Source organism: Pelodiscus sinensis, chromosome 9, assembly GCF_049634645.1.
Source record: "Pelodiscus sinensis isolate JC-2024 chromosome 9, ASM4963464v1, whole genome shotgun sequence".
Taxonomy (NCBI): domain Eukaryota; kingdom Metazoa; phylum Chordata; order Testudines; family Trionychidae; genus Pelodiscus; species Pelodiscus sinensis.
Window position 1 is genome coordinate 38,099,270 of NC_134719.1, and position 144,179 is coordinate 38,243,448.

At 40.1% G+C, this 144,179-nt stretch overlaps 1 protein-coding gene across 3 annotated transcripts; it reads left to right on the top strand.

The window, feature by feature from the left end:
- Positions 1-43,617: 43,617 nt before the first annotated feature.
- On the top strand, positions 43,618-107,851 carry SNX7 (sorting nexin 7). Of its 3 annotated transcripts, none has more exons than XM_014571910.3 (9): positions 43,620-43,899; positions 59,297-59,479; positions 62,074-62,184; positions 62,607-62,771; positions 64,676-64,880; positions 67,543-67,742; positions 73,247-73,333; positions 99,175-99,327; positions 107,445-107,851. In XM_014571910.3, the coding sequence occupies exons 1-9, from the start codon at positions 43,687-43,689 to the stop codon at positions 107,523-107,525; spliced, it is 1,398 nt and encodes a 465-aa protein (XP_014427396.2). In that variant the 5' UTR covers positions 43,620-43,686; the 3' UTR covers positions 107,526-107,851. The 3 variants fall into 3 exon arrangements, with proteins under 3 accessions (XP_075792710.1, XP_014427396.2, XP_006119903.1); XM_006119841.4 differs by having other exon boundaries at positions 43,623-43,830; XM_075936595.1 differs by lacking the exons at positions 99,175-99,327; positions 107,445-107,851 and adding an exon at positions 96,461-96,734 and having other exon boundaries at positions 43,618-43,899.
- Positions 107,852-144,179: the final 36,328 nt, after the last annotated feature.

Consider the following 144,179-nt stretch of genomic DNA (forward strand, 5'->3'; position numbering starts at 1 on the left):
AATGAATCCTATCTGACATATTAATAAATGATCTGGAGAAAGAGGTAACCAGTGAGGAGGCAAAATTTGCAGATGACACAAAACTGCTCAAGCTAGTTAAGTCCAAAGCAGACTGTAAAGCACTTCAAAAGGATCCCACAAAACTAGGTGATTTGGCAACAAAATGGCAGATGAATTTTAATGTGATAAATGTAAAGTAATGCACTTTGGAAAACATAATCCCAATTATACGTATAAAATGATGGGGACTAAATTAGCTGTTACCACTCAGATCATTCTTTGAAAACATCCACTAAATTTGCAGTAGCAATCAAAAAAGCAAACAGAATGTTAGGAATCATTAAGAAAGGGATAGAGAATAAGACAGAGAATATCTTATTGATTCTATATAAATCCTTGGTACTCTCACATCTTGAATACTGCTTGCAGAGGTGGTGGCCTTATCTCAAAAATATATCTCTGCATTGGAAAAAATCAGAAAAGGGCAACAAAAATTATTGGGAATATGGAATGGCTGTCACATGAGGACAGAGTAATAAGACTGAGACTTTTCATCTTCAAAAAGAGATGACTAAGGGGGGATATGGTAGACGTTTATAATCATAACTGGTGTGGGGAAAGCGAATAATGATGAGTTATTTACTCCTTCCTATAACACCAGAACTAGGGGGTCACAAAATTAAATTAATAGTCAGCAGGCTTAAAACAAACAAAAGGAAGTATTTCTTCATACAACACACAATCAAACTATGAAACTCCTCGCTAGAGGATGTTGTGAAGACCAGGACTCTAAGAAGGTTTAAAAAACACCTAGCTAAATTCATGGAGACTAGGTCCATCAGTGGCTATTAGCCAGAATGGGCAGGGATAGTGTCCTTAGCTCTGTTTGTCAGAAGCTGGGAATGCATGATGGGATGCGATCACTTGATGATTACCTGTTCTGTTCATTCTCTCTGAGGTGCCTGGCATTAGTCACTTTCAGAAGACAGGATCCTGGGTTACACTGACCTTTGGTCTGACCCAGTATGGCCATTCTTATGTACTATAGAAATTTCATCTGTTTCTATATTGTCCTCCAAATCAATGTGGGTTTATATATATATATATATAATTTAGAAAGTAGATGGAACAATAAAACCTGTCTGTAAGATGTTTATAACTATTACACCTGATATCATGCTTATGAACAGATCATCTATAACAGCAAAGATTAACCTTTATATTGATAGTGATTTTGTTGCCGAAAATGTTAATGTTTAATAATCTTTTGCAGAGAAGACTTCTGTACAAAACTAAAGGCAACTTCAGTCAGATTAATTTGCTAACTTGACTTTAAAAAAAATCTTTTTGTATTCTTCACTCATAAATTTGCATGCTTTCTTCTTGAGGTAGGCTGTGCTTGTATTCTTTTCATTTTCTGGACCCTTTTTGAATTGTTTCAACTGTCACTTTTTGACAGTTTCTAGCCACAGGTCCTAATGCTAACGGAGTAATCCATATAAATGTACTGTATACTGAATTTTCCCCCAATCATATGGGAGCTGTAGCCTTGTACTTTTTTCCTTAGTCTGAGATCAAAGTCCTAGCCTTTATGGTATAGATGAGACAGTTTCAGACTTAAGCACAACTGCCTCTGAGTCAGGGGAGTATAGCCTGTGTAAAAGCTGTAAGGTCAGCCCGAGTAAAGGAACATCAGGTACTGTTAGGGTGCTAAAACTGTGACCAAATATGCTACATTTCATTTCAGAAGGAATCACTTTGCTATGGTTGGAGGAATGAAGAGCAGCAAACATAACCTTAGATTTTATTTTTATGATCTTAAAGAAAAACCTAACAAAGATACCAATTTTATTACACCATTTAAATTATGTCTTTCTGTGCTTAAAACTCTGACATGTGACTATGGTAACATTTACAAGAGATATAAAATGCTCATAAAATGGATAATCTGTTAAGAGGATTTTCTCTGCTCATTCAGTAAGTGCTAACAGCATAGTCTTATTTGTGTTTTACAAATGGAAAATGTTGATTCTTTATCAGCTTGGCCCACACAGATACCAAAGAGATTTGCTAAGGCCATGACAATCATCTGGCTGATTTAAAGGCTCAGGTCCACATTCCCCCTGGTTTGGTGCATGAAACTCTCATTGAAGTCAATGGGAATTCTGTGATGCAGGACTGTGACCCTAACCTGAAAAGAAAAACAGGGCTTTGAATCATACTGTAAGGGATGTCTCACAGAAAGTGAAATGAAATAATTGTTTATCAATTATTTTGTGGGCTTCATTGAGATGATTCAGGTTTTTTAGAACACAGGAACACTGACATATGGGATCAGACCCAAATCCAGTATTCTGTCTCCCAGATACGTCAGGGAAAGATGGATGAACCTCACAACAGGAAGATGTGGGATAATCTGTCTCCCCCAAGAGTCTAATCTTGCTCTCCAGAGATTACCTTAATTCATGAAGCGTGAGGTTTAAGATCTGCTCTAAAACTTTGCTGCTGTTAATTATGGCAATTTGGGATATTCTTGAAGTTCATAGAAATGTGCCATCCCTTTTTAAGACTTGTTGAACTTTTATGGCTTTACACCAGTGGATTGAAATGGAAAGCAGAGCACATTTTTATCTCCTCGTTCAGTTAAAACTTGCTAACTCTAGCCTTCTGCTCGGCTCTCCCCTCAAACAGACCTGTTTGAGTGCCATATACATAGGTCCAATTTAATGGTAGTAGATAGACTCCAGTTAGCCTACTTAGGGAGTCTTCTGATGTCATTACAAGGGGGAATGATTTTTCCCACTGCTGTCTCTCAGCAAGACGGCTGCAGATTTCCTTAAAGTAATAGATGTCTGAAAATAGAAGAGTATTGATTGAGGCTATCTTGCCTATGACAGAAAACAAATTGACCCAGCAGGTATTATACAAGGTTAGTTTGTAGCAAAACATGTCTTTGTTTCTGGGTACCAGCAGGTGCAGCTATTCTTGACTTTCATCTGAGCCTAATGTACGGGAATAAAAGTTTTGCAAGACACAAACTGTCATGACCCAGGGGCCTCAAACCGGGGTCCATAGGAGTAAGTATTCTTCAACCCTCCACTTGTCAACCTGCTGACAATTGCTGACTTATGACCCCTTAAGCCCAGCGCAAGTTGGGACTCCATCCCAATGTCCTATTGGCAAAGTCCGAGCAGCCTGCTACTTAAGCCAGGAGCAGGAAGCTTTCTGAATAGTTAGGGTCCACCTTGCTCTGGCTGGAGTACCTTATGCCTCCCGCACCTGCATCTTGACTGCCCGGCATTGCAACCTAAGTTGGCTTCTGACCTCTGAACCTCTGGTATCCTGACCTGGCTTGGTTCTTGATTCCTGAAAGTGGACTCTGGCTCCAACCACTAGGTCTAGCTGCCTACAACCTGGACTTAACCTAAGAGCACATTTGCTGGAGTTTTTGATCCCCAAATGCATTTTGGGGAAGGCATCCATAAAACCAATATAAATTGATTCCACAGCCAAACTTAGCATCTACTATGAATACAAGTGTAGCTGGCACTTGACAAATCCTGAACTGTTTGGCTCAGGAGTTTTACTGAATGCAGAAGCCCCATCTGGGATTTTTTATGGGTTTAATTTGCAGGCCTAGTTAACCAATTCTTATTTATGTTGATGAGCAATTATTTGCATGTTGGTAAGCACTCAGGATCTCTTTCATAGCCTTGTGAAGGCAATGAAAAGAGTGGACCTTATCAGAGGTGCTGGAAGAATTTGTATAGTACGTGTGCTGAGAGTCATTGAACCCGACTGTAAACCCTGTATAGAATGGAAATCACTACAAGTCAGGGAGTGTGGCAGTATACTCAGCACCTATGAATCTTATGGCTTTTAAACTCTAGTGATACCATCTCTGTAGCTTTCCATGCAATCAGACTAATTGTTCAATCCTTACTCACTTGGGGGCCAGTTCTGCCACTCAAATTCATGTAGAGTAATACCTTATGCTATGTCTATGCAGCAGTGTTATTTTGGAATAACTGATGTTATTCGGAAATAACAAAGTCCGTGCCAACACTATAAGAAGTTATTTTGACATAATGTCAAAGTAATGATGAGCTGGAGGACTTCTTACTTTGACTCCTCATTGTACCAGGAGTAAAGGAAGTAAGAGGAAGAGTGCTCTTTCTCAGGCTTCCTGCTGTGTAGACAGCTCCAAAAAGCTGAAATAAGATATTTTGACTTAAGCTACGCAATTGACATAGCTCAAGTTGTGTAGCTTATTTCAGCGTTAGCCCTGCTGTGTAGACGTACTCTTATTCTGTATGTACTCCCACTGAAATGAACAGAGCTACTTGTGGAACAAAATAATACATGTTGGGCATAAGAATGGAGCCCCAAGTAAATGAAGTTTGCACAACTGGGTTCACAGTATTGAAGGAGACAGAGGTTCTGTGTCTGACAGAGCTTGAAGCAATTAAAATAAAATTAAGACTCACAGAAAAAAGCACTTTAATAGCCCTATACAGTTCTTGCTATGAGTTGTGTTTACTGAGCAAGTGACCTTTATAAGATTATTGTTTATGATCTTGCAGTATGTGCCAGAATAGGAGAAAAGAATATTCCAATTTATTTCAAAGGTTACATATCAAAACTGAATATGCAGTACAACAGCATTATCATATTGTCTAGTTTTAACATAGGAGATCAGAGCCCTAGAATTATATGCCTTCAAGGCACTTTTTTTTATTCCTATAGTATAGAGACTAGAGGTGAGTGAATAATTTGTAGCAAATAACACATTCAATACATTTCACCATTTTTCCTTTATTGTAAAGTGTTCAAAAAGAGAATGGAAAATTCTTAAGTCTTTTTGGTTATTTTAATTATTCACCAAATTCTTCAGTGAAATAATTTTTGGTTTGCAGACTGCTTGAAAAAAGCTGAGAATATTCAAAGTTTGCATGTTCTGATGGTTAATTGCACTCCCATCACTATGAGATGAAAATGCTCAGCAACTCTGAAAACTGGACTACCTCAATTATATATTAAAATGGATTTAATCGCTTAATTTAAAGAAACACAATTTTAATACTTTGACCTTGTGTTTTGAGATGATTAAAAACATAAATATTTTTCTAATATTTTCCACACAATTATTGTGCTTGCCAGAGGTAGTTGCATGACCATGAACGGGAGGAAAGGTTGGTCTAGGAGACACACTATGTTAAAATGTGTTCCACAGCATAAAGACTTTTGGAAACCCCTGGTGTAGAAAGTTACAATTCAAAATCTGTTGCTTAGTTACAGGAGTCTTGTGGAATTGTTTCTGCTCTCAGATTGGATGACAACTGTTCAGCATTAACAGACCCATACTGAAAACTGTAGGACACCACACATGTGCAGCAATGTGTCCATATGGACTAGTGTACACTATCAGTACTTTGACATTCACTAACAACATATATCTCAATGCTCAAACTTAAAATTTGCTTCTTACAAATATTCATGCTACTAATTCTCAAGTGTTTGGATGTTCACAGAAAATGAGGACTAAAGGTTATGAACATGACCAAATTGGAATTTATCTCTGAATTAATATGAATATTCATAGACAAATTTTGCACTATTCCCTCTGCTGCAGACACATTCTCTTCTGATTTACACTGGTGTAAGTGAGCAATAAATCTACTAAAATGAGTAGTTACACTGGTCTAAAAATTGTGTAAGTGAGAGGAAGTCCATTATTTCTTATCTTCAAAAAATGGAATAACTCTAACATTCCCTATTTATTATTAAAACAGAAGAATAATTTGCTCTCTTTTGGGAAAACAGAGGGCACGCTGTTTTTTGCTGCTAGCTAAAGCTAGTGATGCACCGTGATACTGAGCGTTCTTGTACATAATACTACTATTCCTTTTAAATAAAAAAAACCAGTTGTTTCACTAAAAAAACATTGTTTTTTTTAGTTTATTTGGATTTATTACAAAAAAAACTTTTGAGCTGCTAGTGGAAAAGGTCCATTGCAGAAGAAAGCAGGAACTGGTCCCAAACAATGGGGAAGTTGACTATTAGTAAGACAGTCTTCTGAGAAAAAGTAACAAGAGAAAAAGTATGGAAAAATTGGAGAACACAGCTTCTTCACGTTATGATTTAGCCAAGTACTTAAACAGTTCTCAACTTTAAGCACATGAGTAGTCCCACTAATTTTAATAAAATTACAGTACTCATATGCTTAAAGTTAGTCACTAAGTACCTTGCAGGATTTTCAGTTACAACACAGTGAATCACATTTATTTGAATCCTTTTAACCTGAAAATCCCTTTTATCCACATCTAGATTATGTCTCCTTTTCTCAATTTGAATTAGTTGCCCAATCATTTCCCATTTTATCTGAATGCTCTTGGATAAATCATGAATCATTTTCAATAAATGAGGTTGGACTGTATTTACTAGGGATCATTAAAAAAAAAAAAAAAAAAAAAAAAAACCTAGCCCAAGTCTGCCTTTTACTTAGACACGGGGGCTACGTCTACACTGGCCCCTTTTCCGGAAGGGGCATGTAAATTTCATGAGTCGTAGTAGGGAAATGCGCGGGGGATTTAAATATCCCCCGCGGCATTTAAATAAAAATGTCCGCCGCTGTTTTCCGGCTTTTAAAAAAGCCGGAAAAGAGCGTCTACACTGGCCCCGATCCTCCGGAAAAAGCGCCCTTTTCCGGAGGCTCTTATTCCTACTTCGAAGTAGGAATAAGAGCCTCCAGAAAAGGGCGCTTTTTCCGGAGGATCGGGGCCAGTGTAGACGCTCTTTTCCGGCTTTTTTAAAAGCCGGAAAAAAGCGGCGGACATTTTTATTTAAATGCCGCGGGGGATATTTAAATCCCCCGCGCATTTCCCTACTACGACTCATGAAATTTACATGCCCCTTCCGGAAAAGGGGCCAGTGTAGACGTAGCCTTAGACTACATCCTTCTGTCGGCAGAGGGATGTAAATGAAGCACTTTGAAAGTGCAAATGAAGCGGGGATTTAAATATCCTGCACTTCATTTGTATAATCACGTAATGGCACTCTTTCGAAAAAGCGCTATTTCTAAATTGAAAGTGCAATCTAGACTTGGTTCTTTCAAAAATAGGGTACTTTTTGTAAAGATCCTGTAAACCTCATTTTTTGAGGTTTCCAGGATTTTTCGAAAAAGTCTTTTATTTTCTATTTGAGGGTATATCTTCACTAGTAACATCAGTATAGATGCTTACTGAGCAATGAAAGAATCCATTTCACTACTGTAATAAATCCAGAAGGTAGCTAGTTGGAAAAATTCTTCTGTTGATATAGCAGTGCCTATATAGGGGCTTAAGTTGGCCTATGTCTAACAGAGGTGTGAATTTTTCAAGCCCCTCAGTCAACTTCACTTTGTAGAGCAGGCCCACCCACAAACTCCTAAATTTCATCAACATTTTACTATATGTCCCAATTTACTAGCTGGCCAGAGCAATGTACAAAATCATGTTGTGAGTTATAGCAGAGCCAACAAACTAGTTTAGGTTAGAGTCATTGATGGCTAGCTGACAGTTTCAAGAAAAGCCAATGGTTGCCAAACAGTCTGCCTATTGTTTTTTTGAAGTCTGACCCAAACCATTTCTCACCTAGCTTCTTAGCTAATCCCTGGATTATTAAGTAGTATTCACTCCTAATGGCATTTCTTATTTGTCCCTTAATTATACATCAATGAAGTCCAACAGTTATAGATGGATTTAATCTCAGCTACTCTACTTATTTATATAGTGCCAGTCATCTCACTGCACAAGCGTCCTGTTTTGACTTATATTGGTGACAGCCAAAAAGCTATGTAAAACGTATCATGAAGAAAAGAAAGGCTTTATTTTGCTTTTTAGTAAAGCCTTTTTTCAGGTTATCCTTATATCTAAAGTAAGTAATCTTTCCTAGCTTGTTTTCTTTAGTACCCAGCTTCAGGTTATGTTTTATACAAGGCAAAATGAAGGTTTGGCTTTGAAGTCCCAGAAAACTCATTGGCCAGGTGCATCAGCAATTCAGAGAAGTGCACATGAATGAATACAGCAGAGAACTGGTACAGATCAGAGGAATCTACACAAGTTGCTATATCAATTCAGCTTCATTTATTAAAAGGAATTGCCAAGACACTCTGTACTGGACTCTCCATTATCACTTACAGAACAGCAGGTCAAACTATACAAGAAATCTCTGCTCTTGTCTTTTGTGGATGCAGAAGTCTTAATCAGAGGTTGAACACAAATCCCTTTTCAGATCAGAGAATCTGATCCCATCTGGCCTGACTGTCGTGTATGTCTCATTTGTCCTTATTTCTCATATCAAATTCACCATTGTTGCAATAACCTCTAATGACATAAAACTCAGAAAATACTATTGTAATCTGATATATGTATTCTGAAAATTTCCATTTAGGGTTGGAGCATTTTCTGACATGAAGCACACTCCTCAACTAGCTGATTAGCTAAAGCAGTGTGACACATCTTTCAATTTGTGCAGCAAATTTCTGAAATATTCTTTCACTTCTGTATGAGTTATTTCTGTTATTTCCATTCCGATTATCTCAACTTCTTCATTCTATCCTGATCTGCTCTCTTAAATATGATTTTCTGAAAGTTATATCAGATGACAGCATACCTAAAGAAGCTGTTACAATAACAAATACTCCACATAACTAATTTGCCTCTATAGGTTAATTTGTATTTTAATGACTGAGGCGATAGAGAATTCCTTATATCAATGAACTAACATTCAATAGTAGACCTTTCTGAATTTTTCCCAAAATTTTGAATTCTCAAAACAACTTCAACCCGCGCTGCTCAATAATGAGATATTTTTGCAGAATATATCTACTCTCATAATTAAGATTGTGATTTTACCTTGCTATAATATCTTCAAGAAGAGGAATTTCTATATATTTTTCATGTGATCAGTAGAGAAAAACATTGCACAATTGTGAGATAATTTATAGAAGCCACATTTGAGATACTGAGTAGCAGTAAATCATGTTTTGAAAATTGTTTTGACAGGGTTTTGCCATGTACTGTTTCAAAAATGGCAAGTTCTAGGAACTTTAATCTGTATTTGAAACATCATGGCAAGATTTTAGTACACAGGACCAATTTTCAGGTGGGAAAAGTATATCCAGGAAGTTTAAGTATGAATGGTTTGACTTTCCCTGCAGCAATGAATCAATGAAAATACTCACAAGAATGAAATTGGAGGGTGCAGAATTAAAGCTTTAATAACTGAATATCTTCCATATTCAATCTGTCACAAAATGTGAAACTAATGCAAATAGGCAAACATAATCCTTTAATTGGCTTATGGATACAAAATTCTCTATGCTCAACCACAAATGCATATGATGAACTGAATTCAGGAATAAATGAAATGCCTGTGGAAGGCAAGGTGAGTTGTGTCCATTTAAGCCAGTGCTGAACTGAATCTGCTATCTGTACATTTTAGTTTTTCCACTAGAATCTCTGAGTTATGGGAAATATATGTAAAAATAATATAATTCAGTTGTTTCTCAATTTTAGCTTTCAGCACAGGTGCATTAATCAGGGATTGCTGACCTAATGTGCTATTTGAAAGACTGCAATGTCATGGGAGAGCTATAGTCTTGTACAGATGCTGTTGCTGGCCCTTTAAATAGATTACTGCAGTTTTTGATGCTAAGAATGTGCAGATCTAAGATCAGAATCACTAGGATATGGGTGAGAAAGGGAGAGATTAGGCAAGAGATATTACTGACAAACCTACCACAGTAAAAAACAATAGCAGTAAAACCAAAGTGACAACACAATCATTTATGTGATTCCAATTTGAAAGAACATCAGTTTAAAATTTGTAATCTTATCAATTCGTTGTAAGAACCCCCCCCCCAAAAAAAATGAAAACTGTGAGAGCTGACATAAATATAGCTTTTGTCATATTCTACACTGGTAGCATCACTCCACCCAATTAAAATAAAATCCAGTTTATCAGATGGAACCAGTTAGATATGTTAAGATTACTTTACTTTAAAAGAAAGATATTGCCAATATCTAATTATATACATACATGTTCCCAAGGTAAATTATTGTTAAAGCCATTATCCTGAACATGCTCTTATACAACACTGTCATCTAGTGGACATTAGTGAAACTGTTTGCTGAACAGGAAGATGGAGGCTGGGTAAAAATGCAGTTTTAAAAGAAAAGAAAAGAAAAGAAAAGAAAAGAAATTTATTGAATTTCATAGAATGAAGCAATTTAAATTAATAACTTCTAATGTTATACATCATTATAGCACCAACTCTTTTGTCATGGTTGCAGAAAAATAAAATACTTATAATGACACATAACAAAAAGTCATGTATAACTATTACTTAGCCCTCAATCCTTGAACCCTTCTCTTCCCATTTGTATGCATAAGAAACTGGCCACAATCTGACTATATGTAAGTTAGTTTTGAAGTCTCCATGAATGTAAGAAAGGCAATCAAATTAACAGGTTAGTAGGTTTCTTTGTCATAGTTATAGAAAACATTGGCCTTTGCTGTGATATCAAAGGATTTCATTAGTTTATATTCACATGTATTCCAAAGAGCTGTAGTCACCTCCAATATGAGAAAATTCACCATAGGCTAAAATAAAATACGTCTCAACTTTACTTACATTTTTCAACACTTAGATGACTGCCGTTGGTAAGTATTTTCTTTGTATTATTTTTATAGTGCCTGAAAGTTTTCTAGGTGCTTTATAGAGCACAGAAAAGGAATGCTCATAGAAATGTACTTTCATAAGAGCTTCTGAAGCAGTCAGTTTCTCTATTTAAAAAATTAACTCCTTTCCTATAAGACCGATGGCCAATATGGTCTTCGTTTAGATTCTAGAGAACAAGATATATCAATATTTATTTTAAAAGTAAGAACTTTGTTTTCTAGCGCCAAAGGAAACTTCTGGCTGGTGACATTAGTGGTATGTAACCTGAATACATTTGAGATCAAGACATAGCCATAATATTGGTAAACATCATCATACTGTGATGCCTGTTCAACAACATATGTGGCCTTGGCACAAAGTAATAATAAAAGGAAAGGGTCAGATATTTTTGAAAGCAGCCAACAGCGAACAGCCTTGAGATGCTGATTCCAAAACTTGGTCAATCACAGGACCGGCAATATTTGCACCCATGAGATTCAAATTCAGTTTGTATTACCTTTTGACAAAATGATCGCCTAGGCTTGGCCCTAACACCTTTTGTTAACCCTTAGCCCTCATCATCTTCTTGACATGGACATATGAGTATCATGATAGTTGGTGCTTTAGAAAGACCTGATATCAATTGGATTAAATTTGATAGATCTTTTCAAACACTTTCCACGGGTATTTCACAAAACACAATCACATGTTTTCCAACATCTAATTAAAAGCACCATCTAGTATGACCCTTACTCTAAAATATATCAAGGAAAAATGAAAATTCTTGTGGACACCATTAGAAGCACGTAAATTGGACTCTATGTTTCTATTAGTCCCTATCATTTTCTGCTGGAGGAATAGTAGCCTCAGGAAACCAATAGCTCTGAAACCCAGCCCCTCATTTATTATTGTTTATCTAGTATCCAACAGCTTCCCGGGCACTTTAAAGAATAAAAACACAAGGCCTATGCCCAGAAGAGTATATAATGGAATTCTGGGTATGAGGTAACACGTAAGGCTAACAAGCAATAGTATGAGTTCATGTTAAAGAAGAAGAAAGATTACAGTTATATTATTATATGATTGTTCAAATTTAAGATGTGCAAATCTTGTTAAGATTTGCTTTTTAATGTTATGCACTAAATTTTTGTTGGTCACATGGAAATCATCATATTCCTCATCCAATCACAGGAAGCAGAAACAGCACAGAAGAGAGCAGTTGGGCAGCATAAAGAAGATCATGAATAATAAATATTCTAAGCATTAGCCACAGCGGATAGTTCAGTAGGAAATTGTAGTGAATTATGCCAGCAAATTGAGGCCTGTCTTCCTGGGTTGTATATGGCCCATATTTATTGACCTTCAGAGCACATTGTAAAGCTTATCTCCCAAGCTTTTAGGAAGGAAAAGCATAAATTGAGGGCTGAGATTTATGCATCAAGGACTGATCTCTGATTAAAGAGAGGCTTTTTTCACCCCTTTCTTGAATTTGTGAAGGTGGCAGTATTTTAACACGCTTTGGAGAATGCCGCATTCTCAGAAAGGGCCTCACTAAGTCAGCAACTTTCTTCAGTGGCCATAAAGAAACAATGTAGGTTTATTTATACAGAAACCATGTAGCCCTACAAAAGTTAGTCCTGTGTAGAAATGACCCACAACCCCTATGTGAAAGAATGCACACAGTGACCTTCACAAACCAGCAGTACACTAGCTATCTGGCTTTGATCTTCCCTCAAAAGGGAAGTACTTGTGCTCAGCGTACGCTCCTCGGTTAATTGCTCATGTGAAAACAGGACTTTGCTTACATCCCCTAATTGGTAATCCAGCTTCTATTCCAGATTCCACTGTATTGCTCTGTGAGTTTAGGCTGGGTTGATGCTATTTCCCCTCTCCCAGTTTTATGCAGGCTGCTACATCTATTCTGCTCTTTTTGGTTCTATCTGTTTGGTTGTAGTTTTGTTACACCTAGATCCCTGGATAGGTGCTGTATATAAATCTGAGCAACTATACTAAGAATGAACTGTTCACAATTTCAAATAATGAAAAGAAAAAACTAATAGAAATTGTAGGCTGTCCATGGACAGTTTGTGAACAGAGAAAGGGAAAGTTATGAAGTACCGTTTTACAATATTAATCATTTGTTTGCACTAATCATGTTGCTGGTAAACTGAACTGAAAGGGTGACAATGAACTATCCCCCTGCAGTCTCAAACCTCCAACATATCTCCTTCTTCCCAAACCGTTTAGCAGGGGCTTCTAATGGCACGTCGTGAGCACTCACTAGTAAGCGCTCGACCCCTACTGTTCTCTTTAAAGATGTATAATAGGCTTTCACCGTGGTAACAATGCCTGAACCTAGTGCCAACCTTTTGGTGTCTCCATGAATGTCCTGGAATTGAGTGTCTTCAGGTAAAATGAAGGCTTTTATGAATAACTACGCTATGCAAACATCCTTCCACAAAGTCTACCACTAAAATGCAATGGGTTCAAGGTTTGCTGTAAATATTTCACAAGGTTTCTTATGTGCGTACCACCCAGTACTGCACACCAGATGTACTCAAATGTTTATCAACCTGTAATTATCTTCTAACAACTGGCCTGGCTAATAAAGATTTTCTTTTAAATCAAGTTTGACAGGCCCATAGTTGACCATAAGAGGCAACATTTTACTGGATAGGGCACCAGCCTAGAAGTACAAAAACCTGATTTCCATTCCAAATTCTTGTAATGGGTTGTTCTTTGATTTTGTGCAAATCATAATGTTGATCTGAGCCTTGTTTCCCCCTCTTTAAAATGTGAATAATGCATCCCTACCACTGTAAAGCATCAAAAGGTCCTTGGATGAAAAGTAAGTGCATGACTGTGCTGGCTGTAGTTGTTAATTTTGAGGAGGACTGTTATTTCTCTTTTTTCATTATGCATATGTTTGATTTTTTAGCTGATGACCAATATGCCTGTCCTTAATTTTCAAACACTAAAATTCTTAATTATTTACCCCATTTGATTCACAATACTACACAAACCTTAGCTCTACTCTTTCCATTTTTCTGTGTTGGACACATGAATGTGATTTTATATAGTGTTTATTGTATATTAAAGATTTAACAGAGAATATATCAGATCTCTGACTTTTTAGACTGTGATGTGTTGGTAAAATAGAAAGATAATTAACTAAAAATGACATGATTGTTTCACTTAGTGCTATGAAATATGTTGATTGTATAGTCTATTATATAGTATACTCAAATAAATATAATGCTTACAAATTTGTATTTTAACTATCATGTATTGCACCTCAGATATGTAGTTTTATTGAAGTAAGTAATATTGATGTCTGTGTTAGCATGAGATTGCAGCATATTGGAAATGAATCCCTTTAATAGGAAATGGGATTTTATCATCTGAGCTGTGGGTTATTTTGACTATAGCTATTTTAAAAAATGAGATAAACACTCCAGAATATAACAAGCTGAAAAATAAAAATGTGCACGAAGGCAACAAAGAACAGGAACACATAGGAACCTGCTCATACATGCAGCATTTAATAAAAATCAGATTTAATGTAAAGTGTGACTTGCTTCTTCCTCTTGTGGATTGTGTATTTCTTCAGAACCATCACTTCACAATGTAATGTCAGAATGAAACACAAAAGGAAAATTTTCCAACAATTGGAATTGCCATGGTAACACCCTAGATTTCAGATAAAATTTAGTCTTGTATAGATAGTCACAATAACACTTGTTTTTCAGCTGGGTGCAGTACTGCATGTGAAAAGCACTTTGGTCTATCCAGTTAAATATAGAAGGCATAATTCAGATTATTTCACACAAACATCTAGCATTTCAATAACTCCACAAAAGTATTTAACCTTTAAAAACACAGTATTTTCCAGACTGCTATGAATCATTTAGAGGAACTAGGTATGGGTATCAATATTAATGTAGTTGTTTGTGTCACTAATAGGGCCAAAGTGAATACTATTCTACAGAGCCTCTCTCAGTAGCTTATACATTTCTCAAGCAAATTCCTTTGGACTGAGTTGTCCATACTTTGTTTTATATTGTGGGAAGCTAGAATGAAATTAATTGATACATATAAGTTACAGGAGAATGGAAAAGTATACTTCACCTTTTGATTTTGGTGAGGATTTTTTCTTTCAAATAACTTAAAAGAATTGTTGAAACCAATACATTCAAACCTTGACTACTTCATGGATTTCACTGAGAATTATAAATCCAGCCAAGTATTATGAAAATAAATTAGGTTACTTTGAAGTATGAATTTTTCATATATGTAGAACTGTTAAATTATAAGAATATCTAGGGCCTGATCTTGTAGTTCTTACTATGACAAAATCTCTGTGAAATGGTGGAATGATCTAACATAAACAAAATGCAATTAAGTGCCTTTTCTGAATTTGTGATTATTTTAACTTTATACTTGACTGTCAGTCAGGGAGTGGAAACATGATTCAAGCAAAGCAGTTTGCATTTCAAAATTCATATACTTGCAGTGAACTGCTCTCAAACTAGCTACAGATCAAGTTACAAAGAAAAGTCAGCAAATAATTTTGAGATAATCTTGATCACTTCTGAATCAGTTCAACAACAATTACACAATTATGAATTTCTTTTCCAGGTCTGTGTGTAGTATAGAAAAGGCTGAATGATTGTTCTAGGAAAACCCATAAACTGGGGATATCTTGATTTTTGAGTGTTAGGGAAATTGCAATGAAATCTACCAACAAGACAAATCTGAATGAAGGTACTTGATCTGCATGAGGATGTTTCCCATTTTCAAGGAGAAGAAAGAGAAATATAATGGAAATACTTAGTCAATGGAGTGAGAAGAATCAAGCATCAGACAGCAGCCAAAGGTCCATTTTTATAGCTCCAACTGTTTGTCTGCCAGTATGTAAAGGGTCAGCTATCAAAAAAACATGGGGAGAATAATTCTTATAGGAAGTCCATTGTATATTAGGGAGTTTCACTGGTATTGGCCCAGTATTAAAGAAAGGCACTTATTGGGAAGGGCCTGATTTCCCACATTTGTGAGAGCATAGAATCTGCCTGAAAGAAACCCAGGATCCTGGTGGTTAAATAGCTATACCTTTTTGTTGAAATTAGGTGCAAAACTCCCATTGACTTCAACCTAAATTTCTAAAATAAAAAAATGAAATTCAATTTTGAAATCAAACATCTCCTGTGTTTAAAGGTACCATAAGTGTCTGACAATCTACACACAACCCTAAAAAAAAGGATCTCTGGAATCCCCACCCCATAAAAAAATCAAATTCTGCTTATTATGTGTCCTCAATCCATGTTGAAGTTAATTTGCTTAAGGACTGAGCACTTGTGGAAGCTGTTCAGCACATTATGAATCAGGCCCTGAGTAGCCAGGATATGTTATATTAGGATATGCTACTTACATTTGGTTAATTCCATCAGTGTTAATGCAGTGAGGCATACTGGAATAGAGAAGTGGAATTTCTGCCTAGATTTCTGTACTGCCATTGCTTTAGCTCTTTCCCTTATCATATTGATTTTAATTATATAATGAAATTCTTTTGGCTTTATTAGAAAAGAGTCCATTTTGTGAAAGACTTTCCTTTTATTATTTAATTACTGTTTAATTAATGATTTTTAATAAAAGATTAATGGAGACTTAGAGTATAGTATTTTGCCCCTCTCTACCCCCAACCCCAATAATATTTTATAAAGGGGGGGGAAAAGATGTCCTTGAAGACCCAGATTGGTTTGGAGCATGCTTTCCTTGCTGTGCAGATCTCATGGTAAACATATGTCTCCTCCGCCAGGAATATCCATCCTATATGATATGACACAACATATTGTGTTGAATTGTGGAAGCTTAGTGCTGAGAGATAGTGGCCCCAAATAAATACATTGGGGATGTGGGGGAAAGTGAAGGGGATACATACAAGGGATAGGCCATACCACTATGTCTCTTTTTTGCCCTTTTCTTTGCTGCACTGGGATTTTTCTCTATTGAAGTTGCATGCCCTTGAAGGGAAAAGCAATTTAGGATTCTATGTATTCAGGAGCCATTTCTGCATGGTGCAGTTGTGATTTTATTATGCAGTGTTGTGTTCTAATAGTCATTTGAAATTATTCTTTAAATATTTCCTTGCACATTACAATGATTCTTTTACCAATAACTAAAGATGTGGTCTCCATGAAGCATCATTTACTTCAGGGGAGCACAGCTGCAACAGAGTAAAATGCCTGGGGCAGCAACAGCCATAGGGAAGCAGAGGGAACCATCATCTCCTGTCTATTTGAAGAGAGGAAAAATCATTCTTTTAAAGTGTGTACTTGCAAACACCTCACATAGCTGCAGCCCCAGTTAAAACTGGGTCTGGGTCCCTCTTGTTGTATTTCTAAATCATCTAGGGCTTTTTCCTATTCTGTGTTATTTTTTATTTGTTTATTTATTTATGTTCCAAAGTATTTGTTTCAACAGCAAAATAAGTCATGTGACAGGCTCCATTTTTAGAATTATTAGCTATTTGATGATGTCTCCTTAGGTAGCTGAGTGAAAAAGCGACAAGAAAAGAGACAGAACATATCTGAGTATAAAGAACCTCTGTGGGTGTTGATGAAAGAATGTGGAAAAACAGCAAGAACTGTGGATAATGGAAGATTGCTAGTGCAGGTAGTGGGCTTATCTATATGACAAATTGATGAAGAGTGACTAGGAAAACAATGTTGATTTAACGCTGGCAATTTGAAACATAGGCTGCACAGCTGTTTCAGACAGAAATACCAAGATAAATTCAGAAGCAACCTCTGCTCTGACAGATTAATAAAATACCAGGAATTCTTTGAGCTTTTTAGAGGAAGAGGTCACTAAAGAGCCCTAAAAATATGAGATGCTCTACATAAAAATACAGGAAAAGCTCACAACTGCCTGTTATCAAGTAAACTCTTTTAAAAGATAGCGTGGCTTTTTTTACAGACAAGACAAAGTAAGTATTAGACAAAACAGTAAAGAATCAAATAACTCCTCTTGACACAAAACAAAAAGCATCAGAAAATCTGCCAATGGTAGAAATTTCCATTACCTTCAAAATGGCCAAATTTTTAAAAATGAGCTAATAAGAAAAATACAAGTTGGTCAAATGCTAAAATTTAGAATTAATAAACGCATTAGAGTTTACAGGGATGGTAGCCAGTCACATGGAAAATGCACACTTTTCACAGAGCAGAAATTAATTAGGCAGGTAGGAAAAGCTTGAAAGCAGCCAGACTGAATGGGTGCCACCATGTTGGTCATTGATTTGAATCCCCCTCTAATGTATGACTGAATAAGGAGATCCACATTCTCCAGAATAAAGAAGTCCATAGATCAGGGATGGCCAAACCACAGCTCATGAGCCACAAGAGGCTCTTTTACAGTTAAAATGTGGCTCTCAGGGACCCAGATAGCCCCCCATTCTCCACCTACCAGATTGAGGGAAAGGTGAGAGCTATGGATCTCTGCCTTGCAGAGGAGTTGGAGCTGCTGCCCAGTCGGGAGTTGGTCTCAGGGCTTCAGCCCCTTGCAGCATACCTGTCAGGGCATGGGGCTTTAGTAGGAGCAGAACTGAAGCCTCAAGTGTCGGCAGGCACCTCCCGTGGGCATAAGCGCAGACTTCCCCTCTAATCTGGGGGTCCTTACCCCCTTTGTTCCCTTCACCCCCAGCCCCACTCTCATTCCACCCCTTCTATCAAGACTCTGCCCCACCGATTCCCCATCTCCTCCCCCAAGCATACCACGTCTCCATTCCTACCTCTCTTCCCATATGCCACAGACACACTAGTTTGCAGTGGGTGGGAGGTGCTGGAGTTGAGAGGGAGTTGAGGAGTTGGTCAGCAGGGCTACTGGCAGGTGAAAAGACCTGGGTGAGTAAAAGGGAGATTTAAGCACCTGCTAATTTTTACCTATGGGTGCTCCAGCCCTGCAGCACTCACAGAGTTGGTGCCTATGCACAGGGCACAGAAGCCTCAAGACCCAGCAGGTGTGCCCCAGTTTTCAAACATCTGAAGATTGTCATATGCTTCTTGGAGGGTCGGTAAGTTTGCCCACCTCTGCCAAAGATCCTAACACTGTTTCTTATATATCTGCCAGCTGTGTATTTGCAGTCTCTGTAGTCACTGGTAATAAAACAATGATTCTACCATTCCATTAATGATATTTTTGCACAATTCAAATCAGAAAAACCCTGCATTTTGGCTGGGTTTCAGAGAATGAGTCCGTTTACTGATATTGCTTCAACTCCAGAGAGTCCAGTATTATCTGCGTAGCCTCAATGAATCAGGGCCTTTTCATTGTCTGCTCCAAACCCCAGTGGAAAATAATGTGGATTAATTTGTAGACGAGTGTTGCAGGAGTTAGCTCTTTGCTGAAAGTCCCTCCCTGCACACTCCCTAACTGGAAAAATGTTCATAAACTGATAGACAAGATAATAGTAGAATTGATTGCATGGATTTGATCCTCCCACCATCCACCTCAAAAAGGGAAATACTCTTATTCAATGTAAAAGCCCAGTCATTAATTATTCATACCAATGCAGGTCTTGCTTACTTTTCCAGGGGTTACAGCAATGTCAAGTGAAAACATGTCAGGCTGCCAAGAGATGCCAATGATGTGGAATAATTCTTCTGGAGATGATACATTTAGCCCCTCATTTGATAATGCTGATGAAACTACTCCTTAGAGGAGTACATTTGAAATTTTTATGTTTCTTTACAGATTGTCATACAAACTTTATGCTTAACTTCTGGAAAACTGAAAAATTAAACCAAAATCAGTATTTTATTTTTAATTTTATTACAGTATAACTAGGGGGCTGTAACCCCTGCTCACTATGCTCACCAACCCCCTCTCTTGGGGGCAGAGGTCAGCAACCTTTTCAAACCAAAGAGCCAAACTACATCAACATTCAGAACAACTGGTCAACAAAGAGCCGTGTAAGAATCATTGAATCACAGAATACTTAGGACTAGAAGGGACCTCAAGAGGTCATCGAGTCCAGTCCCCTGCCCTCATGGTAGGACTCAGTACTGTCTAGATCATCCCTGATAGATATTTTTCTAATCTGCTCTTAAATATCTCCAGAGATGGAGATTCCGCAACTTCCCTAGGCAATTTATTCCAGTGTTTAACCACCCAGACAGTTAGGGACTTTTTCCTAATGTCCAACCTAAACTTCCCTTGCTGCAGTTTGAGCCCATTGCTTCTTGTTCTATCTTCAGAGGCCAGGAAGAACAATTTTTCTCCCTCTGTGTGACATCCTTTTAGATACCTAAAAAATCTTATCATATCCCCTCCCAATCATCTCTTTTCCAAACTAAACAAGCCCAATTCTTTCAGTCTTCCTTCATAGTTCCTTTATTCTCATGTTCTCTAGACCTTTAATCATTCTTGTTGCTCTTCTCTGGACCTTCTCCAATTTCTCCACATCTTTCTTGAAATGTGGTGTCCAGAACTGGACGCAATACTCCAACTGAGGCCTAATCAGCACAGACTAGAGAGGAAGAATGACTTCTTGTGTCTTGCTCACAACACATCTGATAATGCATCTAGAATCATGTTTGCTTTTTTTGCAACAGCGTCACACTGTTGACTCATATTTAGCTTGTGGTCCACTATAAACCCTAGACCCCTCTCTGCCATACACCTTCCTAGACAGTTGCTTCCCATCTGTACATGAGAAACTGATTGTTCCTTCCTAAGTGGAGCACTTTGCATTTGTCCTTATTAAACTTCATCCTGTTTACTTCAGATCATTTCTCCAATCTGTCCAGATCATTTTGAATTATGACCCTGTCCTCCAAAGCAGTTACATCCCCTCCCAGCTTGGTATCATCTGCACACTTAATATGCGTACTCTCTATGCCGATATCTAAATCGTTGATGAAGATATTGAAAAGAGCAGGTCCCAAAACAGACCCTGTAGAACACCACTTGTTATAGCTTTCCAGCACGATTGTGAACCATTAATAACTACTCTCTGAGAATGGTTATCCAGCCAGTTATGCACCCACCATATAGTAGCCCTATCTAAGTTGTATTTGCCTAGTTCATTGATAAAAATATCATGTGAAACCATATCAAATGCCTTACTAAAGTCTAGGTATACCACGTCCACCACTTCTCCCTTATCCACAAGACTCATTATCCTATCAAAGAAAGCTATCAGATTAGTTTGACATGATTTGTTCTTTACAAATCCATGCTGGCTGTTCCCTATCACCTTATTATCTTCCAAGTGTTTGCAGATGATTTCCTTAAGTACTTGTTCCTTTTCTTTCCTGGCACAGAAGTTAAACTGTAATATCCTGGGTTGTTCTTATTTCCTTTTTTATAGATGGGCACTATATTTGCTCTTATCCAGTCTTCTGGAATCTCTCCTGTCTTCCATGATTTTCCACAGATGATAGCTAAAGTCTCAGATACCTCCTCTGTCAACTCCTTGAGTATTCTAGGATTCATTTCATCAGGCCCTGGTGACTTGCAGACATCTAATTTTTCTAAGTGATTTTTAACTTGTTTTTTTTTTTATTTTATCTTCTAAACCTACCTCCTTCCCACTAGCATTCACTATGCTAGGCATTCCTTTATCAGACTTCTCGGTGAAGACTGAAACAAAGAAGTCATAAAGCATATTTGTTATTTCCAAGTTTCCTGTTACTGTTACTCTCTCCTCACTGAGCAATGGGCCTACCCTGTCCTCGATCTTCCTCTGGCTTCTAATGTATTTATAAAAAGTCTTCTTGTTTCTTTTTATGGCTGTAGCTAGTTTGAGCTCATTTTGTGCCTTTGCCTTTCTAATCTTGCTCCTGCATTCCTGTATTATTTTCCTATATTCATCCTTTGTAATTTGTCCTAGTTTCCACTTTTTATATAACTCCTTTTTTATTTTCACATCATGCAAGAATGCCCATTTGCATGACTGAAAATATACAGATTAATATTATGGATAATTGACATAATGATTAATCTCTCTATATAAAAAAGTTTTCCTGCTGGAGGACAGAATGACATCATCAGCGTCAGCAGAGTATGATGGGGAAGCAGCATGACCCCACCCACACTTCAGCTCCAGAATGCCTGTTCTAGGCATTCTGGGGGTGGAGTGTTGCTGCTCCCAGCACCTGCCCTCCATGGTGCTCCAGGGGCTGTGCAGGTGGCGGCCTCTCCCTCCGCTCTCCCCAGTGCTCTGCGGAAAGGAGCAGGCTGGAGGTGCGGGGTCTCTTCAGGGCAGGGAGTTCATGAGGTACTGGTGGTGCAGGGTCTGGGCCTGAGGAGATGGGGGGCACTTGTTTTTGCCCCACATGCCACTGCCAGGCACCACTGGAGCAGTGGGAAAGCTTCCAGGAAGTGTGTACACGTGCTGCTCTTCCCTCAGCTAGGGGAGGGGAAAGGGAAATGGCAGTGCGCAGAATTGGCAAGCCAGATCTGGTAGGGAGGCTTGGGGCTCCCTCCCGTCTCCACCTCAGGATGCTGATGCTTTAACCTTGCAGGGGGAGTTGGTGTAAGGCTTGAGTGCCAGCATGGACTCCCTGCTGTGGGGGAGAAGGAGGGACTGAGCTGGAACTGGTGAGTGAGGGGGATGGGTGGAGGGGCAGGAGCGAGGAAGTCGCGAGCAGGGCAAGCAAGGAACTCATCGTGTCCTGCCTCTGTGGACCAGGCTGCCCATGGGCTTCCTTCTGCTTTGGCTCTGCCTACCTGCACACCAAGCCTGTTGACACTTACGTGATTACATCACTCTGTCACCCTGCAGGAAAAAAACATATATTTATAGAAATACTATCTAAACTTGTCACTAATTGCAAAGATTAGCAGATTGTTCTAGAGCCCATTTATGAGCACTGTATCAACATTATAAAGACTGCTGATGTAAAACTGCTTAATGCACCAAAAAGGCAAACTGTGCATGTGATAAAAGGTTGGTACTGCCCCAAACTTGTGTTTACTCCCTCATGTATACCGGAGTCTATGATGCTGCAAAGTAGTATCACCAATATACAGATAGCATGTAGCTGTATTTCTCTTGCACCGTAGACCCTGCAGTTTCAGTCTTTTCTCTGGTGCAGTGCTTGCATTCTCAACTCTAGGGACACATAAGGCTGGCTGATGGGTAAAAGTAGTTCATATAAGTGTAGACCTTCTACCAGGTGCCATTAGGAGCAGTAAAGGGACAATGCTGTGTAAGAGTTTCTTCTAAATAAACAGAATGATTGGCTCAAGCTCCATCCATATGCTCATACACTTAAATTTTAGGAACTTAATATTTAACACCTCAAAAACATATTTAATAGTGTTTCCTCTTCTCTCTCAAATATTCAGTTGTCTTTAGGTACATGAAACCATATACACCTCTTAATTGGAAAAAACTGTAATAATCATATATTTATGTAAAATAAAATTAGCTAACTCAGACTGTGAGAGGAGTCTGGCCAGTCCCATAGTCCCAGTAAGTAATTGCTCAGCTTGCTGAGGTCCAGAGAAATTTAATTTACAAAACAATATGCACTCATGAATCCCATTAGACTCAGGCTATGTCTACACTGCACAGTTATTTCAGAATAAGCTATTCTGAAATAGTTATTCCAAAATAGTTTATTTCAAAATAGCACATCCACACAGCAGGGAAGCCTCAAAATTAGTCTGAGGCAAGCTTCAGACTACCTCGATGTAGGCATGCTATTACGATTTAGAGCTGCAGGAGAAATAACTTAGAATGGCCCTGGTGAGGGGCTATTTTGAAATAGCAGAAGTGGAGCGTTAACACAGGCCTTATTACGAAATAGCTATTTCGGAATAGGCATTATTCTTTGTAGAATGAGGTTTACAGAAGTCAGAATAAGCCATCTATTATTTCAAAATTATTTTGAAATAACAGAATTGCTGTGTAGACGCTCGCATAGTTATTTCAGCATAATAGTCATTATTCTGAAATAACTTTGCTGTGTAGACATACCCTCAGTGATGTCAAGTAAATGTCAAGATACTGTTCTCTCCAGCTCTGAAGCTATTTGTTTCAGTCCCACAAATTAGCTCTACTGCTGCCCGGTCCTGTCCAACTAAGTCAGTTCTATTTAGAACTGTCTGAGAGTCTGTAGGCAGGAAATGAAATGAAATGAAAACTCCTTGATCATTTTCCAGTCTTTCAAACACTGCCCTACCCACTCAGACAGCGTCCATTCACTCCTCTTGTTGAATGTGAACTACTTAGGTAATCAAAATCCACTATCTGTCTGCTCGAGTGTCCCACGTACCTCAGGCTATGCCTTTCGCAGCTTCATCCTCTTATATAAATACATTTACATGCAGGAAATCATCATTCCCAAAACATAAGGCAAACAGGCTCCAACCAATAGTTACAGAAGATGGCACAGAAATGCACTGGGACAAAATTATAATCATGTAAGTTAAGCCTGGAGGTTATGTCTACACTGAGCAATTAAAAACCCATGGCTAGTCCACGTCAGCTGACTCAGGCTCACATTGCTCAGGGTAAGGAGCCCTTTAACTTCAGTGTAGATGTTCAAGGTTGGGCTGAAGACTGAGCTCTGGAATCTTCCCCACTCACAAAGACCCGGAACCCAGACCCCAGCCCATGTAGCTACACACAATCTGTGACTAGCACATGTCAGTGACTCAGGCTTTCAGTGCTCTGGCTATGGGCTGTTTTAATTGTATGTAGATACTTGGGCTGGAATCTGATCTCTGGGACCCTGTAAGTGAGGAAGGTCCCAGGGCTCAAGCTTCATCCTAATCCTGAACATCTACACTGCAGTTAAAGGGCTCCTTATCTGAGCACTGAGAGCCTAAATCAGCTAACATGGGCCAGCCACTAATTTTTAACAGCAGTTCAGACAGACCCAGAGAGTTTATTTTTTCCTCTTTCTCCTACAGAGAGAGCATAGAGCTTTCTACCTCTGGGGCTTACCTCAGGAATATAAGAACTGTCATACTGGGACAGCCAGAGTTCTATCTAGTCTAGTATCCCTCCTTCTTAGTTTACTTGGAGGCAGTGGACCAGATTAAGAATCTCACTGTCATTTTCAGGACAAGCTCCCACATGCTGAATATGGTATAAACGTCTCTTTCCAAGTTGTACACTTTGCTCCTCCCTGCTGGCAATGTTGGAAACTTTATGACGACAAAGTTTGGTTACTATAACTCTGTCTTCACGGCACTCTCAGCTCCTCATTTTCAGTTTGTTCAGGATGCAACTACACATTTTCTTACTCACTGATTTGATCAGCTGTGTGTATAATGTGCCCACATTCCAAACTTTACCTTGGTTGCCTATAAATTAGCAGAGATATAGGCTGGCACAGTTGGTTTTAAGTGTGCTGGCCCAGCCTATATTTCAGTATATGCTTTTTGTACTGTAAAAATAGTAAAGGAAGTTTTTTTCTATTAGCTACAAAGCCTGTATCTTTTTCAGTATGCTAAATAATAGCATTTTTTCTCATGAAGGGTTTTGGTTCATGGCTGACATGTTTGCTTTCCTTGTCTAATGTTTCACATTCAACCCCGTAAATAGAACATTATTTGGTTGATGTGAGGGTTTAAGGGACAGCCAATGCAGTGGTACACTCCTGTGAAAACCATAGGCCCAGTTCATTCCTGCTCTGTGGGGCTGTATCTAGACTACACCTCTCTGTCGACAGAGAGATGTCAATTAGGCATGTCGAAATTGCTAATGAAGCGAGGATTTAAATATGAGGTGTGCAAGATTTTTCAAAAAAGGGTTTATTTTTCAAAAGATCCGTGTCTAGACTGCCGTTTCTTTCAAAAAAGCTCTGTTTCAAAACAAAGCGGTGGCCATGTTTATGTTAATAAAGCATGGGATATTTAAATCCCTGCTTCATTAGCAATTTTGATGTGCTTAATCTACATCTCTCTGTCGACAGAGACATGTAGTTTAGACGTACCCTGGCTTATTTATACTGGTTCTGCTGGAGCAGAGGAGCCATGAGTCCAGTGTTGGAAAATTCCCCTAATATAGAGAGAGTCTCCATGTGGAGTATAGTTGGTTATAACTACCCTACTAACCCAATTATGCAAGGAGCACATTTGGAGAAAAGGATACAGTACTGCAGCAACTATTCCACTCCAAAGTACTTATATGATTCTTATGCTCCAGTCTGGTATGTATTTATCCTCTTATGGTACCTGTAAAGTAGAGTATAGTTCCCTAATGAGAAACTGAGGCAGGGTGAGTTTAGGGTGATCAGAATCTTGATTTTATAGGCTTATTCAGAATTTTTTCTTATATAAAGGCCTATTATCTCCCACCCCAATTTTTAACAATTTCTGTCTGGTCACTTTATGGGATTTGCTCACAATTACACCAGATGTTCATGGTAAATGGAATTGAATTTGGTCTCCCAGAGCTGAGATATCACTCTAATCACTGGGCAATCCTTGCTGGCTGCTTGGCAGGCTTCTTGGGACACAGACAACTGGTCTCAAACTAGGGCAGGTCTGAGGCTGTTCTAACACGTACCACAGGCTGAAGTGGCTCCAAGTTGATAGACTGAAAATAGGGAAGGGTACAAAGGTGGCATTGTAGTTAACCTTTGCCCCATCTCCTTGGGCCCTGCATCCAGCATATTGCATTTGAAAAGGAATATGTTGCACAAGCTGCTCTCTTTTCACTGTTGTGTTTAACAATGGCTGCTTTACTCAGGTATCATCTACAGAACATGGATCTAACATTCTAACCTATTTGTCCAGTTTAATGTAAAACTTTTAAAAAAGTGAATGGATTCAGCATAGATCATTAATTCAACTTAAAGAGGATTCCTGATAAACTTAAAATCAACTACTGTAGCATAAAGGACCACAGGCTGAAGAAATGCCACAAAGTAGATAGTCATTTACTGTCTTATATAATACAACATGGACTAAATGTACTGATAGGTTTCAGAAGATCAATAAAGCAGAAAAGTGTGTAGCTCTTTTTTGCAGATAAAGAAGACAGAATTATAGAGTTGAAATGAAAGTAACTGTCCTCTCTGTTTCCCAAACCATTTTACAGTGTGTAACTCTATACATGATAGTGTCAATATTGGTTTTTTGGACCATTCAGGTTCCCTTGGATCCCTTTTCACATTCACAATGATGTGACATCCCTGTAGCCACCAAAGCAATTGCTTACTAGAAAAAGTAATAAAAGGAAAGGAAGTATTTATGTATTTTATCTGTCTATAAGGCAATAAGTGCTTTGTTCTTTTGGGGAAAATGTTTTCACACTACTCACTTTTGCTTTTCATTTCATTCTCCTTCCCAGCTGGAAACAAGGAGAGCCAGTACTATGGGACTGAACTTCTCATTAGGAGTCAGTTCTCCAGCAATCACATTGTCTGAAAGGCCTCTTAGATACTTCTCTGCTGTACCATCCCTTAGGGTACGTCTAGACTGCAAAACTATTTAGAGATACCTCAGTATCCCAAAATCGCTACCCTGCGTCCAAGGAATGCGCCTACTATTTCGAAATAATTTTTGAAATAACAGACATGCTGTTTCTGCATCCCTGTAAATCCTGTTCCAGGAGGCATATGGGAGGTCTCGAAATAGTGTTTTAATTTGAAATTTAGCACCGTGTAGATGTGTCAAATTTCAAAATAGCCTATTTCAAATTAGCTTATTTCAATTTTAGAGTTCAGTCTAGACGTACCCTCAGAGACATGAATGACAACCTCCAAAAAGTAGAGCTTACAAAAATCCCATAGGATGGGGATTCAAGCTGGGCATCACTACATGAACTTCCAGTCAGCGGGAATTCTGTGGTTTTCCAATTTCTGCTTATCCCTGGCAGCAGAACTGCCGGAACTTGTTCTGCGGTTAGATGTGAGTGCTTTTGTCTTTAAAATAAATTAGACTCACCTCTTGTAATACACCCTTTCCAATCAGTAAGGTTCTAGATACAAAATTTATATCTATAGCTATATATGCATCCACAAACATGAGTCGTGGATATCCGCAACCACAGCTGCAGGTGTGGATACCCGTGGTTATAAAGCAGATATCTGCAGACTTGCAGGGCTCTACCAATCGGACCTAGAGCTCTTGCAGCTGAAGACCCATAGGTGTGTCCCAACCCTGCACTATGGCCTGGGTTCTAGCTTAGTATTAAACCTTTAAATATAATACCTTTTGGCAACTTTTCTTTTCCAATATTTGATAATACTTGTTCCTAATTTCAGACTGAAACATTGCCCGCTTTAAAAAGCTAAAGCACTGAAGGGCAATATGAAGAGTAACAATTGTTTTATGCAAGACTTTTTGTGGGAATTTTGCCTGCAGACTGTAGGATACAATGTTTTGAGATACAATGTTGTTTATTTCTGGACATATTGATTACTTCCTGGACGTGTGATGTAGTTGGAATATTGTCTGTCTTCTACTGTTTCTTAATCAGGTTTTGAGAATGGACTTAAAATCACCAAACTCGTGCCCATGAAAGCTCATGATTCCATCTATATATGTTTTGTTAGTCTTTAAGGAGCGGTAAAACTATTTGTTGTTTTTTAAGTTTTTCCATTTACAGACTAACTCAGCTACCCCCTCTGAAGCTTTTGATCACTTTTTAATCTACTCATATATTTTGTAAGCCTGATGACTTCTCCCTGTATTGACAATCTCAGGAGAATTCTATTAAAATGTCAGCTGGTTTACTAGTGTACTGTTCTCTTGCATTTCAGACATAAAATAGAAAAAAAATGCCATAAGACCATACTATATCATGCTATTACATTGCTACACAGCAAACAGAATCAAATACAAATTATTTGTATCCACATAATCCATATAACTATGGTCACTGGAATGTAATGAGTCAATATAAATAGAGTAGAACTCTGGTCCAGAAAAATTGCATTCAGCGTGGCCCACAGGAAATAGAGAATAACTTGGTGCTGCATTAGATACATCTACATTGCATTTGTTCAAAAAACAAAAAAAACCAAAAAAAAACTGCAAAGCACCACCTACCAGAATGCACTCCATTGCCAGTGGAGAGGAGAAAAGTGCAGTCAGGAGCAGCTGACATTTGTTGTATTATGAAGCTGTTTTGCTGAGTTCAGTATAAATTAACAGGATAAAAGCTGAAAAACTAGCTGCCCACCAACATTTTCTGTTTTACATACATGGACCCATGGTCAGGAGAATTGTAGGCAATGGAAGTTTCATGATACTTTTGCCCCCAAGTAAGGACTATAAGATCAAACCTAAAGCTAATAAGCTTCCTATTAGCATATCAACATGGCAGATTTTCTTTAAATTATATTGGTTATATTTTGAACAGTTTTAGCAAATCTCACAATAAAACAGCAGCATTCGAACAGATTTTAGAATTTTTATTTAAACGCAGTTAATTTACTAAAGAAACACATTTCTACAAAATGCAGACAATGTGAAATCCAGAAATATTTTTAGACATAACTATATTTTCAAAAACCTTAAATGTTTTCGTTTCTATCACATGACTTTATGATTTGCTAAAGTGGTATATTATAGAAGTTTGTAATGGTCTTATATAAATCACTACATGATACACATTTCTAATCTTCTTATAAGACCATGGGTCTGTCTGTTCTTCTGTTTGTTCAAGAAATCCAAAATGATAAAAGCAACAACCATCAATTTTGGTATGCAGGGTCCTCTTATCATAACTTAAAGCAGGGGAATGGTTTGGTTGTGCCAGGACAATGAGATGTGCCTGGAATTCAATTGTTTCTCATAAAGTGGAATGGGAGGGGTCTCCTAGCAGGCACAGTTATATTGTAGAATGACTACAGCGGGGCAGTAAGGGGCCAGGAATGGAGACCATGACATCTATAACCCCATTGGGCCAGCAGGGTGCAGAGGTGGTGAAAGGGACAGATATCTACTATGTATTTCAGAGTTCATCTGTTTGTGTGTCTGTCTGTCTGTCTGTTCCCCCAGCTGCAGTACATGCACTGCTCCTCCTGCTGCAGCTGTTGCGGCCATGGACAGGTGCTTCTTAGCTGGCCCCAACCTGCTGTGGTGAGAGACGGCTGAGGTTGTCCTCTCTTTGTGGAGCAGCCTGCATATTGAACCTCTAATCTCTAGTACTACCCCAGAACAATAATTTAAATGAAGAAAAACAAAAAGTATTTGAGGCAAGGACCCAAGCAACACTGGGTAAATTTTCTAGTGTTTTATATAGTAATTAAAGCACTACATACTGAAACATCGCAGACACCACTGATTTGTCTTTACCGTTAGTGTTACCCATGGTGTAGCATGTATTTTATAATATTTTAAGCAGCTCCTTTTGGTTGCTTCTGAACCTCAGGACTTTTAACTTCATATGAGCATTGTCCCATAGCTTCCAGTGTTTCCAAGATGCACAACTTGTCGAGATGCACTGGATACTGTGTCTCATCATAAACTTACATATGACATTCCCTAGAAGATGTGAAAATGAAAGTGATTTGTCAACTTGGCTTCACCAACATCCATGAAGTATATTCCCAATATACATCTCAAGAAATTGTACTTTTCCTGTCAGACTATGTGGATCTTGTTCTAACTTTGGGATACTGTTGTTTTATTTAAACTGTGTATTGATTAAAGCTCAACTGCTGGCTCACTCCCTTCAACTGCAATTTTCATTTTGGCAGTTTCATTTATATTACACTGAAATTCCATTCATCAGTTGAAGAGTTCAAATTCCAGTCTCTAGTTCACAACGTATTATCTAGAATTGCCTTTAAAAATCATTTTATAGAACAAAAGGTTATTTTTTTAGTAAGTGTGACCCCCTAGTTACTTTCATTTACAAATAATACTGTTTATATTTGGGTGAGAAGAGGAAACTTTACAGAGGCAGAGGCTAAAAATTAGAGATTTCAGGGCAGTCTTGTGAGATAGATAAAGCATTTGATACCAACATTTGCACTAATATTTTTCAGTTATAAGTAATGCTTAAGGCATTAATACCTCAAGAATTGTGGCACCCCAATTTTATGTTGACTGTTAAAGTACAAAGCTGGGAATCTGAGTGCAATAAACGTTATTTCATGGATTCTAAAGAGCTAATCAAATGCCCCAAAAGGGGTATGTGGTGGTTCTGTCTGAAAAACCGTTTTTTGTTTGGTTTGGTTTTTAAATCATAGCATCTGGGGTTTTAATCCGAGAGCCATTATTGTGGCTCTCAGATTGGCTTACGAAGTTTAGCGACTGACACCTACACATCTTTGGTGAAATCTGCTAGGATCATTGAATATGAGTGTGGACACTAATATAGAAAACAGTTAAATCTTTGTAAGAAAATTTTGTAAAGGCAGCTTGCCAATGACCCTTAAACAACTAGAGGTAACCCTCTGTTCTAATGATCACTCAGTGCAAATTAACACTCAATGCCTAACCCACCATAATAAAGTAGTGTTGGAATAGCTAGCTACATGTTGATTTCATGGGCATCTTTGAGTCCTACCAGTCTGTTTTTAATCATAAACATGTAGATGGAAGTTGCTTAGCAGGAAATAGTCTTTTTGCACTGATAATTATGCAAGCTGTACGAGCAGACTACTGGATGGGGGCACCTGTCAGCAGGTTTGTTACTTCCTGATTGAGATGGTAATGGGTAACTAAAGCCTTGTAGGGTTTCTCTGTGTTCCATTTTATCCACCATCCTGTTCACTATGATTACATTGTATACATTGGTTGCAATGTCCCAATACACAGATGATACTCACATTAAATCTTATTTTTGTTGAATTTGGATAGTCCACTAGCTGTGTTTTTTCAGTGGTTGACACTGTATCAAGTGGAATAAAGTGGCCATGGTAAAATAAAAGTGATACAGCCAAGTAGTGAAAAATGTCTAGGATTCTAAGTTTGTCTTTTATTGGAGTGGGAATGTATGTACTACATTTGTCATTTCAGTCTTTATTCTCAAGGTCATTCTGGACCCATTTCTGAATTATCAGGTTGCAGCTGTAGCACACGGTACCTTTTTAAATGTATTTCTAGCATAAGCTGTGATTATTTCCATCTACTGCAGATCTTACCATAATGATCCAGACCTCCATAACTTCAAACCCACTCTACTGCAATACTGAAATTACAGATGAATGAATAATATCAAATCATGTCTGTGAATAGTTCATGAGAAACTAGGTTTCAGTCCAGCCAATTCATCCTTCTTCGTTTGCTGCTTGTGAGTGGTGTAGTATGACTAACATTTTATGTGTACAAATGTTCCCATTTTATGTGTACATAGCATATTTTGGGTTGATAAGCAATATAGGTTGAACCTCTCTAGTCTTATACCCTCAGGACCTGGTCAGTGCTGAATGAGAGAATTTGCTGAACCACAAGAGGTCAATATTATCTAGCAGCATTATTGACACTTCCACTACTTACTGGGTAATTAGAAGACATTTAGGAGAAAGTAATAGCTAAATAACAGCACAGAACACTGAGGCCTGGTCTAGTCTGGAGCAGAAAGTTGACCAAGATATGCAACTCTACCTATATTATTTGTATAGTTGGAGTTGATGTATTTTAAAAAGCTGTCCAAACAGAGGGAGGTCAATGGGAGCAAACAGCTTCCTACACTCCTGTCAGCTTCCCATACTCCTCATGAGGAGCAGGAGTACTGGCAGCTATGTGCCTTGAGAGCCAGGACCGGTCATTGCAAACAAACTTTATAGGCCCACAGGAAACTTAGCCATACCCATGATTAGTGGAATCCAGCTAACTAAAATCATACCAGACCACAGATGTTGCCGAACCAGACAGTGGTAGAGAGGGTCAACCTGAGTTATTTTAACCAAGAGAAATTTATTCTGAGTAAATGAATCATAGATTCATAGATCTGGAAGGAACCTCAAGAGGTCATCAAGTCCAGTCCCCTACCCTCATGGCTGGACTAAGTATTGTCTAGGCCATCCCTATAGATGTATATCTAACCTGCTCTTAAAAATCTCCTGTGATGAAGATTCCACAATCTCCCTAGGCAATTTATTCCAGTGTTTAACCACCCTGACAGTTAGGGACTTTTTCCTAATGTCCAGACTAAACCTCCCTTTCTGCAGTTTAAGCTCATTGCTTCTTGTTCTATCCTCAGAGGCCAGGAAGAACAATTTTTCTCCCTCCTCCATGTGACACCCTTTTAGATACCTAAAAACCGCTATCGTGTCATCTCTCAATCATCTCTTTTCCAAACTAAACAAGCCCAGTTCTTTCAGTCTTCCTTCATAGGTCATGTTCGCTAGACCTTTAATCATTCTTGTTGCTCTTCTCTGGACCTTCTCCAATTTCTCCACATCTTTCTTGAAATGTGGTGTCCAGAACTGGACGCAATACTCCAACCGAGGCCTAACCAGCGCAGAGTAGAGCAGAAGAATGACTTCTTGTGTCTTGTTCATAACACACCTGATAATGAATCCTAGAATCATATTTGCTTTTTTTGCAACAGCGTCACACTGTTGACTCATATTTAGCTTGTGGTCCACTATAACCCCTAAATCCCTTTCTGCCGTACACCTTCCTAGACAGTCGCTTCCCATTCTGTATGTGTGAAACTGATTGTTCCTTCGTAAGTGGAGCACTTTGCATTTGTCCTTATTAAACTTCATCCTGTTTACTTCAGACCATTTCTCCAATTTGTCTAGTTCATTTTGAATTATGACCTTGGCCTCCAAAGCAGTTGCATCCCCTCCCAGCTTGGTATCATCTGCACACTTAATAAGCGTACTCTATGCCGATATCTAAGTAGTTGATGAAGATATTGAACAGAACTGGTCCCAAAACAGACCTCTGTGGAACCCCACTTGTTATAGCTTTCCAGCAGGATTGTGAACCATTAATAACTACTCTCTGAGAATGGTTATCCAGCCAGTTATGCACCCACATTATAGTAGCCCCATTTGGGTTGTATTTTCCTAGTTTATTGATAAGGTCATGCGAGTCAGTGTCAAATGCCTTACTAAAGTCTAGGTATATCACTTACACCACTTCTCTCTTATCCACAAGATTTGTTAGCCTGTCAAAGAAAGCTATCAGACTGGTTTGACATGATTTGTTCTTAAAAATCCATGCTGGCTGTTACCTATCACCTTATTATTTTCCAGATGTTTGCAGTTGAATTCCTTTATTATTTTCCCTATTATCTTCCCTGGCACAGAAGTTAAGCTGACTAGTCTCTAGTTTCCTGGGTTGTTCTTATTTCCCTTTTTATAGATGGGCACTATATTTTCCCTTTTCCAGTCTTCTGGAATCTCTCCTAACTTCCATGATTTTTCAGATATCATAGTTAAAGGCTTAGATACCTCTTCTATCAGCTTCTTCAGTCTTATCTGAGAAATTCACTTTATGGCTACAATAAGGATTCGTCATCCAGTCAAGGAAAAGAAATAATACAAGATGGCAGTTCAACGAGTTTATATAAGGATTTTTGAACACCCAGTAAACAACTGATATATAGGCCTAACCAGTAGCTCAAATAGTTTCATTAAAGCTTTATGCTGATTAACATCTAATAACCCAATTTGCAAAAAACCTTACAAAGAGAAAAACAACTAAATTCTAATATAAAAGATGGTGGTGTTTTTGTTTTGATCAGCTTATGTTGGTTGGGAAAGATGCTTAAACTAAACTGAAAAAAAAGCCACTCTTTTACTGGGATAAAAGAGTGTCCACATAGGAGTTTTATACTGGTATAATTACACCTTTTAAAATGGCAAAACTTTCTTGTACAAAGAAGCCCTAAATGCCTTGTGTAAAGTCACACAGGGAGTATGTGTAGATAAGATAGGGATTAAATGCAGAGTCCCTCTCCAGTGACTTAATCACAAAACCATCTTTTCTCCTCTATATGTGTATTGCATGTCTCCTTTTGAAAAATTTCTGGAGGTGTAAGTGAGTAGGATATAGTAGCCTTGCTTTTGAGTGAGGGGTGAAACACCGTAAGCATGTAACACCTGTTCTTCAATCTCACACTCTGCCTACATTTTCATTTCACAGTTCAGTTCAAGGTAGTGGTTATGCTCTGAAAAGCACTAAGTGGTCTGGAAACCAGTTATCTCAGAAGCTACCTATTTTCTTATTGTAGGAACAGCGGTTTGCTCTCGCTGTCAGTACCTTTTGTCAAATTCTCCTTAGCTGATGGCAGGGCATTCTTGGTGGAGGGCCTACACTTCGAGGAACTTGTTTTCTTCAGTGTCTCCATGGAACTAAAGGCCCAATACAAGTTTTTAGTTTGGTTGGAGGTCTTTGTTATGAATTGACTGTGGCTTTGCTGGAACTAAAGTAAAACATCTTGTATTTTGCTGTTCCATAATTTCATTACAGATACTAGGCACTGAGGTGCTTGGTGATTAATATCAATAAACATGTCTAAATAAATATTCATTTTTTGTGTGTCTTCCTTTTCATGCTGTAACAAACTGTATTAGCTAGAACAAGATGTGTTAAATGGAGCAACAGTAGTCAAAGCACTTTTAGTTTACTAAGTGGTTGAGCTACATCAGTGTTTCTTAAACTGTGTTCCATGGCATACTGGTGTGCCACAAGGCAGTCGGAGATGTGCCACAGAGAACAGAATTCAAAATGGCCTTCCTTAAAGGAGCAGGTGACTTTTGTTGTTAAGCTTTACCCCGACCCTTTTCCCCTGGACATTTTTTTTTCTTTGTTTCTTTGTTTTCTCCTCAACAAAAAATCCTTGGTGTTCCTCACAAAATAAAAATAGTGTCTGGTGTTTAAGAAACACTGAGCTATATAATGTACAGATTAAAAAAATTACACTTATTACAGTTGTATTGCAAGAACATAGTGCATAATCTTGTGAATCGGGTATTTTAACTTACTCAAATATTAGATTGTAGACTGCTATCATGGCCATATCTATATTCCTCTACAGCAGTTTATAACAAACAGTGGTGTATCTAATATTTTAAAAAACTAGAAAGGAACTCTTTCATGTGCTTTTGTAAACATATTGCAGCCTGATTAAAGTAAATAGAAAAAAAATTAAAACACATTAAGAATTAATATAGTTATCTGATATCATTGTACCTTCTGGACTGGAGGATAACATATTTCATGACTGATACTAAATATAGTATTCATCAAAAATTAGGGGAATTGCAATTATGTGGAAACAAGAAACTGTTCTTTAAGCAGCAGAGCAGATGTTGGATTTAAATGGATGGACTCCATTTGACAAAAGTGTAAACCATTACAAAAATCAATATTTTCAGTTCTAGTGAATTTAGAAACTGTTTTTAGATCTTGTTAAAATTATAAAATCCAATAATATTTTACCTGGAATACTTTTATGTCTAAAATTTGGCAGCATCACATAACTTAAAAGGATGGTAAGCTTCAAGATATTGATTCAACAAAGGCTTTAAACATCTACAGTGTCATAAAAATGATCTGCAGCTATAAAACAGATAACATGATTATGCTACAATGCATTATAATTTCCCTCAGGCGGTAAGAAAAATGCAGGCTGTCCGCTAATGTTTTTTTCCTGTATAAATTGAAAAATGAAAAATAAAATATGAAAAACAAACAAACAAACCTTGAAGTCCCCATTGTTTGACAGGCTAGCTATTTTATAATGTCCCAGTTAAAGAAACTTCTGATCCTTCAGTTTCAATAATAATAGTAAAGAATTGAATAGTTGTCCTTATACTCAATCATAATTGGTCATTCAAAATCTGAGTTTCCTGATAACTTGCTAGAGAGCTTCAACTTTACTATTCCGGTTTTAGTTTGAGGACTGAACCCAAATAACTAGATTTGTTTTGAAACCTCAGATGGAATTAGCCATAAGAAATGTAATATAAAGGTCAGGTCTTAATCTACTGCAATAGCTTAATGACTTCTGTCTGAACTCTATAGATTCCTGATAGTAATTCCACTTCTGAATGTATGTCAGATCTTGGGAAATTTTCTCATTTGAAAGGTACTGCATGTCAGCAGATTTACTAATATGCTTATTATTTGAACTTCAGCAGTGAAAGAAAGTGAAACAATTTGATCCTCCAATAGCCCTGTATTACTGGTTAGAAAGCAGATAAAATAAAACAAGATTTAACCCGGCACATATACCTGAACAATCAGTGAAACCTGACAAGCCAACATTAAGTATTCCGAGTGGTATTGTGGCCTAGGGATCACATGCAGCCTGCACATGAGAAAGAAGGAATAGTTTGGTTCTGCTTGGAGGTTTGTAAATTTAATTTGTTCAAAAACTCTGGAAGGGATTACTAGCTGGCAGGAACTCCATTTCAGCTGGGAGGAAAAATGCAAGTAGGAGTGATATTGGCATTATTGCTGTACAAAATAGTTTTGCTGGTTTAAGTGAACAAAAAAGGGCTAGGCTGGTTCAGTAATCACATATCCATTCTACTCTGTGGTCAGCGATAGGAGGACCTGAATACATTTGACATTCCACATTCTCATTACACTATTAAGAAACCTAGATAGATTACAAAATATTAACATTGATTTTAAAAATACTGTGAAGTACCTTTTCTCCATGCATTAAATATTTCTAAGAACACAGAGAAATAACACTATTCATGACATGACCGATTTATTGTCCTTTTGTTGGATGAACAACTTTAGGGTCTTCTGTTAATGATATTATTTTGCTATTCCCCTCTACATAGCCAACTCTTATTGCATCTTAAGATAATATCTCTTTTTCAATATCACTAGGCCAACGGGCTGGCGATTCCCTCCTCTGCAAAGGAAGACATTTTTTCAGTTTTCAAGCAATTGAGGAGGAATGTCTAAGGTATTTATTAATCGCCTGAGGTAGGATGCATACTTAATAGGAGAAAAACAAGGCTCCAGATTGATAAAGAAAAACTATACAGACTCTACAGAGCTACAGATTTAGAAACTTTAATATAGAATTGTTAATGTTATTAATTATGGCTTACTATTTATATAAGGTTGGCACTTGCAGCAGCATATCTAAAATCACTTTGGTGATACAAAGTAAAAATCATTTAACTTGGAAAATGCTACAATACAAAATTTGCATTAAACAAAGTACAGTACATATTGACACCATTGATTCAGAACTTTAGTTTAAAATACAAGTAATTCTCACATTCTGAATTCTTCCTGGCAGCTGTGATATCATCTTGCTGACAATGTTTTCAAAAGGTGATTCCATGATGTTCACAGCAGGAATTTGTGGACTTAAATTAAACATGAAGACCCAGGTACTTGTGGAGTCTACTGAGAATTGATCTGTGCGAACTCGCTGAATAGTTTGGACTGATGAAGAGTGAAGACCAACAGTTAATGTGTTTTTTGAATAACAATACAAGAGAAACTCATAAATCCTCTCTGTTGAATGCATTGCTCTGTTTATGCTATCTGCAGTATAGCTACATAACACAAACATTCAGCCAAACAAAGTCAGAAGTCTATCACCCTGCCACAGAAGGATGGCACATGTGAAGCATACTCCTCCTCCCCCCCCCCCCCCCCCGGCATCTGTTGAAGCTCATTCCCACAAACCCTGGCTGAGCCTACAAGGCTTGGGACAAAGCCAGGGAACTGCTGCTCAGTGTAACAGACTCCCATCCGAATCTAGAAAAAATGCCAGTGGTAACATCTGTGAAGTTGATTCTATTCTCAGGCCTGTACACAAGAATTTCTGTTGGGGGAGGGAGTGTGCTTTTTTTGTAATTGTGGACCACAAGGGTGTGAATGCACCCCCCCATAGTCCTCCAAGTAAGCGGGGAAATCAGCCCCAGCCTTCCACCCGGCTGGTCAGAGCATGGGCAAGGGAGGCTTGGGCAGCACACTGCTTCTGCCTTCCCCTGGCTAGCCACAGCATGCTTATTGGGAGACAATCGGGGAATGCTTTCACACCCTTCTTACACCCCCTGCATACTGGCCTAACTCTAAATTCATTTTTACTTCTTATTTTGTAATACAGTTTCTGAGGAATCACAGTAGGCAAGAAGCCAACAACAGTTGCGTGGCTTCTGGATTTTTGTCAGTGATTAAAACTATGAGAAAAATTCAGACAACAGGAAGAGTACAATGTCCTCAAGTGAAGTATAATGAATACCTTTCCCTCACAGAATGTACTTCAAAGATAGATGCAATCTAATAAGAAAAAAATCTAATTAAAATATGTTGTGAAATTTCTGTCCGACAGAAATAAAGAACCATAGAGACCAGTAAAACTGAAAAATTGGAATGATACATGATAGCTTTAGTATTTGAAACTACTGTATATCAGTTTTATACTCTCATTGACTGACTGCCCCTAGTTTATTAGGATTCTCAACTGTTGGTGTGTTGAGCCCAGAATTCTTTATTTGTATTGTTTTTTTTAATATTGTCTCAGCATGAGCTCTGAATATAAACAAATTAGCAATTTAGAAATGAAACAGTATATAGGTATTTTCTCTGTACAGAACACATACAGGCAATTGGTACAGAGTAATGTATTATATACATCATAGAAAAGAAAACTGAAGAAAGAAAACTTAGCTACTAGACATATTAAAGAGAAATTACCAAATACAGTAAACGTCCGATAATCCGGCACCTTTAGGACCCAGGGGGTGCCGGATTATCAGATATGCCGGACTATCAGATATGCCGGACTATCAGAAAGGGGGGCTATGAGGGGTCTGGGATGGGGTGGGGGGATGCCACCCCACACCCCTCATAGGCCCCCCTTCTGATAGTTCGGCTCTGCCCCAGGCGTCCCCGATTCAGCCGCTGCTGGTCAGTTTCAGCAGCAGCTGAATCGGGGATGCCTGGGACAGAGCAGCCGGGGTGCTGCCGGGTTGGTCCTGTAGCGCTGCTCCTCGGCAGCACAATGGCTGCTCTGCTCCAGACGTCCCCAAGAGCAGCTGGGGTGCCGCCGGATTGGTCCCGCAGTCCCGAGGGGCAGTGCTACGGGACCAACCCGGCAGCACCCCAGCTGCTCTGCCCCCAGCTTCCCCGATTCAGCTGCTGGTCAGTTTCAGCAGCGGCTGAATCTGGGAAGCCAAGCACAGAGCAGCTCCAATTGTCCAGCTGCTCAGGGCACTTCCGGGTTCCTCATGGTGTCGGACCATCAGGAGTGCCGGAGCACTGGATGCCGGACTAATGGAGTTTTACTGCAATAGACTAACTCCAACTTTTCTTATCATTGATGCAGGAAGGACAAAGTTGAGATGAATAGGAATCTTTAATCAGTAGCTGGGTTGGAGAATGTTGGATAATATAAGGGAAGGAGAGAAAGAACTCTTGGGGTCTGGGTAGGACTCAGGAGCAGAAAGCTAAGGACCACAGGATGGGTAGCAGACTGAATGGTGAGCACTGGGATAGAAAGGTCTATGCTCTCCTTCTGAACCTGGAACAGTATCCAGGAGAACTGAGACTCTACATTTCTCAGCAAACAGTTGTAGAATTCCCTGAAAAAAAATTGTGTCATCCACTTCTAGTGCTTGGTCCTTAGAGGACAACCACTTACTAGTACCAGTTATTTCTCTAGCTCAGAGTTTTTCAAAGTGGTCCGAGGACCCACTCTGAGAAAGCTGCTACCAGGAGGATACAGTTTGTTTACTTACCAGCCCTGCCAGCTATAGAGCCTCACAGCTCCCATTGACTATGTGTACATCTACACCGCCCGCTTATTTTGAAATAAGCTATTCTCTACACTGCAGGGAAGCCTCAAAATTAGTCCAAGGCAGGCTTCCCTAATGTAGACATGCTATCTTGACTTAGAGCCCCAGTAGGCACTGGGGAGGAATAACTTAGAATGGCATTGGTGAAGGGCTATTTTGAAATAACTGCAGTGGAGCGTCTACACATGCTTTATTTTGAAATAACTATTTCGGAAATAGGTGTTATTCCTCGCAGAATGAGGTTTACAGATTTCAGACTAAGACATCTGTTATTTTGAAATCATTTCGAAATAACAGAATAGTTGTATAGATTCTCACTTTGTAATTTTGAAATAACGCTAGTTATCTCAAAATAATGGTGCAGTGTAGAGACACCCACAGTTCACCGTTTGCAGCCATGGGAGCCATGGAAAGCAGGGGCCTACCTCACATTGCTGTCTGCGGCTTCCCTTGGCCGCAAACTGGGAGGCTCCATGATGCTCCATGACTGTGGAGCCAGTTAGTAAACAAACCAGAGCGACCCAGTAGGAGCTTTCTTAGGGTGGGTCCACGGGCCCTTCAAATTGCCAGGGTTCCCAGCTTCCACCAGTGTGGCCCCAGGGTTCGCAGATGCCAATTATGAAGGACTGGTTGGGGGAAGTCTGCTCCCAGCCCCACCTCTTAGGCCTGAAACTCTGCACTTCCAAGGGCCCAGAGATGCCACCCTCTCCTCCCCACACTCCCTATATTAAGGATACCAGGCCCAGTGCAGGGAGGGCACATGGGTAAGTCTCACACATATACTTTCACCCTTGGATGCACAACTTGAGATATGTAAAGCCTCATTTTTCAGAATGCCTAGCCTTCTCACAGCACTTCAAAACACAGCTCTAACACACTCCACTTTTCAATTGTAGTTGTTAGTGCCCAGGACTCCTGCAAATCTGCCCAACAGTCTGACACTGGCATCCCGAAAATGAGTCACATGCAATTAGTATTTGGGTTAAGTGCTTTTACTAGCAACATCTAAGAATCTTTTAGCAAAGAAAGAGATAATACAGGCAGTCCCCGAGTTACGTGGATCCGACTTATGTCGGATCCGTGGTTACAAACGGGGCCCGTCTCCCTGGTCTCCAGCAGACCAGGGAGAGGAAGCAAAGCGGCGGAGCACGTGGGCAGTGGACAGCCCAGACGCGTCTGGGCTGTCCGCTGCCCACGTGTTCCGTGGCTTTGCTCCCCATCCCCCTGGTCTGCAGACCAAGGAGAGGGGAAGCAAAGCAGAGCAAAGCCGCGGAGCCCGAGGGCAGCAGGACAGCCATGGCACGTCTGGGCTGTCCCGCTGCCCCCGTGCTCCGCGGCTTTGCTCTGGATGCCTGTGGTACAGCAGCTGGGGCGCTGCCGGTTGGTCCCGTAGCGCCGCTCTGGGCACTACTGGACCAACCTAGCAGCACCCCAGCTGCTCTGCCCCAGGCGTCCTGATTCAGCCACTGCTGGTCAGTTTCAGCAGCGGCTGAATCAGGACGCCTGAGGCAGAACAGCTTGGGTGCTGCTGGGTTGGTCCAGTAGCGCCGAGGAGCGGTGACGCTACTGGACCAACCCAGCAGCACCCCAGCTGCTCTGCCCCAGGCGTCCCCAAGTCAGCCGCTGCTGAAACTGACCAGTGGCTGACTACAGGAAGCTCCTGCCCCGGGCTTCCTGGAATCAGCCGCTGATCAGTTTCAGCAGCAGCTGACTTGGGGACGCCTGGGGTTCTTAAGTTGAATCTGTATGTAAGTCAGAACTGGCGTCCAGATTCAGCCGTTGTTGAAACTGATCATCTTGTACGTAACCCAGGAACTGCCTGTAATCTAATTCTACATCAACTTCCTCAACCTTGAGACTATCCTTTCTTTTCCTGTGCCTTATTAATTTCAGACCTTCCAACTCATGTAACAAATGAGGCAAGGGTCTTATAGGCAATGGCCTCCTTCTCAGTACAACCCTAATTCTGTCCCAAAGCACCATCCCATATGTGCATTGAATGAGATAGGGGACCTGTGTAAAAACAGTAAGCAATTAAAGACTGTATTATAATGCATGCACAAGAGATGCCTGAATTAAGGTTGCATGCATAACCCCAATACTGGCATTTTTTTAATTTTTAGTTTTTGAGTGCTAGCCTTTATAACATTCATGTTCTTTTAGCATCCTTTATTGTGCATAATACATTGCTGTTCTGGAAGGTTGTGATGGCTGCTGTCAAGTTAGACTTTGATCCTACTAAAGTCAGTGACAATGCCAAGTACTGTTTCTGGCTCGTAGGGAAGAGCAATTAAGCCCCTTTACATAGTGGAGACAACTTCAAACAGTAGAGGGATTGCCCAAGGCACATGGCAAGTCACAGCTAAACCATGTGGGTTGAGGATATTTTTTAAAATTACAAACACAGGGACAAGAATATTGGTTTTCCAACCTGTTTGTGTTAGTGGCAGAAAGCCAGAGAAACAGATGTGAGTATGACACTGATATGAAAAATAAATAGGCTTCCTAGACACAGAGCTTCCTGAGAGCACAGTTGAGGATTGAAGAGCAAAGAAGATGCCTGCTGGTGTTTGTTTCTGCTGGTGATTTGGGAAACATGATTTTGTACTCACATTTTTTTGTAAATAAACAAAATTACACCAAATCCTTCAACTTGTTGCATCAGTTTTTCCTCCTAAGGGAAACAGTCCTAGCAAGACCCCCAAGATATTAGCTAACTGCTTGGACCAAAAGTGCAAAAGCAGCTATATTTATCAATAAACCACAGAATAAACACTGCGTTTTCAGCTTGCTTGCTCATTCAGTAAACTTTGCACAAGAGCTCACGAGAGAAACGGCTGGCTCCAGTGAAGGAGGTGCAATTCTGCGTGCTTGCCTGCCAGGATTTTTTAGGGAAACAAGGAGACAGCATCTTTTATTCATTGACCCAACTTCTGGTGGTGAGAGAGACAAGCTTTCAAGTTTACGCAAAGCTCTTCTTCGGCAGACTTTGCAGCAACTTGAGTGCAGCATTTCCCCCTGCCCTCCGCTAGCTCCGTGCCTCCTGCAATTGCAGAGATGCGGCAGGCTAGAGCCCCCTAAGAGCGCAGACACCCGATCAATGACCCAGCCCGCTACTAAATCTCCCGGGGAGTCCTGCCGCCTGACCCTGCAGGCTCCCGGGCTGCAGCCCAGCTAGGGCCCCGCTCGGCAGCAGGGCGCTGCGCTCCGCCCCCAGCAGCCTCCGCTATTCCCGCCCCGCCGGCGGCCGCTTCCACTCCTGCGCACTGGGCGGGCGGGGGAGGCTCCGGCAGCCAATTGCAGGGCCGGCCGGGCAGCCACGGAGGGATGGAGGCTCAGAGCAGGGTACCGGGGCCGCTGCTCTCCGGCTCCCCCCCTAGCGGCGCTGCCGCGCGGGCCCCGCCGCCCCCCGCCTGCCCGCAGGAGCTGGACTTGGACGACGACGAGGAGGACCTGGAGGTGTTCAGCAAGGTACGGCCCGGGCCCGGCCAGCCCCGAGCCCCCCGCGCGCCGCGGCCGGGCCCTGCGGGGCTGGAGCCGGTGAGTGGGCAGCGCCCGTCCCGCGCCCTCCTTCCCCTGCTGCACTTGGCCCCGGGTGCTGCGCGGCTGCGGGGCCGCCGTGGTTTGCCCGCGGGGCGGCAGGGGTGGGACGCTGCGGTCCCACATCCCGTCCCGGGGCTCGGCAGCTGCTGCCGGCTCGGCTCATCGCCCCCTGCACGTCTGGGACAGCGGCCCGCAGCGGGCAGGGGAGGCCTTCAGCACGGGAGCGGGAGGGGCCAGGAGAGCGCCTTGCGCTTGTCTGCAGGCTCGCTCGGCCGTGCCCAGTGGGAGCAGCAACCCAGTGACCTCTCTACCCCGCAGGTTGTTAATGGATCGATAATGGCAATACAGTTTGGCACAGAAATAGCCAAACTCTCCATCTTCAAGGCGTTGCACAAACGCCAACCCGAGACTTCACCGTCTGCTTAATTTTAAAGAACAGAAAATAGGGATTGCAACTGAAAAATAGAAAAGGGAAAGACACGGGTCAAGTGCATGTGGTCATTTCAAAACAATGAGAAAGATGCTCTGCTCCTCTCCCCACCTCCCTCAGGAGTTTGCATGCCTTGGTTCTCTGGCAGGCATAGAGAAGTTTGTTTTTTTCCCCAACAGGGATTCACTGTCCATTAAACACAGTAATTTTTGTCAACGAAAATTTTGCCAACTCTTAAATTTCTATTCTGTACCAGTAATGGGGTGGACAGCTGCAGGCTCAAAGTATCCTTAGTTGGAACACTTTTTATAACAGGGGAGCTACTAACTCTTCTGATTCTCAGCAATTTTTCCTTGGTAAACAATGATTGGCATTTTTTGTTGTTACTAAGCAACTGAGTAAGATTGTTTAGTAAATTTGTCTGTGAGTGCAAACATCTATCTATTATTGTAGTGACATAGGGCCCCAGTCTTGTGATGTCTGCACAGGTCAATGTGTGTTCCCATGCTCAGTCTTTAAGTGAGGGTAGAGACCTGTCTGTGAAGTAGGGATGTTAAATATCCGTTAACTGAATAGTCGAGTAACCTCAAATTCTTATGGGTTAATCGACTCATCTATAATTCCTGGGGGTGGGGCTGGCTGCCAGTGCACTCCGGCCTCACTCCTGCGGAGCACCCTGTCACTCGGTGCTGGAGTTTGAAAACCAGCTCCCCTAATGTAAAGATCATAATGAATGATAACTAGAGCTTTGATGATGCAATAAGTACAGCCCTTGAACATTACAAAGTTTTATGTCATGTTTTCTACTAATACACATAAATATAGTACATAGATATTTAAGCCACAGGCATAGTTTATATACAGTGTATATTGTACACAATTTTCAAATTTGAATTTACTCTCAAATTGAGAGTGTATGGCAATCAGAGAATAGGCCTCATTTATATTTACGTGTAATTTTGACAGAGGAGATAAAATTATTGGAGTCTGAAATAGCCAATTTAATGGGATTTTATATCCCTAACTGGTTAAACATATTGTTCAACCAGATAACTGATTAAAGGGGAGCGAGTAGGAGGGGGCCTCTCCAGCCTTGCTGAAATGCCCCACCACCACCACTGCACTGGGGCTGCTTCAGCATTCCAGTAGGAGCAGCCCCTGCCTGTGGGGTGCTTGGGACCACTGTGCACAGAGGCAGCTCTGGATAGCATAGGCTAATTTGTACAAACACAATATAATTAGCTACATGCATGAAAGTAATCTTTGAACTATCATGAATTAACAGTGTACATTGTTACAAAAAATCTTCCTGGGATGTATTAGTAAAAGACTACATCTACATTGGCAAGATTTTGCGCAAATACTCTTTAACGCAAGAGTTTTTGCGTTAGAGTATTTGCGCAAGAGAGCGTCTACACTGGCACGTGTCCTTGTGCAAGAGATGTGCTTTTGCATAAAAGCATCTGTGCCAGTATAGACGCTCTCTTGTGCAAGAAAGCTCTAATGGCCATTTTAACCACTTGCACAAGAGGGCTTATTCCTGAGTGGGAGTGTCATAGTTCTTGTGCAAGAAGCACTGATTTCATTAATTAGAACGTCAGTGTTCTTGCGCAAGAACTCGTGGCCAGTGTAGACAGGCAGCAAGTTTTTGCGCAAAAGTGCTTGCTTTTGCGCAAAATCTTGCCAATGTAGACACAGCCAAAATGTAAGCAGGACACAAGAAGTAATTGCTCTACTCTACTCTGTACTGATTAGGCTTCCACTGGAAAGTTGTGTCCAGTTCTGCCTCCACATTTTGGAGAAGATATGGATAAATTAGAGAAGGTCCAGAGAAAAGAAAAATATATATAAAAATTCTAGAATACAGGACCTATGAGAGAAGATAGAAAGAACTGGTGTTGTTTAGTCTGAAAGAGAGGACTGAAATAGCTTTCATGTACCTAAAAGATTATTACAGGGAGGAGGGAGAAAAATTATCCACATTAATCTCTGATGATACGACAAGAAGCAGTGTGTTTAAATTTCATCAAGGAAGAATTAGTTTGGACATTTGGAAAAATTTCCTGTCAGGGTGGAAATCTTTATTCCTAGAATAAATGCTAAGGAAGGTTCTGAAATCTTCATCATTGAGATCTTTAAGAGCAGGTTAGATAAATACCTCTGTCACTATTCATACCTCAGCATATGCTTATTGGGTAGTTGAGTAGTGACTGGAATAGTTGCTTCCCCTACCCTTGCTGCCTCTCTCAGCAAGGGGATGGAGGGGAGGAGCAGGAGTTAGTGCTGGTTTCCCCCAGCACCATCTCTGCAGGGGAGCAGAGGCGATAGAGGCACAGGTGAGGAAATGACACAAGCGGGGACTGCCTCAGTCCCAGCTCACACCAGATCCCGACTGCTAGTCTCTGCCTTTGAAATGTAGCAAGAGCTCCACACAACTTACTGCATTTCAAAGGCAGAGACACAGCCAGGATAATGAGCGCCCCACCTCTGCCTTATTGACTAATTAAGTAATTGATGGAAATTCCATCAAGATACTTCATTAGCTGATTAATTGAAATGTAACATCCCTAATTCAGGGGACTGGACTTGACAACTTCTGAAGGTTCCTTCCAGTTTTATGTTTCTGTCAATCTTTTGATTATTTGTTTTCTTAACACCAGCATATGAGTGATAACTACTCTGAAGTTTCTTAATTAAACCCAATAGATTGTGAACTCTCTGCTATGAAACAGAGGAATGTTTAAAATTACATTTGTAGGAGCAGCAAATGTTTTGTCCTGAAGAGGAGATCTGTGTTGTCTGAAAACTTGTCTCACCGACAGAAATTGGTCCAATAAAAGATTCTCACAAACCTTGTCATAATTAGGTGCAAACTCATTTGGTATTGATGTCACATGTACTTCTGTAGCATTTAGGCTATAATTCAACATTTGAGTACAAATTTCCAATATTCCTGTAAACCCAGTCGCACCGTACTATTTAGTTCTGTAGTGAGCCCAATAATCGTTATCCTACAGCATATCTTTTAGAAAGGAATCCAATCCTTATTTGAGGCTATGAAGAGCTTTGTGTAAAAGACTGAAAAAAAAAAAGTTATTTGACTTGTATTTGTGCAATCTTGTCTTTTTGGCTTTACTGGTCTGCCCAAGTCAGACTCAGGCTCCTGTTGTTCAGGCTCTGAGGCTGAAAAATTGTTGTGTAGAGGTTTATGCTCAGACTACAACCTGAACTCTAAGACCCTGTGAGGGTGAAGGACCACAAAGTTCAAGCTCCAGCCCAATCCTGAATGTCATAATTTTTAGATCTGCTATTTAGCCTGATTCCTGCAAGCCTGAGGAAGCTGGCCCAGGCCAACTGGCAGCTGTGCTGTAGGGCCTTTATACCCTATGCTAGTAGTGGGCAACAAAATGGTGGCAGTTCACCCCTGGTCAACCAGATCCAGCCCTGGGGCCAGTATTTGCCCATCCCTGCTTTTGCCTACTAATCCATTACAATTAGTTCTCTTATAATGCAGGGATATGGTACCTCATGTAAAAAAACATGATATAAACATAATTGCAGTAAACATTTAAGGATACCTAAAAAAACATTATAATTGTTAAGAATCCACATGGCAGACATGCATTCCGTAATTATGTCAAAGAGAAACCATAACAGCTGTTAAAAGGTATGCAAATTGCTAACTTGTTTCTATAAATGAAACACATACGTCACACTATGTTTGAAAGACCTATCCTGTTTTGAACATTTGCACTTACTACTTTTTGTTTATAGGTGAACAAGACAGTTTACTTTAAGATGCAGATTTGGGATCTGATTTTCTAGGATATTGAAAGTCTCCTGTAAGGTTTTTAAATACCCTCAACTTCTTCTGTAGCCAGTGGCTGTTCTATACCCTTTATTCTTTGCAGAACCAGGCCCTGTACTTGATTCCTAAATTAAATTGCTTTCTTGTTTTCAGCCTCTTAGAAAATACTTTATTAATTGGCTGGTCTGAATTGTACCTTGTAAGTTACATATTTACTATTCAAGAGCAACTATAAGGCAAATAAATTTTGGTTTAGATATAACTTTTGGAAAACTTATTATTCCAAAACCTAGAACATGTTTCTATTAAAATAATAAAAATACCTAGATGTAAAGTAGCTGTGATGTTTTCCTTTTACATATAGACTTTTTTAGAGTTTGTATCCAAAACAATGCTGCATTGCGCTAGTACGTCAGTAAGTATCTAAAAGTGGACTGGATTTCATTTCATTCAGGTTAGGCAATCAAAATAGGCTAAATAGTTGAATGGTGATAAATAATATTTTTAAAAATTGTGAACTTTAATCTAAAGGTATTACTCAGGATATAAACACAAGATTTTTATTTTGTAAAAAACAAAACAAACAACAGATGGATATTTAGCATGACAGTGTCCATGTCACAAGGAGCCTCTTACAACTCACTACTCAGGGTATTTTGCTGTCTCAGACACTCACCTGGTTGTTACCCATTCACCACTTGTGCATGTTGGTTTTTAACTTGCAAAATATCACAGCATAATGCAGATTTCCTGCAAGATGAGGTCCTCCTCATCCCAGACTTTCTTTCTGACCTCCTCTTTGTTTCCACTTATATTTTTTCAATTACATCATTAGCCCTGTAATTTCCATTCAGGTGCTCATAATTCCCAACATAAAGTGTTTACTTGCTCACAGCTGAGCTTGAGGCTTTTTTCATGCTGGAGATAATCACTGACCAGGATGCTACTAAACATGCCATGTATCAATCAATCAGGTTTAATATAAAAACCTTGAACAGTATCTGGAAAGAGAATATCAAAGGCCAGCACCCAGAACTATCAGCCTGATTGGGCATTGTGTATTATTCAAGGTATAGGACAAGTTCTTTTTTATGTTGATATCTATTATAATAGTTAAATGAGAGGGCACCTTTAAGGTTTGACCTAAAAGTCAAGGTGTTGTCTTCAGTTTTCAGTCATCCTCTGCTTTCTTGAATTGTGTGGTATGCTGCCAGAGCTGCCAAGACTTTTGGTTGTTGACCAACTCAAATTCTTGACCATGTTTTCTTCTCCTCAAAACTTCACTAAGCCTGGCCACATCTACCCCGTTGGATAAATCCTCCCTCAGTCAGCCACAGTATCTGTGAAAGATTGGAAAATTTATTCTATTTCCATGGGTAGTGGTCTGATTTATCAAATAGTCTGAAACTTACATTAAGAAAGGAAATACTGTTATGTATTAAAACTTACACTACACTTCACCAGTTGTTGGAACAGTCATCCGTTAACTGAACCCATCTGAGTTAATGGCAGATCCTTAGCTGCTGTAAACAGCAATAACTTTTCTTAAGTCAGTTGAGCTTCTGTGACAATTTAAACCTGCAGAAGATCTACTCCAATGTATATGGTCAAGATTTTTCTGTAGGAGTTTGATAATCTTCAGATAATCGTCATATAAATACAATGTGGAACTAACAACGAGAAGTCCTGTGGCACCTTATAGACTAACACGGCTACCCCTCTGATTCATGTCAATGTGGAACTAAGTAACCTTGTCCATTTGAGGTGATATTGTGTGAGGTAAATATTGGAAATGCAAAGATATTAAGAAGCTGCAGTCTTACTTGGAATTCAGAAAAAATCAGCCTTTGCAAAACTTATATATGTGACAACTATCAAGTTAAATGTCTCCAATAAGAATCATCGGTGACTCTTTAGTGTTGGTAAAAATTATTTACAAAAAATATAGTTTAGCAAATGTAATCCTCTCAGTTTGCAATCCATGGAAATAAGAGACATTTCTGTGTAGTTAACTAGGGATAGACATTATATTTGTCAATAAGCAGGAATTTGGCTATGATTTTAATCAGTTTTATGAATGCATAGAACTTCTCTTTACTCACATTTAGTTCTTTCTAAACATAAATTGCTTGTTGTTTGGTGACTTTTTAAAGGGACTGACTTGAAATAGCCTTTAGTATTCATCTCCCTTTGCTTCCTTCCCTCCTGCAGAAAGCTGTGAACAAATGAAATCTTGATGGAATGTCACACCGAGAGAACCATGTCTGTAACCTACAAACATTTATATTATTGAAGAAATACAAATAATCAATGTGCTACTTTAACAATCTGAATAGTGAGATAAGCCTTGAGAAAATATGGCAAAGAAATGACAGTGCCTTTGGTTTTTGGAGAGGAACAGTATCTTTAAGTTAGATATAGGTTAACTTTACAAATGATAAAAATATCAAGCCTCAACTCATAAGCTAACCCAAATAATTAGTGAAACTAACAAGTCATGCTATGATCAACATTTTGCATTGCATTTATACTTCAGTATATATTATTGTTTTCTCAAAAGCCAATGACTTTGTTGCCTGCAATTTGAGCATTTTAATCTTGATAATAGTTATTAGTGATATTGACCTCTGATTCTCTTTGTACATTTTTATGGACAGAGGTAGAACAGAAGGGGGAGAAAGTATTATCTAATCTGAAAGGACACTGTTAGAATCAGACATAATTATTATTAATGATGTATTGGACAGTTAAAGGGACACAATCAAGTTGAAAATTGAAATTCTCTCTGATTTTTTTTAATATTATATATCTAACAACAATTTTCTCTTTAGCCATTTAGGTCCCACTGGTACAAATAGATGTACTAGCACAAACCCTGTTCAGTGGCACATATGTGTCTTCACTGTAGGATCAGTGCCTTAATCATTATTCTTCTGTTTGTAGAGACCCAGAGAAGAAGAAAATATTAAAAAGAGGAAGTATTATAAAGTTACAAATTGGCAACATTCTGTTTTTGAAGGTGACTAAGCTTCAAACTAGCATATAAAGTAAATTCATTTTCTGTTTATGTAACTTATTTCTCCAGCTCTTCCTTGAGTATATGGGGTGGATCAGATGCATTGTGGTGTGGTAACACTAATTCACTTAGTGCATAGGTTTTTCAAGCTCCATCTTATTCCTATACAAAGAAGAGTATTTCATTTTTAATTATATCTTCATAAGTTTTTTTACTTGACATGAAATAGCATTTTAATACAATACTACAATGGATTATTTCCTCTTGCACTTTATTTTTGTGTATTTTGTGCACAAGGACTGATTTTCCTCCCCTTTCAGGATCAGCAACTTCTTCCCTGACCCCTGAGTGCCAGAAGCACCAGACCCTTATCCATGTGTCATGAAAAAAACAAATATCCTGTGCTTTTCCCCAAAAATTATAGCTTCATTAATTGTCCTTGAAACTATTTTTACCTTTCCATGTCAGTCCCATCATGTCTCCCCTTTTCCCCCTCCCCAACTAACCAGTCGTGGTGTAACTATATTTCTCTCCATAATATCTTCCTCAATGTGTTTCCCATATGCTCTATACCAGAGATGGGTAGTAAAAAAAGTGGCAGCCAGGGTTAGTCCTCGATGAGCCACCACCACTATGTTTACCTGCCTCTCCACAGGTATCTGGCGATTGCAGCTCTGATTGTTCATGGCCAGTGGGTGTGTTGGGAAGTGGCATGAACCCGGACACTGCTTCCCGTTGCTCCCATTAGCCACAAATGGTGATTTGTGGCCATTAAGCAGAGGTGTAGTGAGGGTGTTATGCACCCAGGGGCAAAAGCAAAATGTGTGTGCTTGCAGCCACCGCTGCGCGGCAGAGCCCCAAACCTGGTACATGGCTGAGCCCAACCCTGGGAGGGAATGGGAGCTTGTACTGCATCTTAGCCCGCCCCCTCTAGTTTGGGGCCGGGCCCCCTCATGTACTAACTCGCCGGCGGAGATGGAGGAGAGGCGGGGAGGAGGCTCCTGTCGGTGGTGGTGGGTGGAGGAGGAGCAGGCGAGCCAAAGAATGACAGGGGAAGCGGAGGGGGACTTAATTGGCACCACCCTAGCATGGTGCCCGGGGGCAACTGCCCTCCCCTCCCCTGCTATGCCCCTGCCATCAAGAGCTTTGATTTGCCCAGTACCTATGGAGATGCAGGTAAACATAATAGTGGGGGCCTGCTAGGGACTAGGATTTAGCCCATGGGTCAGTATTTGCCCACCCCTGCTCTATATACATTCATTACCTGGCTACTGAAAATTTCCTAATCAATTTGATATGGATAAAAATAGGAATTTGAGTAGCCTGTCACTGACACTCCTTTTTGATTGAATAGTCAGTCAGATCATTGTGGATGGTTTCTTTCTTGTTGCTCTAGCCCAGGGATGGAGAACCTAAGGCCCAGGAGCCAGATGCAGCCCCTAGCTTGCCTGGATCTGGCTCCCGAGGCTCAGGACTTACTTCTGTCCCTCCCCACCCCCAGCATTGGGGAACCCGTGTTAGCACTCCAGTCCCCACTGCCCCCTGCCTGACTGATTTTTCTGTGGATCAGCAGCCTCCAACCCAAAAAGTTTCTTGCCCCTGCTCTAGTCCCAAGTATTTAATCTTTAGAGATCTCTAATGGCAGCTTCTTTTTCCAACGCATATGCAGACACGTAGCATGAGGCAGATTGCAAGCTCCAGATGTTTGGCTCTGGTTGCAGCTCCTGTTGTAAACGCATCTGCTGTGTTTTCAACATGTTGTAATATTTGGGTGTTTGCACTACACGACTTTAGAGGCTTTAGAGAGTCAAGTGAAATAAAAAGCATCAGGAGGATGAGGGAAGATATATTTGCCTACCAAAATTAATGATGCCTCTAACATTAAAACTACCCTACAATAATAAATCTAAGGTGCTGTTTGTTTCATAATCATGGATAACTTCGTCTTCTCTTCATCTTTGCTGTTTTGCTGTGAGTCAGGGGTCTTAACGTGTAATATTCCTTTTAGGTTCAACAGCAGTATTGCTGCATACTTGAGTAGTTTGCCTGTGTTCTTTTATAAGTAGCCTTAGTGAAGACAACGTAACTTGCCAACCAAAACATAGCTAGCTGGTCTAATTTTAGGTCCGCAAACTGAATGTCCCTCTAAATGACATGGTTATTCAAATCCTTTCTGTGCTGATGTGCTCCTCTCCCCTCCTCAGAAAGTTTGAGTTGTGCCAGCACATGGCCATTTTGTGCTAGTGTCCTAATCTAGCATATTTTGAAGTGGTTTTCATTCTGCATGTAAGTTACCATACTTAGCCAAATGGAGTAATGCAACTATGAAAGCACAACTCCTGTTTCTTCCCTGACGCTTGCAACCAATGTTGATTAGGTGCCAAAGTAAATGGAATGCTTTTTTTAAGGCAGTATCCTCTTTAGTAAGGATATTCATTTGTGGTTATCTGGCTAATCATGTAGTCAATACAATTTGTATCAACTACATGATTAGTTTATGAGGACCACTCTGCAGATCCACAGCAGGGATAGCTCCAGGAGCCGGCTCGAGCTACCCCAATTACTAATCTACTAAAGCGATGAGAAGTCCTGTGGCACCTTATAGACTAACAGATTTATTGGAGCATAAGCTTTCGTGGGCAAAGACCCACTTCGTCAGATGCATGTAATGGAAATTCCAGGGGCAGGTATAAATATACAGGCATAAGAAAAGAGTTCCAGTCAAGAGTAAGGCTGGAGATAACTAGGTCAATTCAGTCAGGGAGGATGAGGCCCACTTCTAGCCACTGATGTGGAGGTGTGAACACCAAGGCTATGTCTAGACTGCGAGGCTCTTTCGAAAGATACTTTCGAAAGAGCCTCTTTCGAAAGAGAGCGTCTAGACTGCACGTTGAACTTTCGAAAAAGCGGCTTGCTTTTTCGAAAGAAAGCATCCAGTGAGTCTGGATGCTCTTTTTCGAAGAAGCCCTATTTACATTGAAGAACGCCTTCTTTCGAAAGAGGAACTTTCGAAAGAAGGCGTTCTTCCTCGTGAAATGAGGTTTACCGCCATCGAAAGAAAAGCCGCGTTCTTTCGATTTAATTTCGAAAGAACACGGCTTGAGTCTGGACGCAGGGGAAGTTTTTTCGGAAAAAGGCTACTTTTCCCGAAAAAACCCCTGAGTCTGGACACAGCCCAAGTGAGGAGAAACTGCTTTTGTATTTGGCTAGCCATTCAGAGTCTTTGTTTAATCCTAAAATGAGGATGACAAATTTGCAGATGAACTGTAGCTCAGCAGTTTCTCTTGGAGTCTGTTCTTGAAGGTTTTTTGTTGCAGGATGGCAACCTTTAAATCTGCTACTGTGTGTCCAGGGAGATTGAAGTGTTCTCCTACAGGTTTTTGTATACAGGCAGTCCCTGGGTTACGTACAAGATAGGGACTGTAGGTTTGTTCTTAAGTTGAATTTGTATGTAAGTCGGAACTGGTACATATTGTAGGGGAAACTCTAGCCAAACATTTCTCCAGAGCTCAGTTTTATTCTCCCACACCTCAGTCCTTTATTCTCAAGCTGAGGTGTCTGCTGAGAAAAACCGCTCTGTGTCTCCCTGGTCTGCTGCGGGGGGGGCGCTAGCTTCGCATCTCCCTGGTCTGCTGGGGGGAAGCAGCTAGTGTGGGGTTGCCTCACCCCATTTGTAAGTAGGGATCCGATGTAAGTTGGATCCATGTAACCCGGGGACTACCTGTATTACCATTCCTGATATCTGATTTGTGTCAGTTTATTCTTTTAAGTAGGGACTGTCCAGCCTTACTCTTGATTAGAAATCTTTTCTTATGCATGTATATTTATACCTGCACCTGAAATTTCCACTACATGCATCTGGTGAAGTGGGTCTTTGCACACAAAAGCTTATGCACCAATAAATCTGTTAGTCTATAAAGTGCCACAGAACTCTTCGTTGCTTTTGCAGATGCAGACTATTGTGGCTACCCCTCTGATACTAATCAACTACTCGCTAACATCCCTACTCTTTAGTGCAGTAAAAGTATCTGGGGAACGAAATGGTAAAGCCAGTAAAATCCATTCTCCTAGACACACAGTTAAACTAATATACTGTAATTAATTGCTCTTGAAGGCCTTAAGGTAATTGCTCTTGAAGGCCTTAATATTTCTGTAATCTTCTATCTTACTATTGTTTGCTTATTTAATAAAAAACTGCTTCTAAAAGGAGTGAGGAATCTTGGCACATTAGCCTTGGAAGTAATTCTTGGAATAATACAGGGAATGCTAGTAGAGTGGCGGACCATGTATGATTTTATTCTTGCAACTTTAGCAATTTCTCCTCAACAGTCCTCTTTGAGGAAGGTAGTTCTTACTTACTTACTTATAGTCCCATGATGACAATTCCCTTTCAAACATGCTGCGTAACTAATCATTCCCTAGCTCTACTGTCTGAACAAACAACTGGGATTTCATATACTGCTTTGAGACTGGCTATGCCTACAGGGAAAAAAAACCTGTAAAACATTTAGCATGTAAAAGAGAAATAGCTGTTCAGTTTTGAACAGTAGATTGTTTTTTCTATATAATTTTAAACAGCAAAAGCAAAGGGATATATTTATTTGTGTTGTGATGGTGTCGGCTGGCCCAATCAGTAGAGCTCTGAGTGAGTACAAAACTTAGATTTGCATCTAATCTGCGATCCACAAACATAGTCCATAGATATCTGCATCTGTAGATGTAGATATTTGCAATATAAAATAGATATCCAAAGATTTGCAAGGCTTTAACAATCAGATTCAGGGCCCTATTTTGCTAATAGAGGGTTGCAGACTTGACTGACTCCTTCTAGTGTACTATCACCAGTCTGTTTTAATTGGACCCAACCTTTGGATCCCATGTGCTTCTAATCCAGCTAGCCCTGGGCAGAGTCTAACTCTGGAGCCTCTAAGGCTGATTGTACGGTCACTGTTATCCTTTCTTGGGGCGTGGGACTCCATAGTCCAACTGCCCTGAACCTTGAAAACACTGCTAACATTTGCGATCCCTAACCCAGTCTCTTATGCATGCTCCCTTAGCATCTAGCCGTGGGTGCTCTGGCTTACAGTTTAACCCTGTGATGGGCAACCTAGATTAATGAGTGGCCCTCCTTTGCCTCAGTGGCCCACAAGATTGCCAGTGGTGGGCAACCTGCGCCCCACTTGTTCCTTCTGTAGCTCGCACACCCTGGCTGTGTCTAGACTGGCAATTTTTTCCGCAAAATCATCTGCTTTTGCGGAAAAACTTGCCAGCTGTCTACACTGGCCGCTTGAATTTCTGGAAAAGCACTGACTATCTCATGTAAAATCATCAGTGCTTTTCTGGAAAAACTATGTTGCTCCTGTTCGGGCAAAAGTCTTTTTCCGAAAGATTTTTGCGCAAAAGGGCCAGTGTAGACAGCATAGTACTGTTTTCCGCAAAAAAGCCCCGATCGTGAAAAAGGCGATCGGGGCTTTTTTGTGGAAAACCGCATCTAGATTGGCCACGGACGCTTTTCCGCAAAAAGTGCTTTTGCAGAAAAGCATCCTGCCAATTTAGACGCGCTTTTCCGAAAATGCTTTTAACGGAAAACTTTTCTGTTAAAAGCATTTTTGGAAAATTGTGCCAGTGTAGACGTAGCCCCTCTGTTTGGCCCTTTCCCTCATGCACCTCTTGGGCACTGGAGCCCCACACTTCCTATCCCCCCTCTCCCTCCCAGCACTTTAGGAGCACCATGAATCTGCTGATTTAGGCCCTGTCCCTGCCTCTCCCTCCTAGTGCTTGAACAACCATGAATAGCTGACTTGCAGTATTCAAGTTTGGAAAGGAGTGGGGTCGGAGCACTAATCAGTGGATTAATAGTGCTCCAAAATTGCTGGGATGGGGAGAAATAGAAAGTGTGGGACTCCAGTGCCCCAGTGTGCAAGAGGTGTATGGGTAGGGGAGAGGGAGCAGACAAGGCCTACAAGTGGGCCACAGGTTGCCCATCACTGGGTTAAACTGTAAGCCAGAGCACTCACAGCTAAGGGAACATGCATAAGAGACTGGGAAACAAAAACCTAGGGAGGCCTAGGCCACCCATGATGTCATAGGTGCATCTTTTTTGCCTTCTTCAGGCCTTCTGCTACCAGGGGATGGTCTGTCTGGGGAGAGAGGGAGCTGAGAGCAGATTCTGATCTTAAATGAAGTTTCTGCCCCCTCTGTCAGGTGAACTGATCAACAGCAGAACTCCAGTCAGGTGATTAGCAAGTCCTAGACAGTCTATAATTCAAACTGGGAAAATCCAGTTTTACTTGGAAGACTACCACAATTGATGACTGTTGTGTTAACTGTTCAGGGAAGAGTCCGGTTTTAAAATAAACTGCCATTAGTCTGTCTTTGACTCCAGGATGCTACAGTTATATCAAAATGTATTCTTGAAAGTCCCAGTTTGATACAGATATGCATCAATCTATTTTGTGGAGTAAAATATGGTGCCAGCCCTGAAGATAGTCATGTGAGTTTTCCTAGGGAGGGAAAAATACTGATCCTCTGAGTTGGACTAAGCTGATAGCTGTCAAGAAGTAGTTTTTGATTCATGCTGAACTGTGACAGAAGAATGGGAATAAAGCTGCCACCTGCCTAAAGCTGGGGAAGAAAGAATCTAGCTTTGTAGCGAGACCTTTGTAGGACTTTTTGAATTTATTCATCTGGCTCTGATACTACATGTGGAAAATCAAAACCTGGCAAGCTCAAGGTGCTGCCGCAGATAATTCTATCAGTTGTGACTTTGCCATTGTGTGAAACTTCCCATTGATGGTGATGGAGAAAACAACTTCACTGCGCGGTAAGTGGCCATTGTCTGGCTTTTAGCTGATTTTTAAACTGGCTCCCCTTGCGGACCAGCTCCCGCCTAGCACCCCGTGCTAATGCTTCTGATACTGAGGCAGCAGCGCGAAGTGGCAGGAGGCTTCTCAGGACTGAAGCTGGAGAATACTGGCTGCTGGCCCTGCCCCATGGGGACTATAGAATAGTCGACTAACCCTTAAGAATTCATGCAGTTACTTGATTATTCAGTTAACTGATATTTAACATCCCTAAAAGAACCACATAAATCTTAATGGTTTGCATGAGAGAACTGAATGCATGTTAGGTTTGTTGCATCAATTTTGTCTGATCTTTTAACATAAGCATGGTCTTATGAGGCTTGTATTTTGATGGAAGGGATATTTAGTAGGTGTGCTCCTTTGCCTGAATCACTATTAAACTGTATTGTGTTGGAGGTCATTTTGTGACTGGAATTGCTGTCTCTTAGATTAGCCTTAAAATGAAAGGCCCAACTGACAACTTGTGACCTCGGAATAACCTATGGAACTTTTGTTTCCCCCTTTGGCCGGGGTAAGAAAGAGTCCCTAATTTTCTGCCTTAAATCTGAGTAATAAAACATTGTAACTCGAGAAATTCTTTTATTAGCATAATGTCCTTCCATCTTTGTCCTCACTTGTTATATACTATAACATTTCTACATGCTGACTTTTAATAGCTTTTATTATCATTCCACAGATGAGGTTTTTTTTCCCGTTATAGAGCTATATATAATTGTAATTCATAAATTTTAGTACCACCACATTACTGCTTATCCTTCCAGTCTCAAGGATTCTCCAATTAAAAACTGTACTGATGGGTTTTTAATAATAAACATAATAATAAATTACAAGGGGAAATCATCATTTCATAAAACATCTGAAAGGAAAAGAGTTAGCTATCTTGGTTAGGTTGCAATAGAGAATTTAGATTTTAAGTCCTGGTAATTGGCCTTTAACAATTTTAATAAAGTTGGTAAGTGTCACAGTATAGTGAGTGCTTGGTTTAACTATTTTGAGCATTTGTAGGTGACTTCTGTTTTCAGCCATCCCTAGTGTTGTCACAAAATGTAGTGTTCTGCTTTTCTCTTATTGGTCTCGTTCTTATTTTTTAACTATTCCATTTAATTGAACACTGAAAAGGATAGTAGGATGACAAGGAAGTTTGTGGTATATTTTTAACAATTTTATCTGCTATTTCTGTTACCTTCCTAATTGTTGACTTTAGAGCTATTGTTTTGATGTTTGAAATCGGCCCCTTTATCTGTTAGAGATTCTTCAAATGTCTTATTTGTCTATAGGATACATCACTGACAGAGGCAAATTCATTCAGTCCTTTGATACCAACGTCCCCTTCCTCTATGATAAATCAGTACAAATTTGAAGATGAGCCAGAATTAAGAGATCTCTTCATTACAGTGGATGATCCTGAAAGTCACATTACTGCCATTGAGACTTTCATTACCTATAGAGTTGTTACTAAGGTAAGTATTTTAGTAGCCTTGATATATTAAGTGTAAAATAAAACATTACAAGTGTTAATATTTTAAAGGATTTAAAAGAACAACCTAACATTTCAAAATTGTATTCTGATTTTGCCTGATCAAGTGTTTCAAATTTGTTGTTAGTCTAAAAACACTTTTAAGCTTACTTATGAGTGCGGTGGAGATCATTAAAGGAACAGCGGAAGTTATTTTAATGATAGCAAAAGCAGTCTTGTGTCTGAAATTGGCATTTGCTATTGGGTTCCTTGACAAGAACATGAAACAATAGAAAGGCTGCTGCTGCATTTGCAAAAGGCTAAACTGCCATAAGTATTTGCGGTATATGAGTATTTCATAGAAGTGGTCATAATCCTTGGCTGTCAATATGTGGTACCTTACTCACCACATACTTTTTCAATTCTGCTTTTCTGTAATTGCATCGTTTGCTAGCACCAAAAAACCCCTCCCATTTACAGTTAATAATAGTTTGGTTGCAACTACAGCAGTTTCTTAAATGAAAAGGTAATATTAGGAAAGGATTTCATGTGTTTTCAGCTGTCTTTGAATTCATTTTGTCATACGGGGAAGGAAGGAAGCCAGTATTGTCAGACTAGCTAGTTCCCTGCAAGTACTGCACAGTCTATACTTTGAGAACATCTGTAATCATTTTATTTTATTTTCATTTGTTTTTGCTGGGGATTCACTTACAACAAATTTTCAAATGAAAAAAATTCCCTTCGTTTTTACAGGAAAGATAGGCTTTTTGTAGAGAGAGAGAGAGAAGAGTAGGGGAGGAGTGTTTTCTGTCTTCTCTCTTATCTGTTATTAATTTGAAGTATGATTAATTTGAAGTACAAATTCAAAATGACGTAACAGCTCTGTTGTGAACCCTAAGCATTCAAAATCCGAGTCAGGTCTGAATCAGAGGTTTGCTCAAAAATTACAAGATTAAATAAAATTGGGTGGGGAGATTATTTTTATTTACCTTCTAGTTTCTCAGCCTTTTGAATTCACTTGAATTATGTTCTAAGCTTTTCTTAGCCACCAAAATGACTAGGAACTTTTAAAAATGAAAACTGATATAGTCATTTGTAATTACTTGACTCCAGGAGCTAGTTTGTTTTTGTCTCTCCTCTCCCCCTCCATTAAAAACCCAAACAAACAAAAACCACACCAATATAATGAGATTTGATAGAGTCATTAGAATTGGCAACACTGTAATAGACATGCAGTTTTGCTAAAGTTTAAATGTTCCTCTACAGGTTCTATTAGTTGGGGACAAAACTGGTAGTGAAAGCCATTAAATCCTGACATATGTAGTTTCAGTTATGCCCAATCTAATTACACAGGAGGGCCACATAAATGTAAGCACAACATTGTGTGGCTCAAATAGATTCTACATATTTTAGACTGATTTATATTTTTAGCTCAGCTTGTTTTGTATGTATTAGGTTGTTTCTATGTACAATGTTTTTTACACACTTGTATAAACTAAAATGATGTAAACATGAAGATAAACCATTAATGAATCATCCATTAGTATGTTGTGTTGAATCAGGCTGTGGGCTTTGTGAAATACTCTAGTGGGCTATGTATGGACTGTAGCTTGGGCTACATTGAAATGCTAGGATTTTCATGGCTGAAACATGGCTGCTAGGTGACTTATAGCAGCCAATCCAAGGGACATGCATTATTTATTTTCAGTTTATTCAAATGCCACAAAATGGGCATTCCTTAAACTTGGATTTGTCATCACTTTAAAATGACCAACCTAAATTTCAGGCTACATTCATCTGAAGGAAAAAGGAAAATCTCCTATTAAGGTAATGATTCAAACCCTACAGTGCTTTGGAAAAAATTGTAGTAGATCAGTTCTTTCTATTCACAGTTTAGCTTTTGTTTCTGGGGGGGGGGGGGGGTTCCACATAGAAGTTCACATTGTTCCATCTCTTACTAGATTAGATCATTTTATTAAAAAATTGTAATTGATAAGTGCAGAATAATTAACATTAACTTTTTCCCCTCACAACTCTCATTTTTATTCCAAACTGGTCAAAAATTAAATATTTGTAGTACTCTTAGAGTATATGTCTACATAGCAGATGGGAGGTATGATAGTCATGCACTAGGGATGTAAAAGTATAACTGTTTAAACTTTTAACTGATAAGCCTGGGCTTATCAGTTACCGTTAACGATTATACACAGGCTCCTTTTTCACTCCTGTGGAGCTGGCTGCCATCCCTTGGGTGCATGTAATTGCTGAGATTTTCAGTGGTTAGCTGAGATTTTCAGTGGTTACACAATCACCTGCTTTTTAACATTCCTATCATGCTAATGCTGCTTATGCAAGTGTGCTACAATTTGCAGAGTAGCAGGGGTGGCACAAATGGAGGCTCAGACTAATTCCCAAAGTATGTATTCACGGAACTTTGATGGTTATGTAGTTTGACCCAGCTCCTGTGCTGTTTTTGGCATGCTAGCTCAAGTAGAGGGAATGTGTTTCTGTTTGCAGGAGCTGGGAATCTCACCTCCCAGCTGCAGTATGGACATACATTTCGATTTTCCATCTTAATTTTGTGGTTATTATTTTCAGACATCTCGTGGTGAGTTTGACTCCAGTGAATATGAAGTTCGAAGAAGATATCAAGATTTCCTTTGGTTGAAGAGCAGACTTGAAGAATCACATCCAACACTGATTATTCCTGTAAGTTTGCTATAATTTGTGTCACTTTTTTGATTGTTCGTAAATGTTTCCATTTATCTGTCGTGAGCTCAGAGAAGTCTCTTTCAGAGTTCTGCGGGCTAAAAACATTGAAACACGAATGTAGTTTGATTAATCTTTTGTGTGTGTGTGTGCAGAGTTCAGAGAAAAATAAGCACATTTCTGTTTTCTTTAACCAACTCTCTCTTCCTTTCCTTTTTTTCTTGATTTTTGTCTATTCTGATGTGTTATCTATTGGTAGAAGCAGGTTTACTGAGTTTACTGTGTTAATTTTATAATTTGTTTTTTACATAGTGAACTGTAGAAGAATATATTTAACATCTCATGAGTACTAGAACTATTGTAAGACATATAATATACAACGCTACACAATGTTTTAGTTATTTATTTCTTTTTTCTTTCAGCCATTGCCTGAAAAATTCATAATGAAAGGAATGGTGGAACGATTTAATGATGAATTCATTGAGACTCGAAGGAAAGCATTGCATAAATTTTTAAACCGAATTGCTGAGCATCCAACTTTGACTTTTAATGAAGACTTCAAAATATTTCTCACCGCACAAGCCTGGGTAAAACAAAATCTTGTGACTTTATTATAAGAAATTATGAACTGCCTTACTAGGGATCTGCTAATATCTTCTTACCAATCATAGCTAGCTATAGAAGTATCATAGGATAGTGAAAAGAATCCTACAGTAGGCAGCTATTGAATAACTTTCCCATAGGAAAAAATTATTTCTAATACCTATTGGTTAGAGTTTGTGTTCTGCTCTGGAGGATGAGTTCATATCCTTTCCAAAACTTTTACTTCTCTATTTTTTTTTAACTCTTCTAATTCATGTAAATATTCTGGATTATATCATGTGTGTGATTGGTAGATTTTTTTTTTACATGTCTCCCCCTTATTCTTTAAAATGAGTGCTAATCTGCTCGACAATGCAGTCAATAAACCATCATTTAATTTTCTTCACAACTACAGTAGGATGTGTCCGCAGGATAAGAAAAGTTTGGAAAGTTTTCTCCTCCAGAGTATTGTTCTGAACATCACTGAAAGTTTCACTAGCAGTTTATAGAAATGGAGGGAGAGTAAAAAAAGGAAAAAGAGAGCAGCTGCTTTTCTTAGTAAGAACATAATTTTCCCCACCAGATGACTCCTCTCTGTGCATCGGGGTGGGCAAGAGGCAGTAAGCTGGCTATATTTGGCCCACCAAGCCACCGGATCTGGCCCAAGGCTTCCTCACCAGCACCATTACTACCCAGCAGCTGCAGCCGCTTTAAACAGCAGATTGCTAATTGCTATGTAGTCTGGGGGGGGGGGGGGGGGTGAGGAGAAAGCTTTGTGTGCTGTCCCTGCCCTCTAGCAAAATCCCCCAGTTTCCAGCCAATAGGAACTGAGAAAATTTGCTGAAGACAGGGGCAGCGAATGAAGCCTCCTCACTCCCTCCCCCCCCCCACGCTGGAGCAGAGATATGTGGAACAGCTGGCTGGGAGTTGCCTAGGTAAGCGCCACCCAGTAAGAGGCTGCCTGTGGCATCCCACTCTTCTCTCCCTCCAACTACCTGCTCTAGATCACCACCCAAACCCTCTGTATCCCCTCTCCCCACCTCCTCCAGGTTGCAACTCTTTCCTTCTTCCCTCCTGAACCCTTCCCCCTGGCCAGAATCCTTTCCTGCACACATACCCCTCCCTGGCCCATGTTACCACCCAAACCTTTACACCCCTTCCCCCCAGGTCACAACTCCCTCACAGACCCTGCACCCCCTCCTAAACCCTTCCCACAGGCCAGAATCCTCTCCTGCTCCTATAACCCTTCCTGAACCCTTCATCTCAAGCATTTGCACCAGATCATAACCCCCTCCTTTGACCAAACTGCCCCTCCTTTGACCAAACTGCTTCTCAGACCCCACACTCCCTCCTGCACCCCAATCCTCTCTCCCAAGCTCCATTCTGCACCCTGCCTGCTGTCCCATGCCCCCTCCACAGACATGGGGCCCTTGACCACTTACCAAAATTTTGGAGTGTCCTCCCATTAAAAATTATTGCCCTGCTGTATATGCTGTCCTATGTTATCTTGCCCAAAAGTCAGCACGCTGTCTGATTCTTCTTAAAGGCTGAAAAGGGAGGAGATGTATACTGCCTTAGTCCTTCCCTCTCCAGTCCCTTACATGCTCCCTATTTCAGTAGAGCATGGATAACCTGTGACACAAAATGGTTGTATTTGATCATACAGTCTTCAATCACAATCTAAAAAGGGAAATCAGTAAGCAGGGGCAGGGGAAGAGTGTCTCAGTAAAAGGATTTGTTTGCTACATATTTAATCACTTTACAATAAGATCTATACAGCAAGTCAAAACCTAAAGTAGCTTGTTTTATGAATATCTGTGTGGTTTTATTGCTTTAATTTGTTTTTGTTGAATTGCAAATCATGGATAGAAAACATTAAAATATTCACAAAGGCATGTTCTACTTGCAGGAACTTTCATCTCACAAGAAGCAGGGCCCTGGTTTATTTAGCAGAGTGGGACAGACTATGAGAGCTGTAGCATCCTCAGTAAGAGGAGGAGGAGTTAAAAGTCGTCCTGATATGTTTACAGATATACATGACTATATGGAAATATTTAATGAGAAAATACACTTGTTAGACAAAATATCCCAAAGAATTTACAAAGAAGAAAGGGGTAAGTAGAAATAATGAACACATGCTTCTGGTTTTATTGACTATAGAATGTAATATACTGAACAAGAAAATTACTTTGAAAAGTTAGTTCCCTTTGATTGTTCTAAACAAAACAATGCTTTCTAGCAAGAGAAACAGAGAACAGGAAACTTTGTTTTGATTTTACTTTGCTTCCTTCAATGACTAATCTTTAACCTATAAATAAATCCGTGTGTAGTTATGTGCACATGGACATCGGTGAGCCTGCCTCATTGGTTTGCAGGTTTAGGATGATTGCAGCAGTAGCTTTTTCTCAAGGGAGGTGAAGGAAAATAACTTACTGATAACCTCACCTTTCTCTTGTTCACTACTGAATCATACCTGGAACTTCCTCAGATGGAATCAACATAAAGAATGTATTAATAGGGAGGGTAGTTAACTATACAGACAAGAAACTGAAAATGCTGACAAGCAACTGAAAACTAAGAAAACCTAGAAGTAAGTTTGTATTTCACCATATTAACTGGAAGACCAGTATGAATGTTTTTTGTTGTGTAAAGATGATTACTACTTAAAGTGAAATATAAACATTTATTTCCAAGTGGCACAATGACAATCAAATTCTGAATTCCAGTTATTTGTATATATTAAAATGCCTACAAATTCTTTAACGAGAATTCCTTTAATGTATGAAGGGTTGAGTTTTTTTTGTATCTATGAATCTAGTATTCTATACCTATTGGACAGAAGTTCTTTGTACTTAATTTGAACCTTAGTCCATGGGTATAGCCAAATACTGGAGTGTATATAGAATCAATAAAAAAAAATGTATTGAGATAATCCTCAGGGATACCCACCTGAACATCAAAGGATAGTGCTATAATGAACAGTATGGTATGATCACTGAAGGGTGCTTACAATTCAAATATGTTCTGTGATTGATAAGGAATATTTGTTCTTGCAGACTTTTTCCATGATTTAAGAAATAATGACCCATTGAAAGACATTTGTAACTCATTAGGAATTGCTCATTGTCAGATATGTTTTTAGTAGAATGATTGGGTTAGAAATTGCTTTATCTTATCAGTCTTATAACCTGATACATCCTAAAAATCAATAAGTAATTAGGCAAATAATATCAAAAACAGAACTCATAATGGGATAAATTGTGGGAAAGTAGCTTTTCCTTTTCGCTCCCACCCTGCCACTCAAGGTATTTTGTTTGTCCTAAACCGGTATATAAATGGTGAGTTTTGGAAAATTAGTTGAAAGTGAGCAAGCTCCCAACTCGGCATCAGTTAGAAAGTTTGGTTAAAATATATTTTTCTTTCTGTATTCTGTAAAGTGCTGCAGTAAGTACCAATTGTCTGTCTTAACTAAAACTTCAACCGAGTTGGCTATTTGACATGCCTTGTTAAATCTGAACATGTAATACAGTCACGTCCATTCCTTCACTTGATTGAGTCCTTCAGTTGATTCGGTTGATTCTGCATGTTCATTCTGTGTCACATGAAAGAGAATTTTAAAAAAAATATTACCTTTCTTGTTGGTCATAACATCTGTCAGAAGGGTTTGTTTGAACTTCACACTCTTGTTAGAATTTTCCTTGATTTTCAAGAAAAAAGTTTGTTCTGCATGGAACAGCAGCTTGCATACTTACTTGAAACTTTAAAATTATATACTTTTTTACCTTGATTTTGATCTTACACTAACCCCATGTTTTAAATATCCCATTGGCCAATACTTCAGGATTTTCTCTTGCAAATAAAAATACTTTGAAATGCTTCTCTGTGTTCTATAATAATTAAGGCTTTGTTTCCTTTAGTTTACTCTGTCTTTCCAGCTCTCTGCATGTCCTGTCTAGATTGGATGTTCCTTGCATAAAGGAAATACATATTGATCAAAGGGATTTTTTTGATTTTAGCAATTCATTCCATGAGGAGTAGTTGGCATAGAAGTTCCTGGGTAGATTTTTAAAACACCAGCACCAAAATTCTTGTGGTAAAGCCTCAAAGTTTTATGCACTCACATGCTGCCAGATATTGCTTGTGTTTAGTCTTTCCCAACATTAACCTGCAGAACACTTATGTGTAGAGCTGATGCTGTCTCAGCAGTCAACCTTTTGTCACTTGTCAAGCAGTGATGATTCCTTCCAGCTGTAGCCCAATGTAGGGGTTTTCATTAAGTTTCTGGAGGCTTTTTTTGACCAATTAAACTCAAAACAAGCATCCCTCTCTACCCACAGCGGCTTCATGTCTCTTTCTATATGCTGTTCCTTTGGTATTAAGTCAGCTGTCACCAAGTTTGCAGAAAAAATGGAGGGATTGTGAAAAATCTCATAGCAAGTGACAGAATCAAATAAGAAAGTGATATTCGAGCAGTGTGGACTTGATCCAATGTCACCTAGCCACTTCAGTTTACCTTGGCCTATAACACATGAACATTACTAATGTGAATACACAGTATAGGGCCAGATTTTTCCTCATTCATCTTTAGTACCTTTATTGAAATTAGTGAAGGTTCTATAAAGATGACAGCATCTGGACCTTACTTTTTCTGAGACAGTACTATAACATCTGCTTTTTGAGGATCACTTGGAAAGATTTGAAACTAGCCTCAGTTTCTATGTTTTTCATCTATCATTAATTTGAGTATTTACATGCACTCATTTTCTTCTTCTGAAGGGTATTATTGTGAATTGAAGGAATATGGTCCAATCCATACTCTTTGGTGTGCATCAGAAGAAGGTCTAGTAGATTCACTAAAGGGTGTTGCTAGCTGCATTGACAAGTGCTACAAAGCTACTGAGAAACGGATGGCAGGACTTTCAGAAAATTTGCTTCCTATTCTACACGAATATGTTCTCTATAATGAAGTATTAACGGTAAGACCATCATATACCAGTGTATGTAATGACCTTTCGAGAGGGAATATGTTTTGTATATGAGGAATTTTGCAGTCACTTCATTAACTCTGAGGGCTACAGTATGTCTTTCTACTGCTAATTGAGGACATAAGCTTTTTTCACTCTGCAGTTCATTTGTTATTAAAAAATAAAAGCAAGAATAATTTCTCCTTGCACAGAATCTTTCCCACCTCCCCCATCTCTTGTATTAGCTAGGTAAAATGTGCCCAGCCTCGAAGAGAAGATTATTTTCACTTTAGTGACTCCTCTTCAGTTTCTTCCTGATATTATAAAACATTAACTGGAACATTAAGGCTTTGAGGGGAGGGGGGAGTTAAGATTCCTTTTCCTGGAAATTGTTGCATATTAGAAAAGACTGACATGCTAGTGGAAAGACTAGTTGTCTTGACCATGGAAGGATTCAAGAAACTACAACTCATGATGAATCAGAAGAGCTACCTTTTCTCTGTTAAAATAATGACTCATCAGTAATGGAGCCTGACACACAAAATAAGGCAACGGTTTTCCCTCCCTGGAGATGTTTCTAAACCTCATGATCCTGACTGCCCTCTTCCAGAATAGTACTGAACTTCTTAAATAGATATGCATGTGCCACATAGACATGCAGATGTCATGCCAGGGCCTGGTTCCATGCATTCTGTTCCATTCAAGACTTTGTAACAGTTTCTCTTATGGATTTTTCCATTCGTGGAAACCAGCTACGAAAACCTTTACTGTCTTGTTGAATAAGAACACACAAGGAAGTGATTGATTGATTGAGCAAAGATCAGAGTATTTTCATCTACATTCTAGTACAGTAGACTTCCAATAATCCGGCACCTTTGGGACCTACATGGTACTGGATTATCAGATATGCCGGAGTATCGAGAGGTACTCTGGCAGGGGCTGTGACGGGTCAGCTGGGACCCGCACTGCATCCGGGGGGTGGGCGGGGAACGGTGCTGCGAGAGGCAAACCCTCCACCGTTTTGCAGGGAGGCGGGGGAAGCCCCGAGCCGCTGCCGAGAGTTTCCGGGAGGAGAGCAGGCTCCCCACTCCCCAGACTGCAGTAGTTATCGCTGAGCAGGGAGGTGAGGGGCGGCGCTGCAGGACAAACCTGCCAAAACCCCAGCTGCTCTGCTCCACAGCTTCCCCAAGTGCGCCGCTCGTCTGTTTCAGCAGCGGCAGTGGCGGACTTGGGGAGGTGGTGGAGCAGAGCAGCTGGGCTGCTGCCAAGCACTGAGCAGGGGGGTGAGGGGCGGTGCTGCAGGACCAATGCAGCAGCACCCCAGTTGCTCTGCTCTGCCGCTTTCCCAAGTCTGCCACTCGTCAGCTTCAGCAGCAGCAGTGGCGAACTTGGGGAAGTGGTGGAGCAGAGCAGCTGGGGTGCTGCTGGGTTGGTCCTGCAGCGCCTCCCCTCACCCCCCTGCTCAGCAATAACTACTGCAGTCTCGGGGGTGGGGAGCCCGCTCCCCTCCCGGAAACTTTCGGCAGCTGCGCGGGGCTTCCCCTGCCTTCCTGCAAAACTGGGGAGGGTTCGTTCCTTGCAATGCTGTTCCCCACCCACCTCCCGGCCGGATGCAGTGTGGGTCCCAGCAGACCCGTCACAGGGGTATAATCCCCTTCCCCTCCCCTCCCTTTCCCAGCTGCGAGTACCCCTAGGGCTCACAGCAGCTCCAATTGTCCAGCTGGCTGGAGCATTTCCGGGTTCCAGTTGGTGCCAGACTATTGGGAGTGCCGGATCATTGGATGCCGGACAATTGAAGTTTTACTGTATTATGGTCTGTCTTCTTAGCAGTACTGTCCCTGCAGAAATACTGATTGCGTGCTCTTGTCCTCATTGGAGTCACCAACATTGTCATAGTAGCATTTGGGAATTGTCAGGGTGCTCTAAATTCAGCTCCCTTCTGGGAGAATTCTCTCCTGAGGCTGCTTTTCATCCCACCCTGCATCTAACTAAGCAGATCTTTGTAGCAGATTTTTGTAGGAGAATGATCGATTCATGATGGAGTGTTCCACGGGATGGTTGATTGGACAGTTTGACCAACAATCACTCTGCATCCATTTCAAACCACCAGCTAGGACAGGGGAGGGCAATAAGCAGCCTGTTTGCTGGATGTAGTTCGCCAGAGTTAGCCCCTGGCAGGCTGCCAGATACTTTATTTATCTGCATGTCTGCAGATACGACCATTCAGTCCCCATTGGCCACAGAGTCAGGCCATGGACTGCTTATTGTCCACTCCTAGGACAAGCATCATAGCCTGTATAGAGGTCCCAGAGCCTTAATATTCAATGGAGTTCAGTCTTCTGGGCCACAGCTGCTTTCATTGCATTGTCCACCTCTTTCCTGATAGAATTAAAAAAGGCAGAGCAAGATTATGACCTCCTAAGTTAATTACTTCAGCATAGCATCCTCTGTACTGGGTACCCACATTATAATGAATAGTAACCATATTAGGATCATGCTATATATCCTGTGCTTCTTGAGTCCTTTAGATTTCATTTCCGTCCTTTGATTGTCCCAAGAAGCAGCTCCTACTCTGTGTGGAGGTTGGAGAGATTGCAGCTGAGGCAAATGATACCCCTTGTTCCTCTTTATTTTTCAGTATGAAAGACAGTTCCCCATACCTGCCCCAGACTTTCTCTTCAGTCGTATTTGTTACTTCCATTGGACTCTCTGCATTTTGGCCTGTCCCTCTTCCAGTTTTCTCTGCCCATCTCATCAGCTGGGGTGTGTGCACTTGTAAAAGGGGATTCTGTGGACAAACTTCAGAGTGACAATGTGGCCTTTCATGCACATCTCTGAAATTAATATTGGTTGGTTGTCTCTACATTACCTCTCATACCTATTGGGTTACCGAGTTCTTGGTGCAACCCTTATAGTGCATCTGAAGAAGTGGGTTGTGCCCACAAAAGCTTGTACAATAAAACTCTGATGGTCCGGCACTCCTGATGGTCCGGCACCATCAGGAACTCGGAAGTGCTCCGGGCAGCCGGACCATTGGAGCTGCTCTGCCCACAGCTTCCCCGATTCAGCCACTGCTAAAACTGATCAGTGGCTGAATCGGGGAAGCTGGGGGCAGAGCAGCTGGAGTGTTGCCGGGTAGGTCCTGTAGCGCTGTCCCTTGGGGCTGCGGGACCAACCCGGCAGCACCCCAGCTGTCCCAGATTCAGCCGCTGCTGAAATTGACCAGCGGCTGACTCCAGGAAGCCCGAGGCAGAGCTGCTCTGCCCCAGCTTCCTGGAATCAGCTTCTCATCAGTTTCATCAGTAGCTGACTTGGGTACACCTGGGACAGAGCAGCTGGGGTGCTGCTGGGTTGGTCCCCGCAGCGCCGAGGTGCGGTGCTGCGGGGACCAACCCGGCAGCGCCCCAGCTGCTCTGTCCCAGGCGTCCGGATTCAGCTGCTTTTGAAACTGACCAGTGGCTGACTCCAGGAAGTCCGGGGCAGAGCTGCTCTGTCTCGGGCTTCCTGGAGTCAGCCGCTGGTCAGTATCAGAAGCGGCTGACTTGGGGACACCTGGAGCAGAGCAGCTGGGGTGCTGCCAGGTTGGTCCAGCATCCCCCCACCCCACCCCAGACCCCTTATAGCCCCCCCCCCCCTTCCGATAGTCCGGCATATCTGATAATCCGGCACCCCCTGGGTCCTAAAGGTGCCGGATTATCGGAAGTTTACTGTATAACCATCTACATGTTTTGTTAGTCTCTAAGGTGCTGCTAGACTATTCGTTGTTTTTAAAGTTTTTTCAGTAACATAACTCAGCTACCCCTGTAAAGCTTTTGAATGCAACATTAGACAGGCTTGAGCCTTTCATCCATTAGCTCCTTCTTCCCCAATTCCATGCCAGTCTCTCTCCTGGATATTTTTTTCTAATGTTTGCTTGTGCCCTGCACCTTGATTAGGATATTCCTAATCAGGCTAAGAATGAACTGATGGAGGACACTTTGGAAAACTTGTTTTTTGAGGCATGGTGGTATTAGAACTTCCCAAGATGTCCCATAAGCGTGTATGCCTAGGCAGGGATAATAATTTTTTAGCTTTGGAAGTGTAGTATGGGAAAGCAGATGCAGTTGGATCCTAAGGAGGAGATTCCATAGCCCAAAATCTTCACATCTGGATTTGATTCCTTCTGCTTGATTGATAGAAAGCAACGTCAAACCTGGGAAAAGTTGGCCTGTACTGCGATTGTGAATTAAAGAGTAGAAGCTGTTGGGACACGGTAACAAAGGATTGTCAAACAAAGTTTTTAAATTTTATATTCACATTCATGTTTCTTCTGAGTCACCTTAAAAATGTGTGAGTTTCACAACACTTCTGCGCAGGGCCAGCTTTAGGTCAATTCGGCCGATTCCGCGGAACGGGGCCCCGCACCTGAGGGGGCCCCGCTCCCGGGGGCATGACGCATGCACAGGTCCCCTCCGGGTGTGCGACGCATGCACAGGGCCCACCCCCAGAATCGGGCCCCGTGCTTGTTAAAGCCAGCCCTGCTTCTGTGTGGGAAGTTTAATTTCAGTTTTATGGGTGGGGATGCTGAGGGACAAACCTTTACACTGACTTCTGTGATGTCACAAAGCAAAGAGCTCTAGTCAAAATATAACTAATTATTGGTGCTATAGTCTGACAACATTCCCTCTCTTTTTATACAGGCTGGACCTCCCTGGTTCGGAACCCTTGGGACAAGGAGGGAGTTTTCTGGACCAGGGGAAGTTGGTGTCTCTGCTGGCAGACACCAGGCTATGCAGGGGTCTGTCAGCTGATAGCTGGGCTCTGCAGCCAGCCCCTGTCCGCCAGGGTTCCTGGGGCTCTCTGGTCTAGGAACATCTATCGATGTTGTTGGGCCAGAGAGGTTCAACCTGTATTAGTTTTTGCCATTCTTCTAAGAATCAAATTTATTGAATTAGCCTTAACTTTAAATATGACTGGGCTTGTTAACATTGATAGATTTAATTGATCTTGATTCTTTATATTTTCAAATAAAGAATTTTATTGGTAATCTTCCTCTGCCACTAAACCGTGGCACATTCATAATACCATAACAGCCTCACATTTCCTGTAGGAGCTGGTGTATCATTTGGATGAGTCCTAACTCTTGTGCTATTACTTTTGTTCAAATAAAGTATTTTCAGTATTGGGACTTCTCTAAATTGTGTTTCTCGTAAAGGATTCAAAATAGTATTACTGTTCCATAGACTGACTCACTTTGTAGCAACATAGTCTGACATATTCTTAGAGCATTGGAATTGAGTTGGGTAGGATTTCTAACAATTCTTTCAGTGAAAATTGGAGTAATAAAAACATAACTTTAAAGAATCCATTCAAGTTTTAAGTAAAATAGACACATCAGACCAATATCTTTAAATCCTAGAATTCTATTAAAGCCATAATCTATACATTTTCTGAAGGGTTAAGTACTCTTGATTTCAAGATGTCTTTGTAAACAGATTGTATTGAATTGCAGTCTATTTTGTCCAAATGTTTTATAGGGTGTTTTGAAAAGAAGAGACCAAATTCAAGCAGAGCTTGATTCCAAAGTTGATGCTTTATCTAATAAAAAGGCAGAAAAAGATCTGGTAAGTATGTACATCATTATGAATGTTATTTTGACTGAAAATTACAAGTTCTGTCAAATGCAAGCCCCGAAAAGCCATGTTTTGGGGCTGCACAGTTCCCTCACCTATTCTAAAAAAGTTTACTCATGCACTGCACAGGAAATAAGAATTGATACAATGGTATATTAACAGCTGCTGAAATGCCCTAGAAGAGGTAGTTGGGATGATCAAATCTGTTCCTTGTTTATGTATTTTTTTAAAAAGTGTATTTGTTTTTGTTTGTGCCCTTCTGGTGGAACTAATTGGACTCTTGTCACTAGAACTGGTGGAGCATCTCCACTCTCATAGACTCCTAAGCCGTTTTTAGAGTTTCTCCCTAATAAGGAGCCAGCTTGACAATTGGCAATATACCTGTAAGTTAAATACTTTGTAAGATTGCCATTTATTTCCTTGGACTTAGACATTTTAATGTCCATCTGTTTACCTTATGATCCTGGCCAAGCTACCCTTTGTGTTACACTGGTTTGTGCTTACCACTTTTAAAGGATGACTTTAAACTGTACGTTTGGTCTTGTTTATTTGATAGATTTTAATTTTGTTTTAGACAATACTCATGAGCCTTTCAAAAGCACTTGGCATCAACCTAAGTGCTCCTATTGAAATCACTGGTAAGAGTCCTGTTGACTTCAGTGGGAGCCGAGTTAGATCAATACTGAGTACTTTGAAAAGTCCATCCTGTGGCTTTAATGGGAAAATGTCTTAAATAGTTTCTGACAAAATGACTGTAATATCTCCTCCTTTGACAGTGGAATGATCAGCTCTCTTATGTTTGCAGGTGGTAATAAATTTGAGGGCACAATTGACATTACTTGGAAATCTTAAGAGCTTGATTTGGGGAGTCAGTCAAATACCTATCATCTAAATAACAGCTTGTGCAAAATTGTGGGTGCAAAACATTAAATAAATGCAAGGTCATTTTACAAATTTCAAGCAAGAACAATCCTATTATATTAAAATGAAGTGATGCAATTTTATGCTGAGAGAGAGAATTGTGACTGAGCACTTAATTATTTTCAATTCATAAATCATTTGCCAGAAATCTATTTAATTTTAGGGCAAAAGGTACAAGTTAATCTGGAAGTCTTAAGCCTGTCTCGTATTCTGCATAAAAAAAACAATACTGACTCACCACCCTGGCACCTGTAGGCGGCAGTCCTGGGAATTAGCTCGCCTGCCTTGCTGGGTGCCTCCCTCTAGCTGGGTTCTCCCCATGTTCCTGTTGTCCACAGCGTCCTCTTCAGGACACTGCCCTCCAGCAGTGCCCACTCCAGTCTCTCTGCATCCCCTTCTGGGGAGGGGCGGGGAGAGGGATGTTATTTCCTCTGCATGTACTCCAGGGTCCTCCCTGGATCTCCTTTGCCTCAGGGACCCACTGCCAGCCTTCTCTAACCCCGCCTCAGTCTGTAATGGCCACTCATCACTGGCAAAGGGGTGTGTGGACCTGCTGCCCCACCAGGAAGCCTCCTGCTTCCCCAGCAGTCAGTTCCCTGCTACCTTCTGTCTAGAGCTACAGTCAGTTTTCTCTCTCCTCCAGGAGTTCTTCATTATATAGCCCCCAGCTGGGCTCTAATTAGCGAGACCTACCTCAGCTGGGGCTTTACTCTCAGCTCTTGCTCAGGGCTGGGGTTTGCCCTTAAAGGGCCAGTGCAGGGCAAATGCCCTGTCACACTATGCTAATACTTGTATCCAAAACACTCACGGCTTCTTGTGTGAGAAATATGCAAATGAAGCTGTGTGGAATCTCGCCGAGCCTCATTTGCATACCTAATGAGCTGCCATTTTTGCAGAAGAGGCTCTTGCACCAGAAAGAGCTGTCTACACTGCCCCTTCTTGCACAAGAAAAACCCTCTTGCTCAATCCCGCTACACCGATTATTTTCAGGAATAATGGCATTGCACAAGAAGGGGCAGTGTAGACAGCTCCTTCTGGCGCAAGAGCCTCTCCTGCAAAAATGGTGGCTCATTAGGTATGCAAATGAGGCTCGGCAAGATTCCACGCTTAGCCTCATTTGCATATTTTTCACGCAAGAAGCCATGAGTGTAGACATAGCCTCAAAGGACATGAACAAAGAGGGCATTTCTCCTGTGAGTATCAAAACTGTGTGGTTGAATTGCTCCTCCTGCAGTGTAGTGACAGTGGATATCGCACAGTTATCAAACAAAGGGAAGAGCAAAGTGTTCAAACTCTACCTACTGTTTGCCAGTTCAACAGGCTTGCTCTTTAATATCAATAACAATCTTAGTTCCAGCAGTAATCCTCAAGTTTTATATTTTTAATATAATGACTGGCCCACTTTGAGATCATGCTTGTTTTGCTGCGATATCTCAGAATATGTAAGCAGCTGCACGACAGGGAAGACAAGATAGCTGACTCAAATTTAGCTTATTTCTTCACTGCGGACATTCTACCCATCTGTCTCCATTGGTTTTCTCATTATGGCACTTTTTTTTTTTTTTTTTTAGGGAGCTTGGTTTGTTTTTATTAGTTGTTTTTCTAGTTGACTCTGCAGCTTTAGAGACTTACCTTAGGTAATGTGCAGCCAAGAAGATGGGGGCGTAAGTGTTGCTCACTGACTGACAGCTCTGCAGTGTTTTCTGTTATATAATTCAACTTTTCAGAATTGCCAGACCCCTTTTCCAAACAGGGAATTATCAGGCTAGCTGAACTATTTTCATGTCCAAATGATCAACCAGTGATCCTGATAGAAATTACAATTGTATATGGGATAGGAATGTCGCTAATCGATATTAGCACATACTAGGTAGAAAAGGCTGAAGCTCCCCTAGGGTCTTGTGCTTCTAGGTAGAAAATGCTGGTTAACAAGTGGGGGCTGGAGCAGTTCCCTGCCTGCCACGGGCCGAGGGCTGCTCCAAAACTTGCAGGGCTCACCGGGGGGCAGTGGCAATCCCCAAAATATGAGCGCTAGGTATATTCCAAATAGATGTGATATGCTATATAGACTGTTCTTGCACATTTCTAATAACTTTTTATCTATTGGTTAGAGTTAAAAGTTTATGCATCTATGGTGCAGATAAATAAATACTCTCGTCTACATAGTTAAAATCTTGTGACACATATCAAAGCTATGTCAACAGCTAAGATCTTTTTTCTTTTATACTACAATGCAGAAATGTACTTCTGCCCTGCTGCTAATATGCCCTTTCACCTTGCGTCTACACTCAAGTTAGTTTTTTTTTAAATACCTATTAAAATATAAAACAGGACTATGTAGCACTTTAAAGACTAACAAGATGGTTTATTAGATGATGAGCTTTCATGGGCCAGACCCACTTCCTCAGATCAAATAGTGGAAGAAAATTGTCACAACCATATATACCAAAGGATACAATTAAAAAAACGAACACATATGAAAAGGACAAATCAAATTTCAGAACAGAAGGGAGATGGGGAGGAGGAGGTAAATGTCTGTGAGCTAATGATATTAGAGGTGATAATTGGGGAAGCTATCTTTGTAATGGGTAAGATAATTAAAGTCTTTATTCAAACTTAGGTGTAAAGTGTCAAATTTAAGCATGAATGACAGTTCAGAGGATTCTCTTTCAAGTGTAGTCTTAAAAGGCCTTTGAAGCAGGATGCAGGTAATCAAGTCGTTGAGACAATGTCCTTTCTGGTTGAAATGGCAAGAAACTGTTTTTTCTTTATGATCCTGTCTAATATCTGTTTTGTGGGCATTGATCCTTTGGCGAAGTGTCTGCGACGTTTGTCCAATGTACATAGCAGATAGACACTTTCAGCTACATTTCTATCACTATTAAAATATATAAAACAGTTGTTGTGAAATAAGGCTACTACACACAATATGACTGACACAAATCCCAAAAAGCATGGAAATGAAAAGTTTATCTTCTATGGCAATGCTCCAGATGTGCCCCTTGGGTCTTGTGCTTCTAGGAAGCTCTGGTATGCCTCAGAGGCTCGCTGGGACCCTCTACACTGCCTCTTACTTTTTCTTGAGGTCAGGGTCACAGTTGACTGAGCTGTGGCAAAATCAAAGGATTGGGGTGGAACCCTTACATAAGCTTGGTCTCCCTTTACAGGAGCAGGTGTGGGAAGTGTTGGAAACCGGGCCCGCCCACTACTTCAGGTTCTGGCCCAGGGACCGTAGGTAGCAGCAACTGACAGGATTTTTCCTTTAGCCCCAAATACAACACTCCTTCATTTTCCAGTCCTCTAGTCTTTTCCCTGTGCCACTTTCCCAAACACTCCCCTAGCACCTTCTCCCTGGTACTTAAGCAAATCTTTCCTGCTTCAGCATAATACTCTTTCCTTCTCCAGTCCTCAGCTCTTCAGCAATGCTCTTCCTCCTCTCAGCCCTTCACTTTTCTCCTTTCCCCTCCCTTTCCTGAGGGGAAACCTTTTACAGTAGCCCAGGGGTGTCCAAACTTTTTTCAAAGAGGGCCAGATTTGATGAAGTGAACATGCGTGAGGGCCGACCATTTTGCCTGACATTCTTTGAACCATTAAAATTAAATGCAAATTAACTATGTTATGCAAAGTTTATTGCAAACGGCATACTTTTCATTTTGTCACATGGATGACAAATCTAAACAAGTGTTAAATCACTCTGCCTTTCATATCTGAAGGCCAGATGAAAAAAAAATCCAGGAAGCTGAAATATATGTCAGGAACATTGTAAAGTACATTACATATTATCAACTTTTAAGTTAAAAAAATATGCACAGGAACATAACACCAACTATACATGTTGTGTCCAAATATATTTATAACTGATTTAGACCAACTGACATTAACTGAGATTTTACAATGTATTCATCTCAATTGAAAAAAAAACTTGCCTACACTAATGTGAAGGGTGAAACTGAGATCTGGACTGCAGCACATAGGCTAGGTCTGGTTCAAAGGCAGTGGTTTTGATGCGCAAAATGTCACGCAGGTGAGAGTCACTTAGTCTTGTCCTCACGCGGTTCTTGTTAAAGTTCATAGCAGAGAATGTCTTCTCACACATATATGTTGAGCCAAACAAGCTCAGCATTTTCTTAGCCAATGTTCGAATCTCTTGAAACCGGCTCTTATCCAGTTGGCGGTAAAAGTTCACAAGAGAGAGCTGTTGGTGACGACTGCGTAACTCGCTGTCACAATGCAGCTCAATGAGCTCGAGCTGCAGCTGATCTGGAGCATCATCGGGGTCAACAGAGAATGGAGAGGAGAAAAGGCTGATCTCCTTTTCAATAGCTGCAAAATCCTGAAAGCGCCGTTTAAACTCCCCAGCCAGAGATGCGATGTCTGCTGCATACCTGCTCGTTTGCGCACTGATATTGTCCTGTGGAAAACTGTTCATTATTTCCTGCAACGCTGAAAAATGTATGGTATTGGGCTGTGTTTGTGACAACTGCCTTATGAAAAGTTGCAGCTTTGTCCCAAAGGCTTTGAGGTGTGAATAAAGCTGGTTCACCGCTGTATCTTTCCCCTGAAGACTCGTGTTCAGTACATTCAGATGCTTTGTTATGTCAACTAGAAACCTCAAATCAGCCAGCCAGATAGGATCAGATAGTTCTCGCATTGGTTGTCCCTTTGTTTCCAAGAATTCTCCGATTTCCTTTCTGAGAGAGTAGAAACGCTGCAGTGCAGACCCCCGACTGAGCCATCTTACATCGTTGTAATATAAAACATCTTCGTATTCAGCCTGGATAAACTGTTGAAACTGGCGGTGGCACAGGGCTTTAGAGCGAATAAAATTAATAGTCTTTAGCACCGGTTTCATAACATGATCATATTTGAGATGTTTAGCACAGAGAACTTGTTGATGAATGATACAATGGAGTTTAATAGCTTTGCCTCCTTCTTCGATCACCTTGTTACAGATTAGGGTTGATAATCCACTTCGTTCACCAACCATGGCAGGTGCCCCATCAGTAATAATCCCAGTAACTTTGTTCCAAGGCAGTTTCATGTCATCTATGGCGGAACTAACAGAAACAAATAAATCTTTTCCTCTTGTTTGGTCCGTAAGGCTCTGGAGGTCAAGTAGCTCTTCAGTCACATTCATTTCATCGTCCACCCCTCTCATAAAAATCAGCAACTGAGCTGTGTCAGATAGGTCCGTGCTTTCATCACAGGCTATTGAAAAGAAGTCAAAATCCACTCCTTTGGATGTCAACTGTCTCTTAATAGCTGATGAAATCTCTTCGATTCTCCGTGCTACAGTGTTACGAGCCAGGCAAATGTTGGCAAACTCTTGCTTCTTCTCGGGACAGATATTCTCAACCATTTTCATAACGCATTCTTTGATAAAGTCACCCTCAGCAAAAGATTTGCAATTTTTAGCAATTAACGTTGCCACCTCATAGCTCGCCCTTGTGGCATTTTCATTTGACTCACGGGCTCTTATGAAAAATTTCTGTTGTGACATTAAAACAGCTTCAAGTTGCTTCAACTTTTCACTGAAGTCGTGCCCTGTAAGCTTGTTGTATGTGCTATGTCTCGACTGGTAGTGTCTCTTGACTTTAAATTCCTTATAAACAGCCACAGTCTCTTGGCATATCAGACAAACACAGTGATTCTGTATTTCAGTGAAGAAATATTCCACTTTCCACCTGTCCTGGAAGCGGCAGCCCTCACTGTCAACTTTCCTTCTCTTATTTACAGTCGCCATTTTTTTAAATTGACCAGAAGGGGAAGGGATCATGTGAGCGCAGTGCCAGAGGTTTAATACACTGCCCAAGTAATACACTGCACTAATACACTGCCCAACAAGAATTCTCTTGCCTTTGTGGCTGTTTGTGGCAAAGTGTCTAATGATGACCTCCGGCGTGTTCGCAGCTCCACGTGCCTGAGCCCGCCAGAAAGCTGACAGTGCGCAGGGCCAATCACAGATACTGAGATTGAGCAGCTGCGGAGTCCGTCCCTGATCTCAGCAGCTGTGGAGTCCGTCCCTGCACTCTCAGCCCCAAGGTAGAGGGCCTGCAGGGTCAGAGGCGGGCGGAGAGCGCAGGGCACGCTGGCCTCATGGCGGCCCGGGGGCAGGGCGAACCCGCAGCCAAGCGGGAGAGCGGGGCTGTGGACGTGCCCTACATGGCAGACTTTAGGACCGCAGCGGCCGCCATGGACGGCGGCGGCGCGGCCGGAAGCAGCGCCAGTTCAGAGGAGCGCCGGGGAGCCAGGAGAGGGGGAGGAAGCGGGGGCTGTCCCCGCACTCTCAGCCCCAAAGAGGAGTGCAGGGGCAGGGTCTGGGACCGCGGCGGCGGCCCGAAGCGGCGCGCTGCGCGCGCCAGTTAAAAAAAGCACCGGGGAGCCGGGAGAAGCGGGGGGCCGTATTAAATCCGACCGCGGGCCGCAATTGGCCCACGGGCCGGACTTTGGACATGCCTGCAGTAGCCCATCCAGCCTTAATTGATTGCAGGTGTCTGATTAGCATTCTGCTTCAGGAAAGCTCTTAGTTAGCCTCAGGTGCCTGCCTTCTTTGATTAGGTGGCAGCAGACTTTAGCAGTTTATTCAGGAAGCAGAACACCATTCCCCCAGCTCCCAGATTGTCTGCTTTCCATCCAACCATTGTATCCAGCTACCCTAGGACTTTCACACTTCACAGTCCATCAACCTTCTTCTTCTCCTCCCAGAGGTACCCCACCTTAGCATTATCACAGCTACTGTAAACCACTTCACAACCTTAATTCAGTTCTGGAGAGAGAGAAAATGCCAGCCTTTCTTTACCTTCATTACTTCATCACAAAAGCACACCAGGGCTGTGTCTACATTGGCACCCTTTTCCGTAAAAGGGATGCTAATGAGACACTTCGGAATTGCAAATGCCGCGGGGGATTTAAATATCCCCCACGGCATTTGCATGAACATGGCTGCCGCTTTTTTCCGGCTCGGGGTTTTGCCAGAGAAAAGCGCCAGTCTAGACGGGATCTTGCGGAAAATAAACCCTTTTCCGCAAGATCCCTTATTCCTACTTTCAAGTAGGAATAAGGGATCTTCCGGAAAAGGGTTTATTTTCCGCAAGATTCTATGTAGACTGGCGCTTTTCTCCGGCAAAACCCCGAGCCGGAAAAAAGCAGCAGCCATGTTCATGCAAATGCCGTGGGGGATATTTAAATCCCCCGTGGCATTTGCAATTCCGAAGTGTCTCATTAGCATCCCTTTTACGGAAAAGGGTGCCAATGTAGACACAGCCCAGATGTTTACAACTAATGGTGTTTGAAAGTCAGTAATCTTGTAAGGAGTTGTGTACATGAAGAGCAAGATGAAGGAGGCAGAGTTAAGGATGTGTTATATGAGCTGCAGTGTATAGTGGTTGCAGTAGCATTAAAGTATGTGCATGTGCTGGAGGAATAGAAGATAAATAATGTTTGGTATCAAGTATCAGAGGGGTAGCCGTGTTAGTCTGAATCTGCAAAAGCGGCGAGGAGTCCTGTGGCACCTTATAGACTAACTGAAGTGTTGGAGCATAAGCTTTCGTGGGCTTGATTGTGTCAAACTTGAAGATGAACTGTAGCTCAGCAGTTTGTCTTTGAAGTCACAGCCAACCAGCCAACCTGAAGCATATTCTCACCAGCAACTACACACCGCACCATAATAACTCTAACTCAGGAACGAATCCATGCGACAAACCTCGGTGCCAACTCTGTCCACATATATACACCAGCAACACCATCACAGGACCTAACCAGATCAGCCATACTGTCACTGGTTCATTCTCTTGCACATCTACTAACGTAATATATGCCATCATGTGCCAACAATGCCCCACTACTATATACATCGGCCAAACTGGACAGTCCCTACGTAAAAGAATCAATGAACACAAATCAGATATTAGGAATGGCAACATACAAAAACCTGTAGGGGAACACTTCAATCTTCCTGGACACACAATTGCAGATCTAAAGGTAGCCATCCTGCAGCAAAAAAACTTCAGGACCAAACTTCAAAGAGAAACTGGTGAGCTACAGTTCATCTTCAAGTTTGACACAATCAGCTCAGGATTAAACAAAGACTGTGAATGGTTCGCTAACTACAAAAGCAGCTTCTCCTCTCTTGGAATTCACACCTCCAGATCAGCTACTAGAAGTGGGCCTCATCCTCCCTGATTGGATCCACCTCGTTATCTCCAGCCTGATTCTGGCCTGCATATTTATACCTGCCTCTGGAAATTTCCACTACATGCATCTGACGAAGTGGGTCTTTGCCCACGAAAGCTTATGCTCCAACACTTCAGTTAGTCTATAAGGTGCCACAGGACTTCTCGACACGATGTTTGGTAGTTTAACTTCTTTTAGATTTGTGTTGAGATGGGAAGGTGTCTAGCAATACTAACTCCTTCACGGCAAATTGTTGGGCTTTTGGAATTTTGGGGGGAGCTGGTACCGGATCATCCATTCCCCATGTGATACACTGCAGAGGAGTTGAGCTTCTGGACAGAGGCTTTGTTGGAGGGCTAGTATCTACCCTATGTGGTGCCCTCAGAAGGACATGAGTCAATGTGGAAATGTGAAATCACTTGAAAGCTAGGAAATGCCAGTTTTATAGCTGTCAGAGTAACTTAAATTCTGCCCCAGGGTATGAATGTATTATGATAGTGTTCACTTGTATTATTTTTCTTACGGGACCCCTGCCTCAATCAGTGCAGGATGGACCTGCATGGACGTGCAAAGGAGCAAAATTAAGGTTGCGCTAGAAACTGTAATACTGGCGTCTATAATCTTTTTGAGTGTTTGATTTTTTGCAACCTAAATAATGTTTTCATGTAGTTTCTTTGCATGAAATATTGTACTATAAACAGTACATAAAAATACTAAAAAGTTACAGGATTTGTGTCTACACAGCAAAAATTTGTCACACATGACTTTCTGTTAGAAGTCTCATAACCTTCTTCATGCAAGGATGAGCTAAGAGAAGTCTCATGTTCAAACTGTTCTGACATTTGAAATGTGTATCTTTTTATTCCCCATTTGATTTCTTCACAGTGAACTAAACACAATGAAATATTATCTGGTGTCATTTGATACTCGTATCACATTTTCGAATGATGTACATATGTTTTATTATGTAATTTGTAACTGAACTCTAGTCTCTTCAGAGGCTTTTGAGACAGTACATACATTTGGTTTGCATGAAGAAAGAATTATTTTTCTAATATCTTTTCTGTCTTCTCACTTTGCTGCCAGTGTGTCTATTCATCTATCTTTGACCTGCTCTGTATTTCCTTTCTCTTATCTTCCCAACTTTGTTTACATAGCAAGTTTATATATCATTAAAAATTTAGAGGAATGCTAACAAAAAAGTCTACAATGACTAGACTGTTACATGATCCTTTGTAGATCTGAATGTACTAGGGAAGTTAAAATGGATAATCAGTTAAACGCTAATGATTAACTGGTTAATATATGGCTTGTCATCCAGTCCGCTGCAACTGTAGGGTCCACCCATGGCCATGAGGTCCTGCCGCTGGTCCTGTCATGGATGCAGGGTCCTGCAGGCCTTTCCATGGCCAGGGCTGCTTCAGCCCAGTGCAGCTAACCACAGCTGAGTTTGCAAAAGGGAAGAGTGAGTGAAGAACTATATTCCAAAGTGAAAAATGAAGGATAACTATTTTTTTTCAACCCTGTTGTAGGAGCTTAGGTAATTTAGCTGTCTTGCAAATAAATTCCCTTATGTACTTTTTTTAAAAAAAAGTTTAATTAAAATTGTATTTCAGAACAAATGCATCCATTTTCAACCACATGAATGCCAAGTGTTATGTTGACAATGTTAATGCTTATTCAAAGGATCACAAGCCAGTTGCTACCTTGCTCTAACAGTCAGGAGGAACAGATATTTAAAATGTGATGGACAGCTATGCAAAATCCTAAAATAGAATATTAAAATACTCAGTGAATAACTAAATCTCGTTAGAAACTGGTTTCTCACTTAGTGTCACAAATATCAAAAGTGTTATGTTTAAATGCTTGTTGTATTTTCTGTGTAAGAACAACTCCCTGTTTATCAATGATATCAATGATAAACTCCCTGTTTATCCATGCATAAATTCATGCCTTCGTGGCTAACCAGACATGCAGTTTTTTCTTTCAAGATTATATTTTCCTTAAGACCTGATTGTGTTCTAATACACTCAAATGGTATTTGTAGCCCCACAAACCCAGTTTTATTAAATTTATGATCATTAGAGTTATTAATAAATTAAAATGAAAGATTTTCCTTATCAAAAAATTGATTATACTGGGGTAATTTTTTTGTAATTAAAATGTTGCATCATAGCAGTAATCATTTCCTAGTCTGCTTAAAATAAATCTTTCAAGATTATCCTGTTTACAGCCTATTCTTTTTCTTGGTTTCTTTTTCCTAATTTTAATTCAGATAAATGCCTCAAGAGCAGTGTGGTAATCAGTGTTTAGGCCTCAGATTCTTCCTTTGAATCCTCTTATTTCTCACATTTCGGAAAACCCTGTTGCTGAGATCATTATTTCTACTTTGCAATTTCTACTTTGCAATTTCAGACAGATGTCTGTCAGGTCTAATCTGATTTTGAGGTTATCTGAGTGGCAATTGTATTTTCAAGAACTTAGTTAGAACTTAGAACCTTTTTCTCATGTAAAGGTAGTCATAGCTACAAAAAATGGTGCACTATTGCTTTGTTGACCCTGCAGCCAAACTAAAATAATAGCTGGAACATACTATAAGCAGAGGTGTTAATACAACATTATTGTTGATTTTCCATGCAGAAATAAATCAGTATTATGAATCTTGAAACAGTCACAACGAGGTTCTTTTTAAAACTTACATTACAACCTGTGCTATTTAATTTAGGTTATATACAATGGAATTTCAGAGTAGGAACTGACCAATCCAGCACACTCCTCAGTTGAAACCAGAAGCACACAGTCAGGCGGCAGGAAAAAAAATGCAAGTACATGTTGAACTTCCGTGGACTGGCACCTTCGAGACCTCATTGTTCCTGGATGAGGGATTTTGCTGGACATGGCAAGGTTATTTCTGGCCCCCCTGCTGGCCCCCTCTCTGTCCTCCTGCCCCACTGGCTCCCATGGATATCCGAGCTGGGTCATGCACCAGATTTCCTGCCCCTCACAGCCTAGCTGAGCCGTGCGCCATGTTTCCTGGCTCCCCTTCCTCCCCCCAGCAGCACAGCAGCTTCCCAGCTCACAGCACGCCTGGCTCCTGCACCTCTCCCTCCCTGCATCGTGCTGGCCTCCTGCTCCCCCACCTCCACCATCCGCAGTGGGCCAGACTCCCAGTCCCCCACCCCCTGCAGTGTGCCGTGACTCTCTGATCCTAGAACATCCATGGTCCACCAAGCCAGTGTGTCCCAGTTTATAGAGGTGCAACCTATAGAGTTCTGTGTTAAATGTAAATGATATTTAAAAAGCTGCATTTTTTTTCTTCTGCATAGTAAAGTTTCAAAGCTATATTAAGTGAATTTTCAGCTGTAAACTTTTTAAAAACCAACTATAAAGTTTTGTTCAGAGTTATGGACATTTCAGCGCTACAACCACCATTCCCGAGGTGTTCGTAACTCTAAGGTTCTACTGTAATATTCATGCAACTTCTCTAAATAATGACTACTGAGCGAATCACTACTTCGTATTTTTTATTAAGTCCATATATATGTTCTGTGCCCAACTATTCTGTAATAAAGAAGTATAGTATTAAAACTAATAAGATGTGGGCTAACCTTCAGTAACCTTCAACCAGTTTTGCTTCTAATCACATCTCTTTTCTCCCATCCTTTTCTATTTAAAGTGAATCTTTTTGTGTTAGAGATCGAAGTTTATTTATCCATTGAAAACTGATCACATTTCAGAGTGTACATAAATGTTGGGGTTTTTTCAGTTTCCTTTCACAGAAAAAGGGCTTGATTTTTGTTCTCAGTGAAGTTAACTGTAATATTCCCATTGACTTCAGTAGTGAAATATGGGTATATCTACATTGCAATAAAACATCAGCTTTGGCCTGTTTTAACTGACTCAGGCTTATGGGCATTGGGCTGTAACATTATGGGGTGGGCATTTGTACTTGGGCTGGACTCTTTTAAACAAAACAAACATTAACCATTCACTGTGTCTTAGGAAGTGTATTTCAATGAAATCTAAGGTAATGACAAGTTTGAAGTTTTAAAATTAAACTGATTTAGCATACTTGAGGCATAACACTTTTTTGAACTCTTCTTTTTGTAAAATATATGGAACATTTTTCATACTGAGATGACTTCTACCCTTTTTAAAAATATGTTGAAGATTTTAACAACAGTAAAGGGGGAGTTGTGGTTAAAAAGGGCAGAAAACAAGCTAGTGACTGAGAAGGCAGTTTACTTCGATTTTCAAAATATTCCTCGAGCTTGGCTCTAATTTCTATGGTTTTTTAATATTTATTTTTAAGTAGATCATATGTAGTTTTCGATTATCTCAAATCAGATGTCAGATTCAACTTGTTACTGCAAGAACATAAGAACATAAGAACGGCCATACTGGGTCAGACCAAAGGTCCATCTAGCCCAGTATCCTGTCTACCGACAGTGGCCAGCACCAGCTGCCCCAGAGAGGGTGGACCGAAGACAATGATCAAGCGATTTGTCTCCTGCCATCCCTCTCCAGCCTCTGACAAACAGAGGCCAAGGACACCATTTTATCCCCTGGCTAAAAGCCTTTTATGGACCTAACCTCCATGAATTTATCCAGCTTCTCTTTAAACTCTATTATAGTCCTAACTTTCACAGCCTCCTCTGGCAAGGAGTTCCACAGGTTGACTACGCTGTGTGAAGAAGAACTTTCTTTTATTAGTTTTAAACCTGCTACCCATTAATTTCATTTGGTGTCCTGTAGTTCTTCTGTTATGGGAACTAATAAATAACTTTTCTTTATCAGCCCTCTCCACACCACTCATGATTTTATAGACCTCTATCATATCCCCCCTCAGTCGCCTCTTTTCTAAACTGAAAAGTCCCAGTCGCTTTAACCTCTCCTCATATGGGACCCGTTCCAAACCCCTAATCATTTTAGTTGCCCTTTTCTGAACCCTTTCCAAGGCCAAAATATCTTTTTTGAGGTGAGGAGACCACATCTGTACACAGTATTCAAGATGTGGGCGTACCATAGTTTTATACAGGGGTAGTAAGATATTCTGAGTCTTATTTTCAATCCCTTTCCTAATAATTCCTAGCATCCTATTTGCCTTTTTGACCTCCGCTGCACTCTGTGTGGAAGTTTTCAGATAACTGTCCACGATAACTCCAAGATCTCTTTCCTGAATTATCGTAGCCAAATTAGCCCCATCATACTGTACGTATAGTTGGGGTTATTTTTCCCGATGTGCATTACTTTACACTTATCCACATTAAATTTCATTTGCCATTTTGTTTCCCAATCACTCAGTTTGGTAAGATCTTCTTGGAGTCCCTTACAGTCTGCTTCTGTCTTGACTTGCAAGTTAATGGTCAAAAATTCTGCTGAGAATGAGTGGCGTGATTTCTAATTCACTTTGAAAAGCATGTCTGCCATAGGTGTCGAAGCACATACTGGCATTAGTGCTGATAAAAGGCTGATGCAAAATCTTTATATGGGTTGCTAAATTGTTCTTTGTAACTGAATGGTTTAAGAAATAGAAAGCTATATTGGATACAAAATACTTTGAGGTTACTGCTGAGGTGCTTTTATTTCATTCAAATAGGTTTGAGTCACAAAGTGAACTTTATGACATTAAAGATTTTTTGTATGAGTAACAAGTTCATTGTATTTAACCTTATGTCTTTGCATACCATATAATCTTTGTGGGATTTGAAATATAGATGAAGAAAACCAAAAGCATAGAATATTGCTGCCCTTGCTGTGTTTTCATATAAGAAAGAACTAAATGTGGCTTAAGTGTGGGATTTCATGCAAGGTTTATTTCTGTTAGGGATAACTATTAAAAATCTGAAAAATAAATCGGAAATGCCAAAATTGAAGTTATAAATTTTATTGGAACAAATAAAATTGTTCCAATAAAACTGGCTCTTGTTGCCAGTTTTCTGTGGTTTGCAGCCTGCTTGTGGACTGATGCCAACTAGACACAGCCTCAAATCTAAAGAGGCTTGACTGAGTCAAATCAGATGACTCCATCTAGTGATATTGCAAAGACAGCTGAGAAAGTGCATCAGATGTTTTTGTCAGTTCCACTGAAATAATCTTAACTTCTTAATTTGTTATAGAATGGTATGCTAATTGATTTTATTGTGTTTATGTAAATATCCTTGAAGTACTGCAAATATTGTATTTGTTATATTTTTAATTAGTGTGTAAATGTTCTGCATTCCTAAGGCCCAATTTTTAAGCATTTATATTTCATTTAGTAAATAGAATAAAAATCTCTTAATCTATCTAAACATATTAAATCTTTAGTCTTTAATCTCTAATCTTTGCTAAACATATTAAACTTCCTTAAATGATACATTTGAAAGCTCAGAATGCATGTAAACCTTAAGGTACTTAATTAAAAGACAATTATTGTGGTGGGCATTTCCGTTCACTCTGTGTCCTTAAGCTTACAATCCAGAGTTACAATAGAATATTTTGCTACTAGGCCTCACAGAGTTTATATGGTCAACTTTTTATATCTTTCAACAGTAGCTATTTGGATTTTATTATCCGTTTCTTTTCTTTAATGTATGACATTCAGATTCTTGCTCTCTTTTATTTATTGATTGATTAGTTATGTAGTATCTTCCTGATCGTTTGTAAGGGCTTATCTAGACTATGCTAAAGTGTCAAAAGAGGATATGCAAATTCAGCGGGAATTTGCATATATTCTTCCGATCCCACTTTCGAAAACAGAGCAGAAAAAATGAGGTTTATGTGGCTTTTCAAAAAAGGAGGGGTTGCCAAAAAACCGCATCTACACTACTTTCACTTTCAAAAGCTCTGCTTTCGAAAGTGAGATCAGAAGAAAAATTTGCATATCCTCTTTCGACACTTTAGTGTAGCCCTAATTGTTTTAGACCAGGTTTGTCTTGATTCCCTTCTTTTTGCTTCAGCATCTGATAGAGCACCTTCAAAATATATTTTAAACCAGAAACAAATTTATTTATGAATGAATGAATTGTTGGGAATAAGTTCTGGGCACTCTGGATGCGGTGAAAACAAGTCAGAGGATTTATTACACACAGCACTGGTGGAGTGTCAACCAGGGGGTAAGCTGGAGCACACTGGTTAGGCAAAACATTACAATACTGTATATAGGGGAGGCCTGTGGTCGGAAAGGAAGCAATTCAATAGGTTCTAGCATCAAGATGAAATAAGCACATAAGGCAATAAACTACGAAGGTTACACAGCATCTCCGCCCATTTCCAATTAAACATCTTATCAATAATACAGGTAGTTATTCCTAACAAGCTAAGTAAGCCAACATAAACAAACAGACAATTCAATGGCAACATTTGTCTATATAAGTTATGATGCATCTACGGGAGGATGATGCCGCCTCGAGCTGGCGTGATCCTTGGGTCCTGGTCCCATTGTCTAGGATTAAAGGAAAAAAATAAGAACATATCAGACTCACTAACATTAACAAGGTTGCTTTGGTACCAAACAGTCTTATCTGGTGAGGCCCCTTGGAATGTGGTTGCCAGGGTGACCAGGATCATGTGCTGTGGTGTTCAGTTCACAGGACTGTCGCAAATTTTAGGATTGAGTAGGGGTTCTTAGCTAAATACCATGGACTGCCTAAGTTTACCCTACATGAATCATAGTCCAGTCTCTTGCTATGCTTTTGTCAATTGAATTATTCCTTCTTCACAAGGTAGATTTTAATGTCACGTTACCAAACACGATATGGTATATTGAAATCAAAGTTTCAAAAGGTAGAAAAAAGCTATTGCTCTAGTAGAGTTCCTTATATGTCAGTTCATAACTAATGAATGGTGGATTGTGGAGAACACAGCAGCTGATCACCAATTCCAGTTTTTGTTACTTAGTAGAGAACTCTGCACACTTATTTTTGAGGTGTGAAATAGGGAAGGGAAGAATCAGAGATCCTTCAGTATTAGACCTCTTCAAATTTTTGCTGTATTTTGAAATATTTTAAACATTCTAAAAGTATTTTAAAAGTATTATTTTTCTGTTTTTCCACTATAGATTCAGGTTTCACAATAAGATCTTTTGAAGCTTCATTCTAAACCTAGTTTTACAAAAAATTGTCTTCAGCCCAATAGCTGTGACAAAGGCATGAACATGCCTCCACCATATTCAAGGTCACTGAGGTAATTAATTAGGACCATTTAAATGCTAATGTCAACAACACACAATATTGGGGGTGGCGTCCTTTTTTTTTCTTAAAGAAATTAAGGAAAATAGTAAGTAAAAACATGACAGCAACATTAATGACACAGTTCAAATTAAGCGGGTTGTACCCACGAAAGCCCATGATACCATCTCCATGGTTTGTTAGTCTTTAAGGTGCTACTAGTCTATTTGTAATTTTTTTAAAGTTTTTCCTGTTGCAGACTAACTGTTACCCCTCTGAAAAGTTCAAATTAAGTCTTTCACCCATTTTCACCCATGACTTGTGAAAGCTAAGGTTTTTACAATGTTACCTAAATTGCATGACATGTGTGACTTAGTTTGTTGCCATGTAGTTACATATATGAACTTCAATATAATGAATCATATGCTTTCAAAATAAAGAGAAGAAAATTGTTTCATATGTGCAGTGTGCCTGTGCCTGCTGTAGGAACTTTTGTACTAAGCATTTGGGTTTGTTTAGCTTTTTGTAATTGTGCAGTCTTTGCATTTGCTTTAAAGTCAAATTAATGTTAGTGTTTTTAATTTGATCAATTATGAGTGGCGTTTCAGTTTATACTCCCACATCTTTCTAAAATAGGCTGGACCTCTATAATCTAGACTTACCTCATCTGGCAACATCTGTGGTCCAGGATCCATGGGTGGTCCAGGGATGACACACTTGTGGGGAAAAGCTGGGGTGTCCATGCTCATCAACTTCTCCCCTGTCCTCCCAAAGCTTCCAGAGGACTGCAAATAGCTCATTTGTGATGCTCAATCTAGGGAGCAAGGCAGAAGTGTGGGGATAGATGGGAAGAGACAGGTTGGCTGTGAAACCTGGTGGCAACACAGCCAGGAGCCAGGAGGATGGACGGCCCAAGAGTCGCAAGGCTCCACTATCGGTCATGGGGCTGCACTGCAGCCAGAGACTGTGAGGGCTCCAAAGCCACCCTGCCTCTTATCCCAAATACCCTCTCCCCTCATCTCCACTCCATCAATGCTGGCCCCTCTCGCATTGTTGGAGCAGAGCCCTGCAGCTAGCAGCAGCAGAGGGGCTGGCATTGACCTCCCTCATCTGGCAAATACTCTAGTTTGAGACCAGTCAGATCTCAGTGATGCCAGTGCAGGGAGGTTCAACTTGTATTGCAGTATGGCAGATGCTATACTCTCCTCTTTCACCGCCTGCCTACTCCCAGAAATCTCTTGTAGCAGTCAGTGGGTGCGGGGGGAAAGTGACATAGCTATTCATCATGACTGTTATTTAAACCCTGATTTTTTTGGATGATTTATGGGTGTGTTTAAGCAATTTGCTGAGTCTCATTGATTGTTCATGAGAGTAGGTATGTGTGTAAGCGTTTTCAGGTCAGGTAGGTCCTTGAGTACATGAGTAGCTCTGTTAGGTTTCCTCCATCAGCGCACAAATATTTGTAGGCTTGGGGTCTTAAATGCATATTTAGAGAACTCCTGAAATGCCTGTTCTTTTCCATTTTTTTTTGAGTGAACGTAATTTTTACATGTTTTAATTCAACTTTCCAGAAAACCATTTTTAGTCTTTTATAATTAAATGTAGTTGTGGTGAGTCACTTGTTTTTGTGTTCCATAATTCTTTAGTTCTTTAATTTGTTGTATAATCTCTTTATTTGCTTCAGTTTATTATTGTGGTTTTGATTCAGTTACACATAATTTAAAGGGCTTGACTAATTCAAACTGAACTCTAAAAAATTTAACCTTTCATTCTTTAATGTTTGATTTTCTAGTAAAATTCTTTTGTTCTAAAGCATTTCAGTTAGTTACGTTGAAATGAAAAGTCATTTGTTTGTTCAAAATTCATGCATATATGTTAAGGGAAGTGCTGCTTTTTTTGTTTTGTTTTGTTTTAAAGTAGCTGTAAAGCATAAGAATCACTACTGGAATTTATTTTAAAAAGGTAATTTAGTAATTGCGGAAAAGTGCTAATCACAGAGTGATCACAGCATTCAGCCCTCCCCAACATATACTTAACAGCAGTTTAGTTTGGACCAGAATAGTCTTAGTTTTTGGCTTCTTTCCCAGATACCTGTAAATAACAAATGGACCTGGGAAACTTTTTGTTTGTGCTCTTCTCCCCTCTGGCCACTAGTAGATACGATTTCAGATGGTTCTAAACAACTGGAAGTTTGCCTTTCTAGCCTGCAGGTACCTCTGCAAGGTTCCACTGGCAAATAGGTAGTTACCAGCTACAACAGATCAAGTTCCATCCTTCACTAAGAGGTGGAACTGAGGCACTAGATGTGGCAGTAGGTATAGAAAAATAAGAAACCTGGGGGGGTTGGGAGTGGAAACAACATTGAGCAGAGGGAACAAGGAACCCTACAGGAGCAACATTATATGTATATGTCTCATAAAGCTTTCTTTGGCATCCTATTCTCAGTTGCACATGTGCCTTTGTTGGTGTTTTCATCATGTGATTGAAAAAAAAACATTGATGCATATTGCATTGCAATAAAATGTAAAACTCATTGGGCGTTGTGTTCTGGTAGGAGAACAGAGCTTTAGGAGCATTCTGAAAAATGTTAAGATTTTAGGCTCTGGAATCTTAAAGGCATGCATTATTTTAAAAAAAATCTCTAATTCACAAGATAGGGAGTGTAACCCCAATGAGGTCTTGGAGTCCTACAGAATCCCAGATTATTTATAGAATTTACAGATGTTGCAGGAGTTCCCAACTGCCAGTCCATGGACCTGTGCCGGGCTGCAAACCACTGGCTGTCGGGCCAAAGCAGCTCTGGGAGCCGGGGCTACACCACCAAGCACCTCCCTTCCCTCTGCAGCTATTGGGAGAGGTGTGTCCTGCCAACCAGTACCGGGCAGAGGCAGGGTCTCCTCCTGGACATGGAAGAATGGTTCACTGCATGGTGGGAGGGCTGCACATGCAACTGCTACCCGGGCAGCAGCGTTCAGCTGGCAGCTGGGAGGCAGCGCAGGGCCAGTGAAGGGGGCAGGGCAGGCACTAGAGGCTCCAGGGGTGGGTCTAGTTCTGGGGGTGAGAGGCTCTGGGGGCAAAGCTAATACTGGGAGGGTTTGGGAGCGGGGCTAGTACGGGGGAGCTCTAAGGGGTGGGGGTCTCTAAGGCAGGGGGCTGACACTGGGAGGCACTGGAGCATCTGGGGTGGGGAGCTAGCACTGGGGGATTCTGGGAGCTAGGCTAGTAGTGGGGGGACTATGGAGGCAGGGTTGGCACTGGGAGGATCTAGGGATGGGGCTAATATTGGGGACTGGGGGCTGGCACTGGAGGATAGCTTTTTGGTTCTACTGTGCATGTTGGGATTTGAACTGGTAACGCAGAAGTGATGTTTCATAACTCCGTGACATTCCTTTTATTATCTTTGTGCTGTATATTTTACTTCAATACCAGGGAGGAAGGGTTCAATTTTAGGATACAACATAAACCATTTTCTCTTATTCATGTGCTACCCTTCAAGTCAAATAGAAGTTAATGCAACTCGCAAATGAAATAAACGAATTTTGTTGAGAGACCCTCAGTCAGAAGAAAGCTGTATTATGTGTTCATAATTGGGTTAGCTGAGTGTGCATAATGTATTCTTCAGTGTGTTGCGGGGTTTACTGTGGGAACTTTGTAGTTCAAACAGTTTGTTGGAAGTAACCAATGCTTTGTACAGTAAAGTAATTTTCTCCCTGACCATAGTCAAGGAATATGCGTTTTTAGTGGATAATGCAATGTCTGTTCATTTGCTGTGATCGCTCTGTAAGAGACTTAAACTATCAAACTCTTTGCTTCAGTAACACTGGCATATCAAAATGTGTGTAGCTAAGTTTTACTGTGGGGATAAATTATAAGAGCAAGAGAGCATCCTGTAGATTAGTAGCATAGTATGTGCATGTTACCATTTACAGACCAGGCCTTTATTACCTGATTTCTGCTGTCGTGGCTAGCTTGTTTGTGTTTCCTGGAGTTGTCTACTGAATTAATGGTGGTTCTTGGTTTGTTTTCTGTTGTAAAAAAACCTTCTGAGGTTAGTTATTCCAAATGATAGAATGGAACATACTGCATTAAGGTCCCAATTCTGGCCTTGACACACACTTGCAGCTCTTACTCTTCCAAGGACTTCACTGGATGATGTGTGTGCTGCATATCTAGAGTAAAAATATAGCTCTAAAAGTATGTCCTCACTGAAAGAAGAAGAAAAAAAGGTGTGTGTTCTCAACCTGGTGCTTAGCGGGTTTGGCATAAAATAGCAGTGAAGATATGGCAACTCTGCTTTTAACTTGAGTTAGCAGCTCAACAGAGTTGGCGAGTGCAGTTTCCCCCCATGCCTAGTGTCTGTAGGGATGTAGTATATGGGCGCCTTGGCTGAAACTTTTTAGCAGTGGATTTGTCTCTCCTGCACCTTGTGCTGCAGGAAAATAGTATCTCAGGCCCCTTGGCCACAAAAGAAGCATCATGTAGTGTGTGATTGCAGCCCCATTCATTCACTGCATGGTGTCATCTGCCATCCCTGGTCCATGGCCATTCCATAATGGAGTGGTCTCACAGCACCCTATTTACCCCTTACCACCCTTGATTGTAAAGACTAAAGATTTACTGGTTCAAACCCTCAACCCCAGTGCAGCTTCAGTGGAACCAGGATGTATCGAAACAATGTATTACAAACATCCTTTCTCTTGTGGCATTTAGTTGGTCCTTCCACAAACAAAATCCCAGCTGAGGTCAGTGGGACAGTGAGTTTGGACCAGTCTCTCCTATCATGCCTAGCACTGGCGGTGAAGCCACAACTCACAAAGCCTGCTTTGTGGCTTTATGTTCTGAGATCATTACATACAGTTTCTGCTGTCATTAAACAATCGCTGTCAGATATCTCCTCCTTTAATTATGAAAATTCAGATGGATTAAAATAGAAAAATGCTTAAAATTCATAATTTCAGACAACCAAGAAAACTAAAAAAGGTAAAATGAAAACCCCTTTAAAAAAAACAGGTATCTGTTGAAATTAGAAACAAATAAAAAAAATTGAATGAATTCTGCCCAGCCTACTTATGAAATAGAAAATAGGGGTTCTCGTAACCCAACCCCTAATTTAACATGCTTGTTATTTTGGGAAAAAAAAGGGGGGGGGTTTGGCCTCTTCCCTACATTTTAATTCCTAAGTGCTGTAGTGTTTTTGAAAGACACAATTAGGTCATACCTGATATGGCCAAAAGGGTAATTTTGTGTCCTTTAGCTTTACCACATATTGAAGTTTTGGAAGTGAGGCTAATAACTGACTATGGTCTTGCATTTCTCATAAATGAAACCTGGATGTTCAGTGCTATCGAATTAAAATGTATGTGTTTACTGTTGGCTAGGTATTAAGTGAGTCATGAATCAAGATGATCCTGGGGAGGAGGATACAATCTCTAGCATGGGAGACTGGAGCTAATTAAGTATGTTTATCTCAAGTATAAGTTTTGGGAAGAGGAAAGGATAGGCTTAAAGGTGATATGCAAGGAGAAATGGCTCATAAGGCTTAGTGACATCAATATCCTCTCCAAAGATGTTCCTTCCAGGAATTTAGCTGCTAGGACAATAACAGGACTGTCCAGAGTGGTGATATGGTTCTACTGCAATAGCTTGCCCCACTGTGTCCCTACTCTTTTTAGTTGAGATGGAGGTCAGAAAGGTTTGGATTATACTTTTATACACATATCAAGATTTATGTGCTACAGTTTGGTTTTGAGAGGCTCCTGTCCATCAGGAAGAAGGATCTGTTTTGATACTCCAGTCAAAACCAGGTAGGTTCCAGATGTCCAAGAAATATCGATACAGTAGCTCTAACTATCCTCTTTATGGCTTTATCTCACAGGTCATCTTCGTTTTATGGATTATTTGGGATGGTTGAAGCAAGAGGTAAAATCATGAGAGCATTGATGGTAGCAATCTCCTACAATGCCCAACCCTTTGCATCATAAAGAACTGGTGAAATATAATGCGGAATAAATATGGGAAGCAAAGATAAATTTCCACATAGTCTTGTATAATGGAAATTTTAAGGGTCGTGGCACTGCTTGATCAGTTTCTCCAGTTGGTTACAGAGGCAGTATTATAAAGCAAGTCCTAGAATGGCAGATATGACAGTTGATCTGCTAGGCTATGTCTAGACTGGCATGATTTTCCAGAAATTCTTTTAACGGAAAAGTTTTCCGTTAAAAGCATTTTCGGAACAGAGCGTCTAGATTGGCACGGACGCTTTTCCACAAAAGCACTTCTTGCGGAAAAGCGTCCGTGCCAATCTAGACGCGCTTTTCCGCAAAAAAGCCCTGATCGCCATTTTCGCAATTGGGGCTTTTTTGCGGAAAACAAATCTGGGCTGTCTACACTGGTCCTTTTGCGCAAAAGTTTTGCACAAAAGGACTTTTGCCCGAACGGGAGCAGCATAGTATTTCTGCAAGAAAACTGACAATCTTACATGAGATCGTCAGTGCTTTTGCGGAAATTCAAGCGGCCAGTGTAGACAGCTGGCAAGTTTTTCCAGAAAAGTGGCTGATTTTCCGGAAAAACTGGCTAGTCTAGACACAGCCCTAGAGTTTGACAGTGTCAATGAGGCCTGTACACTAGACCAGGCAGGTCTGCTTAAGGTACGCCATCCAGCTATGCAAAATGCATAGCTAGATATATTTTAAACTAAACTGTCGTGGCATCTATGCTGTGGGAGGCCAATGGGAGCAAATACTCACGTTGGCTTCCCTTACTCCTGACAGATTGAGGAGTACCGGATGCTGGCGGGAAGCTGCCCTCAGCGTTTGATTTGGAGGTCTACGCTAGACCCGCTAAATCGAATACTAGAAGATCAACCTCCAGAGAGTCAATCTATAGTGTAGATACATCCTGACTGAAGTTCTAAAGAAGTTTGCTGTGCTGCAAGCATCCTTTATATTGGAACATAGTCCTTCAGAACTTGTTTTAGACTAATTGTGCACACTGAAAGCTCTCCTTCCTCCTGATATGGTCTGCATTTTGATTCATACACATTCTTTTCAGGTTACATTATAGTTTAACCTAATTATCTAAAAGCTTCAATGGTTATTGAAAACTTTAAAAATTGGAGGTTCATTTTAACTTGAGATTTTGCCCTTTGAGCTTCCTAGCTTCCTGTGAATTATGCAACTTTACACCAATAGAGCTTTTGACCTGAGAAGAGAGTGTTTGAGACTTAGGTTGCATGATAAATGGAGTGTGGATCCTTGTGAAGTGAACTGTAGGAGGTGGAGTTTTCCCCTATACTGGCTGCAACTACCAGCTACATTATTGGCAATATTTCTCCCTGCCTTTCCCAGGGCACAGCTGGGTTTCAGTCTCACAGAATTGCAGCTAAGCCCCTGTAGAGCTACTCTTCATCTTGCTCCTGCTAAACACAGAACTTTGGTTCATTGGGGTCTACTGGGGTAACTTGTATATTTGTTTTCCTTCAGTACGTTGTAGTTATTGTGTTCAGTTTTCTCATTCTTGGTCCTTCACTCATTGAAGGAACAGTGGAAAAAAATTTCAATCAAGATAAGAACTTGCACCTAATCTCAAACAAAAACAACCCAACAGCAACAAAAATTCCTCACTTCAGAAAAGAGTATATTACCAAAGGTCGTTGTGCAATCCCACAACAATAATTTGCTCCATGACTAGAAGATTTATCTGTTTCCATATTTGCTGCCAGACAGATTTATCATACTTGATTCAGAAATTGCAATAGGTCTGAAGGTAAGAGCAGTCACTGGAAGGACTAGAAGGCTCATTAGATAGAAGACCTTACCTCATTAAATATCTCATATTTCACCAGACCTAACACTCAGTTTTGGCATCTATAGTAATTAGAAGAAACTAGCTGCTCACCAGCCTGAAGGCTGCTGATCCACGCTCCCTGTGAAGGCTTCTGCAGAAATGAAAATTTAGCCTGCAGCAAAGATCCTTTCTTCCACACTGATTAGTTCTTGTAAGGTGGAATACAGGAATCTGGAAAGTTCCTGCATAAAAGTTTCATTACCTTCCCTCTGGATTCTCTTTCAGAGAAGGTACAGATCACAGCTGTGTGTAGTCGTTAAAGACCCCAATGCAATTTTCTCAGGTGGCCTGGCCAAATTCCAGTTTGGATAATTGCATTCTGTATCCAAAAAGTCCCCCATGTGTCATGGTGATAGTAGTGTGTGAGATTTTGTTTTTGTTTTTTGGCAGAGGGAAATCCATTTCTGTTCTTAAGTGCAAATAACATGGTTCCAAAGAGTAACTTTACAATTGACAAGATTATTTATGTTAACAGTTTAATTCTTGTCTGGATTTTGTGTCAGACTAGTAGTTTAGAAATTGTATTGAGCTGCTTGGTTTGTATACAATCTAAGATTAACAAGGAATTACTGGACTTTCTTAATTGAGTTTAATATTACTCAATATTAATATTCAATATTAATATGCTATTGAATCCTATACTTACTGTAGTATGACAACCAGATTTCAAGCACATTTTAAATAGCTATTTCTAAATAACTTTAACTTTTCTTTCTTTTTTTTTTTTTTTTTTTTTTTTTAAAGCTTACAGAAGAGATTGGAAATCTTGAAGATAAAGTGGAATGTGCCAATAATGCTCTGAAAGCTGACTGGGATAGATGGAAACAAAACATGCAACATGATATGAAAACAGCATTTCTTAATATGGCCGAAAATAATATCCACTATTATGAACAGGTAAAACAAACATTTTTGTTTTCTTTTTCTTGCTTTTTATTTATTTTGATTCATCTTAGTAGTCAGTGCATTGTTTTTAAAAATAATTCTGTGTTCTTATTGAACTTAAGTTCAAATTCAGTATTTTTTTGTTGAATTGGTCAGTAATAGTAATACTTGAGCCCAAGCATGCTGATCTTGAGTTCTTCATCAACAGAGGGCAGTCTTGTTTTACTAAGCACAAAAATTTGAACATATATTTTTTCTGTTCAGAGTAAACTGTAATGTTTCATTGGGTTGCATGAGAATGGTTCCCAGAAAACTCTCACTCATATACATGATTTTGTATAAAAAGAAAAGAAATCTTTTAAAATTAACTCCCAGTACTTCATGAACTAGAAGAGATTTCTTTTATACTTCAAATTGCAAACAAGCAACAGAAACAACAAAAATAGTGATAAAATTTGGGGGGGAGGGAATTACAGGGAAAATATTATACACTTCAAAAATAAGTCTAGTAAAGGAATATCATTTATATAATGGTATACAACAAATAGATACATTGGGATTTTACATCACTGAAGTCTCTCTTAATCTGGAAAGAAATCAAAAGGTGTCATCCCAAGATTTATCAGCAAATGTATGTTTTCTAATAGTCTTTGCAATAACCCCCTTTGACAAGTATATACTCTCTGATTAAGGAGAGTAGGTATACATATTTATAAAGAGAACTAGAAAATATTTGGCAAGGTTTTTGGAGTATTCTCTGTCACTTTTTCATGATCAAAAATCATATTAGTCTCAGTGTATATTTTGTGGAATCCTGGTAGGCTAGATATTTAAAGTCCACTTTTTTCATCTTTTGTTGTTGTTGTTGTTATTGTTGTTGTTGTTTTTGATTTAAAACCTTTTCTTTAAATTGAAAATTTTCTGTAGCCCAATAAACTATTTGATAATTTGGAAAGAAATCATTTGATTCCTTTATTGGTTCAATTTTGACACTTTGCAATCTCCTTTTTTTTTTTGAACTTATTGTAGCTTTCCCTTAATGGACAACTGTGTCCTGATTTTACAAATCATTGCAATAGAATGTAATTGACAAGACAGAGCTCCTGATAATCAAGCCCACTTAATTAACATATTGTCCATTGGAGGCATGGTCATTGACAATCTGCTGTTATGTATTAAAATCAAAGTATTTGCTGAAATAAAACTGTAAAGTTTTTTGGTATCCTCTTTTTCAATCACCTTATAACCTCTGACTTTATAGTTAACATTTGTACATATTCTTGATGTAAAGGAATAATTTGGTCAACTAGTGATAAGTTAAGACACATATATTGTCCCTAAATTCTGTTTCATGAAAAGAAATGGTCTTATTTTAGTTAGGATTTAAATTTAAATATAACCCCCCCCAAACGATTAAACAGATTATGAACTTTAGATGGTGTAAAAGAAAATTGCATCAGTAACTATGAACAGGCTTTCACAAAAAGTTGCCAGCTGACCCGATTGGTGCATTTTTTTAACATGAACTGGATATTTAAATTGTTGTAAACAAAGTAATTTCAATTATAAATAATTGTGTAGGATTGCGTTGTTAAGAATCTTCTGTTACAGCTCTCTAAGTTTTATGATCATAGAAGGAAATTCCATAGAATGTATAAATTACTCTAATTAAAATATTTTACATTTTTGATATGATTTGTAGAAAATGTACTGCACATTAAGTTAGTCAGGAAGTCCTAGGGATGTACAGATGAGATTTTGGAACTTCTGTTTTAGACTGGCACTTACCTTGAAGTAGCTGCGGTATCTGTCAGTGTCCTGTCTACATAGTAAACTTGTAGTCTGCTCTTAAAAATAGTGAGCAAATAAACACAGTGATGTTGCAGTGGCTGATCAGGAATGAGATCAAATAATCTTTTGACTATAACACTATAAGTAGTAGGAGCTGCCTATGGTCTCAATCACAATAGAAATTCTACTTCATTCTTTTTTGAATTCCATTTCAGTTCATTGAGACTTTGGTGACTCTTAGTTGTACTCACAATCCACTAATTGCATGTCTTAATTTTTTGTCCCTCAAAAAAAGGCAGTAAAAAAAAATAAGTCTTAATTTGTAGCTTGTTATTTTTCATATACAGTATTACTATTTGGGGAGCCATTGTGTGCCTAATTCAAAGGTTATCTTTATTTTAATGTTGATTTACTTGATTTAGCAGAAAGCCAATTATTCCTTTATATGGGCAGAATAAGAAACAACTTTTTCTCCTTGATGCATAAGTTAGCTCATTCTATTGCTTAGCTTTTAAGTTCTTGAACAAAAAAATCTGTCTCAGTGGAGTTTCTAATTGCTCCAGCTAATTCATTAAGAAAATTGTACATACTAACTTTTTAGTAAATATACTGCATGTGAATGATGCCCTGTTGACAGCACACAAATCTGATATATATATAGATATAAAAAAAATATAAAAGGAGTGAAATTTTGCCATGTTTCCCAGCAGCATACCTTAATCCTTTTCTAGTAGAACCACAGAGTTGTTTAAATGATAGTTTAGCATCCATGTCCATTCAGTCTTTTGCAGTTTTGCCGACACTGCCACCAAAAGGTACATCTACACTTCAGCGCTATTTCGGAATACCTCTGGTATCCTGAAATAGCTATTCTGCATCTTTTGAACAAGCCCATTATTTCAAAGTATTTTTTGAAATAACGAGTGTAGTCCTCTATCCCTGGAAACCTTGTTCCACAAGGATTAAGGGACATTTTGGAATAGTGGTTTGTTTTTTGTAATTTATGAAATAAGCTATTTCAAAATTCACTCAAAATAAGTTACACAATATGTGTAGATCAAATTGCATTGCTTATTTCAAGCTAAAGGTGGAGTGTAGACGTACCCAAAGAACGCCAGTAATGATAATGTTTTGTGTCATCAGTACCTGCCCACTAAAAGCAACTGCTCAGCGGTTGCTGCCATTCAGAAATCAATAAATATCAAATACAGAAGTTATTAAACACATCATTTATTGTAAAGCTTGTATCTTCCCTTATTAATATGCCAGAATTTGATCTCACTGACAATTTAAACCACTCACTGACATACGCTACCTGATGGTAAAAGTTTCATTTCCACCAACGTGAATTGGAACTCAGCTGGTGACCATGCATTCTATACTTAAATCATTGAATCCAGTGAGGGATGTAAAAGCCTGTTTAATCTGTTAACTTGGATACTATGGACAGAGATCTGCTCCAGCCCATCTGGGCTTGCCACGCAGTTGGGCTGCTCAGGCCAGGACTCGCCTACCATGGTCAGGGAGCTGCTTGGGTCGGGCCTGCCGCACAGCACCATTGAGGGCTGGAGTACCCTCTTCCCCTAGCGCAGTGGGCCCAGGTGGGCTGGAGCAGCCTGGCTGGGCTGTCAGTTAATCGGTTACCAGCAAAGAACTGCTGATTACTCTTATTACTCTTCCACCATCAAAATAGCCTTGGTAACTCATTCCTTCTGGAAAAGCCTAAGTAAAATGGATGCACTCTGGAGTGTTAGACACTCCCTTAAGTAGAGGTAGAATTCCTTTCATAATGTACAATGACAAGTGATATTTCATTAATTTGGGCACTGAAAAAAATATTTTTTCTTCTGCATGAATGAGCCTTCGTTTTAAAAGGTAGCTTCTAATTTTACGTTTTTCCATTTGTCAAAACACTCCAATCTTGTTTAGCCTTAGCAGATTAGTCAGAAGCAAATCTAGCTTTATTTTTGATAAGATAGTCAGATCTTTACCAGTCTGGGCTTTGCTTGCTCTTCACAGCAAATTTAACTAAAGTTCTTGTGCTAATTTTTTGTTTCTTGATTCAAATTTAAGGAAAAGTTTTGATCCACAAATGTCTAGGTGCTGTTTAGTCTCAAACATGCAAAAATCCACATATATAACAAAGCAATTTCTGTCCTCCAACTCCAAAACTTTATTCAACAGGAGTCCCTAGGAAAAGTTTTACAAAATGAATTCGATTTGTAATGTACCCTGAATGTCTGTCTTCATATCGATACATTTGGCTAGTCAGACCATTGTATAGCTATGTTAGCTGTATATGTATATTCTTCACTTCCTACCAAAGGAGCTCACTTTATAAGCTTAAAAAAAGCTTTGTGTGTGATTTAAAAAAATTTCAAACTTGATTAAATCAAAATGTGACTTCCTCTAGGAGACGGGATTCTCCAAGAGGGCAGTTTTGATGACAGATTTTACCTTCCAGCTGCCAATCATTTTAACTGTAGGAATTAAAAGTAAAGCTCTTTTATTTATAAGTGGCTTTTTCCTACCTCTTTGTCTCCCACACTCTTTTTTATGCTATGGAACTGTACATGCTTAATCATCTTAAAAAAAACCCCTTAGCCTACAAAATTACCCTTCCCCCCAAAAAATGATTGTGTAAGAATGGCATTAGCCACTGAAAATAAGGGATATAGGAATAGAAACAATTATTCATTTTTAAAAAAACTTCATACTGCTCCTGCTATTATTATTATTCACTCTGATTTTATATTTTCTTGTGAATTAGACATGCACATTTGTTTTAGGTTTAGATAAAGTAACATTATTTTTATATAGTTAGCTTTTTGCTGTGATCTATAGTAGTTTTATGAATAATTGGATTTGAAATGGCAAGCCCTATACATGCAACTTAAAAATGTTGGGAGGAAAGTTCTCTGCCTTCCTGGTTGAAGCCTGCTGATGATCCTTTAATTAGAATGTCCTTTTTCTCTCTACCTGAAGAACAAAATAAAATAAGTCTAGAAGAATGGTTAAAAAACACATTTTTAAAGTAATGTGATTTTTATGTAGCTAATGTTTCGCAATATAAAAAAGCATAATCTTAAGGCACATAGACCTAGTTTTGTGTTAATTATAAAGTCAGTTATAGCACCGCAATGCAGCCTGACAACAAAATGAGCCACAGTAGTTCCTATATTTTGCAAGAAAAATCATTGTGTAAATGAGAATAAATTAAAAAATTAATAACACACAACTAAAGATGCTTTACATCTTTGCTTGAAAAAACTTCAGTGTACTGCTTCTGTCAAGATGTGCAAATGTAGTGTGAATTAGTTTAAAACCTTAGTTTTTGTCTCAGTTTGCAGTGATAATACCATGTCACTCCGATCTTCCAACCAGCGCTGCTATTCATATTTATACTAAAAGATTTACCCAGCATTCCTCAGGTCCTTAACTCAAATAAGTTTTGTTTTTCTTCATTTAAATCATTATTCTAGAGTGGGGCTGGGGATGCGGGGTTCAGTATGCAGACTGCCCTGGAGAGAGAGAGGACAACCCCAGCCCCCTCTCACTGTGGCAGCTTGGGGCCGAGCGAGAAGTGCCTGTCCATGGCTGTTGCAGCGGGAAAGGGAAAGGGATACATGTCCCTAGCTGGCAGACAGATAGGCACAAAATAGCTGTTCCTTTCTCCATCTCTGGCCCCTTGCTATCTCCCCCTCCCCCATCATTCTGCAGTATAATTCCCTCCTGCCAGACCCACTTCCTTTCCATTTTATGAGAACCAATCTAATTCCATGCACATCCTATTATCCTGGCACAGCCAAACTCTGACCTTGCTTTAAATTATGATGAGAGGAATCTACGTATCAGATGTGGTGGTCTTAGCTCTTACTGTTCAGGAAGAGTTCTTGAACAAACACTTACAGATGGATGGACAAACAGATGCACATTTCTAAAATATATAGTCAGATTTCACACATAGTTGTAATAACTGAAATCTTTAATCACGTGGATAAAATCTAAATATTCAAAGAGCACTGATTTTAGTATAAAAAAATAATAAAAAACACTTTGGCAAACAGCATACAGCACATATCCTGACTTTGCACCCTTCTCAGTCCCCAGAAAAAGTCTGCATTAGCCTTCCAATGTTCCACTGACATAAGTCAGTCTTGGCACAGGTGAATCAAAGTGGGGAAACGAATCCCAGAACCTAGCATCATCATTAGAAAGTATTCTTCAAGTAGCGACCCCTGGTTTCTTTATACCAAGAGGAAGCCTCCTGCTCAAGCATCTCTAATATTCTCAGCTGCTGTGGTATTATATCAGAGAGAGGCAGAGAGAACCTGTAACAACTCCCTTTATTAGGGAATTTATACAGATTCAAAACCATCCTTCCACCCTGAAATCAACTATCAGCCACAACAGATCACCATGTCCTTTTATTATTGTTTTTGATGCTGCTTTCCTCATATTCAATACTCTTTCACTATCTCAAAAGTAACCTTTCCCCAGTCTAGTCATTCAATGCAGAAATGCAGCTCTTCACATGAATCCAATCTAATAGTTTCAGGGAATTATCAAGAAAGAATCAGAGGAACTCTACACACAGGGATTCTCTAGTCTAGTGCAAGGGATGATATAAATCACCTTATAAATACAAACCATAGAGTCACTGGCATATTCTCCAGCAATCAAGGATCTGTACAGGATAAGGCTTCTGAATATTTAGTTTTGTTGATCTAGGCATTTCAGTACTAACCCTTTCAGTCTTACAATGTCTTTTGACCCCAGGTTTCCTTCAATTTTTAATTTTTTTTTATCAGTCGATGGTTCCAGTCCCTTGTATTAACTTTCATCCATCCCATTGCACTTTGTCCTTCTGTCAACATTACATGTGACCTGTTCACCATTCCATCTACTTGTTTTAATCAAGGAATATCAAGACTTGGTCTCTTTAAAAGAAAAAAAAGCCTTGAAAGTCATGAGATTTCATGACTGACTTGTGATAGTATTTCCTATAAATGCCAGATAAGACAAAAGCTATAAGTTCAACCTTTTTACTTCTGCTGAGAAATGGTGAATGCTATTTTTTTGCAGGCATAGTAAACTACTGTGGCTTCAATAGCTTATGCCAAAAGTTTTTCACACAAGGAGTAGTGCCATTTTTTTCAGGGCTATTGGAATTAATACTAAGTTTAAATAAATTGAGCATTATGTTCAGTATTTAATAAGATATATGATTTTGCCTATAAATGTTAAGAACATTTACTTACTATCAGTTTTGCATATTCTTCTTGAAGTGATAGTGTGTAAAGGAAGTAGTAATTAAGATGTGTTACTCTTCTATGTTAAATGATATTTTGGTAACAAAACTAAATTTCATGAAAAAGTGCACCATTTCATGTTTTCATGTGCAGCATGAAAGGTGATACCACAACATATTGGAAGTACTGAATGTTTGCATATTCATAATGACTAATTCTAGGTGGCAGAAATGCAGAAAGTTTGAAAACTTTGAGTGGTGACTGACGTAGTTGGCACACATAGTGAACATTGATCATAGTTTTTCCAAGAGACACCTTACTAACAGTCATCTGCAGTTTAAAATGGTTTGCCAAGCAACTTTGTGTTCTGAGATACCAACATTCATGCAAATCAACTTGAGCCAAAAAAAAAAAAGAGTTTTTGGATAGTATGATACTAATATGTACAATATTTGTTCCTAAAAGGAAAAACTGTTTGCAAAATTAAAAATAGATTTTGCAGGAGAGGTATAGGTTTGTCCTAGAAAAGCTACATTTTTCCCTTCTCCCTGGAATTCTATTCCTTAGTACACACAAATCTGTGACTTCTATGAGTGTTTAGAAACAAATGAATTGGATTTAATTTAACAGAGAAAAGATATTAGCTCTCCACATATGAATCCCTAGAGATTGCTAAGGAACTATAACTGACAGTTTGATGTTGCATTCATTTTAATTTCATGCAGACTATTTGGAAGACATCTTTGCTGTAAGTAAAGGGAAAGATTAAAGAAGAGCATAATTGATGGAAAACTCCTTACCACATCATATCTTTTGCTAATATGTAGACTTACATTGCTTGCAGTGTATGCATGTCACTTTCTACAGGTTATATTTATTCATAGCTCAGAATGATGGCTAACAGTATATTATTGATCTGTCTAGGAAATTATATTTCTCATTGTAGTGTGTGTGTGTGTGTGTGTGTGTGTGTGTGTGTGTGTGTGTGTATGTGTAGATATATAAAATATTTTCTTATTTTCTCTTTAGCTACCCATTTTACCAAACTCCCATATTCCCTATTCATAAATATCTGCTTTCTTTAAGTGCCTTGCTACCTGGGAATCCTTCCTGACATCTCAAACAGTAGATCTTCACTTGGAAGAAGGTTCTGAAGATAAGCCTTGAATATATTTCTGATTGATATTCCTCTTCTGTGCAGTTTCTGCCAACCAAAGAAGTGCTCTTCATATGTTATCAGATACATATATGAAATAAAACTGTAATAATCAGTGACATCTGGAAAACCAGCCTATTGAAAACTCAGGTATTCTAGTGTCCTGACCTACATTTTTTGGATCATGGTATATATTGCTATATATTGCTCAGTAATGATTTTACACACTTTATGCAAGTATTTGCATATAATTGTTTTCTTAAATATTGTGTAATTTGGATACAAATATTTTAAATATCTAAAAATGCACAATTTTAATAAAATTTTTACTACAAAATTTGTTTTAATTTTCTTTACTAGTCATTAACAATTAATTTGTTCATGCTTTGTTGCATTTTATGTTTAAGATAAATTCACCACATTTTGTAAAACTACATGATTTTCAAGTAATTGATCATTAATTTTTTTCAAAAGATCTTATGCTAAGGTAGAATTTTATGGATGTTTTGAACCAAGCTGATGGTACATCAAAAACAACTTCATTTAGAAATACTACTTTTTTTGGGGGGGAGGGAAAGGAGATAATTTCTGGTAGTCTCAGAAAACTGCTGACTGACTTTGGAGGTCAAAGTGTCAGTTTAGTTATTAGGAGCCATTTCAACATGCATTGGGAATTTTGGAACTTGGTTTATACAGAACTTAGTACATACCAACTGGATATGGACTTCTTAAAGTGTATATAGGAGCTCTCTTGACACTAAAATATGAGTAGATTTTGCCGTAACAAGAGAGAGATGAATAAAGTGTCGAACAAATATTATATTTATTATTGTAAGATCTTAGAGCAACAAAATAATACTTGATGCAATGCAGTTGCATTCCACAATGCTTTATGTGGCACAGAAGAGCAATTCACATCAATGTGTGGTGTGTGAAAAGTTAAACAAATGCTCTATATTATTAATCCTACATTTAAAGTATTCAGATCCACTTGATGTTTACTAAGGAGTAAAAGTCAGCTGTATTCTGCACAAACTTCAGTTACTGGATTGGCTCAAGGTATGCCTCATGTGGAGCAGCCCACGTTAGGTTTGGTATTGCTAAACAATAGCCTAAGCTGTTGATTGAAGTGCTTTATAAACAATTATGAAAACCAACAGTGATTTTGATTTTAGGCATCTTTTCAGAAAATCATGTGCAGTGGCTGACCTTTCACATAATAGTGGAATTCTTAAAAAGTAAACGGCATTAGTGCCCTGTGTTAGTCAGAACACAGCTCAAGAAATACATTTTTAACACAGCCTTGCCTGGTAGAACATCGATGAAAGATTCAAGAGAATGAGCATGTAACCAAAAACATTAAATAGAATGTGAGTAATTTAAGCTTGAAAGAGAAGAAGGATGCAATGTGATATCTGTGATTAACAGAAATGGTTGAAATACTTGCAAACCTTGTATGTATTTTCAACAAGGGATTCTACAAGTGCTGTAGAACATTCAGGAAGCTTCTTTATTGGGCATCAAATAGCCACAAACTTATATGAAGGATGAACATCACTACATTTGAAACTTGAAGATCTGTGTCTATTTGTGTCTCTAACCTCCATAATAAAGAGTGGACATTGGCAACAGTGCATCAAAACAGATATCAGACACACTTAGTACTTTAACAAATTTTGGTTTTGGTGTATTTTCATACTTTGTTTTTCACTTAATTATTAATATTTAACAATGCTGTGAATTATGATAGGAAAAACAGGAGTCATCAGTTACATGATGCTTCTTCATACCAGTAGATTGCCGCCTCCTATGGTTGGTTTGTTTATTTTTTTCAGTTGAATAATTTATAGCAGATCTGGTTTTTATGATTTACAAATAGCATTATTGTAAAGGAGAAATAATATCAGTTCATCATTAAAATATCACTACTGTTGTTGTATGATATAACATACTAATTTGAATACAATTTGGAATCCTTGACTTTTTGGACAACTTATTGGGTATTTGGCCTTATTTCTGGACACTTAGCTTTCTTTTGTGTTGTCTTAATTTTTCTTAGTCTATAATGTACAATATGTTTCAACTACTCTGTTAACACCCTGTCTTAGTCTTACATTTTCAGATTTTGCCAGCATCCTATATTTTGGGGTATTCTGCACTCCTTGCCACAGAATTGTACTGAAGAATCTAAGTTTTTACTTTAAACAAAAAAATGTTTGTATATTATAATAATGAACATAACCTTGACCATCTGAATAGAATATAGAGAGACAAGGTGAAGGAGGTAACCGCTTTTAATTGGACCAACTTCTGTTGATAAGTCTGTCTGTCGCTTACCAACAGAAATTGGTCCAATAAAAGATATTAGATTTCCTATTTTGTCTCATTAATAATCTTGGAACAATACAGCTACAGTAACGCTGCATGGATAGATGCAATGTTGTATTATTGAGTCTGAGGGCAACCTTCTATGATATGGTTTTAAGTACTCATCTCCATGCATTTTCAACTCTGAAACTTAAATGAGAATTTTAACTATTTTATTGCTGATTTTAAAATAAATAACTAGCTAATGTGTTTATAGCACAATCCTAAATTATCTCCTACATCTTCCTGACATAAAATCCCTTACCTCACACTCTTGAGCTTCCCTGGACATTTAACTTCAATGCCAGTGACATTTCTGACAACTATGTTAAACTTCCTCCTATTTCTTAATTTTTCATTGTTGTGTTTCCTGAAATTGATTTTGATATGGCTTAAGACCAATTGTTCCTATTAATGTTGCTAAGATCATTCTGACTTTTGTGAGCTGGCACACGGAAGAGAGTGTACTATGTAAAATGTGGGCCATCTATCCAGTAGTGTGCCAGCTACATTTTTAGGATTGGCTCTTCTCATCATAGAAGTTTCTTTCACCACAGCAATGACATTTGCTAAGAATGAATAAGTAGTCTTTCACAGGATGTTAGCACTTGAGTGACAACTTAGCCATTCACTAATAAAAAGTGCCCATTAAGCCACTGTGAATATTTGCACAAATGCTTTTAAAAACACAAGTCCATATGACAGCAAAAGCCTTCTACTTTCCAAAGGTCACCATGAAAATCTTAACGATCTTCAGTTCCCTCAGGTAGCATCCTGACTGAATCGAAGAGCTTTATAGGATGGGAAGTCAACAGCCTTAGATTGCGTTTGACCAACAGGTGAATAACCAAAGCCAATGGTCCTTTGTAAACAATTCCCTGCCTCCATTCCTTCATGGTTCATATCCAGCGCCTATAAACAAATAGCATAGTCTCTTTTTCTGAGCTGTTCTGAAAGTATACGGAAGCAAGCTGGAGAGAACAAAGATATGATGACAGTGCTTTTACATCGCCAGAAGATATAGATTTATCACACGTCACCAGAAACTGAAAGAGAGATGCCCATAAACTTTCAGGGAGCCAATTTAGGGAAGTATTTATTCACACAATGCACAGTCAACCTATGTACCTTGTTGCAAAAGGATATTGTGAAGGTATATGAGGGTTAAAAAAATGTCTGTTAGCCAAGTTGGTCAGGGAGAGAACTCCATTCTCCAGGTGTTCGTAAATCTCCAGTTGTCAGATGCTGAGGCTGGACAACAGGACGGATCACTCAAAATTGCCTTGTTCTGTTTATTCCTTTGAAGCATATGGTCAGAGGACAGGATACTGGATTAGATGGACCATTAATTTGTCCCAAGATAGCCATTCTTATTTTATTTCCCCATCTATTCACCAGTCAGGAGGTACCAAAATTTTAGAGAACCTAGAAAACTGTAACTGTATTGTGTTTCAAAAGCAGGTGATATTATATGTATAACTAAGGAAATGCACAATTGAAAAAACATCTTGTTTAAAAAAAAATGAATGGAAATTACTTTATCCAAAAAACTTTTTCATTAAAAATATTTATATTTTGTGTGCAGGCAAAAAGATCTGATCCTTTTTCAAAAATTTTGATCTCATCCATAGCATATTAAACCCCCATATTAAATCTTTTACCAGACTATCACTTCTAGTAGATTGCTTAAGAATTAAGTTATGCTCTGTTTGAATTAATATTTAACCAAGAGTGTCAAGTAAACTAACAAGTGTCAGATTCCAGGCTTAGAAAGTTGAATCTATTGCTTGCATTCAACAAACAGTCTTGTAATTCTGATTATGTAATATATCACTCTTCAAACAGCAAACCATTTTAGTCAGATATAATTGTTTTTTAGGTAATATAAATAAGCTTGTTGAATCAGAAAACATGGTGGTTTCAGTATGTCTAAGTGAAGTATATGTTTGAGTCTTAAGGTGAATTTTAATATTAGAAAAGCAATGCATGTATTATTTTTCTAATTGGAAAGAAGTGTTTTGATTACTTCTCGATTTTTTTTTTAAGGCTCTGGAAGCATGTTTATTTAAATTGTAAATTAAGATTTTTTCAGTAGTGAGAAAAACAATCTATATCTGAGCAGAAGCTCCATATGCACAGAGCAACCAGTATGTTACTCTTTCAAGGAAAAATGTATATTCAGTTAGGCTACGTCTACACTGGCCCCTTTTCCGGAAGGGGCATGTAAATTTCGCGAGTCGTCGTAGGGAAATGCGCGGGGGATTTAAATATCCCCCGCGGCATTTAAATAAAAATGTCCGCCGCTTTTTTCCGGCTTTTAAAAAAGCCAGAAAAGAGCGTCTAGACTGGCCCCGATCCTCCGGAAAAAGTGCCCTTTTCTGGAGGCTCTTATTCTTACTTCAAAGTAAGGTTCTCTTCAAAGTAAGAATAAGAGCCTCCAGAAAAGGGCACTTTTTCCGGAGGATCGGGGCCAGTCTAGACGCTCTTTTCCGGCTTTTTTAAAAGCCGGAAAAAAGTGGCGGACATTTTTATTTAAATGCCGCGGGGGATATTTAAATCCCCCGCGCATTTCCCTACGACGACTCGCGAAATTTACATGCCCCTTCCGGAAAAGGGGCCAGTGTAGACGTAGCCTATATGTTCAACATTATTTGGGGGCTGGGCCAGAAAGTTGAGATCCAACCAAATCCTGACAAGTGCAGAACATCTGATTTTGCACAAAATTCCACAAAAGTTGCATATGGCCCTTAAAAGAAACTAAAGATATTTGTTAAACAGTCCCAAATTTTTTCAGCTTTGAAAACAAATATGCTCTTGACTGTCTCAGATGCAATTTTTTCATTTCCTGTACTTCTAACTGAAGTCGCCATTGCAATAGAAATTATAAGTCTGCAAACTTGAATAAGTCTGAATTTTAAAGTGTTAAAAACAATTAAAGACCACATTTATAAACAAGGATTTAAACAGAAAATCCACTTTGTGTCATGCTTGCTTTCTTAGTAAGAAAAATTATACCCCCAGACTGTTGGATTGGGTCTCAGCTTCTCTGGAAGTAGCCTTGAAAAACATTGGTCTGTTAGAAAAACAAAAGAGAACAAATTTTAAATCAACATCATAAATAACTGAATGCTTCATCTGATCTGAACAGGGACTATATCTCTTTATCATGGTCTTTTTTCTCTGAAAGTCCCAATAAAAATGACAAGGGCAGACATTTATAGGAATGCAAAGTAAACGTAAATTGGAACCAGCTTCTTTAGAAGGCTATTCACTAGCGATGTGAATGACTAGTCAACTATCCGATAAACAAATGCTTATCAGATAGTCGACACACTAGTCAATTAGTCACTTCCCCTGCCCCTTGCTGCCTCTATCAGAAAGAGGCCAGTAGTTCTCAGCTCGTTTCAGTCCACGGACCACCAGGCCAATCAAAAAAAATTTCTGGACCACCTCCTTTTAGAGACATGATAAAAAAGAGCAGTCAACAAACATTTTGGTTTGAAATTTATTTCTTACTAATAGATTTTTGGATTCTCTTCTCACTGACAAGCTTTTCACTGTTTGGAGTGGTACTTGATAATGCACAACGAATATCGCTTTCCACTGCAATCCGATTCCTCTGTTTGGACTTGACATGCAACAAACACGAAAATCCAGTCTCACACACATAAGTTGATGTAAATGTCAAAAGAAATCTGAGTGCATGTGCTGACAGATTTGGGTAACTCCCGGTCACGCTGGCCCAAAATTTCTCTATGGTAGAGTGCAGGTACATGTCTTGAGCCGCAAAATCATTTTTCAGATCTAACTATTCCTCTTGCAGATCCTCTGGAACACTATTAACATCTGTTGTAAATGGATTTCTGATTAAAGATAATCATCCATTCTTTGTCCTGTCTACCTCCAGAAAGTATTGTTGGAATTCGTCTTGTAGCTTCCGTAAATGATCGAGAATTTGCATCCGAATGGTTTCCTTTTCCCCGAGCGAGGCATCCACATATGGAAATTGAACCAAATTATTGCCTTCGACTCTTACGATCCAGAGTTCCAATTTGTCAAGAAAAGCCTTGATGATGCTTTGGTGAGAGAACAGATTTTCACCTTTCCCTGGCAGCTGAAGATTCAGTTTGTTCAAGATTCAAAAAATATCGACAAGATACGTAAGTTCTAAATTTGACTGCGTCAGTACATTTCAGAATTCCTCTTTCCCTTGAGCCTGGAGAAATAAATCCAACTCCTCTCTCAATTGAAAAACTCTGAGTATGTTTCTTCTGACAACCACTGTACAGAAGTGTAGAACAGCAACACACCAGAGTTGGAACCTATGTCCAGGCAAAATCTTTTGAACAGCCTGGTGTTCAGAGCCTATCATTTGATGTGAATGACCACTTTCACCAACCCTTTGAAAATGGCATTCAGTTGATCAGACAATGTTTTTGACCCCAAAGCTTCCCTATGAATGAAACAATGAACTCGTTACCATTGGAGTACGCTGTTTCACCAGCGTTTGGAAGCTCGATCTTGAGCCCAGTATAGCGGGTGAACCATCAGAGGTGACACCCTCAAGATTTACCCAATCCGGACCATGTACTTCAAAGAAATTGTTAACAATTTCCGTCACATCCTGAGCCTTTGTGGTGGTATCAAGAGTCTCATAAAAAAGAAACTCATCTTTGAAGTCTCTTCAACCATGTATCATGCGAACACCAATAGCTGAGAGCACAATGTGACGTCGGTCAATTCATCCAATTGTATGGCAAACAATGGAGACTTCTTTATTTCATCCACAACTTGTTAACTGATGTTCTGTGATATCTCATTTATCCGTCTCGATACTGTGTTGCTTCCTCGCCAAGAACAAGCCGCACCATCTCTTTTGCATGGGGGAGCACAAGTTGCTCTACATTGGCATGAGGCTTCTTGGCCTGTGCAACTTTTTATGCAACAATGTAGGAAGTGCGCACTGCATTGCTTTCTTATTGTAGAATTCACTTGTTGAGACAAGGCGCTGCCGTTTCTGACCTGATAACCGCCGCTCAAAATAATCTTCATCCTTTTGCAACAAGTTGGGGTGACACTTTTCGAGATGGAGTTTCAGCTTAGCTGGCTTCATGGAGTCATTCCCCAAGACTTTGAAACAAATAACACATTGTGGCAAATCCACGTCGTCTTTTTCTTGACAAGTGAAGCCAAATTTGATGTAGTCCTCTGAATACTTGCGCTTGACATTTCTTCCTGTTGCCATTATAAACAAACTACACCACACCTGTAAAACAGCACATGTAGCACAGGACGAATGACACAGCAACCACTCAACTTGACAGCGGCAGCTACACTGATGCTCCGAGCCTCAGACGGAAGTTACTGGCAACACAACACAGTTGTATCCTAGGTGACGCTATGGATGACGCGCCACGTGCTTGAGAACATGCTGTAAAACAGCCCAACAGTGGTGCCTGCTCACACCGTGTGACTTTGGACAATGTTCCTGTGGACCACTGAAAAAGTCACCATGCACCACCAGTTGAGAACCACAGCCTGCTAAGTGTAGTGGACTAATCAAATAGTCAATGCAAAATTAATTAATTAGACAATCAAAATTTTACATTCCGAGTGTTCACTGCTTCTGAAAATCAGGCCCTCAGCAAGTATTAGTTACATAAAATTAGAAACTGCTTTTGATTAATTTGGCCCTAAATCTTCAGTCCAGGTTCTCTTTTTGCAAAATGAAACCGTTCTAATCTTAGAGGTGAGCCAATGGCTAATTAAATTATTGAAGATGAAAAGTTTATATAAAACTTCACAGAATCATGGAATACTAGGACTGGAGGGGACCTCGAGAGGTCATCGAGTCCAGTCCCCTGCCCTCATGGCAGGATGAAATACTGTCTAGACCATCCCTGATAGACATTTATCTAACGTACTCTTAAATGTCTCCAGAGATGGGGATTCCACAACCTCCCTGGGCAATTTATTCCAGTGTCTGACTACCCTGACAGTTAGGAACCTTTTCCTAATGTCCAACCTAAACCTCCCTTGCTGCAGTTTAAGCCCATTGCTTCTTGTTCTATCCCCAGAGGCCAAGATGAACAACTTTTCTCCCTCCTCCTTATGACACCCTTTTAGATATCTGAAAACTGCTATCATGTCCCCCCTCAATCTTCTCTTTTCTAAACTAAACAAATCCAATTCCTTCAGCCTTCCCTCATAGGTCATGTTCTCTAGACCTTTAATCATTCTCGTTGCTCTTCTCTGGACCCTCTCCAATTTCTCCACATCTTTCTTGAAATGCGGTGCCCAGAACTGGACACAATACTCCAATTGAGGCCTAACCAGCACAGAGTAGAGCGGAAGAATGACTTCTCGTGTCTTGCTCACAACACACCTGTTAATGAATCCCAGAATCATGTTTGCTTTCTTTGCAACAGCATCACAATGCTGACTCCATATTCAACTTCTGGTCCACTATAACCCCTAGATCCCTTTCTGCCATACTCCTTCACAGAATGTCGCTTCCCATTCTGTATATATGAAATGGATTGTTCCTTCCTAAGTGGAGCACTTTGCATTTGTCTTTATTAAACTTCATCCTATTTACCTCAGACCGTTTCTCCAATTTGTCCAGGTCATTTTGAATTATGACCCTATCCTCCAGATTAGTCGCAACCTCTCCCAGCTTGGTATCATCTGTAAACTTAATAAGCATACTTTCTATACCAATATCTAAACTGTTGATGAAGATATTGAACAGAGCCGGTTCCCAAACAGACCTCTGTGGAACCTCACTTGTTATGCCTTTCCAGCAGGATTGTGAACCATTAATAACTACTCTCTGAGTACGGTTATCCAGCCAGTTATGCACCCACCTTATAGTAGCCCCATCTAAGTTGTATTTACCTAGATTATTGATAAGAATATCATGCGAGAGCGTATCAAACTCCTTACTAAAGTCTAGGTATATCACATCCACCGCTTCTCCCTCATCCGCAAGACTCGTTATCCTATTAAAGAAAGCTGTCAGATTGGTTTGACACGATTTGTTCTTTGACACGATTTGTTCTTTACAAATCCATGCTGGCTGTTCCCTATCACCTTGCCACTTTCCAAGTGTTTACAGACCATTTCCTTAATTACTTGCTCCATTATCTTCCCTGGTACAGAAGTTAAACTAACTGGTCTGTAGTTTCCTGGGTTGTTCTTATTTCCCTTTTTATAGATGGGCACTATATTTGCCCTTTTTCAGTCCTCTGAAATTTCTCCTGTCTCCCATGATTTTCCAAAGATGATAGCTAGAGGCTAAGATACCTCCTCTATCAGCTCCTTGAGTATTCTAGGATGCATTTCATTAGATGACTTGCAGGCATCTAACTTTTCTAGGTGATTTTTAACTTGTTCTTTTTTTATTTTACCTTCTAAAACTACCCTCTTCCTACTAGCATTCACTATGTTAGGTGTTCCTTCAGACTTCTCGGTGAGGACTGAAACAAAGAAGTCATTGAGTATCTCTGCCATATCCAAGTTTCCTGTTACTGTTTCTCCCTCCTCACTGACCAGTGGGCCTACCCTCTCCTTGGTCTTCCTCTTGCTTCTAATGTATTTATAAAAAGTTTTCTTGTTTCCCTTTATTCTGGTAGCTAGTTTGAGCTCATTCTGTGCCTTTGCCTCTCTAATCTTGCCCCTGCATTCTTGTGCTGTTTGCCTATATTCATCCTTTGTAATTTGTCCTACTTTCCATTTTTTATAGGACTTCTTTTTTATTTTTAGATCATGCAATATCTCTTGGTTAAGCCAAGGCGGTCTTTTGCCATATTTTCTATCTTTCCGACACATCGGAATAGCTTGCTTTTGGGCCCTTAATGTCCCTTTGAAAAACTGCCAACTCTCCTCAGTTGTTTTTCCTCTCAGTTTCGATTCCCATGGGACCTTACCTATCAGCTCTCTGAGCTTACCAAAATCCGCCTTCCTGAAATCCATTGTCTCTATTTGCTGTTCTCCCTTCTACCCTTTGTGACGCCTCCTGTGCGCCCCTCCCACCAGTAAGTAAATAAGTCCTGGCTTTTCTTTTCGGTTGCACCCTTCTTCGGTTTCCGACTCCCTGGTGTGAAGGGAGGGGAAGGGGGGCCCGGGCCCACCCCCACTCACGGGCCCCAGCCCAGAGCCCTAAGGGCGTGGATTGAATGAGACCCGGCCCGGCTGACGGGGTTCGAAACCGTAATGCGTCAGCCCACCAGCCAATCCAGGCTCTTCCCTGGGCTGCTTCCTTCCCCACCCATGTCGGCGTTACCCGGTGCCCTATGCCTCGGGCGGCTTACCTACCATCCGTCTGTGCGCCAGATGGGGGGGGGGTTCAGTCAAGGGAGCGACGTGTCCTGGTCCGCAAGCCGCCTTCCCTGCCGCTTGTCCTTGCGGAGGAGGCTTCCTCCGTTCCCCTCCTCCCAAGTGCTAGAGCCATTTTTAAAAGTCGCGCTGGGGCCGTGACCCCGGCTGCCCCCGGAAGCCCTGCCCCTCGCGTCCGCCTGGTGCCGCATTGCCGTAGCGATGCGCCGGACGCCTCAGCTGCTCCTGGCCAGTGCTGGTCGCCACGTCACGTGATGGCACCCACTGCGTGGCGGCCGAACAGCCCGGACAATGCTGGATGGTCCCAGGCTGCCCGCTGCATAGCGCGTCCTGGGGCCACTCCCCCATGCTGTGCGGGAGTGTCCCATCACACCTTCCTTAGAATTGTGAACTCTATGATTTCATGATCACTTTCACCCAAGCTGCCTTCCACTTTCAGATTCTCAACTAGTTCCTCCCTATTTGTTAGACTCAAATATAGAACAGCTTTCCCCCGGTAGCTTTTTCAATCTTCTGAAATAAAAAGTAGTCTCCAATGCAGTCCAAGAACTTATTGGATAGTCTGTGCCCCGCTGTGTTATTTTCCCAACATATATCTGGATAGTTGAAGTCCTCCATTACCACCAAATCTTGGGCTTTGGATGATTTTGTTAGTTGTTTAACTTGCTGCATTTCACCACCTAGTTCTCTCTACGTTTTGTATGCTGATCATAGAATTCAGTCCCCTGCACTCATGGCAAGAAGTGTTCTCCAGAACATTCCTGACAGGTGTTTGTCTAACCTGCTGTGAAAAAATCTCTGATTGTCACATTTTTTGCATGGGTTATAAAATTCTTATATACATAAAAAAAGGAAAACTCTGTATTTGAAATATATATTCTGTTTGAGAGCATAAGGAAATCTTGTGGGGTTTTTTTTCCATTGATTTTTTTTTTTTTAGTTGAGGGAATCTAAGATTAAAAAGGGGTTAATGTGTAAAGTTACAGCGAACTGGGTCTGAAAGGATATAGTTAATTGGCAATAGCTCTTAACAGAATGTGGTTAGGTTTAGTGACAACCCAGGGGGAGAGAACTCAACTTTATAAGCCAAATTAATAGTGGCAGCTTGACCTACTAAAGTAAGCTGTTCAGTGTGTATTGATAACTCCCAGGATGTTGCCTTGAGCTGCAGTTGTTTTGTTACCAACTCAGAGTGGAAAAATTAAAAAAAAATAGAAAAGAAATACGGTGGGGCATATTCAGAAAGACTTATCTTTCCCAGATTAACATTGATACTTACAGTATATTTTGGTTTATGTTCTGTCTATTTCATTGTAGAGGTGGTTTTTTTTTTTTTTTTTTGGCTGCTTCTGTTTTCTTCTGTTCTTTCCTGATGTTTTAAATTCACAGCATCCATCTTTGTCCACTGTTTCGGCATTAACCACACACTATATTGATACTTAGATTCTAAGATGAAATGATGCAGCTATAGTGATAAGTCCTTCTGGGTGCATCTACACTATACCTGTAGGTCAAAATAAGGTATGCAGTTTGAGCTATGCAAACTGCATAGCTTATCTCAATCTAATTTCAAAAGGAAGTGCTATTCCAACAAGTCCCTTAACCCTCGTGGAATGAGGGTTACAGGGATGCTGGAATAGCATGCATGTTAATTTGAAAATATATTTTGAATAACAGGCACGTTTAAAGATGCAGAATAGCTATTTTGGGATACTTCCAGGATCCTGAAATAGCGCTGCTATCTAGATGTAGCCTAAATGAGGAGAATGGTACAATCCTCTCTCTACTGGTAATAGGTACCCCTAATGTAAAATGAGTATGCTACTCTTTTTCATAATCATCTATCCTAACACCCTGTAGTGAGACCAGCTGGCCTCCCAAGGACCCAGCAGCGGAGGAATCCTGGTAGGCAGAGCCAAGCCTTCTCGCCCCTCCCACCTGAAGTTAGTGGGAGGTACAGGAAATATGAAAGTTGGGCCTGGAAGTTCAGATGGGCCACAGCTGCTGGAGAAGCCAGATGCCTCCTGTGGACTCCCAAGTTGGAAGACTGCTGTAGAGGTCAAGGGAACTGAGAAGTGGCTAGGGCCATTTACAAAAGTCACCAAGGAACTGCAAACTCTGAGAGAGAGAAAGAGAGAGAGCAAGAAAGAAGCCTGTTTTAACAGCCTACTACTCCCAAGGCATTTAGGAAGCTGTTAAAAATCAGCTGTTTCTTTAAAAAAATAAAATTCTCAGAGGCTTTGTCTACACTGCAGCGTTTTTGCACAAGAAGTGTTTTGCAGAAGAGATCTTCCGCAAAAACTTCTTGCGCAAAAGTGCATCCACACCTCAAAAGCGCATTGCAAAAGTGATGTACTTTTGTGTAAGACAGCGTTCACACTGCAAGGACACTCTTGCACAAGAAAGTTCTGATTGCCATTCATAGAATGTCCATCAGAGCACTTGTGCTTTTTCTGATAAGCTCTTTCAATAAGTATTACTAACCTGTTGAGCGTCCACACATGCCTTTTTGTGCAAGAACTCTTGCGCAAAAAGGAGTTATTGCTCATAGAAAGAGGTATACCTACACCTCAAAAAGCCCTCTGTTCTGCTGTTTATTGTAAAATTTCTTGTGCAAAAATGCACTTGAGGTGTGGACAAAAAGGGCTGGTTTTGCGCAAAAACCCTGTAGTGTAGATATAGCCAGACCTAGAAAACACATTAAAAATTGTAATCTAAGGCATCTCTGAACAGAAAAGAGGCTCCAAAGAAACCAATTCTGATAAACTGAGTAGAAACAATTCTATTTGATTACCTCAAAATGAGCCCTATGATTCTAACTGAAGACACAAATACACTTTACATCTTTAATACACCGCTTTTCCATTATTGAACTGTACTTACTGTGCAGACAATCATTTGAGGCTTCCCAGCACAGTGATATAGTGAGGAACTGCAGCTCTTAGTGAAGGGTTCACAGACTGGGGGCTAGAGTGTTGAACTTAATGTCAGAATCAATTCATAACAGGAAAAAAATTGGGGTGCATAGGACCATATACACAAACACTAAAATTACACAGTAAACTACAAGATATTTATGATACTGTAGCAGTAGTGTGATAAGAAATCAAGGATTCTCCTGCAAAGCATATGTTTATACTGTCAGAAGGCCCTGAGGGGCTGATTCTACACTAGCGAACAAGAACTTCATAGCATCCAGGAGCCCAAGGACTTCATTGACAGATGTACATGGAAACATCTGGAACAGATGCTACTGGCTGACAACCAATGACTATAATGTCACCAGAAAATGAAGGAGAACAAGCTGTGTTATGGGGGGGGGGGGATGCCTGGTTGCCAGTCACCTCTCACAGTACAGTGCTCCGACCCCCATCCACTATGGTCAAGAACAAATGTGATGTATTGGCAATAGGAAGTAAGGCGCGTGCCTCAGTGGTTGTGGTATAAGATCCGCCTGCCTCAAGCCTGGGATGCTCATAGACATTGCACCCAAGAAGAGGAGATGTAAGGAGCTCATGGTCAGGGACTCTCTTCTGGGGTAAATGAAAGTCTTACCTGTCATGGTCCATAATGCCTCCAGCCTACATCTGAGACATTACAGAAAAAGTTGCTAAGGCTAATTTGTTCCCTTGACCACCTCCCTCTGCCATTTTTTTATATCAGTGATTCTTAACCAGGCCTACAGGGTACACTGTGTTCTACAGGGCTGCACATACAAAAATTCTCTTTCCTCAAGCCAGGGGCTGGGGCTACTGAGCAGTGGTGTTCACTCAGCACTGAACTACAGGCTGGAGCCATAGAATTTTGCAAGTGCTAATTCCCTGTGATAACTTACACCCTGAGAAACAGCGAGGCAGACTGGCCTCTTATGGACACAGACTGGAGGAACCCTGCTGCTGGCGCACTATGCTCCCCTTAGCTAATTAACATTAAATACTCCATTTGCCATAGCTATATCTACTAGCATCATTAACAAGAGCAAATAAACTAAAATACCTGGTAATAGCCTCTCAAAGCTCTCCCTCTTCTACCAGGAGGGACTCATGAGGACATGGTCTGCCTGGCTACAGTGGAGAGATCCATGCTAGAGCTAGAGCTTCCCTGACCCTGAATTTCTCCTGTCTGTTGCTCTTCTCCAAGAGGAAGGAAGCCTCTTGTAGGTCCGCTGTGGAATCCTGATCATATGTCCTGTGAACATAGTTCTGAGTTTAAAGGTTTGTAACAGGTACATGTGAACCCATGCGTGCTCCTTGAATGACAGATATTTAGAAGATGCACACGTGGTGAATTTGGATGAGGGTTCTAGACATAAGTGAGGATGCTATGTTGTTTATTGTTTTTTAATTGTAAGTACATACGAACATTTAATAATACAAAATAACATTCAGAGAAAATGTATTTTTTAAAGTGGAAAACTATTTGTTTTAAGATTTAACTTGTTAGCTTAGCTACTAACCCTTTTATTATCAGTGTTCTTGTTTCTAATTTATATGAATTGCTTCATGAATTTGTATCACAGCAGTTGCATTTGAGTCTACGATGTAAGGGTTGCTATGGGAATTCTTCTCGCCATTACTCAGAAAGCAATGTTTTGCAAGTTGGCAATGATGATCAAAATGATTGCTGCATATGTTCATTTGCCCTTCATAACGTTTATCTAGCAGGCTGACCTTTTTGGAAAACAAGGACACTGGAATCAGAAGAAATGTGTTGTCCTTATTTTAATGTCAAGCTTTTGTAATATGTATTTGTGTTTGATTTAGCAGTTCTGTTTATTTATAACGTGTGTCTTGCAAGATTGTGCTTATTTTCCTTGGAAATCTCTCTGCAGGAAAGTAGATCAAACTAATATAAATAGTTAGCTCTGCATAATTGTATTGTTTCAGGAACCACTAGTGTTGGATAGAAAGAAACACCACTAAGAGAAGTAAAACAAATTCCTGTGCTAGCTTGTTTTAGTGAAAACTTTTACCGAGTGTGTTTCATTAACATTATCTCTATGTACAAATTCTACCTGAACTTCAGGCAACAATGAGTATTTAACATTTACATTCTGGCTGCCTCTGGGACTGACACCTTCCTATTGTGCACTTCAGAGCGCGCAAAACATGTATTTCTATCTATTTCCAGTTTTAAGAGGACAAGAGTTCTCAAACTTCATTGCACTGCAAACCTCCACCCCTTCTAACAATAAAGTTCCTACATGACTTCTGGGGAGAGGTGGGGTGTCAGACCCTGAGCTCAGCCAGCAGGGTGGAGGGAATGAGGCTCAGGGAGAGGAAGGTGGCTGCAGCCTAAGCCCCTTTGCCCCAGGTAGGGATGGACCTTGGGTTTCAGTTTTAGCCCTAGTTCCCACAGGACTAATGCTGCCCCGGCAACACCATAACATGGGGTCCTACAGTTTGCAAACCACTGTAATAGGGAGAGAAGTTTTCAGAGAAGGGCATTGTAGACCTTATTTTAACCTGTAGCATTTCCAGAGCTTATATGTAAGTCATGCTGCCAAGCTCATCTTTTCTCTCAAGCTGTATGGTGTTACGAGAGTGTTCTAAGATAAGCTTCTTTGGGAGGATAATGTATTTTGGATGCTGGTATTAATGTGTGTACTGTGTCATTTACTTGGTGCTCAGATGGGTGGCCAGCACTTCAGAAGGGTGCAGTTTTAAATAAATTATAATATAGTTTTCAGTATGCAGGTAGATGTGGGGAAAAGAATGTGCACCTTCTCGTGTTGTGTATGAATAAATATGATGTGGTATAGCATAAAACTGGTGTCTAACATGCTAGCTACATGTGGCTATTTGGTCGGTTCAGTATGGGTAGTTGGCTTTAACAATGTGGCTATTTGGCCAGTTGTGTGTGTGTAGTTCGCTATAGCAGTAGCCCTATGGTGGCTACTGCTTCAGAACTGATTGGGCACCAGCTATGAATGGCAAAATCATGAATGGGTTTTGCAGGTCACCACAAATGAGTATAAAGGTTTTAAAATCACACTATAATGTATTCTGAATTTAGCACATATGGTACATAAGCAATTTCGAAGAATTTTCAAAAATGTTTGAAAATAGGATTTGGATCTCTCCATCTATAAGTATCCCTTATCTATCTTAACACCAACTTTGAGAACTAAGGAGAGGGAATATGATAACTAAACAACAGAAAAAATACTAATATTTACAGAAGTCTAGAAACAAATGTTGTGTAACCCACTGGAAACTAATGATTTTTCCCCCTCTTATTGATCCCATTTCTACCGGCATGTGTCTTAACAACAACTAGTTCTGATTGACACCGCCTATCAATATTTTCTCATTGTTTCTTTATATATCTTCCTCAGCTGTCTGTATCCATCAATTGTCTTTTGTCTAGTACTTAGATTGCAAGGTCTTTGGGATAGGAACTATCTTTGTGTTCATATTTGTGCTGCACCTTGCACAATGGGTCCTGCTCCATGACTAGGACTCATCAGTCATACAGAAATATATTATTTATATATTTCTGTATGACTGATGAGTCCTAGTCATGGAGATAATAAATAGTTGAGATGGTCAAGCTGAAGCCTACAATTGGCCCAAGAGTCAATTATATCTCTCTCTGGTCATTTCTTTTTGGGGAAATTCCATATTTGTTGTGGGGGGGGGGAAGGAAACATTTATGGCTCACATTTATCTTCAAAAATCTGGAATGTTTTATGCAATGAGAGGCTCATAATGGAGGGGGTCAACATGTTAACAGTTGACTTGGTCTAACATTTCAAACCCCTTGCTCGTTTCAAAAAACATTTAAAAATTCTATCAGCAATCAACTAAAGGTCAAAAGTGTTGAAAAATCTTTTTAATCTGGAATCTTTATATTCATTTTGACATTCATTCATTTTGGGATAGATGAGAATCCCAAAGTGGAATTTTCAATTTTCCATCAAAACCCATGAAAAGGCAAATATAAAATATGTATTTTTTTGGATCTGGCTCTAAAAGTCCTTTGACTTTCTTGTCTTTGTATCATATCTCTCAACAAGCAGTGTTTTAAACAGGTTATGCTTTTTAATTAATTTGTATATGGAAAAATGTTCATTAAAGGAGTCAATACAATTTCTGAGGTTAATTTCTTAAAAGTTTGGGTAGGTGATTTCTATGCAGCATTTTCCATTGTTTTATCTTAAGCATCTCAGCTGGTTTCCATCAGTAGCAACATGTATTAAATGGGGAAGCAATGACGTTTTAATTATAGGGTAGTTCAACAGCTACAAATGCATGTTCTACTGTTAGATGTTCTCCAGCAGGATGTAATCAATTCATCCTCTTTTTGAATGATGTTTCAGATCGTGATCTTGTAAACAGATCTTTAAATATCTATTTTATAAAGAAAGCTAAATTCCTATAATTAGGAGGGTTTTTTTTAATTAACCCTAAAAAGGAAAAGAGGGAGGTGAAGGTTCAGCAGCTTTGAATATGAACCTTTGGTGAAAGAAGAGAATGCTAATAATTTGATCTTTTTAAGAAGAATACAGTCATTAAACATCAGCAACAACTAAATGCAATGTGTCAGAAATGAATTGAAAATGGTGTTTCTTTAATACTGGATCTCCCTGTAATTAGCGTGGATAGTGAGCACTGGCACTTATTATTTTGGAATTCAGTGGGGAAACAGGAAAACAAAGCTCATGAAGTTCATATTCAACATTTGCAGAATGCCCTTTGTACAGCATGCTTCTTAAAAGTGGTGAACATCTAGTCCATGGCCAGAGTACTCCTGCTCAGTCCACACAATGTTATGCTTCTGTTGTTATGCTGGTATGCAGTATGAACATGGCCACAAATGTCTGATGTTTGTCATCTCTTCAAATAAACTTCATCACTAGCTTTTGCTTTGCACTGGCCTTGGCTGAACATTTGACTTCATAGCAGCAGGCCACACTACAGGCTCCAGTCCTAACTTGTTCCACAGACAAAACTGGGGATTCAGTTTATTCTTTTTTGAGGTCTTCTGTTGTTTTCAACAGTTGTATATTATGCTGTTATGCCAGAGTATCTATTGTTGAGGTTGGGAAAAATTCTGCTAGTAAGTCCAGTTTTAGCTGCCCTTCTTCACTAGCTAGTTTTGTGCTAGCTTTCCTGTTGAAAGTTGTTCCAAATTCCTGCACCTTGCCTTTAAGTGGAGACCATATACACTTTTGGGGGAGTTGGAATTCTTCCACAGACCTATTCCCTCACCTTTATCACAAAATTACAAGGTTAGTGACAGGAACAGTTAATGTGAGCATGAGAAAAAATAAATCCCAGATGCTTAATGGGACTAACTCTATTGGAAATTCAATCTGTCCCAGATTCCCTTCCCAGAGTCTTTCCCTATGGACAGATATAGATTCTTATGTACAATGAACGGCAGCAACACAATGGTCTTGCTCACAGGCTCCTTCCTAGGTTTATTTCCTAGCATTTCTTTTGTGGTAGCCCTGCAGCAGTGGTAGATGTCCCATATTTGCAGCCCAATCTGTGCAGATCTTCATGTCATTCGTCTTGGTATTTGAAATGGCAGCTCCGCTGCTTGAAATTTCTCAAGTTTACTCTTAGATTAAAAGAGAAAGAAATGGCTAGTTTGATGGAAATTGGAGAAGCCATTCTGACTTATAAGATTTTAAAATACAGACTTCTTTCTCTCTGGCTACATCTACACTACGAGTTTTCTTGGCAAAAAATATGCAAATAAGGGACTCATTTGCATGAGTCATGATCTCATTTGCATATTTTCTTCCCATCCATTTTTGCACTGGGGTTTAGAGTCAGATCTTTTGTTGATGCTTCCTCGCATTACGTTTGCAACACAAAGCAGCTTTAAAAGCCAGCTTAATTGAGTATATCTCTGGTACTGAGAAATATCCACATACTGGATAATCAGAATAATTAGTCTATGCCAGACCCTGGGCCTGGTGTAGGGGCCTGTCTAGTGGGAAGGGTGGACACCCTTGATTACCTGTTGTAGACCAGTCCCTTGGAGACCATCAAACCAGGATGTAATTTAGAGCAGTCCTGAGTCTGCTCTGAGTTACATCAGGGAATAAACAGCCTTCCATAGGCCCATCCAGCAGCCAGATACCACCACCTCCTCCATGCATGCGTATAGCAGTGGCACTGAGCAGATCTTTCCTGGATGGCTGATGATCTAATTCAGTATTTCTTGATGGCTCCTGCACTACCTGGGTGCCTTTTTCTATATCAGGAGAATCCTCCTTCCATGTATCGATTTTGGAAACACAGGATAGTTGAGACTCTCTATCACCTGATCACAACCTCTTGGGGCATGGGGAGAAAGGTCACACCCCTTTGGATGAGAACTCATGCACAATTCCTCTGTGAGAGAGTGTATTGAAATATGGCTATTGTTACTCAGGAACGATTAAATTTTAAGACTAGGATCTGGTTGGAATTTGTTCCTGACACCAGAAGAGCAGGTCCCCCGACACTGTATCTGTCACCAGTGGATAAGAGCCCAATTAAAACACAACTGAGGTGTAAATTTTTAAAAATCTATTAAAAGAATTTGAAACAGTACACAGCCTATAACCATACAACAAACGCCATTACACTAATTATAAATCCAACCCACACCCTCAAAATGAAAGAAAAGAAGATAGGAAAGTTCCCCTAACAAACAGGTAAGTTAAAAATACTTTATAGTCTCTGGCCATGATGTTAAACAGCAGGTAAGGAGAGGAGATGACCTAGGACCTACTACTCAGTAGCCTCAAGCAGCTATAGGAGAGGAACTTTAGGTAGCTGATCCCACGACAGTAGATGTTTCTCAGCAGATGTTCCTTGGATTTTAAGGTGGGAGAGGGTTGATGGCACTGTCCAGAACAGAATCTAGTCTTCACCACGAGTCTGCAGTTGGAGTGGCTCCTCAGGTGTTGGGGGAAGTCAGTGAACCCCAACATAATGTATCCCCAATACCACACCTAGCCCTTCAACATAGGTGATATGGAGAAAACAGCCTTGGTGGTTCAGAGGCTCCGCAGCACCACTGTAGCACCGCTGTCTCTGGTCTGATATCCTCAATCTTGAACCCTTGGGCTTTGCCACAGCATGTGAGGGAACCAGCAGCAGTACTGATGTCAATCTTGACGAGCCACTGGACAGGCAGGGACCGGACACTGGCCACTGTGAGTGGGTGGTACTTTTATGTCTTTTGTGGTGGGAGAATGGATGATTGACAGCAACAAATGTTGTGCACATTGTGAGGTAAAATGTGACTCTGGCATGAAAAACCAGTTCTAACCAATTCTTGTTTACTTCTCCAGCAGTCCCAAAGACAAAATTGAATTTATAATTCCAAGATGGAGTGTCTTGTGATTTTAAAATGGAGTCCAACTTGCACATGAGATCAGTTCTTCATAAATCGATCAATTGCTGCCAACACTGTGGTTTGGTGGAAACTGGTGTAGTTTATTATATTTTTAAAAAAATCACACTTCTGAGGATCCTAAGAAGGTCTCTGCGCATGTTCTTAGCTCTCTGACAGATCTTTAAAGAAAATATCAATTTCACAAGAGTTCACACACATTTTGAGAAATACCTTTTTAAAAAAATCCTGATACTTCTATTTTTTGTTTGATCAACACACTGAGCTTGGGTCAGAATATAAATTAAGTGATCTTGTGTGGGTTTGGAGAAGTATCTGCATGAGAATGCAGGGTTATATGTTCAAGCCTTTAAGTTCAAACTTTTAAGAGCTCAATGTACTCTGTAAAAATTACAAGCATTTTTATGCTTAATAAAAGCTAACTAATAACACTTATCTTTTTGGCATTCCTTTCCCCCCTTCCCCTTTCATTTTATTACTAAAAATATTGGGGAAAAGACAGAGAAACTGGGGGCAACAACAAAAAAATGAAGTTGAAATTGACCAAATTTCTCGTTTTGTAATTGCGCTGAAAAACAATACACAAAGAATGAATAATATTTTTTCAACATTTTCAGTTTTATTATCTTGGTTTGTAAACCTTCAGCCAGCTACAATCCCCATCATAGAATGTGAACCATTGTCTATAGTCTGTTGATCAGTGAGGACTGCAAAAATATATGAGTGCATTGACATATGGGCAACAGAGTTACCATGGAGTTGAGTGTAGATTTCAAATTGTAAAGTCAATTGATAGTTTTAAAGAAAGTCTGCATACCTTATTGCTCAACAAAACAGCAGTCTTCAACCTTTTATAGACAACAATGTTGGTTTATTGCAAAGGTGCTTAGATTGATCATTCAAATAATCTTAACATGCCAGCAGCTAATACTCTTAAAGTTATTAATGAACACTTCTACACACAACAAAATATTACTGACTGGAAGTGATCTTCATTTTTTTAAAACAACCTGTGATGTCCTTGTAGCATATCAGGCTGTCATTGCTCATGAGAAGTAATTTTTTCTAGATTCCTTATAAAATTAAAACCTCCACATTTTTATTATACTGTTTCATGTCATTTTAATCTCTAACCTAGTGAGGGAGATTCTATACTTTAGATAACATGGGCCATTTGTAAGTGGGTAAAGAAAGGTTTCAGTTTTGGAGAGCACAGAGCTAAAGAGAAGCTTTAGAAGTCTATCCCATATAGTACAGTATAGAGCAGGGCTATTCAGCTTTGGAAGGGAGGCCACGATGATACTCATAGCACATGCCGAGGGCTGCAATTTAAGTGTGGTTGCAAATATATGTGCAAATAGTTCTTTCGCGCTGATGGCATGAATACAAAGCACCACCCACAATGACGTGGCGCTCCCAGCACCTCCATCCTGGGGGCTAGAAACACCAACATCCTGTACTTGTCTGGTCAAGCCAGCCTGTTACGGGGTCCACAGGCTCACCCCGCCCCGGGCAGCCCCGCTGCCCCGGTTGCTGTCCCAGACGCTCCCGGTCTTCATAAAACGGCGCCTGGTCAACCCTCCCTTCGGTCGCCCAGACGATCCCTCGAGCGAGGAGGTGAGGGGGGTCCAGGCCCTCCCTCTCTCCAGACCCCAGCCCAGAGCCCTAAGGTGGGGGAGACACTCCTCTCTCCCCCAACCTGGCTGATGGGGCATGGAGCCTCAGCACATCAGCCCGCGGGCTCCAGTACACCCGCCCTGGGCTGCTTCCTCACACCCTCGCTCATCCGCTCACCAGCCGGCTTGTCCCGCTGCCTCCTCGTGCCTCTCAGTCCCTTCCTCTGACGTCCTCCTCTTCGCCTCCCCTTCTTCTTCTGACTCTGCTGGTTTTATACCTGGGGAGGGGGCCGCCCCCTCCCCTCCAGAACACCTGCACCGGCGTTCGCCCATGGCTCCACCTTCTCCTCCCCAGCTGTCTCTACTCACCCCCGGCGTCCTCCTTGCCGGTGGCAGCAGTGGGGAATAGGGCTGACGGGGCCGCCCGCCCTGAGGTGTTCCTCCCCCGTTGCCCCTGCCGACCCCGGCGCGGGGGGTCCTTCTCCCGTGGTGCTCGGGACCGTGTTCGTGAAGCCGCCTGCCGGGCGGCGCGTCCTGGTTGCCCCGCCGACCGCATCCTCAGCGGCGGCAGGAAAAGCCGCGGCGCTTCTTTCTGCCCCGCTGGGGGGGGCACCCTCGGTGTGGGGTTGCCTCACCCCGTCACCCCCCACGTTGCTCGGGGCCGCGCCGGCTAAGCTGCCTGCCGAGCGGCGCATCCCGGCTACCCCGCCAACCGCGTCCTCGGCAGCGGCGAGAAAAGCCGCGCTGCTTCTACCTGCCTCGCTGGGGGGGGGGGGCACCTTTAGTGCGGGGTTGCCTCACCCCGTCACACAGCCCATCTGCTTGCATCTTTCAGTGCTCACCCTGCCTGAGAGAAGCATCACTATGTTCAAAAGATCCCATCCATATTGAGCCCCGTGTAAACCCAAACTGCACCGTGAGCCACAAGCAAATGGGCTGCAGGCCACATGTTGAGTAGCCCTGGTTTAGAGACTGGAGAGGAGTAGTAGAGATTTTGCCTACCTTAATGATTTCCCATGATCTTGTCATCTTTTGTTAGTACTAACCATTTTGTTTTTATTAGGAATTATTGCAGTAGTAGTCACATTTTAAAATAATATTTGTGTTCACCTATTCCAATTTGGAGATTCCATTCCTTCTTTCCCCTTTTTGACACAATGTAATATTTCTGACATCAGCACTAGAGCAGGGTGAATAATTCATACTGAGGAATAAATTACATCTTCTTCTACTCATGTATGGTTCATAATGATTTTCCTGAAATATTTATTATTTGAAATGAATTTCTGAATGATTTCTGAAATAGTCTATGCATTGTTTGCAACTAAAATTAAAAATCCAAGCAGTGTTGATTTGACATTTTTCATCTAATATGTGTCTGTTTCCTGATTGGATGTAGGTAACTCTTATAATCAAGTTTCCTATGCAAAAAGAATGACCATTTAGAAATTTTCTTCCTACAGATATTTTGCAAGAATCACTTAAAATGCACAGTCTTGGAGAACATTCCAGCAAGTAAGATCATGTCAAAAGTGACCACATGAAATGTAACAGGCAAAGCAAGGTTGTTTAATAACTAGAAAGAATAAACAAAAATCATATCATCATAAAACTGGAAGGAACCTCAAGAGGTCAAGTCCAGTCTCCTGCACCCACAGCAGAACTGAGCATCATCTAGAAAAATTGCTGTGTTTATCCTATTTATGTATAAATATATAGGATTGACTGACCAAAAGTCTGATGTTTTTATCACTTGCCTCTTTTCCCACTTTACCATTCAACGGCAGGTTAGCATACATTATTAGTTATCCTACTAACCGGAGGCCAAACTTAAAATAAAATGCTGTTTTTCTGGCATAACTAAGCAATCATCAAACCGGCAGTAAGAGATTAGAATGTATTACGAACAAGTACTATACCCTATTCAATGTTTGTAATATATAATATAATGCTTGAAGCCATGATTTTTTATTTATAAGGCTAAATGTTCCTTCCTCTTTGTAGGTGCATGTCAAGAAAACTGTGAGCACAAATCATAGTAGCAATATGTGTAACTGAGTTGCCCTGATCTTATTAACAATACATGAGATCATAGTAGCTACGCGTCTTAATAGCAACATGTCTAACTGCAGTCAGATACACAGGCATGTAACAACGCGCATGACTTGCAAGTTCTATCTTTTAGATTTGTTTTTTTATAGACCCTACCATAGTGGAGTCCTGGTCTAAGCCAGAGGGTCCTGTGTTCTAGAGGCTGAATGTCTCTAGTCCAGCATGATGTTAGTTAGCTGGATGTCCACTTATCATGGGAGAAGCTAAGTTTCCTGTGGTCCCATAAAGTTTGTTTACAGGCACCAGTCCTAGCTCTCAGTGTTCTGTGCTGTTATTTAGCCCTAGTTTACCCATAAATGTCTTCTAATAGCCCAGTAAGCAGTGGAAGTGTTGGTAATGCTGCTAGACAAATGGTTTAGCAAATGTTCTGGTTAGGCACCAGTCAGTCCCAAGGATGCTGGACAGTTCAACCTATACTGCAGTAAAAACAACAAGATTTGTCTCTTCAGTGAATTGTACTTGCACAAAAGAAATTCAGGTTCATTGTACAAGAGGCAGACTGTGTTCATAAATGCAGCACTGAAATTTTGATCTGTTTAAAAAAATCTGCTTGCAAAACGCTGTGTGACATAGACTTAGTTCTTAGATATTTCTCATGTACATCAGATGGTGGCTTTTAATTTCATAGCTTATTTTAAACTCAATCATATAATGCTTAGTGTTCCCAATTTAGCTCTTATTGAATGTTAAGTGGCATGATTGCTGTTGAAACCCATGACAGAGTGGAAAAGGGGGTTGGGGAGCCAATTTTCTAAGTGAAATTACGGTCTTGGCAGCAGCCTGCAGTGCTTCTAGTAGGGCCAACTTTTCACCTTCTCTTTATGTTACAGATGGTAAACTGAAGAGTGTTAGCCTTTAGATTTAGTTTTCCTTAATACAAGATGAAAGTTAAATACACTGCAGTTGTAATGGGAAGGCATCTGAATACTGGCCACCATTCCAATCCACGGGAAAGTATTTTTGCAGCTGTTTCAGAGATCTTTCAGGCATTCTATGATAGAGCAGAGCAGTGAGGAGGAGGGACAAAATATTAACAAAGCCATTGTATTTTGAAGAGGACACTGTCACTATGTTAAATACTGGAAGCAGATAAGTTAGAGAGAGAAAAAGTCCCTATTTCTTGTATTTTCTAATGAATGTATGTAAAATTAAATACAAGAAGAAACTATGAGCTAGAACAGTGTTTCTCAAAGTGGGATGCAGGCCTGCTTTGGGAAAGTCACTGGTGGACCTGCACCACTTTGTTTACCTAAAGAGTCTGTAGCCACAAAGCCTTGCGGCTCTCTTTGGCTCCAGTTTGCTATTTCCAGCCAAGGGGAGTTGTGGGAAGTGGCATGGCCTGGGCTGCTGCTTCTCATGGCTCCCCTTGGCTGGAAATGGTGAACCAGAGTCAATTGGAGCTGCAAGGCTCTGTGGCTACAGATCCTTTAGGTAAACAAAGCGGTGGGTCCACTAACAGGTTTCCCAAATGGGTCTGCGGCCCACTTTGAGAAACACTGAGCTAGAAGATAGCAAATAAACATTAATTAAGAGCTGTCATCTTTTGTTGTAACATTTTAGTTTTACTGTTAAATGTTGGGATAGATTCCGAAATCTGTTCTACTCAGGTTGGGAAGGCTTCTGAGAACTTCTCTACTTAGGAGCCCTTCAAGATCTTATCCACTCAGTTTTCAAGAATTTTTCTCACAGCCAAACATGTTTCAGAAGTTTCTTTATTGGCATACAATCAAAGTCCACTTGAATTGATCAGGGTCAAGATTTATAAGGTTGGTACAGAGCACATCACCCATCCAAAGATACCCAGAAAGCCCCAACCTTCATATACATTTAGGGTGTGTCTCAACTACGGTTTTTTTTTTTAAAGTGCCTTTTTTCGAAAAAACTTCCCCTGCGTCTAGACTGCTGACGCATTCTTTCGAAAGTAAATTGAAAGAACACCGCAGTTTTTTCGACTGTGGAAAACCTCATTTTACAAGGAATAATGCCTTTTTTCGAAAATGCTCTTTTGTAAAAAGGCTTTACGTAATGCAAACAGGGCTTTTCAAAAAAGAGCATCCAGACTGCCTGGGTGCTCTCTTTCAAAAAAGCGGCTTGGTTTTTTGAAAGTAGTGGGTGCAGTCTAGACGCTCTTTTTCAAAAGAGGCTTTTTCAAAAGTATCTTTTGAAAAAGCCGCTTTCAAAAGAGGCTTGTAGTCTAGACATAGCCTCACATGTCACATTATGACACATTTTATTATACAATGTATCACATTTGGGGATTGGCTTGATAATTTGCAGTAACCAGTCCCTATTCAGCATTCTTTGTCCACATGCCGTCCTTGTTTGACTTCATCTTTATGCTCCTGACTTTTCTTGTCTGTTCTCATCTTGTTCTTAGTCAATGGTTCCTTGGGTGTGCTCTTATCTTAGCTAGCTCAGATATTTTGTCCTTTAGCTTCCTGACCCATTTACTTATCTTAGCATCTACATTCTGTTTTTTGTCTGCTGGCCTAGTTCTCTCCTAATCCTGTCTTCCAAGAAATGAGACCACTCTCCCATGTTTAATGACATGTCAACCCAGGCCTACATCAGCAAATTATACTGTCACCAAACCCATTGTTGACACATATATGTCCATAATTACCTATTATTTTTGCAGTTTGACCCAAGGAAACAATATCAGATGTATATTAAATGCAGTTATCAGAATCTGATTCCCCTTCAGTACTGATGACAATGGGAATGATCATAATAATTCACTTAACAAATATAGATGATAAAACGAAATGTCACATTTTATTACATACTTCTGTTCCATCTGTCTGAGCGATTTTAAATGCCAGGTTTAAAAAAGAGAGTGCCAGCAGGCCATGGCTTTCAGTAGATGCTGCACATAGCTCCACTGGCTTTTCACATTTGCTTTGCATTAAAAAGATAATTCAGTAGCACTATAAACTCCTGGAAGGGGAGGGGCAGGTGGGTTTTCAGTATGACTCCAATCCATTCTCCATCTGTGATCCTTTTCCTGGTAAGGACAGTGTCAGTTGCTGCCTGTTATCTGAGCCAGCATGACAGAAGACGTGGTGCTTTCTCTTGGTATAGCCTCTTAATAGGCCATTACAGGAAGCTGCTTCCTTGTCTTGAGGCGGTTGAAGGCCATCCTGACTTTCCCTTGTCATGATTGTTACTATCTCAGTGATAAGCACCTATATGTTAGTTTGGGCCTTTTTACTGACTGTAGTAGTTCCTTTGCTCGTTAGAAAACAATGATGCTTCTGCATGGGAACAACTCCAGAGAATCATTGGAGGATTTTATTTAGTGTTCCTACCCTGTAAGAGAGGGGTCTATTATGTATCCTTTTGGGACCACTGATATTAGTTTGGAAAAGTTGTGTTCTCTTCACAGTCCCAAATGAGTAGTCTGGAGTATTAGTCCTTTCTACCAGACTGCTGCAGTTACCTACCTCCAGATACCCTTGGGATTCTAACTTAGCCTCACCTTTGGCTGTTGCTTAACCCTTCTCCTCCAGCCACCCATATACATGTTCACCTTTCTGCTGACAGAAATCACCAACAGCTATCTGCCTCCTTTTCTTGAACAGGAGGAAGGAGCCGTACTTGGGGATGGTTAAACTTTTATCACGTAGATGCTGAACCCTCCTCTAACACAGAAGCATGGAAAGACTTTAGAATACAGCTGGAAGGGAAGTCATGAAACCCTGCATCTCTGTGCTGAGGTAGGACCAAGTAAACTTGGGCCATCCCTAACTGACTGTTGTCTGTCCAACCCATTTTTAAAAATGTCCAGTGATGGAGAATCCACAATGTCCTTTGGAAGCCTGTTCAAGAGCTTAGCTCCTTTTAGATATCAGGGAAAGTTTTCTAATGATAAACTATATTCCCTTATTGACATACTCCTTGTCTTATCTTCAGTGAACAGGGAGAACATTTGATCCCTATTTTCTTTATAACCATTCTTCACACAGTGCAAGACTATTACTAGATTCTTCTCAGTCGTCTTTTCTCAAGACTACACATGGGCAATAGTTATATATCAGGTTTTATAAAGCTTTTATCATTTTTGTTGATCTCTTTTAAAAGCATAAGAAAATAAGAACTGCCATACTGGGTCAGATTAATGATTCATCTAGCCCAGTATGCCATCTTCAACATTGGCGAGTACCTGAGCTTCTGGGATAGTCAAGAGAACAGGGCAGTTCTGGAGAGATCAACCTCTATCTTCACCTCCAAGCTTCTGGCAGTCAGAGGTTTAGGATTGCAGCTCACATTGCTTTACCTCCCTGCCCATCATGGAAACAAGCATTGGTGGATTTATCCTCCATTATCTTATCTAGTTCTTTAATGAAACGCATCTACATTTTGGCTGTAACACCCCACATAGAAGTGAAAATAAGTGGGAGCACCTTGGTGTGCAGCTCCAGCAAGAGCTGGTTGATCTGCGGCAAAAGCCAGCAGGGAGCTATTTAAAGAGCTGGCAGAGACTGGGGTTGCAATAGGACAGGACTGTAAGAAATGTTAAGTTACTTTCACCACTGATCCCACAGCAATGTGTTTTGCAGATCAATAGTGTGTTAAAATATTTCCTCTTTTGGGGATTTAACTTGATACTATTAACTTTATTGGGTAACCCCTGCTCTTGTACTGTACCAAAGGATAAATAACACTTTTCTATACATTTTTTCAATATATTCATGATTTTATAGGCTCATTCATATCCTTCTGTAGCTGTGTCTCTTTTCTAAACAGAACATCCTCATCTTTTTTCCCATTTATCCCTTTTTCCAGATTATTAATGAATATGTTGAACTGCAAATGCCCCAGTAACAATCCTGGGCAGATCCCTTTGTTTACATCTCTCCATTGTGAAAACTGGCCACTTATTCCTAGCCAGCCATGACAGGACATTTCTTATTATCCCATGACTATTTAGTGCTCTAAAGAGCATTTGGTGAGGGACTTGGTCATGGCTGCCTGAAAATCCACATACACTCTATTGATTGGATCACCTTCATCTACATGCTTATTGACACCCTCAGTGAATTCTTAGAGATTGGTGAGGCATGACTTCTTTTTACAAAGGCTGTTCCCCAACAAATCATGTTCATTTCTGCACCTGATAATTCTGTTCATCACTATCATTTACACCAATTTGCCTACTACTGAAGATAGGCTCACTGGCTGTAATTCCTAGGACCATCTCTATAGCTCCTTTTAAAAATTGGTGTTCCATTATTACCTTCCAGTCATCTTGTATAGAGCCTGATTTAAGCAATATAGGTTACATTCTATAGCTAATAGTTCTGAAATTTCATAGCTGAGCTCCTTCAGAACTCAAATACCATCTGATCCTGATAACTCATTACTGTTTAATTTATTATTGACTCTGAACTCTCTTTAGTTTGTCCACTTCTTTCCTACTGTGGTTGCCAGAGCTAGACAAAGTCATCCAGCTGAGGCCTCCCTGAGGGTATGTCTACACAGCAGTGCTAAAGTTGAATTAAGCTACACAACTTCAGCTATGTCAATTGCGTAGCTTACATCAAAATAGCTTACCTCGGCTTTAGGTGCTGTCTACATAGCAGGAAGTCGAAGGAAGCACACTCTTTCTTCGACTTCTGTAATCCTCATTTCATGAGGAGTAAGAGAAGTCAGAGTAAGAAGTATTCCAGATGGACATTATTTCAAAATAAAGGCTTGTAGTGTAGATGCACTCTTTGGGTATGTCTACACTACCCCGCTAGTTCGAACTAGCGGGGTAATGTATGCATACCGCACTTGCTAATGAAGCCCGGGATTTGAATTTCCCGGGCTTCATTAGCATAAGCGGGGAGCCGCCATTTTTAAATCCCCGCTGCTTCGAACCCCGTGTAGCGCGGCTACACGGGGCTCGAACTAGGTAGTTCGGACTAGGGTCCTATTCCGAACTACCGTTACTCCTCGTGAAACGAGGAGTACCGGTAGTTCGGAATAGGCACCCTAGTCCGAACTACCTAGTTCGAGCCCCGTGTAGCCGCGCTACACGGGGTTCGAAGCAGCGGGGATTTAAAAATGGCGGCTCCCCGCTTATGCTAATGAAGCCCGGGAAATTCAAATCCCGGGCTTCATTAGCAAGTGCGGTATGCATACATTACCCCGCTAGTTCGAACTAGGAGGGTAGTGTAGACATACCCCATGTTATTTCAGAATAAAGTCAGTTATTCTGAAATAAAGCTGCTCGGTAGATATACCATAAGTGCCCAATAGAGCTTCCGTGTCTTATGCTTCTGTTAAAATATGCCAGAATGATCTTAACCTTTTTTGCAACTGTATCACATTGTTGACTCATTTTCATTTATGAACCTCAAGAACTTAGCCAGTTATTTCCCTTTATTTCTAGTTGGGTATTTGTCTTTTCCTTCCCAAGTTTAATGTTTTGCACTTGTCTTTATTGAATTTTACCTGGTTAATTTCAGTCCCATTTTCCAATTAGTCACAGTTGTTTTGAATTCTAATTCTGTCCTCCAAAGTGTGTGTAGCTCCCCTTCTCTCTCCCCCCCACCCCCATCCCAAGTTTGGTCTTATCTACACACTGTCCATAACATTATCCAAGTCATTAATGAAAACATTGAATACTACCAGACCCAGAACTGCTTAATATGTCTTTCCAGTTTCACAGTGAACCATTGATAATTATTCTTATGGTAAGGTCTTTCAACCAACTGTGCACCTAACTTTCTGTAATTTAATCTAGAACACCGTCCTATAGTTTGCTTATGAGAATGCTGTATGGCACTGTTCAAAAGTCTCACCGAAATCAAGAGATAGCATCTCTACTAGTCTCCTCCTGTCCCCTAGGCTAGTAAGCCTGTCAGAGGGAAATTAGGTTGGAATGATTTTTTCTGGACAAATTTAAACTATCTATACCATATAGCACTTAGAAGCAAATAAGGTTAACAAATTGTTTAATAGCATTTTGATGTTGAAAGTTCCGCTGAGTCTTCAAGCTTCTTTGGTCTGCTTAGAAAAACTGTGGGAAAAGGAGCAGAGAAAGGGCCTGGAGGAAACTGTCCAATGAGGAAAAAAACAGAGGGGTGGGGAGAATGGAGCAAAAAGGACAGAATGAAAAATGTAGAGACTGTGACTATTACATGCTTGTTTTGTATTTCATGTGTTGGGCACCCATCTGTGCCAGCTGGGAGGTGTTCTTCTATTACTAATGCATCACACAGACTTCCCCGTATCTAAAAAAAAAGCATGTTCCTGAAATACAATTTTACTGGCTGTAGAAGGGGAAAAAATGTGTTTAGAAATGCCAAGAAAAAAGATGACACAAAGTAGGTGATGTAATATATTTTATTGAGGTAAAGGAGACAAGATTTCAAGCTATACAGATCTTCTTCTTTCCTGAAAAAGAGCTCAATCTACATTCAATAGCTTAAGAACATACGAATGACCACTCTGGGTCAGACCAATTTTTGTCTAGGCTAGTGTCCTGTCTTCCAACAGTGGCTGCTGGCAGATACTTCAGAGGGAATGGTCAGAAGAGGGCAATTATTGAGTGATCCTGTCATCTAGTTCCACCTTCTGGTAGCCACTGGATTACGGATACTCAGAGGATGGGGGAGGATTTTCATTCCTGAAAATCTTGGCTACTCCAGTTATACTTTTTGCCTTTACAGCAACCACATACAAGGAGTTTCACAAGTTGACTGTGCTGTGTGACATATGCTCCATACCCTTAATCTCTTTGGTTTCCCGTCTCAGTTTCTAATACATGTTTTAAAATGTGTTCAGTTCTATTCACCCAATTATTCGAACTGTGGGTTTACCATGGATTTATATAGTGGCATTATGATATTTTCTGTCTTAGAATGTAAAGAGCCATTAGAAAAGGATGTTAGTCTTTTTGAATGACAGTGTACTTGGAGCAGATGTTTTCAGAAAACTATCGCTAGTGACTTCAAGAACTCTTTCTTTGGTGATAATTAATTTAGATCCCATGATTTTATATGTTTTGTTGGCATAACGTTTCCCCAATGTACGTTACTTTGCACTTATTGATGTTGAATTTCATCTGCCATTTTGTTGCCCCATCATCCAGTCTAGTGATTAGTATAAGAACCAAGCCTCTGGAGTCACAGAGAAACATCATGTAAGCTGTTCATGTAAGCTGTTTGCTATCAGGCAAAAGGCCTAGATTGTGCAAAGAAAAATCGATAAATATGATATCAGAGTGGACATCTTTGTTTGAAGACCACAGATTTAAGGTAAAAACAAAGAAAATGGAAGGTATGCAAGTGGGAAAGGTGGAAGAAGAGTTATTGATTGAAGTTTCAGGCAGAGATCTGGAGAAACTAAAAAAGAAGAAACCAGCATGCCTGGTCTACGGTGAAAAAGGTGGTAGGAGTACTGTGAGACTAGCAATTAAGTAATGATCTGAAAAGAAAGGTGTATGCTGTGTGTGTTATTCCCCCACAGTATATAATTTTCCACTACCTGGATCTTCTTTTCATCCAGCTGCATAAGAACCATCATTTCCAAACCATAGAGCAGTCAGGGACAGACAGGCTGGCAAAGGGCATGCAGAGTGTGCATGGAGGAAAATAGGAGAAAATGTACTTGGGACTGATTGACAGATAGTCTGGCGAGCACACAGTTGAGATGGCAGGACATGTGATAAGCATGGGGGGAAAACAACCAGCAAAGAAAGTGTGGGAAAAGGAGGGCAGCAAGAGAGCAGATGGAAGATCAAGGAGATGAGGAGCAAATACTGTTGGGGAAAGTTTGAAGAGGAAAAAAAATTAGAATTCCAATATGTACAAATCCCTATCATGGACCAGAAGATCCGTGGGCACCTCCCAGCCCATGTAAATGGGAGATGGAGACCATAAGCAACAGAAATGAGCAAAGACAAACATTCCAATAGTTAGGAAATCCCCCTATTAAAAAATGTCATGCTTTTACCATCTCCATGAACTAGAAAGTGAGCAGCTGAACCTCACAGAGCTAATCCTGCAGCCCTTTCATGATTAGTCCCAATATGCAGCAATTATACACCTACTCCTATTGAGCCCAATGGAACTTGGCACATGAGCAAAACAAGGCCCAAAATGCTTACTTGAACTACTACTGTAAATAATAGTGGTCATAAGACAAAAACTACAAAGTTAGGTTAGTTTCTGGCAGAATTTCATCAGTTAAACTAATCCAGAAAATATGTCAGGGTCAGGTATAGAACAGGTTAATTCTAAGGGCTTGTAGCCGGTCAGAGTAAGTCTCAGGTCCGACACTGGGTTCCCAAAGTACAAAGGACGCCACACAGGTATCTGTCAAACACAAGTAGTTTATTTCTTGACAGCTAACAGCTGTGCCCCATAAACGGAAGAACAATATAACAAAGAAGCGGCATATCTTACATCCCTTCCTGCAAGCCTGGGACTCCGGGTAGGCTGCGGACGAAGTGGGAAGTTGTCTCAGCTTCCGAGGCACCAGTACCCAAAGCCCATCGGTGAAGTCTGACTTGCTAGGCTCTGAGGCAACCTTAAATACAGTTTTCCTGCCCTGTTTGGCAGTTTGGAAATTTCCAGGGCTTACTCATTAGTGCTGATGTAGAACTTAGTTGTTAGTTATTGATCTGGTTCTGATCTGGATCTTCTTGTCCTTTGGCCCTGTTTACGTGATCAGTACATTAGGGTAAACAGAATTGTTTATGCATTCTTGCCCTTTACCCTTATCTCATACTTGTTCTTGCTATACTGGCAACAATGCTTATCTTAAGTGGTGTATATTCCCAAAAACTTGCTTCTGGCTCATCAGATATAGGGAAAAGGGAAGGGGGCGGGGGGAAGAATGCAGGCCTCACCACCCCTAAACTATCACGTACAAAGTTCTTCTGCAATTTACCTCTACAGGGCTTGTGAACATGGTTTGATTGTGATATAAAAGAAGCTAAACATAATATACCTGTTCAGAACTAATGTTTTATTGAGAGTACCGAGTATGAAATTTAACCCTTTTATAGTAGTTCTTGATGGGATTTATGGACTTAATTGTAAGAATACTGACAATATATCCTTTCTTGAAAAATTAGCTTGCATTTCTATCCCATTCCAGAGTTCTTGACTGTAAGATTTATCATTATATAGCAAACCCCTCAAAAGGACTTTTGTTACGCATTTCTGAATGCTGTCAGCTCTACATAGCCCTTATACATTATGGGCTCGTCTACACTGACCCCTTTTCCGAAAGGGGCATGTTAATTGCACAGGTCGTAATAGGGAAATCCGCGGGGATTTAAATATCCTCTGCGGCATTTAAATAAAAATGTCCGCCGCTTTTTTCCGGCTTTTAGAAAAGCCGGAAAAGAGCGTCTACACTGGCCCCTATCCTCCAGAAAAAAAGCCCTTTTCCGGAGGATCTTATTTTGAAGGAATAAGATCCTCCGGAAAAGGGCTTTTTTTCCGGAGGATCGGGGCCAGTGTAGACGCTCTTTTCTGGCTTTTCTAAAAGCCGGAAAAAAGCGGCGGACATTTTTATTTAAATGCCGCAGGGGATATTTAAATCCCCCGCGGATTTCCCTATAACGACCTGTGAAATTAACATGCCCCTTTCGGAAAAGGGGCCAGTTTAGACGTAGCCTATGGGTTCAAGAATATACAGAATACAGAATCCATGAGCCAGATTACAATCTCACAGCCACTGACTTCTGTCAAGTTACACTTTATTTACCTTAATGAAAATGAAACCAGACACTGACCACTTGTTCTGGAAATAAAACAGGAAACAGGAGGTTAATTGCATTTTAGAACTGAACTGCTAGTACTTAGAGATGGAAACTTCTTCTTATAGCCAGGGGCAGGGTAAAAAACTAGTTGTAGCCTAGAGCTTCTACTATACAGATTAAAATAACAGAAATACTGCCTCTCCCTCAACTGTGCTCTTGATTCAGGAGGGATTTAGATCAGACTGATTGTTCTGTTAAGATCCCAATCTGGTGAGAAGTCACTCTCGTAATTTGCATCCTTATAAAAGAATTAATGGAGCTTTAGCTTTGAAGTTCAATTATCCATGTGCATGTTTAAAACAGAGTATCTTAAACGTATTCTTCTGTTTGTACAGCTGCTAAGGACTCTTGATGGTTGTAGATTTACTAAGGACACTCAGCCAATAAGAATATAGTATTATGGTGCAGGCCAGAGAAGGTCTTACATGTGGGCAGGCTTTGAAGCACAAGATTTGATTATCTGAAGAATGTTTATGGCTCCCACCTTCATTTGTGAAGTATGAAGATAAATACAGTAACTCTCTTGAGAATGTATATATTATGGCAGTGCTGTCTGCAGCTCCATAATTAAGCTTGAGCTGAGCTTTGAACTTAAAGCAGGGATTCACCTTTGTTATTTATGAAGAATATATTGTATCCTCCCTGACTTTACAGCACTTGATCATTTTTTAATACAGAATAGATTTTTGGGGGGAGGGGAGTAATTTACAAGTAAAGAGTTAGCACTAAAATTTAGTTTTAAAGTAGGTCTTTGAAAAAATATAGCACACCGATATTTTGGTCTTGAAAGATATTAACAGAATAATACAGATTCTTGAAACTTTCCATTACAATTCAAACACATTGAAATCTCATGCGTAGGCTGTGTTTCAGGAAATTAGGTTATAATTAAACTAAAATAATTAATTATTGTGATGATTAACAGCTAATTTATTCTTACTTGAATAAGAATAAGTAACTTCAGGTAACTCAAACCAATGTTCACCCACCCTCTACAGCTAATTTGAATGCTACCATTTTATTGGCTGTAATGAGTCAGTGGTATGAAGGAGACTAGACACCATGTCCAGAACTGGATACAGGAATTATTCCTGGATCCATTTCTGTTCAGT

Bases quoted from the DNA above. Each gene is read 5' to 3' on its own strand.
- SNX7 (XM_014571910.3), top strand. From the start codon at position 43,687: ATGGAGGCTCAGAGCAGGGTACCGGGGCCGCTGCTCTCCGGCTCCCCC. The intron at 67,743-73,246 runs GTAAGACCATCA...AATGTTTTATAG, and splicing joins TCTATAATGAAGTATTAACG to GGTGTTTTGAAAAGAAGAGA. The intron at 99,328-107,444 runs GTAAAACAAACA...GCTTTCTTTAAG, and splicing joins ATATCCACTATTATGAACAG to TGCCTTGCTACCTGGGAATC.